The following is a 119,018-nucleotide window of genomic DNA, read 5'->3' on the forward strand; positions in this document are numbered from 1 at the left end:
ATTATCGTTACAACTTAATTCTTTGTTTAACTGGAGATAATACTTCTGACTAGTATTGTTTCACATTGGGATATTCTTATTCATTTATTTTTTTTGTTGGCTGGAATTAGATCTTGAGCTAGACTTTTCTGGAAGGATATGTGAGAGTTAGAACTCCTGCGTGTTTGAGAAGTTCTCTCTCTCGTCTTCACACGTGAATGACGTGCTGTGTAGATAACGCATTTTGGGGAAGGTATCTCTCCATCCCTCCTCCAACTCTGTAGACACTGGCTCACTGTGTATTGACAGGGAGAAGTTCAAGACTAGCCTGTATCACCTAGGGTCCTGGCAGGAACCAGGTGACACATTCAAACTGAGCAATTGAGCAGAGTTTAATAAAGGAATTATTTACACTCAGTTATAAGATGAATAAGGAATGAGGATCTATGTATAACATGGTGACTATAGTCGATGACACTGTTATATAACTGAAATATGCTAAGAGGGTATAACTTAAACATTCTCACCAAAAAAAAAAAAAAAGAGGTAAATATGTGAAGTGATGGGTATGTTAATTAACTCGATGGGGAGAATCCTTTCACAATGAATACATATATCAAATAATCACATTGTACATTTTAAATATCTTACAATTTTGTCAATTATACCTCAATAAGGCTGAAAAAATAAAAAACAAAAAACTATTTTCAAAGGTGTGGGTGGGGGTAGCTGTCAGCGCCACGCCCATGTGCCCTCAGCATCATCTCTACATGGCAACATCTACTTACTGCTAATAGCTGAGTCAGTCTCTCTCGCTCTTTCTGCTGCAGGTGGTTGCTAGCCAGGGGAGCAAGCTTAGCCAGTGTGTTGTGTAAACTAAGAATGCCAGGAAGTGAACGTCCTGGCAGCAGCCCTCAATGTCAGAGGGCAGGTGGAGGATAAACGCCCAGCGTCCCAGCTCCTCAGTTGGGTTAGCTCTTAGACAGAGTCTACATCACCGCTCACAGCTCCCCTCAGGGACTGGGCTCCAGGTGCCTGGTCTGGTAACCCGCCCATATTTGCTCCGCTCACTTCCTGTCTAACTTCCGCACTCCCCTCCCAGTGTTTCCTGGGATCTCTTCCCACAAAAACTACTTGCATTCAAATCTTTATCTCAGGCTCTGCTTCTGGGGGAACTCTAACCCAGAGCAGAGTTTAGGGAAAGCATTAAAAGGTGGTGCAGTGGCCCGAGGCTAGTCACAAAAGGAATCACTGCCTTTCAAGAAACGGGCAGGAGGGAAGGGTACGGTATGGAGAGGACCTGCCAAGAGCTGTGGCCCGAGAGGCACCGTTGACCCAGTGATTGTGCAAGGAGAGAGGGAATAAACTTCCTGACTTCTCCCTCCTCCCACCTTCTGATCTCCTGCTGGTGCCCACTATCGGCCAAACCCAACCAGAAGCCAGAGGGCAAGAGAGCCCATTGGTGTTTCTGCAGTGGTCAGCCTGCTTGACACAGAGCAGCGTGGAGAAGGGCAGAGAGTGTCTGGAGGGGCAAACAGGAGATTTGCAGCACACAGCCTGATTATTTTCCTTTGGGTTTGACCTGCTTGGAAAGCAGAAGTCCAGGATCTGGGAAGAGGCTTTTCCAGGTGTCAGGATGGAGTAAACTAAGGTGCAGGGACTGGAGGGGCTGGGGTGGGTAGGAGCTAGCATTCCTGTTATTCGCTGCTGCATAACAATCTACCCCAAGACTCAGTGGCTTCAAATAACCACCATTGTCTTATCTGTCACAATGTTGTAGGTCAGGAATTCGGGCTGGGCTCAGCGGGGTAATTCTTCTGTTCCATAAGGCATGACTGAAGTCACACGTTCAGCTGTCAGCTGTTCTGGTCTGGAGGGTCCACCATGGCATCACTAATGTGTTTGGTTTCTTGGTAGGGATGGCAGAAAGGCTGCTCCCAGCTGGACTGTCAACTGGAGTGACTACATGGATTCTCTAGTGTGATGGTCTCCAGGTAGTTGGACTTCCCACATGGCGACTCAGGGTTCCCAGAGAGAATGTTTGAGAGGCCTCGATGGAAGCTGCAAGGCTTCTTATGACCTAAGCTCCAAGTCCAGGAATGTCACTTCCACCACGTTCTATCAATCAAATAAGTCACTCAGTCCAGCCCAGGTACAAAAGGAGGAAAATTAAACTTCATCTCACAATGGGAGGAATAGCAAAGAACTTGTGTCACCTTTAATCAACCAGCAAGTCTCCAGGTTGACTAGTGTTTGGGGAATGTGCTGGGAATTGGTGAGACTGACGCTGGAGAGGGACTTGAATGTCACAATGCGGGGTGGGGAGACAGTCATGAGGTGGGGAGTGAAGGTTCTGGAGTCAGATTCAAATTGGAATCCCAGCTCTGCTACTTACAGCACATGCACCAAACAGGCTATTTCTGTCTCTGAGCCTCAGTGTTCTCATCTGTAAAATAGGAGATCAGTTCCTATTTCACGGTATTGCTGTAAAGATTAAATGAGATGGTGCTTATAAAGCCCTTCTTAGAGTACCTGGCTCCAAGTATATCTCAATAAATGGAGCCATTCTTATTTATCCTGAGTAACACAGAGAGCCAGGCAAGGGTCTTACAAAAAACCTCTCTGGCTTCCACATGTATTGGAAGAATTGTTTTTGACCTGCTCTCTCCCTCACACACAAATACAACCCAAACAAAGTCCAGCTGATTTTATCTCTTAAATGTACCTTGAATCCAGTGTTCCCCATCTCCCCCACTGTCACCACCATCTCCACCCCGACCACTGTGGTTGCCTCCTTCCTGCTTCCTCTGACCCTCTGTAATGCCTTCCCCTCACAGCAGCGAGCCCAGGCTTAACCTGCAACGTGCACACAAGCCACTGGGGATCTTGTTAACACACAGATTCTAGTTCAGTAGGTCTAGGGTGGGGTCTGAGAGTCCGCGGTTCTAATCGGCTCCTAGATGATACAATGCTGATGATTCCCGGGCCACACTTTCAGTAGCTCGAGAATATTTTTCCAAACAAAAGTTTGATCCTGTCATGCCTCTCTTTTCCCCTTATTGATTTGTTAATTTATTTGTAATATAATGACATGAAATAAAACCACCGTCCCACTCAAGTACTGGAACATGACCAATAACCTGAATGTACCTGTATGCTCCTCCTCCCTCCCTCCTCCCCATCCCTCTCCGTTCACCTGAGATAACCATTCTTACCAAATTTGTGTTTATCTTTCCCTTGCTTTAAAATTTTTTCTACTGATGCGTGTGTCTAAACATGCATATTTTTGGTTTTGCTTTTATTATACATTCTCAAAGTTGCATCATAATGTATAGTTTTCTGCAACTTATTTTTTCACTCAACGTTGTTTCTGAGATAGAGCTATGTTGTCGTCTGCAGCTGAAGTTCATTCAATTTCACTGCTGTATAATATTCCATGGTGTGAATATGCCACAGTTTATTTGCCCACTCGCCTGTAGATGGCATCTGGGGTGTTTCCAGTGTTTTTATTATTACAACAGCGCTGATGTGAACATTTTTGTACACGTTCTCTGGCTGCGTGGGCAGTTTCTCAAGGAGGGGATTTGTTGTCCCCCCTCCCCTGCTTTCATTCCCCAGCTCCCTGGGGTCTCTCACACTGAATGGCCTCTGCACCTGGGCTGCCCTCTTCCACTCCACCCCCAGCCGCCCGAACGCCCTTCACCCGGTAACCTCCTTCAGGTCCTCAGAGAAGCCTTCCCCGACTTGCAGGCCAGCGCTAGTCCCCATTAAAACTCCCTAATTACACATCTGTGTTGTGTGATTATGTGATGAGCATGTGTCTCGCCCAGTAGAGTGCAAGCCCCAGGAGGTTTGTGATGCTCACCGGTTCCCAGCTCCCCGCTCGGGCCTGGCACAGAGCAGGCGCCCGGGCAGCAGCATGCATGGGCTCCAGGGGCCGGGCAGGAGGCAGAGCCCGGCCAGGCGGCTGGAGCCTGAGCCCACAGGTGGCTCCAACCCCGCGTCGCGGGCGGGAGTTTTCGGGCGGGCCACGGCCCCGAGGGGCCTCGGGTTTGTCCCCGCTGCTGGCCAAGAATTCCAGGAAATGCGCAGCAGGGGACGGTGGGGCGGGGGCTTAGGAGAGGGGGCGGGGCCCGGGGCGGGGCCAGGCCGGGTTAAGAGGAGCGTGGCGGGCCACCAGGGAAGTGGACCCGCCACCGACCCGGCAGGGACTCTGACCTTCGGCGGAGGGAGCAGCGGCGGCGCGCACACTTGGCACCATGACCCAGACGCCAGCCTTCGACAAGCCCAAAGTGAGCGCGGGCGGGGCCTCGGGGTCCGGGGATCTGGTTCCTTGTCTGGCTGGAGGGCTTGGGGCGTCTACACCCCGGGAGCGAATGTGGTGGGGGGCCCTGCAGGCGCTTTCTTCCCTCGCTTCAGCCCCTTGACCGCCTCCAGGCTGCTGAACGAGACACAATGAGGCAGGGAGGGTCCTGAATCCAGGGGCGCCCCTGGCTGGCCTCCGAGTTCTGCTTTTGCCCCTGACTTGGCCCCCTCGGTTTCAGTTTCACCATCCATCAAATGGGCTTCCCAGCACCGCCTGCGCTCAGCAGCTGTGTGAGCCTAGGCATGGGGCTTGACTTCTCTGAACCTCAGCTGTACAATGTGGGCCCAGTGTCCACACCTATAGGCACTTAGTGTTGTGGACAAAGCATCCTGAGCGCTGGGTGAAGGGAAGCAGCTTTATTCTCCAACACGATGATTGTCTTGTAAGCACCGAAGAGCCCAGGTTTGCAGATGTGCCCAGGAACCCTGAGCCAGGCCAGAGAGGGGAGGGTGGGGAGCAGGGCCCCTCTCTCCATGCTGGGGGCAGAGGGGCTGGGTGGGCCTTGGGCCCTGGGAGGGTTCACTTGGGGCTAAGCCACAGCTGCTGGCCTGAGGGATAACTTGTCCCTCCTCCCATCAGCTGTGGTGTCTTGGGAATGGTGGGGTTAGGGAGGGTCCGGGCCCACTTGGCAGGCTTGGGAACACTGGGATTCAGTCCAGGGAGGGGAGGGGCCCAGGAATCCACCCAGCAGAGTGAATCAGCTAGTAGGGTTTGAGACAGCTGGGGGGTGAGGGGAAGGAGTGAGCTTGAGTCAGCCTCAGCTTACCTCTCTGAGAAATAGTGTGAGTGATGATGGCAGATTCTACAGGTGTGTTGGTGAGAATCCCGTATGCGTGTGTGAGTTGGGGGGGATGAGGGGGGAGGAGGTAAGGCCTGGCTCTCACTGCTGATGCCCCCACCACAGGGTACATGCCCAGCTACTCCCTGCCAGATGTTTCAAGTGCTGGGGAGCACTCCTGCCCCCACCCCCCATGCCTCCTTCACACCTCGTCTGGATGCCCCATGCCCCCTCATTAGTGCCTCTTACCTTTGAAGGCTTTTTTTTTTAATGCTTTTGGATGCCCTCTGCCCTTGGGCTGGGGAACTGTATGCACTAATTTGATCCTTGCAATACTTTTATAACAGCCCCATGAGGGAGGGACTATTATCCCCATTTTTTTGGCCTCACCCAATCTTCTCATCAGACTCAAGCTGGCAGGTCATTTCCGCTCTCTGGGCCTCAGTTCCCACCCCTAGGAAATGGGCCCCATCTGCTTGTGGGAGTGTCCAGAGGTTAATAGCTGATGCTTGAGAGTGAAGGTAGAGGGTCCCCACTATGGATGTGAGGTGTGATAAATTTCATATTATTGTGAGGAGGAAACGTGCCTGAGCTGGCAGGAAGCCAGAAGGAGCGTGAGTCTCAGCCACATTGACCAGAGCCAGCTCCCTGCCCTCCCACGGGTGGAGCGGATAATAATGAGATCACTAGTTTTGATAGCTGGGGCTTACTGACATTGCTCTGTGCCAAGCACCATTCTGAACACATTACCTGCATTCATTCATTTAATCCTAGCTATGACTCTGCGAGGTAGCTGGTGTCATCCCATTGTATGGATGAAGAAACAGAGGCACAGAGAGCTTAACTAGACCCAAGATCACACAGCTAGGAAGTGGCCAATTTGGGGTTTGAGCCCAGGGAGGCTCGCTTAAGAAATGCCGTCCCTCTAACCAGCTTTCCTGAACTGCCTCTGCAGAAGCCTTTGGGGCTGCAGAGATGCCAGAGCTCCAGCTGCGGGCCTCTCTGGGACAGGAGCCTTTGCTGGGCTCTTTGGCTTCTCATGCCTATCACCAGGTGAGGCCCAGGACCTGGCCAGCTTTAAGAAGGCAGAGCAGGGCCGTGCTTTCCAAACCTTCATATGTACTCAAATCACCTGACTTCTGTTAATGTTCAGATGCTGGGTTGGGAGGTCTGGGTGGGGCCTGAGATGCTGCACTAGTGACAAGCTCCCAGAGGATGCTGATGCTCCTGGTCCACGGGCCACACTTATAGCAAGGCCCTAGGCAGCTACAGTGTCATTGATTGTGTCATTCCAACACATGCTTCCTGAGCACTTGTTGGGCCCTGGAGGAGGTACAAAGGGCGATGGAGGGGTGGCCCTTATCAGTGTGTTTCCGCAGGAGGCAAGGCTAGAAAATCCCGCAGCACTCAGGAGTTCTTTGTCATGGAGGGCAGTGCTTACTGCATGCCTGTTACTCTAATAACAGCAGTGGCTGTCATCTGAGTGTGCGTGGGTACCAGGCACCTTCCATGATTTATCTCAAAATCCTCTGGACAACTTGACAAGGCCGATATCTCCATCCCCATCTACAGATGAGGAAACTGAGGCCTGGAGAGGTGAAGTGACTTGCCCAAGGCTACACAAACGCTGAGAGCCTCAAAGCTGTAGACTGGCGAGTGAGCTGGCCCAGGTTGGAACAGCACCGTCTCTAAACTGTCCCTTCCTGATGCAGAGGAGAGTTGGAGCTGAGTCTCCAATGTAGTTTCTTCTGTGTCATATTTGAATATTTCCTCCGGATCAGGCGCTGTTCTGACTGCTTTGCGTCTGTTAACTTATTTAATGCTCACAACTGTCCTTTGAGCTAGGTCCTATGATCTTCATTTACATATGAGGAAACTGAGGTTCAGAGAGGGGAAGGAACTTGCCGAAGTCACACAGCCAGAAAGCAGCAGAGCTAAACTTGAATCCAGATCTACCTAAAACTGAAGCAGATGCTCTTAACTTTGCTGATTTGCCATTCCACTTTGGGGGTGGGCGTGGGGGGAGGAGATAGAATCAGGGTGGCCTCAGGCTTCAGAGGGCCTGCGATTGGATCCCTGCCTAGCTCTTAGCAGCCCCAAGAGTTCAGGTGGACACTTTCCTGAACCCCAGCTTCCTCCTCTGTAAAATAGGCTGATAAAACCAAGGTCGCGGGGTTCTGTCCGATTGATGTGCTGATTGGCTGGCAAGCAGCAGGTGCTCAGGTGCATGCATTTCCTCCCCAGGGCTGCAGTGGGCCTCCTGGGGACTCGGGGAATCCTCTCCACCTGCAGTATCTTGCTCGCCTCTTCCTGCCACAAAACCCGCTGTTAGCACTGCTTTTGGCTTTCAGTGCTTCTCCGTTACCAGAGCCACCTGTCAAAATAAAATGCCCGCCTTAACCCTGTACAACTCACCCAGTGGTTGGGAGGGAGGGGAACAGAGTGAGATTGGGTTTCATGGGTGGGGGGAGGGTGGAGAAGAGCAGGGTTTGTGGTCACACAGCGAGGTGGGGGAGGCTGGCCAGCCTCCTGATTCCTCATCCGTTCTCAGGGTGGGCTTGGCCCTCGTGGCAAGCGGCCCTGTGAGCTGGGGGAAACTTGTCTACCTGCCCTGTTGTCCTAGCAGGTGCCCCTGGGGCAGAGGAGGGTAGGCCTGTGGCCTGGCTTTGGACAGGAGCAAAGAGTAGGCCGGGGGGACCAAAGTGAGGTTTGAATCTGCACTGACCCAGAGTGTTGAGGGCAGGCTCACTCTCACCCCTTAGGGTTCTGAGGCCCCAGAGCAGCAGGGTGGAGAAAGAGACGGCCTCTGGGGTCCTTGTGACCATCGAGGGAGAACAGCGAGAAATTGAAACTAGCTGGGGCCAGGCTGCCTTGGTCTGAGTGCTGATTCTCCACTTATCAGCTGGGGGAGCTGGAGTGAGTTATTTAACTGCTCTGTGCCTCAATTTCCCCAGGTGTAAAATGGGAATTATACTCGTATTCACCCCCCATAAAACACCAAGTGCAGGCCTGGTTGGGGGTGGGGCACGCCAATGCCAGCTGCTATCTATCACGTGTCCTCGTCGTGGTTACTCATCATTCCTTTCGATTTGACCAGCACTGACTCAGCACTGATATGCAGGACGAAGGGAGTGGATCGTGGGGATTGTGACCTCTGGCTTTGGAGTCAAACAGCTCACTGACTGTGGCACTCATTAGTCTGAGCCCTAAGGCAAGTTCTTTCATCTCTCTGAGACTCTGTCTTCTCACCTATAAAATGGGATAACTGTGCTGAGTTCCTAGGCTATTGCTCCACAGGATGTCCCCCTGGCTGAAAACACATGTGCCTTCATGAAACCTCTGGGGAAGCTCACAGCAGTCGAGAGCTCAGTCAGGCCCTGAGGCAGCAGGAGGCACTGAGGGACTGCTGGCCCCTTAACTGCTCTGCACCTCAGAGCTGCAGGAGCCCAGGCGGGGATGAGCACAGAGGACTTCCTGGAGGAGGTGTGGCTGAAACAATTTGTCAGCCCTGGGGCTGCTCTGTCTCCCGACCTCACCCCAAAAGTCAGCGGTAAAGCCATGGTGGCATGAGAGGATTGACCCTGGCACTGCCCAGCTCATTGCCTAGAGCAGGGCTAGGAAGGGAGGGGACATCTGGCTAAAAGTGGGCCCCTGTGGCTCATCCAGGTTCTGACTGCAGGCCCAGGTTCTGGGGGCTGACCAAGCAGCCCTGGCTCCTCTCCCCTGTCAGGTTCTCTGCCAGGCCTAGGGGATAGGTCAGCCTCTTCCTCAGAGCAGGGAGAGACGCAGCTCTGCTGACATAGAACAGGGAGAGGAGAAAACCATCACTTGGTCACTCTTCACATACTGAGCACTTTTTGCTGTGCCAGGCACTGTCCTAGATGCTGAGGGCACAGCATGATGAGTCCCCCTTTTCAGGGAACTAATAGTAGGGGAGACAGACATGGTAAGTAAGTGAATTTAAAAAGTCAGTGGGATGAAAACAAAATGGAGTGATGTTTGAGGGGTCTAGGGACCCTGGGAGAAGCAGTCTGACTTGGATATGCCTTGGAGGAGGCCAGCCCCGCCCTCAGGCAGTTGTGAGCAGGAGTCAGATCTGGGAGTGTCTGGCCTAGGAGTCTGAGACCTTGGTCCTATCCTGGCTCTGCCACCAACCCCTTGGGTGACCTTGGACCAGTGGATGCACCTCCCTGGGCCTCACCTCTCTGGCTGACATCTCCTGAGAGCAAGACTTATGTTTCCCATGCCCCCATGTGCCCAGCACTTAGTGGGGGCTTAATCAATATCTGCTGGTAGCTGGGGATGCTTCCTGTTCGGATCTGAGAGGATTTCCTGCAGTTTTATCAGGTGCTCACAGTGAGTGAGTGCAGGGAAGGGGGCATGAGGTTTCCCTCCAGAGAGGTCAGGAGATCAGGTGTGGGCCTGGCGCAAGTACTAGGGAGGCAGTGTGACCTGTGGGCAGGACTTGGGCTCAAGAGTTGGAGAGACGTGGGTTCTAACCCAGCTCTGCCACTATCAGTCCCTGTAACCCTGGGCAGGTCACTGAATTTCTCTGTGCTTAGCTTGGCCAGTTCATCTCCCCATCAGCAACATGGGGCTAGTGTGTACCTTGCCCAGGGGTTAAGATTAATGAGATAAAGGGTCTGATAATAGGAGGCAGCTGCTATTATTATTGCTGTATTATTTACATCTGAGCCTAGGCCTGCAGAGAAAGTCTAGTAGGAGCTCAAGAGCTGGGTTCAAATCCTGACTCCATCACTGACTGATTCTGTGTCCTTAGATACCTCTTTGAGCCTCAGTTTCCTCCTATGTAAAATGGGAGTGAAGTCCCTACTTGACTGATTGTAAGAATGAAATAAGATAATATGTGTAGATGGTCTAGCACATAGTAGATGCTCAATAAGTTGAGCGATAGAGGCCACTGCTATTCTTTTCCCTGAGTGGGGCCAGCAGAGCAGGGTCCCCACCCCGGTCTCTGAGCTTATACCCCACTGTCATCTGCGGTAGGCTGACAGACTCCTCCATGGGTAGTTTCAGTTTTCTAGAAAGTTCAGTAGGAAGCCTGCCTGAGCTTGGGCTGCCTGTGGAGGTGGCTCCTGCCTCTGCTCCTCCCCTGAAATGCATCTAGGCAGCTTCTGAGGAAGCCCCAAGGAAGGTGGGACCTACTTTCCTTCTGCCCAGGGGCACTCTTGCTCCTGCATCCTGCCTGGCTCTCTGAGCCCGTCCTCCCATGCACGGCTGCGCTGCTGAGCTGGTGCTTACTGAGCACCTGTGTGTCTGATGCTGCCGCGTCCTGGGCGCTGCTCATCTCCGTCTGCCTCCCACCTCAGCTGTCTGTCCTCTGTTCTGGCTTCCCTCCAGCCTACTCTCCATGCAGCAGCCAGAAAAAGCTTTTAAAACGTGACTCCCCTGTTTAAAACTCTTCAGTAGATCCCTTAACTGTGACCTATGAGATCTCCCTGACTCTCTTTGGCCCCATCTCGCACCACCAACCTCATTCTCTGCCCTCAAGCCAGTTCCCTCACTGCTCTCTGATCCAGACACTTAGCACATGCTGTTCCCTCTGCCTGGGACCATTCTCCCTCCCTCGCTAACCCCTCTGTTTGTCTCCTTCTCAATGTGATATTTTCTGGCCACACTTTCTAAATCGCGCCGCCTTCTGTGGGTGTTTTCTTTTTCTCATGACATTTTCCCATCACGATTTGTAACAATGATCAGAGAGGTGTGTTTGCTCGCTGGCAGGCGGCATAGGCCACGGCCTGCTGCAGTAACAAACGTCCCCAGATCTGTGGGGCCTAAAGCAGCAGAGGTACCCGTCGTTCCTGCTCATACTCCACGTCCATCACAGGTCTTCAGGGGGTTTCCCTTCCTCAGTCATTCAGGGACCCAGGCAGATGGGTGCCCGCCCGCCATCCTGAACATTGCCAGTTGCTGTGCCAGAGTGAAGAGAGGGCTCTGGGGGGTCTTGCATTGGCATCTAATGCTTTGGCCAGAAGTAGCCTCACAGGCCCACCCACCCGTAGGGGGCAAAGCAGCAAGGACAACCGTCCTGGTTCACTGCCTGACTTTCCTACTCTGGGGCTCCGCGGCCAGGGCTGGTTCTCACCTTCTAACCCCTCCTAGCTGCTTAGTGACGTCACACAGCTCTGCTCCCAACTGCAATCTTCCCTGTCGATGTTTAAACATGCTCAAGTCATTCCCACCTTAAAAAGACACAATTCTCTTGACCCACAGACACCTCCAACTCCCACCCAGGCCATTTCTTCCCCTCCAGGGGCAAAATTCTTGAAAGAATAATCGAAACTCTCTCCATTTCTTACCCTACTCCAGTATGGGTTCTCACCCCTCTGGTGAGAACCCCCCTCTGGCCCCTGGAACGGTTCCTCTAGGGCAGTGGTTCTCAACCTTGGCTTCATGTTTTTGTTTTTGAAGTGGATTAAAAAAAATGAAAGGAAAACCAGCCTATGCCTGGGCCCACCTCGGAGGAGTGGGATTTAATTGGCCTGGGGTGGGCCCGGGCATCGGCAACTTTCCGAAGCTTCCCGGGAGCTCCTATCAGGCAGCCAGGTTGAAAACCACTCCTCCGGTGTCCCACTGTCCGGTGGTCTTAGCCCCAGGGACGTGTTTCTGGTCTCCTACTTCTTCACCTCTGGCAGGAAATGACTGTATTAGTTTCCTGTAGCTGCTGTAACAGATTACCACACACTGGGTGGCTTAAAACAGCAAACTTATTTTCTCACAGTTCTGGCAGCCAGAAGTCCAGAATCAGTGTGTCAGCAGGGTCACACTCCTGAGGGCATTAGGGGAGAATCCACTCGTTGCCTTTTCCAGCTTCTGATGACCCCAGGTGTTCCTTGGCTTGTGGCCACATCACTCCACTCTGCCTCCATGGTCACATTGCTGCTTCCTCTTGTGTGTGTGTGTTTGTGTGTGTGTGTGTAATCACATCTTTTGTCACTTAAGGTAATACAGGTTCTGGGGATTAGGACATAGACATCTTTTGGGGGGCTCCCATTCAGCCCTCTACACCGACTGGTGGGCTGCTGCTCCTCATTGAAACCCGATGGCCCCTTGCCTTCTGCAAACCCTACACTCCCGGTGTCCCTCCCACCTCTCTGGCGGCTCTTCTCAGGGCTCCCCTCCTCTGTAACGCCACTGGGTGCTGGCTCTTGTCAAGGCTTCGTCCCAGACCCTTTCCTCGACGCTCTCTCCTGGGTGAGCTCACTCAAGACCACACCCTCCATTATCCATGTTCCTATTACGTCTGCAGCCTCAGTCTCCCTGAGAGCTCCAGACCCTCTCATCTGTTGGCCCCTTGACGTTTGGAGGTCTCAAAGGCATCCCAGGTTAACGTAACTAAGATCAAACTGATCATGCCTCTCCCCACGCCCTCACCTCTCATGACCCCCTTTGCACTTGGTCTTCTTCCTGGGTTCTCTGTCTCAGAGTGTGGGAGTCACTACCCGCTCAGGTCCAGCCTGAAGCATCATCTTGGACACCTCTGTCCACCTGCGTTTCCATATCTGCCTCGCACCCTGGTCCAAGGCACCATCATCACTCATAAGCTTGCCTGCGGGAGGCTCACTGGTCTTGCTGCAAGTCATCCTTTTCAGCTTCAAACCTTGTTGTGGTTTCTCTGCGTGCTCAGGATAAAACCTAACTCTTCCTCGAGGCCCTGCCCGGATGGCCCTGCAGCCTCTCCAGCCCCATGACCCTTCCATTCTTTGAACCCATATTTCAGTTCCTCTCGCCCAGCACATTCTCTCCCACCACACAACCTTTGCACACGCTGCTCCCTCTGCCTGGAATGTTCTTCCCGCCTCCTCCTCGCCTCTGCCTCTGCCTCCTTGGCTCCTCATCCTTCAGCTCTTAGCTCAAGCTCTACTTTCTCCAGGAAGTAACTGTTGGCCTGCGAGCTGGGTTAAGTTCTTTGGTTTGTTATCTCTTCCACAGGACTGTGTGCGCTTCCTGAGGGGTTGTCTTGGCTCGTGATTGTACGTTTATCAATGTGACACTGAACATCCCTCTCCCTTGCTGGGCTGTAGATGTCACGGGAGCAGGATCCTTTAGCTTACCTCTACATTCCTAGCACCCAGCAGGGCCTCAACAGTTTGGTGAATGAAGGATTCTTGGTTGATGCTTCTGTAGCACTTGCCACATGCTAAGGCTGGTCTAGGCACATGACAGTCATGCACCACATAATGACATTTCTGTCAAGGATGGACCATATACACGACAGTGGTCCCATAAGATTAGTACCATAGAGCCTAGGTGTGCAATAGGCTACCCCATCTAGGTTTGTGTAAGTACACTCTACGATGTTGGCACAATGACAAAATCACCTAGCGACATATTTCTCAGAACGTAGCCTTGCTGACACCTTGATTTTGGACTTCTGGCTGCCAGAACTGTGAGATGTTTCTGTTTTAAGCTACCCAGTGTGGTAATTTGTTACAGCAGCTACAGGAAACTAATACATTTGGTTCCTGCCAGAGGTGAAGAAGTAGGAGAGACAGTCCTGGCCCTATGGCCTAGTGGTTAAGTTTGGCACACTCCGCTTCAGTGGCCTGGGTTTGGATCCCAGGTGCAGACCTACACTACTCGGTGGCCATGCTGTGGCAGCGACCCATATACAAAATAGAGGAGGATTGGCACAGATGTTAGCTCAGGGCAAATCTTCCTCAGCAAAAAAAAAAAAGGAGAGCAGAAACACGTCCCTGGGGCTAAGACCACTGGGCACTGGGACCCCAAAGGAGTGGTTATCAACCCAGCTGCCCTAGGACGCTTTGGAAAGTTACCCATGCTTGGGCCTACCCCACGTCAGTAAAGCACAATCGTTGGAGGTGGGCCTGGGCGCACGTGTTTTGTTTTAAATAATCCACTTCTTAACAAAAAGAAAAGACACACACATAGACACAGAACATGAAGCCAAGGTTGAGATCCACTGCCCTAGAGGAACGATTCCAGAGCCCAAGGGGGCAGAATCCACAGTGGGTAGGGCAAGAAATAGGTGGACCTAAGTAAATAGAGAAAGTTTAGACTATTCTTCCAAGAATTTTACTCCTGAAGAGGAAGAAGGGGCCTGGGTGGGGGCTGGAGGTTTCTGTGGGTCAAGAGAATTGTCTTTTTAAGGTGGGAATGACTTGACGTATCCCGTCATTAAGCCACCGTGACTGCACATGCGTTAACACGGTTCAGCCCCAAGGAGCCCTAGGAGGAAGGCACGGTGTCCTCCCCTTGGACAGATGAGGACACCAAAGCACTGAAAGTGAAGTAACGTTCTCCACGTCACCCAGGGAGCGAGTGGAGGAGCCGGATTCCAGCTCTAACCACAATGCTACCCTGCCTCTCTGGCCAGATCCTCCCCACAGCCATGCAAAGGTTAAGGATACAAAAATGAAGGCTCAGATATGTGAGGTCACCCCTCCAAGGTCGCGCAGCTGGTTGGCGGTTCCCTGCACTGGAAGCTTCACTGTTCCCAATGCTGAGCAGTTTTTGAGAACGCAGTCAACACTTGGCTGGGTGGGCACTGAACTCATTTTGTCAGAGAATCCAATGACTAACTTGATTCCAAGTCTGGGTGTGCGTGCCACTCCGTCCTTTGCCAGCTGGATGACTTCCAGAGGGATCTGATGACTCGGATGTCCTGCTGAGTGGAGGGCTTGGTGGCTCTGTCCCTGTGGCGTCCCGTGGACCCGGGCTGGGTTTCCTCTGCAGGAGGCAGGTCATGTAGGTGCTCCCAGGGTGCCCTTGGGCCACCAGCTCCGTGGCCACTCCTTTCCTCCCCAGCCACGGCAGCCACTTTCTTGTCCAGATCCCCAAGTTCCAGAGAAGGCCCCACCCTGATGGAGATGTCAGTTGCGAGTTTTCTGGATCTCCCCCTGGCCGGGGAACATTTCCTCCGTGACCTGGAACAGGCAGATGGCAGTCATTTTCCCACTGTCTCCCATTGTCTGCTTGCTTCTCTTAACAGCTCATGGAAAACACCTGGCTGTTTCCTGTGGGCCACACATGTCCACCTATATTGTGTTTTTAAAGCCTTGCAATTGTTCTTGGATGGGGAGGCGATCTTTGCTGTTGTTTTTCCATTGAGGAAATAGGCTCAGAGAGATCAAGTGTCATGTCTAAGATCACACAGCCAGAGAAGGGGCAGAGCTGGGAGCTAAGCCTGACAGGTTGTCTCTAAAGCCCCTGTCCTAAGACTCTTGGCTTTGTGTGCCGAGTAGTGGTCGTGGGGCTGAGCACGTGGGAAATGATCACCAAGATGGCCAAGGATCTAGTGCCCTTTCTAGAGCACTGGAAAGATCTGGGTAGCCTAATACTGATTCCTGATAAGCATGCTTAAGTAACACCTGCTTTTGAAAATGGAGCCTGACTTTTAAAATGCATTGTGGGTAATGACTAGTCCAGGAAGTCTGGTCAACCCTTTTTATTCAAGTTAGATTTTGTTTAGCGAGTTGGCTGAGAGCAGGATTGGCCTGCGTGGTGGCTGGGGCTCAGTAGGCCCTACGGGACCAGGCCCGGCCTCCTGTTTAAGACTACCAGCTTCGGAATTGGGCTGGGGTTAGAATTCCCGTTCTGTCACTTACCAGCTGTGGTGGAGAACAGAGGCACTGGGTTGGGTTCCTGCTTCCATTACTTGCTTGCTGTGTCTAAACCTCACTGGTCTCAGCTGTGAAAGATAGAGATTACAATTAAAGCCACCCCACAGACAAGGATTACACACGATGGTGTATGAAGAGTTTAGTGGTGTATGTGAGGTGACCTGTAAGTGGTGACTGGTGGTTGTGACGGTTCGTGTTAACACTAACCCTCTGCAAGTTCCTTCAGGCATTCATGGCAGTGAGGGCTCTTCCCTCTCACTTTTCCCTCTGTCTCCTTGCAGGTGGAGCTGCATGTCCACCTAGATGGAGCCATCAAGCCCGAAACCATCTTATACTATGGCAGGTGAGTCCGTGGATAAGAGGCCTTCCTCCCCAGGACTTGGGCGGGGTCCACAGTCTGACCAAGAAGCCTCTGGAGAATTCCAGGGTCGCTGTTCCTTCTGTGTCCCTGTGGAATCAAGCCAGCCCCTGGCCAGAAGGGGAGTCAGTGGGGACAAGGAGGCCTCTGAGCTGGAGACCCACAGCCCCAGTCTTCTGCCTTCTGTGCCTTGGACTCTTGGCCTCCTGCTGCCAAGTGAGTCAGGAGGAGCTTGCCCCACCTTGTGCGTACACATACACACACGTGGAGGCGGTTCCCAGGGCTGAATTTGTCACTGTTTTTTGACTTGGCCCAGAGCCTGCGGCAGGTGACGCACCCACACGGATGCGGGTACCATTTGCTGACCGTCTAGTGCTGGGCTGGGCCTTCTCCTTGAGTCAGCAACTTTAATCCCTCCACACCTGGTGGAGGCGGGTGTTGCGTCTCCATTGCACTGAGGAGAGAGCAGGCTCAGGAGTGAAGGCAGTTGCCCAAGGCCACAGGACAAGGAAATATTTGGTCGAGTGACTGACATCGTCTGACCCCCAAAGCTTTCCCTGCATCGTCACGGTGATAACCTGCTGGGAGGCGTGGAGAAGAGGCTCCCCTCTCTGGGCCCAAACCCCTCATCTTCCAAATGAGAATGCATCTCTTGCCTTGGCTCTCGTGGATGCTGGTGGGCCCAAGGGTCCCCAGCGCCCTCCGGTGAAGGAGGTCCGCCCCTCCCTCCCCCGCCCCAAGGGCTCATGATGGCCCCTGTCTTGCGTCCAGCCCTTAAGAGCAGAGACTTGGGGACCAGGTGAGTCTGGATTCAAATCTGGACATTCTGTTTCCTCGCTGGGACCTTCACCTCTGTAGGTTGAGAGTAAGAATAGGGCCTTCCTCAGAGCTGCCCTGGGAGAGGGGGGCCCTCCTGTCACCCCACCCTTCCCTCGGTAGACTGGCCTTCACATAGTTGCCCAACATTCGTCTTGTTTGGAGCTGGGGGGACTCCACGTCTTCCTCATTGCCTTGAGCAGTTCAGCTCTGGACCCAGATTTGAACGCCCTGCTCCGTAAACCAGAATCGCCTCCGTGATCCAGACACCTGCTCCTCAGAAGGGAACTGGTGACCCTTGGGAGTTTGCCCCCAACTCCCAGGAGCATCTCTTCCGACTCCCTGACAGAGTTCTGCCAAGAATACTTTTCTCCATCTCGTCGTACTTCCAGTGACCTTTTCTTGCTCTAGGAAGCTTCAATTGATTTAATGTTTGTTTAACTGTATAAGAATATTAGCATTTACTGCGTGCCAAGCATTGCTTTAAGTGCTGTACCCGGGTTAACTTAACTGAATCCTCATGCCAACTTGTGAGGTAGGTACTGTAATTGTCCCCATTTTATAGACAAGGAAACTGAGTCATGATAGGCGAAGTTACTTGTCCTCTAAGCACAGGTGTGACCCCGAGTCCATACCCCTGACCCTTACCCTTGCCAGCTAGAGGTTTAGGTGAAGTAATGTAGGAAAAACAGCCCAGGGCCGAGCCCGCTATGATCTACAAATGTCACTTAACGATGATGATATTAGATGATGATATTATTAATTATGACCTATGGCTCTGGCTAACTGGGATGAAGCCGCTTGGTTTATCTCTGCCTGTCCTTTGTCCATGTGAAGCCGCCAGCCATTGCTGCAGGCCCCTAACGAGGCCATTAGGGCAGGTTACTGGGCGCCAAGATGGGATCTAATCGCTGTGCTTGTTAGGGGTCAGAGAGCACTCATGAGCGGGGCAAGAAGGCGAGAATGTCGGGGCGGAGCGGAGGGAAGAGGGAAAGGAGATGCCAGTGTGGGGCGGCCGGTCAGATTTCCTATTTTCCATGTCGCCTTGGTGTCTCCAGAGCAGTCCAGGCCCTGGAGAAGGGAGGTGGGCGCCAGCTGGAGTTGGATCTCGAGGTCAGCAGGCAGGGGACCTGGGAGGTGGTCAGACTCAGATATGGACACCCGCAAACATGCTGGAGGACGCCCAGGTGGGGGCGGGGGCTGGGAGGGGAAGGAGGGGTGTAGCTGGCCTCTGACCCCTCCACCCCCAGCCAAATCCAGTGGCCCCTTTTCTGCCTCTGACATGGGCCTCAGGTGACTGTTCTCACTCCTTTCTTCCTTCAGCTCCTGTGATTCCACCCTCCCCGGGGCCTTCTCCTGCCTCTTTCTCAGTCTCCTTCACGACCCTGTCAGCTCCTTCTCCAAAGCACGTTCTGAATCTGGTCACTCTGTCTTCTCTGTCACCACCCTGGGCTGAGCCACCAGCGTCCCTCATCTGAACTATTACAGTGGCCTCCTGACTGGTCTCCAGGTGTCCACTCTGGTCTCCCCCCTCTGTCATCCCCACAATACTGTAGTCAGAACAGTTGTCTTAAAACACTGTCTGATCAGCTCACTCCACTGTTCAAAACCCCCTCACACTCCCGTCTTGCTCAGGGTCAAAGCCCAAGTCTGCACATGGCCCTTAAGGTCCTACAAAACCCACGTTACCTCTGACCTCTTCTACTACTCCGTGCTCAGTCCACACCAGCTGTTTCTCATACATGCCAGACCTAGTAAACAGGTTGGGTAACTTTCCCAAGGTCTCACAGCCTTTATAACAGAGCTGGGATTCAAACCCAGGCTTTACGAGTCTGCTGTCTTTCCCAGGACACATAAGTAGCGTCATTTCTTCCTCTCTCTACCCTGCAAAGGAAATACTGAGTTTTACTGACAGGGACGTGGAGGTCCTCAGAGGGGAGAGCTCCTGCCTGGGGTGATATGGCACAGACAGGAGGGAGATGGACTTGGAACTCCAAAGCCTGGGCTTATCCTGCCCACTGGGCTCCTTGTAGGAGCATCGCCCATGTGATACTGTGGTACCAGAACCCACTTCCCCATCAAGGCGGGGAGGGGGCAGGGCAGTGCCCCGGGGCGTGGCTATGCTGAGCGGGGGAGTAGGGACCATCCAAGAGCTGAGCGTGGCCCCAGAGGAGCCTCAGCTGTGAGAGGCTGTGGTGGCAGCAGGGCTCAGAGCCCTGGAACAAGTCCTTCCTGCCTCAACTTTGGGCCCCGGGTAGGAGCCTTACAACGCAGCCTGAGCCGCTTCCGGAGGCCAAGTCCTGTGTCACGCTGGAGAGAGTCTGTGCTATTTGTCCTTAGTGGGACCACTGCGGTAACTCTCTGTCTTCTGCTCTGGTTTCCCTCCGATCTGTCTCTCACACGGCAGCCAGGAGGAGCTCTTAAAGTAAACTTTTCCATGCTGCTCCCGTGCTTAAAATCCTTGAGCGGCTTCCAGGTGCTCTCAGGAGAAAGTCCCAGCTCCTGTGAGGCCCAGTGTCTAGCCCTGCCTGCCCTTTGGCCCATCATCCACCACTGACCCTGCCCTGCCCTGCCCTCCGATTCCCTCAGGAATCCCTGCCTGGAGCCCTTAGCACAGGCTCTTCCCCTGCCAGGAACCTTCCTCCCGGTCCCTTCTTCTCCTTTCCCTTCTAGCTCTTCTGCTTAAACGTTGCCTCCTCCAAGAGGCCTTCCCAGGCCACTCTGTGTGGTGAAAAGATCTTTCTTGGTGGTTTGTTGAGAGAGGTTGGAGAGGAAGAGACTAATGGGAGAAATATTTAGAAAGGAAAATAATTAGGATTTGGGGTCTGGCTGTTGGTGGGCGAGGGAAATGGAGTCTGAGGGAGGCCCCGTCTCTGGTCTGGGCAGCTGGGTGGATGGAGGAAATGTGGAGCCTGGGAGTGGGAGGGGAAAGGTGGCACGAGCCGCCTGCCCTTCTGAGGTGGTCAGACGCCCGGGTCTGTCTGAGTCGCTGCCATCCATCCACTGCCCAGCATATCATAGGCCCTCTCACACTGGTGTGTAGAGGCAGACAGTTGGAAGCTGTGGACCTCTGGATCCTCGGTTGAAATCCATGACGGGAGATGAGCTCATCTGGGCAGGAAGAGTAAAAGGAAGAGTCTGGGAGACAATGGTCGGAGGAGGAGCCCCACCAGGAGCAGTGGGGTCACGAGAACTGGAGGAAGACCATCGGGAGAATCACGTATAGCTGGTCCAGTGGGCCCAAGGCAGATGTGGCCACGTGGTTGACAATATGGGAGCCAGAGCCTTCATGTCACCTCCTCTGCCTTCCACCCACGGGCTGCCAGAAAGATGTTCAAACTATGGTGTTTAACAACTGGGACAGGCTCTGCAGCGGCCACGGTTACTGGGGACAGCCGCATGAGGGCATCTTTGGGGCAGGGTGGGCACTGAGCATCTGACCTCTGGGTGCCAGGACCATACCAGGGCCACCATCTCTCCCATGATGGGGATGGCAGGGATGGGGGACCAGAGAGGAACCATGGTGGGCTGACTGGTAGGCACCAGGGTGACCCCTCGGTGGTGCCTACTGGGCATCATAGGGCCTGGAGCCACCAGAGGGGAAGGGGGCAGACTTTGGGGGCTTAGGGAACAGGTATTCATGCAGGGAAACATCCTCGCGTTTTAATAACAGAAGCTATGAAAGGACTCGAACACTATTCAGTCAAACTTCCATTTCTTTGGCGATTTCCTCCTTTCCGTCTTTGGATCTTCTGGATAACTGGATGCTTGAACCTCCTGATTTAATCCTCTGACTTTAACCATCTTCTCCTATTTTTTTATCTTGTCTTTTTTCTACTTGCTGGAGGATCTTCTCACCTTTATTGTCCATTCCTTTTATTAGATCCTGATGGTTGCTGCCGTGTTCTTTTAAATTTCCAAGAGTTCTTTCTTACCTTCGGAATGTCCCCTTTTTAAAAAGGGGTGGTGGTGTTTTAAGGATGTACCATCTTCTCGTCCTCTTGAGGGTGTTTGTTTTAGGGTCTTCTGTTCTCTCATCATTCATTTCCCCAGAGTCCCTTTCGTCTCTTGTCCCTCATGGTAGAAGCACTTCTTCAGCGTCGGGCGTTCTTTACCTGTGCCTTTATCTTAAAAGTGGGGAAACTGAGGCCCAGGGTGACCCGTGAATCAGGGAAAAGCCGGGAGGAGCAGCAGAGGCTGGAGCATGCAGGAGGGGGAGCCAGCCCAGCCCCGCGCCTGCTGCCCCAGCTGGCGGGGAGGCAGAGATGCTGATGGCAGGAAGGAGGCTCGAGGCCAGAGGGCTGTTCTGGGAAAGCCCTTCCCGAGTGATGGCCGAGGTCCAGCTCCATGTGGGAGGCTGTGGGCAGGAAGGGGAGAGAGCCCTGAGGTGACGGCCAAGCCACCCGGCTCTCTCCCGGCACGCTGGGCTAGGCGGGGCTCTCTGATGTGCGGGCCAGAGGGAGGGCAGAGGAGGGCGGTCTGGCGCCAGCGCGTGTCCCGGGCACGGCGTGCTGCAGTTATACCCCTGATAACCCCTGACCTGGCATAGGACCAGCCGGCTCTCCCCACTCCTGGGGCTGAAGAGGAAGTGGTGCACTTTTCCTGGCACCTTCCCTGTCCCCAGGCACCAGGGGTGTGTGTGTGTGTGTGTTCACATGCACAAATGAACTTTAATCCCTGTGTGTCCCCCCTGAGATTTGCTGGCTGGTGGTAGTCTTGGGGACAGGAGGTGCTGGAAGGATTCTGGTCCTGGTTCTATATGCCCTGGGCCTCAGTTTTCCCATCTGCCCACTGGGAGGGGTTGGGTGGAGAGATCCCTGTCTCCTGCCTTGCTCTTCCGAGGAGGCTGGGCTCGTGGGTCTGTTGGGTCCTTCCCAGGGGCAGCCCACCACCCTCATTGTTTTGTCTCCAGGAAGAGGGGCGTCCCCCTCCCTGCTGACACAGCTGAGGAGCTGCGGAACATCATCGGCATGGACGAGCCGCTCAGCCTCCCAGAATTCCTGGCCAAGTTCAACTACTACATGCCAGCTATCGCGTGAGTCGCCCACCCCCAGGCCCTGGGCAGCGCTAGTCCCTCTGCCTGTGGGAGGCTGCCAGCCCCAGGCCTGCACCTCAGCCCGTGGGTGGGAGCAGGTGCTCTGAAACCCCAGCTCTGCTTCTCACCAATATACTATTGTGTATATTTGAGCGAATCTCTCTATGCCTTTGGACATCGGTTTTCCTTTCTGGAAAGTAGGTGTGATGGACTGAAATTCCTTCAACTTCTACAGAGAAGTGACAGAATGTGGAGCTGAGAACACAGATCCTAGTATCAGACTCAGCTATCAGAAATAGCTGTGTGGTTGGGCACATTTCCCTTCTCTGGGCCTCAGTTCTCTCATCTCGACAATGGGCTTGTGGTCCTACCTTCCTCCGAGGGCTGGGGTTTGGAACAGACACTGTTCTCAGCAAGCCCCTCTTACTGTGACGACAGTTGCGTCCTTTGGTGACAGCCTGGCACTACTGCTTTCATATTACCCCTCATTCCTTCCATTTTTTAATCACAGAATATCTCTTATGTATAGGAGAATATAATAGACTTAGAGCTCACAGAATTATACTTCTTGTAGTTGTCAGCAGGCTTGCCAAGTGGACATACTCCTCATTTGCGGAGGAGGAAATCAAGGCTCACAGAAGTGAAGGAGCTTGCCTGGGACCACACAGCTGGCAAGGAGTGGAGCCCAGATTCTTGCCCCAGTGCCACCTTGAGCTTCCTGGCATGAGGCAGTTTCCCAAGGCAGGCGAGCATCGGGCCTTGGCAGTCAGTGCTGCAGGAGCTCAGGAGGGGAAAGAGGTCGAGGGGCTGGGAGCAGTCAGGGAAGGCTGCCTGGAGGAGGAAGTGTGGCCTGGGCCTTGGGATGGAGAGGGTGTGATATTGTCCGGAGGGTTAGGCCTGAGGAAAGGTTTGGAGGATGGCCCAAGCATGGGTGGTTGGAGGACCAGTGAGGGTGTGTGAGCAGATGGAGGCTGTTGGCTAGATAAGTGGCAGGACAGGTATGAGGAGTCCTGGGGAAGGATGATGTGCGCCAAGGCTGCTGGCTTCTTGCTGGAAGCTTTGGGGCTCAGCCAGGAGGGCACTGCCTGCCCCCATCCTTGGCCCTGGTAAGCAGACACACTGGCACAGGCGTGCTGCCTCCCTGCCGCCTCTCCCCCGACACCCCCACCAGAACGTACATCCAGGCCGGTCCTGTACAGCAGAGGCTCCTCTCCCACGCCACCCCCGAGGTAGCTCCTGTCTCTCTGGACACAAGACAGGAGAGGCCCAGCTTCCCGAAGGCCCGCACTGGCCAGGCCCTTAGACATCATTTCCTTCAGAGCTGCCTGGCCTTGGGGCCACAGCCTGCGAGACTCTGGCCTCCCCACCCCCTTGCCACCATCCACAGGTGTCAGATGAGAGCCCTCATCTCCTGCCACTCACCCCTTTGCTCTCCCCTCTCTCCTCTCATCAGCCTCCTGTGGCCCCTTGGACACTGAGCGTACCCCTGACCTCAGGTCCTCTGTGCTTGCTGTGCCCCCTGCCTGGAATGCTGTTCCGGTAGATGTCCCATGGCTTGCTTCCTCTCCTCGTTCACATCTCTGCTCAAATGCCTTCCCTGACTGTACTACTGAAAATCACACTCCCTTCCCACTCACTCTTCTGGACCCCCTCCCCTGCTTTATTGGTATCCACAGAACATTTCACCATCTGACCTACTGTATATTTTATATTTTACTTATTTACTTGCCTGTCTCTCTTGCTAGACTGTAGGCTCCTGAGGGCAGGGATTTTTGTCACCTTGGTTGGGACAGTGCCAGCCACAGTGTGGAATGACTGAGCCTCACAGCTGAGGGGAAGGTCAGGCCACAGGTGTCTGGGAAGGAGAGTGGGCACCAGCTGCCCTGCAGCAGGGCTGAGGCCCAGGGTCCAGGCCCTGACCCCGCCCCCAGGACTTTCCCCGCTGGAGAGGCTGCAGCTGCCTCATCCTCATCCGCAGGGGTGCTTCCAATGACCCTCCTCCTGGGAGGCCGGTTCCCCAGCACGGGGCACTTTCTTCCCACTCTGGGCTCTCGGAGCACTTGCACGCCCTCCCTCACACCGCTGTGTCCTAGTAACCATTCCGTTCTCCTCTTCGGTTTGGAAACTTCCAGCGAGGCAGGCCCCACTGTCATTTGATCAACACTCATGGTAGCCCTTGCAGGTTAATCTGTGTCTTGCTTCTGGAGCCAACACGCAGGAGTAGCAACTAAAATACTTTGAGCATTTGTCTGCTCTGCTCCAAGCACTGGCCTGGGTGAGTTTTAAGTGATTTAACTCATTTGTCCTCACAATAATCCTTTGATGTAGGTGTCAGAGAGGGTGACTAACAGACCAGGAGTCACACAGCAAATAAATGTGGGAACCACATTTAGGGAAACCACTTAGTGGGAAACCACTCAGGCTTTATTAAAAGTCTGAGTCCCAGGTCTCCCTCAACTCAGAGTTCCCTCTGGGTTGTCCATCTGTGTGCTTTTCTCTCTCTTTTTCAGTTTTATTGGGGTATAATTGACAAATAGAAACTGTATATACCTAAGGTGTACAACTTGATGCTTTGATATACATATACACTGAAATGATCACAATCAAGCTGGTTAATATCCGTCACGTCACGTGGTTACCTTGTGTGTGTGGTGAGAAGGCTTAAGATCTACCCTCTTAGCAAGTTCAAGTATACACTACAGTATTGTTAACTAGAGTCAGCATGCAGTAGATCTCATGAACTTACTCATCTTGTGTAACTGAAAGTTCATACACTTTGACCAGCCTCTCCCAGTTTCCCTCTCCCCGCAGCCCCTGGCAACCACCACTCTATTCTCCGCTTTTATGAGTTTGACTATTTTAGATTCCATTTATAAGTGAGATCAGACAGTATTTGTCTTTCTGTGTCTGGTTTATTTCACTTAGCATAATGTCCTCCAGGTCCAGCTATGTTGGTGCAAACGGCAGGAAGGGCTGAACAGTGTTCCCATGTGTGTGTGTGTATCATATTTTCTTTATCCATTCATTTGTTAACGGATACTTAGGTTGTTTCTACATCTCAGCCATTGTGAATAATACTGCAGTGAACATGAGAGTGCAGATAACTTCAAGATCCTGATGTCATTTCTTTTGGATATATACCCAAAAGTGGGATTGCTAGAGTGTATGGTAGTTCTTTTTTAAATTTTTTGAGGAACCTCCAGACTGTTTTCCATAGTGGCTACACCAGTTCACTTTCCTACCAACAGTACACAAGGGGTCCCCTTTCTCCACATCCTCACCAATACTTGTTATCTCTTGTCTTTTTGATAATAGCCATTCTGACAGGTGTGAGGTGATATCTCATTGTGGTTGATTTGCATTTCCCTGATGATTGAGCACGGTCTCATATTCCTGTTGGTCACTGGGTGTCTTCTCTTAAGAAATGTCTATTCTCAGGGCCTTTGCCCATTTCTTAATCAGATTATTTAGTTTTTTGCCATTGAGTTCCTTATATATTTTGGATATTAACCCGTTATCAGATAGATGGTTTACAAATATTTTCCCCTAAAGGTTGCCTTTTCACTCTGTCGATTGTTTCCTTTGCTGTGCAGAAGCTTTTTAGTTTCATGCAATCCCACTTGCCTATTTTTGTTTTTGTTGCTACTGTGTGTCCTTTTCTCTTATTTCTATTTCCTGCTGGCCTACATCCATCACTCAACAAATATTTGGCGACCACATCCTGGGTTCTGTCCTGGGCTCAGGGGTCATAGCCACCACAAGACGGATGGGGGGTCCTTGCCTCACATAGGCTACATTCTAGTAGGGGAGATGCAAAATCAGCCAATAAAGAAACCCATGTGATATGTAATGTCACTGGTGATGAGGGCCACTGAGAAAACGAAAGCCCTGGGGGAAGGGGTAGAGAATGGTGGAGGGGCCGCTTTAAGATAAGGTTGTCCGGGAAGGCCTCTCTGAGGAGGTGATGCTAGAGCTGGGATCTAAATGGAGGGAGGCGAAGAGGACAGGACGATCTGGGGGAAAAACATGCAGGCCAGGGGAGCTGCAAACACAGAGGCCCTGACGTGGGGACAAGCCTGACTTTCCTGGGACAGAAAGAGGGCTCTGGTGGCCTCAAGGAATGAGTGAGCTGGAAGGTGCTAGGGAGGTGGGCAGGGCTGGATTGTCTAGGCCTGTGGGCTGGGCCACGGAGTTGGGGTTTCACTCTAGGTGGTGGGGAGCCATTAGGGTTCAGAGTGGAGGTGCAATATGCTTAGATTTTTAAGAGTTTGCTCCGGCTGCTGGGCGGAGAGCAGGGTTAGAGGCAATTGTGGAGATGGGGGGCCAGTTAGAGAGGAGGTGGTTGGAACCAGTGTGGAAGGGTGAGAACTGGCATATGGTTTGGAAGCAGAGCTGCCAGGACTTGCTGTGCTTCTAGGATCTTCTCCAGAGGCTGCCCAGAGCTTGGGGCTGGGGATGAAGGATTGGGGGCCAGAAGTGGCTTTAATCTGCCAAGGGTTGGGGACAGCCTTGTTGCTCCTACAGCTCCCAAGGAGAGACTACAGACTCTTGGGGAAGGTTGTCCCCAACTCTTCTCTTCCCTTCCCAGGGGCTCCCGGGAGGCCATCAAGAGGATTGCCTACGAGTTTGTTGAGATGAAGGCCAAGGAGGGCGTGGTGTATGTGGAGGTGCGCTACAGTCCGCACCTGCTGGCCAACTCGAAAGTGGAGCCGATCTTCTGGAACCAGGCTGAGTGAGTGACCCCCTGGAGGAGTTGTGCTGAGGCTGTAGAGAGTGGTCCATCCTGAGACCTGAGGGACAGACTGTCAGGAGGCCCTGACACAAGACTTTGATTTTGCCCCCCATGTGGTCCATGCCCTCAGAAAGATGGGCTTAACTCAGTCATGAGAGATGTGGTTCCCGCCCCCCACCTGGGCTTATGTTCTACCTTGGGCAAGAGCATTTGGCTGCGTCTTGCCAGCCCTAGTTCTAGACACAGGCCTGCAGTCTGGCAACATTAATCTGCTTATCCACTGACTTCCAGGGGTCCTGCTCTGACCCTGCAGCTGAAGGGGGTCTGGCCCATTCCTGCCCCCTGCCTGGACCCCAGGGATCTCTAACTGGTATTCCCCAACAACCCTGCCCCACTTCTAGCCATGGCTCTCATACATGTGGACAAGCGAGAATCAGACCAGGCCCCAGCTTAGCAGTGCTCTCCATCTGGGGGGACGGCTGGGTCTAACACCCCCACCCACCCACACACACACACACACTGGGACATCCTTTCCAGGTCTCCAAGTGCCCAGGCAGTTCCAAGGAAGCTGGAAGGGGGTGTGCTAGGGCTTGGGGCCATCTTCCTCAGTCTTTCCTCCGAGGCAATGGGTTACTAGGGGAGGGGGCTTCTCCTGGAAGACTCCTCTTCCTCCTCTCCCCACCCTCTCCCCAGGCAAGTAAGTCAGAAATAGAGTTCTCGGTCAGGTAACAATTCTGGGTGGATGGCAACTCTCCACTCCTTCTTGGACTTAGGCTAAATCTACAATATGTGGGTCTCAAGGTCGCCCTGGGGGTCATTTTTATTCCAGCCATTCAGAAGAGGAAGAGAGGATTAAGGAGTGTTTGGGGTTTTGAGGCGCCAGGCTCAGAAGGGGTACACATCACTTGAGCCCACATTCAGTCACCACAGCTGGGTCTTGTGGCCACACGAATTTGTGGGGGAGACCGGGAAATGTAGTCCAGCAGCTGCCTGGGAAGGAGAGGAGAGGAGGGATGTGGGTGAGCTTCTGGCAGTCTCTGCTGGAGTGGGAGTGCATCCCCCTCGAGGAAGCCCCTTTGCTCCCCTTCCCACAAGACTTGTCATCAGCTTCCGTGTATCAGAAGGTCATGTGACCTGGTCTCACCTTACCAGCCCTCCCCCCTTCCCTCCCCCCCTCCCCTTCTTCTCTTCCCTCCCCCCTTCCCTCCCCCCTTCTCTTCCCTCCCTCCCCCTCCCCTTCCCTTCCTTCCCTCTCCCTCCCCTTCCCTTCCTCCCTTCTCTCCTTCCCTTCCCTCCCCTTCCCATCTTCCCTTCTCATCTTCCCTTCCTTCCCCCTTCCCTCCTTCCCTTCCCTCCCCTTCCCATCTTCCTTCCGATCTTCCCTTCCCTCCCCTTCCCTCCTTCCCCTTCCCTCCCCCCTTTCCCTCCTTCCCTCCCCTTCCCGCCCCTTCCCTCCTCTCCTTCTCTTCCCTCCCTCTCCCTCCCCTTCCCTTCCCCTTACCTTCCCTCCCCTTCCCTCTTTCCCTCCCCTCCCCCTCCTCTCCTCCCCTCCCCTCCTTCCCTTCCCTCCTTCCCTCCCCTTCCCTCCCCCTTCCCTCCCCTCCTTGTTCCCTCCCCCCTTCCCCCCTTCCCTTCACTCCTTCCCTTTCTTCCCCTCCCTCCTTCCCTTCCTCCCCCTCCCCCATCCTCTGTGCTAGTCCCAGGGCTGTCCTTTAGACCTTCCTTTGTCTCAGGCCCATCCCTACTCCTCTCCCCACACAGAGGGGACCTCACCCCGGATGAGGTGGTGGCCCTAGTGAGCCAGGGCCTACAGGAGGGAGAGAGAGACTTTGGGGTGAAGGTGCGGTCCATCCTGTGCTGCATGCGCGACCAGCCCAGTGAGTATGACCTTGGCCCTGCCCTGCCCATCTGACAATGACCCCAACCTCCTGGCCTGGCACTGGGGCTGGACCTGGTTCTCCCCCGTGCCCCCACCACCCCATGGTATCCCTGGAGCCCATCAGCAGGCCTTGGGGCTTCCTGAAGCCATCACAGCCTCCCTGGGCAGGCTCAGAACTTCCTGGCAACAGAGACTTCTCTTCCTAGGGAGACAGGGGCCTGACAGTCACGTGACCTGCAGGAGGCTCAAAACCAGAGGAGCCTGAACAGTAGGAAAAAATCTAAGCCCATGGTCCTCCCTTGAGTCCCTGTGGGCCAGGCCTCATCCCAGGTCTGATTTCTGGGATTTCTGAGGGGTCTCCCTTGTGACAGACACTGATCAGATCTCCAGGGCTTGAGCTTCCAAGGGGCAGAGCCTCACTGTGTGACCTTGGGCAAGTCACAGCACCTCTCTGGACCTCAGACACGCATTGTCACGGAGGTGACTGTGCTTACCTCATTCTCCGCTCTGAGGAGTAGTGAGACCCAAAGGAAAGGGCGAATGCCCCCTTTAGGGCCTGCTTGTGCCAGGTGACTTGCCTGTATTTTCTCAGTCCTGGCAGCAGCCCGTGCGGTAGGACCACCATTGTTTATCCCCAGTTGACAGATGAGGAAACTGAGGCAGAAAGGCGTGAAGCCTCTTGTTCCTCAATCAGGAAGGCACGAAGTCCAGATTTGAACCCAGGGCCATCTGGTTCCAAAGCCTGTGACTATTCGTTCTTTTTAAACATTTCATGATAACTTTATTGGTTAAGGGTCCATAGTCCATTAGCAATACATTTAGCAACACCAGTGTGAGTTATGTTTTAGATTTAAATGTTAAACGGTATGGGCCTCCACCTCCTCATCTGCTAGGTGGGAGTAAGCCCACCTTGAGGGTTATCGTGGGGATCAAGTGCAAGAACGCCCATGTGTCCCTTACTGAGCCCACGCCCTGACCCTGGTCCTTTTCACACTGGCATTGGCAGAGACTTGCCGTGACCCTGTGTGGTAGTGGGTGGTGTTCCTGAGACGGGGAGAAACAAGGCCCTGGTCAGAGCAGTTTGCTGAGAGCCGTGTAGTTAGGCCATGGCAGTCAGGTTGGAAGACATTGGGCCCTCTGTCTTGAGCTGGCCTCGGGTGGTGGGTAGGGGTGAGTGGGTGGGCCAGCCAGCAGGAGAGCTGGAGGGATGTCTCTCCTCGATGCTGCTGACAGGTGGGCATCTCTCCTGCAGACTGGTCCCCCGAGGTGTTGGAGCTCTGTAAGAAGTACCAGCAGCAGACCGTGGTGGCCATAGACCTGGCTGGAGACGAGACCATTGAAGGAAGCAGCCTCTTCCCAGGACACGTGAAAGCCTACGAGGTGGGTCCTGAGGGGAGGAGAGGCTGGCACTGGGTGAGCTTGTCTCCACCCACAGGAGGGAGAAGTCACACAGACTGGGGAGTGTGAGGCATTCTGGGTTCCCAAGTGTGTCTTAGTTGGGTCTGGCAACTTTAGAAACTGGAAATTTGGTATAAAGACCCCATTGGTATTGCGAGTCCTGCATTTGAGCTGTTTCTGCCTATGGTGAGCTGTGTGACCTTGCGCAAAATGGTCTCTTCTCTGGGCCTCCGTTTCATCTGCTGGGATAACTGAGTTGGAGCAGACATCTCGAAGCCTGATGATGCCCTTCCCGTGAAAGGGTGCAGCATGGGGTTAAGACGGGGGCTCTGGAGTCTCACTGCCCAGGTTCAGAGCTTGGCTCCCCACTTCCCAGCTGTTTGCCCTTGGTCATGTTACTTAATTTTCCTGAGCCTCAGTGTCCCCCGCTGTAAAATAAGGATTATAATAGCTATGAATATAAGATAATGTACACAAACCATTTCGTAGAGTGCCTAACACATACCTATCTAATAAATGACAGCTACCATTTACATAACAATAAGAAAATAAAAGACCAGACTTCCCCATCTTGAAGCAGGCCGGCCAGACTGTGGCCATGGTTCAAGCCTGCCCAAACTCCACACCCAAAGTGCAGTGAAGGCAGGGCCCGTGGGGGCCTCCCCGGGCTGCCCGCGACCTGGCGCTTGCCCTTGCAGGAAGCTGTGAAGAGTGGCATTCACCGCACAGTCCACGCCGGGGAGGTGGGCTCCGCGGAGGCGGTGAGAGAGGTGAGGACGCTGGGCTGGCCGTGGGGCCCTTCTCCCCGCTTCCTCCCCACCCCGTACTGGGCTCCACTCTGCTTCTCTGCAGGCTGTGGATATACTTAAGGCGGAGAGGGTGGGACATGGCTACGACACCCTGGAGGACGAGGCCCTTTACGAGAGGCTGCGGCAGGAAAACATGCACTTTGAGGTGAGGGGGCCAGGGAGGGGGCGTTCAGAGAGGTGGAACGCCAGGAGAGGGTCCCAGGAGCTGAAGGAGCAGGGCAAGCCATGGCGGGAGTGGGCATTAGGGCAGCGAGGTGGTGGAGGAAGAGCAGGACTGCCGTTCGTGGGATTCAGCAGCAAGGCAGCCAGGGTGACCGTGGCAAGAACGGTGCCAGAGCAGGGGGCGCCAGCGCCAGGGCATAGGGGAGGGGTCGGCATGGCCTGGGAGTGTCCGTGCCAGCCACACGCCTGCTCTCCCAGGTCTGCCCCTGGTCCAGCTACCTCACACGCGCCTGGAAGCCGGACACGGAGCACGCGGTCGTTCGGTGAGGCCTGCTTCCCGGGGCCCCTTTCAGTTTTGTACCAGGAAAGCCAAGGGTGGGAAGGAAATGTCGAGGCTAGGCCTCGGGATGCGAAATCTCTTCAAATCCTTGGGAAGCAGGCAAGGTTAAGGTGACCGACATCACCCAGCTACTAGATAATAGAGCTGGGGGCCTATAGCTCATTCAGCTATAGCAGAATGTCCTGCTACCCCAAGGGAAGCTTCCACACTCTAGATTCTGCCTCCTTGGCATGGGGAAGATGAGTCCCTCCTGCTCACATGGTCTCTGCTCCTGGGACCTATGGGCATTGCCCCGAGCACCATCTTGAAGCTTTCCCCTAGAGGGTCTGTCCCACCCTACCCTGGTCCCACCCTACCCTGGTCCCACCCTGCAGTCTGTCTAGGCCTTGGCCCTTCTTCAGGCTGTCCTATGACTGAACCCTGGGCGTGGCATCAGGCCTCAGGAGGGCTAAGCAGCCTTTCTCTGACACAGGATAAGGACAGCAAGAACCTGGGGTGACCATGGTCAGACCAGCACTGGTCCATCTGCCAAGCTTATGAGAAGGGAAAGAGCTCAGGCTCTGACACTCTGATTACAGGAGGTCTAAGTCCTGCTCTAGGAACGTGGAATGTGCAGTACCTCTGAGCTGTCCAAGTGGAAGTTCTTGGAGGCACATGGGGACACAGCCCATGGGCTGGAGAAAAATTCGAGTCATCTGCACAGATATGGTGGTTGAAGGAGAAGGGATGGCCTCAGGAGACAAGGGGCAAGAAGGCCTAGGATAGAACCCAGAAGGATAGTGACACTTAAGGGACAGGCGGAATAGACAGGTGGAAGAGAGCCAAGTGTGATGTCCAAGAAATTGATGAAAAAGGTTCTAGGAATAGTCAACAGTGGAAAATTTTGCTACCCGAGTTGAGTGAGGTATGAGCTAGGAAAGGTCCATTGGATTTAACAAGACGGTAGTTGGGGATGGAGCCAAGAACAGTTTCCATGGTGTGTCTCAAGAGCTGGGTCCCAGTGGGATTGACGATGACAGGAGTAGGGTGCGGATAACTCTCCCAGAATGTTGGCCGTGAAGGGGAAGGCTGGCTGGAGGAGGGCGTTGCTTTTGTGGCCTCCCCAAGCCCCCATTCCACCTGGCTCTTCGTCTGCCTTTGCCTGGCTCTGGCCTGGCTGGATGGGTTTGAGTCTGGAGTTGCTACTTATGTGGCCTTGGACCAGTCACCCGCATTCTCTGGATTTGTTTCTTCCTCTGTACAATGAAGAGATCTTCCAGGTCTATCTAAGGATGCCACGAGGCTCAGAGGAGTGTGGAAGTCGGTGTACAGTGACTGTATACAGAAGAGTAAAGGGAGGCTCTTCTCCCTCTCTCCCCCCGCCCTATATCCAGGTTCAAAAATGACCAGGCTAACTACTCGCTCAACACCGATGACCCACTCGTCTTCAAGTCCACCCTGGATACTGATTACCAGATGACCAAACGGGACATGGGCTTTACCGAAGAGGAGTTCAAGAGACTGGTGAGTGAGTGTGAGCCCTGTCAGCCCTGACTCTGGGCCCTGGGAGTGTGCGAGGCCTGCAAGCCCTGTCCAGGGCCTGGAACCTCTGGAGACGAGTGAGTTGGCCTCAACAGGCCAAGCCAGATGGAGAGTTAGATGCCTTCCACAGAGAAGACATCTTTGGCTGACGTCCTGACCTAGGACTAGGTTTTTTATCCTTTGCTTGGGTTGAGTACCCTCAAAGTGTCAACACTCTCCCCAGAAAGGTGTGCCCAGCTATTAAAATTTTGCACACACTTTTCAGGCCATTCACAGATCAGGCTGAGCCCTTGGTTTTAAGGGTTACCATACCCTGAGTCTGTCTGTGCAGGAGTGTCTGGCCCCACACATGCCACCCTCTCAAAGGTTTCTCCAGTTTCCTTCTATCATGAAGGGCCACTATGAGAACACAGAACCTCATGGTGTCTGCTCTGTCACTTGCTGCCGTGTGACCTTGGACAAGTCCTTCTCCCTCTGAGCTTAATTGCCCATATTTAACAAAGAGGATGGGCCATCACTAGATTGCCACGGGTTCCCTTCTGTGTCCTCTGGTTCCATGTTGTCTGCCATGCTGGCTCTTCCAGAATATCAATGCGGCAAAGTCCAGTTTCCTCCCAGAAGATGAGAAGAGGGAGCTTCTTGAGCTGCTCTATAAAGCCTATGGGATGCCATCTTCGGCCACTGCAGGTACATTCTGTCTGAGCTTCAGGGCCGTTCACTTGCCCTGGATCCAGCCTGGCTTTCTGCAGGACTCCTAGCAATATGCCCTCCCTTCCTTTCTTGGGCAGCACCCATGGATATGTGATGACTCCCTGGTTACAGGGCCCTGGCTGGTGACAGCTTCTTGTTAGATGGCTTATTTTCTGTATAATGCTGTCTAGAGGCTAAAGGGGAGACTTTCTGAAGCCTAGTACAAAAGGTCTTGGCCACTTGGGGCATCTTCATGGCCGCCCAAAGCCAAGGGCAGGGAGTTGGGCCCAGGTCCCAGCTCTGTTCTGCTCCTTCCTTCCTGTGTGGCCTTGGCAAGGCATTCCTTTGCTCTAAGCCTCAGTCTCCTCATCTGTAGAAGGGGATTCTTCTCTGGCTCTGATGTTCTGTGATTTTTTTTTTCACATCCTGGGTGCTACCAGTTGCCTAATCTTTCTGCTTCTCTGATCTGGCAAGCCGGGAAGAACTGAAGACGTCATGGCTGCCTCTCCGTGCCCTTACCCCGTGGATGGAGTCTTCACAACTCTGTGGGGTCAAGCGACACTCTTACCTGTACTCCTTCCGGGAAGACTATGATTTCCATACTCAGCTACCGATGCTCTTGAAGGCTGTGTGCTCGTCTCTCTACACACGCATACCTCGGCACGGCCACACCTCTCCTCTGATTCTGTGCCCAGCTCAGGGCCAGGGCCTAGATAACTCTGAAACCCTCCTCCTGTGGTGACTCATGGCTGAAAGTCTGGTGCTCAATAAAGAAGCTACTGTCTGGTGTCGTGTAGCACATGGTGTGAGGTGCTGTGGTCCTGGGTGAAGTGAGACTAGAGGGAGCCTTGGGGACTCCCAGACTTGGGCAGCCCGCCTGATGGCAGGGCCCCGAGAGCCCCGTGAGGGTTGTGACTGGGAGGCCAGAGCTTTCACTGCTGGGGGCTAAGAGGGGCCTACAGCCTCCCCTCCCTCCAGAAGAAATAAGCCTTCTCTTGAAAGTTGTCAGCTTAAATGTTCCCTGAACTCTTAGCCCCTCCTACTCTAAGTTTTAAGGGGAAAACCTTCCTTTTGGGTTCCTGAAGCTGTGGACTGGGGTGAGGGGGGGAGATGGAAGATTCATCAGACACCGGGCCCTAAGGAGTGGCGCCAACCTCTGCGGAACACCAGCATCTTCTCAGGTACTTCATTCCATGGACGCCTGGGGCAGCAATGCGTCCCAGCTAACTGTGGACTTGGGGAAAACAAGGCCCAGCCCCTGGTGTGCTGTTTAAAGGAGAAATAATCATCTTAAACCAGTCACACAAATCATCAGCATTTATTTCCTGGGTCCTAGGTGTCACTTATCTTGGTAGAAAGGGCAAAGAGTTGATAGTTTTGAGCACAAAATCCCTTCCCTAAAAATGATCTGTGAAGCTCCATGAGGGAACCTCAGAGCTGCATAGATGGTCAAAGAGTTTAGCTTACCATGGTTTCCAAAAAAAAAGTGAATTGTCAGCTCCCTCTCTGCTGAAAAAAGTTTAAAGTTTTTAAAAAGTTTAAAAGTGTTTTTTAAAAAAAGGATAAGAAGGTCTCGACCCAGAAAGTTAGGGTTGAAGAGGGGGCAGAGCTGGGACGTGGTCCCTGCCCAGGACGCCTGTGAGAGGAGCGTTCTCGGGTGGGCTGCTTACCCAGGTGGGCAGGGCCCAGCCCCTGAGTCCCCGTGCCCGCTGAATAAAGAACAGCCTGTGGTTACCGTCTTGAAAGTGTATCAGGCCATGGTGAGGAGATGGTGGAGCGTGGAGCCTGTGGGTGCGGGCAGAGGGCCTTCCCAGGGTAGGGGCCACAACGGCCCCAGGAGTGCCTTTCAGTCTGGGCTGGTTTGCCGGGGACACAGAGCTCAGAGAAGAGGCTGCCGGGCCAGTGCCAGGGCTCCCCATCCGCAGCAGGTGTCTCGTCCAGCCTCCCTGGGCAAGGTCAGACTCAAGACGAGGTGGTCCCGTCGCTGCTCGCAGGCTGGTTGCTAGCTTCCTTGTCTGGGGCGCCCGCCTCTGCCTGTCCTTCTGGAGAGGAGAGGAAGAGGAGCATGTACACAAACATAAAGCATAGAAGGAGGTCTGGAAGGGCCCAGCCAAAGTGGTAACGGTGGATAAGCCTGGGGGAACTGGACTGTGTTGGTGGTAGCCAAAGGGAACCTTAGTCTTGTCTGTAACATTTTAATTCTTACAAAGAAAATGCATGCGGTATTACTAGTATGATTGAAGTCAACTAAAGGCCAGGATGGAGCTAAAGGCATCAGGCGAAGGGTCAGGACATTTGTGCAGGTTCTCCAGAGGTGGAGGGAAATGAAGGCCCAGCATGTAACAGGTGCTCAGCGAACGGAAGTTGTCCTTATAAGACAGAAAAGGGCATCCAACTAGGCCAGCTCAGGAGAGTACCAGGGTGTGGCCTGCATCAGGAGCTGGGAAGGAGGCCGTGGCTGTTTCACTGTGCTGTGTCCTGGCCAGTCCAGCCACTCCCTAGAGGGCTTCTGCCTCTGCAGCCCTAGGCTAAGCCCTTCACATGCACCCCCCTGCACCGAGCTCCATGCGGTCCACACAGCAACCTGGAGGGGTGACCAGGTGCATGACACAGCATGGAGGAGAAAACTGAGGCTCAGAGAGGTGAACTGATTTGCCTGAGATCAAGTGGTGGAGGGAGCCAGTGTCCCTGCCACTAAACATAAGTTCTGCCCATGAAGGAGCACTCCTTAGAGGGCTGCCATCGACAGGGCCTCACCTGGCCTCACAGCCGTCCTGGGCAGTGGGTGTTGGTGGTAGTGAGTGATGCAGGCAGAACGCGGACGCCCGCCCCAAGGCTCCTTCCTCTCCTGGCTTGGTGCCTGTAGCAAAGGCTCAGTCCTAGAGGGTCCTTCTGGCCCTCCAGAAGCCTGACAAACCAGACTGCACTTCAGGCACATTTCCCAGCTTCTGATGCCCTATGTGGCCCTGAGCCTCCGGCCCTGACCAGCAGGAACCTTCTCGTCAGATTCCCCAGTAATCTGCTCTGCCATTTCCTTCCTGTGGGACCTTGGGCAAGCATTTAATCTCTCTCAGCCTCTGCTTCCTGATCTATGAAGGAAGGATGGTTACACCTCTGCCCGTACTTGGTCCTCTGGTACGTGGGAATGGCTCAGCCAGAGGAATTGCTTCCTCTGTGCCAGTCCCAGCTCCCTCCTGGCCTGGAGCACTTTCCCCTCCAACCAGCACCCTGGGGACTCCCATGGGGCAAGTTTCTGAGCATGATCCCAGAAGGTTTCATGGTCACACACTGCTGGGCAGTGCACTCATATTTCTTCCCGCCGTGCCTGTTGTTTATCTCTATCAGACAAAGGAAGGAAACATTTGTTCTCCCCACAGAAGGAACTATCCGGAAAGACACAGGTTTGCACACGACATGCTCGGGGAGTGCTAACGAGCATGACCAGGCCACAGCCCTGGAGGCTGGGTGGCCAAGCCTTTGGGACAGGCCAAGGCTGGGGCCCCCCTTCCCTTGCCCTGGCCGTGCATCTGTTTCCTGAGAGCTTTCAGCATACAGAGCCTCCAGGGCCCCATCCCGGGCCTGCAGGATCAGAATCTCTCTATTTCTGCTCCCTCGGTGAGTCTGTGGGACTGAGCACGGCCCACACCTGCCTGTGCAAACTGCTCACTGCGGGGCCTGCTGGGAGGCTCCTCAGCCTGTCACTCCACCACGAGTACTTCACTTCCTCGCAGCGAGCACTGTTCCTTCCTCAGGTCCCCTTTTTAAATGTCACCCTGGCAGGCAAATGTCACTCACCCAGAGGACCCAAACACTTTAGGGATTTCAAATCGGATGGGGGAAAAGGGTATGAGAGGGGCCTGGGTACACAGACGGGCGGCCACCACTGCTGAGGTGGAGGGAGATAGAAAGCAGTCTACCAGAGCTGCAGGTGCAGACAGAGAAGCTCTGAGAGCGAGCCCCCTGGCAGCACGCCCAGGTGGCAGCTGGGCACCCTGGTCATTCAGTCAGTCCCTGAACAGCCATTGATAAGGCACCTCTATCACGTGCCCAATGCCACCAGGCACTGAGGGCACAAGACAGACCCTCGCGGGAGAAGCTCACAGCCCGGAGGAGGGGCGTTGTGTTAACTGGGATTCTCGAGGCGGCCAGGAGAAGAGGCACCACCCCGCGCCTGAGAAGGGGGATACAGTCAGGGAAGGCCTCTCAGCAGAGCAGTCTGGGTCTCCAAGAATGAGGAGAAGTGAGCCAGGCGGGGCAGGGAGGGGGGTGTGGACAGGAAGAACTGGACAGAGACAGCAGTGTGTGACGGCCCATCGGGGGCTTTCGAGAAATCAAAGTACTTTACTCTGGGTGGATCAGAGGCACCAGGGGAGAAAAACAAGAGGGGAAGTGAGCAGGGTGAGACTCTGTGGAGGCTCATGTGCCTGGGTGAGGAGTTTGGGGGCCACACGACAAGGGAGCGCTGATAGACCACTCGAGCGTGAGCAAGGAAGGCGTTGGGGTGGGGTTCCTCGGGCAGAGTGTCAGGGGCAGCCATGTTCTTGTTCTATGTTAACTTGCTGCGTGACCCTGAGCAAGCCACCCAACTTCTCTGGGCCTGTCTGTCCATCTATAACAGAGGGTTGGGGCCATGCCACTACCAAGTCTTCTCTGTTCTGTACTCATAGGTCATTTCTGGCCAGCAAGGGCCAGGGGCTCTGGACTGCGGGGCTACACAGGGAAAAACAGGGTTGTGGCCCTCTTAAGGACAGCCTCAGTGGTGCTGTAAGACAGGGAGGAGACGGCGGTAACCAGTGTGGGGGAACCTGGGCAGGCTCCCAGGGGAAGGTCCCAGGGCTGACCAGTGGAGTGAGCTGAGCACAGTCCGCTGGAAGGACAGAGGGAGGGGAGAAGGGAGGAGGGCCATCCCGGGCAACACGTGAGGCGGCAGATGCTATTTCTGCCATTCATTCATTCATTCACTCATTCAGTCTGTGGTTTCCAAGCACGTGCTATACACCAGCAGAACAGAAGGCCCCTGCTCTCCTGGAGCTCATATTTAAACACACGAGACCTTGTCAGAGAGTGAGGAGGGCCATGGGACTGGGGAGGGACGGTTTAGCCATCAGGGAAGCCCCTCTGAGCACCTGTAGGAGCTTGGCTGGAGAGTGAGGCGGCAGCAGCCACAGGACTTGGGAGGAATGTTTTAGCAGAGGAAAGATGTGTTTAACAGAGCAAAGGCAGGTGTGGTTGGAGGGCAGAAGGTGAGGGGAGAGTGGCATCCGGTGAGACCCCAGAGGCAGGCAGGGCCCAGTCACTCAGTAGGGCACTGCAACAAGTTTAGCTTCACTCTGCATGTGATGGGGGATTTTGGGGGCAGAAGCCTGATGGGATAGGACAGTTTAGAGGAATCCAGCTAGCTGTTGTATAGAGCAAGATAGGAGGGGTGGGACTGGTGTGGGGGGCCGGGGAAGTGGCTTCTCCAGTCGGCCAGGGATGGGCTGTGAGTGGCCTGAGCCCGGTGGTGGCTGTGGGGATGCGGAGACGTGGAGGGTGCTGGGAGGTACCTTGGAGGAGAACTGACGGGACTTGTGGATGGATGGAGGTGAGGAGAAAGGGAAGAGCCCAGGATGCCCGGCCAGAGGGTCCTTCCAGCCTGAGACACTGGCACCCTCCAGCGTAGAGACTGGCTGGACTCTTCGCCACTGCCCATGGGACTAGGGCCTGATTTAAATGCCGTTTCTTCTCTGAGAGTGAGCAGGCAGTCTAGGAGCCCAGAAGAGGGTCTCCCCCAGGCAGGAGTGCTCGAGACCCGTGGGTTCTGACCTGCCCCCTCGATTGCCAGCTCGCCCATGTCTCCAGCCAGCTTCCTCACGCTCACAGCCTCAGAGTCTCCCTGGATGTCAGGGACCGCGTTCCGACGGCCCGTCCGGTCACAGGAGATGAAGTCCGAGTAGGAGGACTCGACCTCCATCATGCCTGGTGCATCGCTCTTCAGGCCTGTGGGGACAGGACGGGAGGGCAGAGGTGAGTCAGGTGCATTCTGCAGAGAAGACTCAGCTCTGGTCCCCAGCACTGATGTCTTTTGAAAAAATGACAGGTACTGCCTTGATCACTGAAGACAAAACAGAAAGCACAGAAAAGTACAAAAAACAAAATAAGTCACCAGTAATTTCACACCCAGGAAACCAGCATCAACATTGTAAAGAAGATCCTTTGTCTTTTCTCTAAGTAAATTTGTTGATAAATATCTACTTATCAATATCATGTGCCACGCACTGGCTTAGATGCTGCAAATGCAGCAAAGAACAAGTCAGCCGTGGTCCCTGCCCTCAGGGGACTTACAGTCTACTGGGGGCAGCATTCGAGTACCTAATACCTCAGTAATTACCATGGTGCTCAGGGCCTCCAGGGAGAAGGCAGGGCGCAGAGTGACTACCCAGGCCTGACCAAGGCGGGGGAGTCAGGAAGTGACGTTTTAGCTGAGCTCTAAGGAGGAATAGGCATTATCTGGACAAGTAGAGGAAGAGCATTACAGAGAGGGGAATAGCATGTGTGAAGGCTCTGAGGAGGGAAGGGCTTGGTGGGATGAAGAAATGAAAGAGCCGGCAGGCTGGGGTATGGTGGGAGAGGGGCAGTGACACTCAGGATGCTGCTGAGCTGGGCAGGGGCCAGATCACATCTGTAACTTGGTCCTGAGGGCTAGGTTAGGCCAGGTCATGAACGATCAGATCTGCATTTTCAAAGATGACTCTGGCATCTGGGTCAAGCAGGGCCCAGAAGGGAGCAAGTTAGGGAGCTCCTGCAGAAATTCAAGATGGTGCAAGAAGATGGTGGGTGGAGGAAGGAGGTGGTGATGGGGGTCAGACAGATTCTAGATTAATTTGGAGGACAAATGCACAGGACTTGGTATTTGATGCAAAAGTGACCTTTCTGACATGAATAAGTAGGTGGACAGAAGTGTGGTTTATAAGATGGGGAGTAACAGAGGAGGAATATTTTGAGGAGTGACAGTGGGGTGAAGATTAAGAGTTCTGTCTCACCATGTTAACTCTGAGATGCCTGTGAGCCCTCCAAGGGGAGAGGTGGAGTAGGTACATGGAGATATGGGGCGGGAGCTCAGACGAGAGATGGGGGACGGCACGGGAAGGAAAGGTAGGAAATTAGGAGTTATTGCTACAGAGATGGTGGTTAACAGCCCTGGCAGTTTATAATACAGGCTAGAGAGAAAAGAGAACTATACATATAAAGACAAGCCATATACATAAAAAAATTATTTGGGGATCATACTACACATTGTATTTTATAGCCTGCTCTTTGGAACATTCTAGAACATGTCATTAAAGTTCCCTCTAGATGATTTTGTATATGTGTACTTGGATGTACCATAATTTATTTGGCCAGTCCCCTAGAAATGAACATGGAGACATTTTCCAGTTTCCCCCATTATAGAAGCACTGGGTCTTGATGTAAATCTTTGTGCCTATCTCTTGTTACTTCCTTAGAGTACGTTCCTAGGAGCAGAACTGCTGGGCTAAAGGGAAGGGTGAAATAATTTTTATACACGTTGTTTTGACACGTTTCCAAGTTGCCTTCCTGAATGCCACAGTGGTATTTATAATGACAAAAAATTAAGGGGAAAAAACGTAGAAATTTAGTATTGTTCCTCTTTATATTCCCACCAGCAGCACATGAGATTTTGTCTCTTTATCTGCAGCCTTGCCAACAATACGTATTGCTATAAAAAAGGCTCATCTGCCAGGGGGACACTAGTATGTCTCATTGAGCACCTATGATTTCTTGAAGGCAATCAAATCACGCAGTCACCGCAGAGACTCTGGCTACGTGGCAGACCCTGAGTTAGGAAGTGGGGGGTGGTCTAAGCCACTGGCCTGACTGTAGGTGCTCACAGTCCTCCAAGTGGGGTGGGCCCAGCAAACCCCTGCTCTAGACACACTCAGGCCAATGCCTATGCTCTCGACAGGGTGAGGATATTTACTGCATGTGGTCGGTAACAGCAAGCTGTAGGGAGCCACCCAAAGGTCCCTCGGGAGGCTGGGCATTACAAGAATTATTAAGTATTCCTAAAGAAATGCACTAGATGGACCTGTACAGACACAGCAAAATGTAGGTTGCAAAACCACACCTAAAATAAAACCCAGTTTCTGTGGGGAAAGATGGCAGATACAAGAAAAAACCTTGTCAAGGTTCTTCGTGATTAAGGGGAACTTACTTTCAATTAGACTATCTTTTTGTAATAAGCCCAAGTTATTGTGTAATGCTTTCAGAAAGTGACTGACATTGGCAGGGAGTGCTGGAAAGCATCCAGGGTGGGGCTAAGTCAGTGAGAGTTGGAGAGAGAGAGAGAGTGTTTGTGTAAGGGGGGCTGGGCTCAGTCAGTGAGTGGTGTGTGTGTGCGTGTGCCTGTGTGTAAGGGGGGACTGGGTGTGTGTGTGTGCATGTGTGTAAGGGGAGGCTGGCCAGTATAGAAGGCTGCGCCCACATCTCCCCACAATACCCAGCACAGAAGAGACACCAAGAGAATAATTTGGGGGCACTCAAAGATGAGAGAGAGAAGACAAGGTGGTGTCCTGTAGCAGAAAGAGAAAAGGAGGAAAGACATGACCTTGTGTTTTGAACCTGGCTCTGCCACGAGGCCACAAGCAAGACTGCCCCTCTCAGGTTCTTCAGGAGTTACCTGACCTGTAAAATAAAGGCAGGGCCAGAATTCTGTCTGAGGCAATCCCCCAGGCTCCAGCAGAGGGCGCGCCCAGCCTATCTTCTCTTGGCTGCCTGCAGAGAAAGATGTTGCCCTAGTTGTGCTCTGGCTCCTTCTCAGCAAAAACCCGAATTCCCAGAAGTTCCAGAGGTGGCTCCTTCTGCTGGTCACAGAAGTTGCACTCCCGCAATCTCCCTCTGGGGCAATTGCTCAAAGCTTCAGAACAGAGGAATGGCCTATTGCAATAATCACATATTGCAATAATCACACAGAATAAAAATTATCACGACAATCCCAACAATAAAAGTAAAGGTAGGGGTGCAATAGTAAAGCCCAGTGGCGCAAGCGGCTAAGTGCGCGTGTCCGCTGCAGCGGCCCAGAGTTCGCCGGTTCAGATCCAGGGCGCGCACCGACACACTGCTTGGCAAGCTATGCTGTGGTGGCGTCCCATATAAAGTGGAGGAAGATGGGCACGGATGTCAGCCCAGGGCCAGTCTTCCTCAGCAAAAAAAGAGGAGGATTGGCAGATGTTAGCTCAGGGCTGATCTTCCTCACACACACACACAAAAAAAAATAGTAAAGGTAACATTTACCAAGTGCTTACCTGTTTTCCGTACCTCATTTACTTAATTGCCACAACAGCCCTTTGAGCTCAGTGAGGTGAGTTTATGGCTGTGACTCAGAAAGGTCTCAGGCGGACTCCTGGGCTTCTCGGCCCAGAGTCATCCTCCCCACTACACCCACTGTGGCCAACGGGAAGGAACAGACCTGGGCAGGCCACACGGTCTCCCTAAGCCCTGTCTCTTCGGCTCCTGTCCTCCAACGAGAATGTCGGCTCCATGATATCAGGGATTTGTGACTGGACTTGCACCAGGCCAGACCGAAAGGCCTCATCCTGACAGCTGAGCCCACAGGCTCCAGCCTCATTGAATTAATTTGAATCTGTCTGTCTGTCTATCTTCCTCCCTCGCCTGCTATCTGTGGGGATGATAAAGCACCTCCTTCTCAGACTGCTGAGATGGACCTCTGTACACCATCAACTACCAGGCTGATGCTCGTCTGCCAACTCTAGGATCTGACACCGTGGGATGGATTACAGGCTCCATCTAAAAGGCCAGCTTCCCGCTGGAACAGACACCCTAGGCTCCCACCCTTCCCGTCTGACCTTACGAGCTGCCCAGTGCAGGAAGCTGACCCTACTGGCTCAGAGAGGAAAGTGTGCCAAGCTCAGAGCCCAATCCTGGGCCAACGCGCTCTGGCTGCCCCGGCCCCACCCCCGAGAGAAAAGCGATTCCAAAGACGGGTCTTGTCTGGGGAGCTCTTGGACCTACACTGCAATCGCAAAATTTCATTTTTCTTCAACATCTGTATTCTTCCCTCACTCTCTGCTCTTTAAAGTCAACAGCAAATGGGGAAATGAAAGAATCCTCACAGTTAGAAACTGCGTCAGAAAATGGTCGTTAATGAGAGTATAAACTGCCAGGACCTCTCTAGAGAGGACTTGACAAGACGCATCAAGAAACCTCAACGTTTTTCACATCCCTGAGCCACTAAGTCAGTTTATAATAATTTATTCTAAAACAATAATCCAAGTTGTGCACGAAAATAAATGTACAAAGATGTTCAACATAGTATTATTTATAATATTATTATAATGTTAATATTTATAATATATATTCTATTATATTATTTATAAGAGTAAAAAAGACACCAAAATGAGCTCCTAAATGGACAAAGAGAAATATATACATATTTAACTAATTTATATTAAAATGAAATACCATTCAGGCATCAAAATGTTTATGAATATTTTTAAAAGACATGGGAAAATGTTCACGTATTGTTAAATGAAGAAGAATCTCAGTGATGTAATCACATATATTAATATTATTTAAGAGTGACTTTTAAATTTGTTTTTTTTACAGTGAAACATCCACTTTCTTTTAAAATTATTTCATTTTTCCACATGTGTGCCTGTGGTATAAAACTCAAAAGGTACAAAAGGAAAAAGAGTAAGCTCGGTGGCCTCCCTCTCACCGATACCCTCCCCTCCCCAAGGCAGGGACGTCTTGTGTTTCCTCCAGAGAGAGTCTGCAATACAGTCACGCGTCACTTCATGACAGGGATACGTTCTGAGAAATGCGTCGTCAGGTGATTCTGTCCCTGTATGAACATCATAGAGTGTACTTACACAAACCTAGATGGTATAGCCTACTACACATAGGCTACGTGGTGCTGACCTTACAGGACCACCATCATATACGCGGTCCATCATTGGCTGAAACATCGTTATGCGGTACATGACTGTATATATATCCCCTCCCTTGCTCCCTCCCTTTCCTTTTTCTCTTTTTTTAAATAAAAATTTTCGTTTAAAGCAGATGTTTTCCATCTTGCTTTTTTTTCATTTAAAAGTATATCCTGGAAACAATTCCAGATCACCCTGAGGCCACTGCTGCACTGATTATATCAAAACACTAGAAATAAACCCAAAGTCTTTATAGAACTAAATCTTTAAAAAAAATTTATTGGCTGCATGCTACTCTGTTGTCTCACTGCTGTAAACTGATTTAATTATTTCCCTATTGATGGACTTTGGGGTTGTTTCCATAAAAGTAGAATTGCCACATTAAAAGACTTGTGAATTTTTTTATTGTAACAGATATTGCCACATTCTCCTCCACAGAGGTTATTTAATTCCCATTGGACATATATGAGGAGCACTTTGTTCTACTATATTCTTATCAACACTGTCTTTTTTTTTTTTCCTATCCAAAAGGTGAAAACAGTATCTGATTATTTTAGTTTGTATTGCTCTTGCAAGTGAAGTTGAGTATCTTTCCATGTGTATTTCCTTTTCTGTGCAATTTGTTCAAATCCCTTCACCCATTTTTCTATCAGATTGTAGCTCTTTTTCTTATTGATTTGTTGGAGTTCTTTATATATTAAGGAAATTAGTCTTTTGCCTTAAGAAAAGTTACAAGTATTTTTTACTTGTCATTTGTTCTTTGACTTTATTTCTGGCATTTCTCCCCAGGCACACATTTTTTTCTGTTCATGTAGTCAAACTGATCCAATAAAAATTGGCATATTTTATTTTATGGTTTCTGGGTTCTGGATCATACTTAGAAATGTCTTCCCCACTCTGAAATTAGTAAAGAATTCTCCCTGTTTATTTCTCGTACTTTTATGGCTTTATTTTTCACATTTAAATCTTTGATTAAACTGGAATTTATTTGCTACAAGGTAGGAGTTAGAGATCCACCTTAATTTATTTTTTCCACTTAACTCAAAACCATTTGTAGAATAATCAGACTGAAAGGGATCCCAGAGCTCATCTAGACAAGCCTCTCATTCATAGCTGGGGAAGCCGAGGTTCAGAAAGGGAAAGTGACTTGCCCAAAGTTCTTGAATCCTGGTCTAGAGCTCTTTCTTTCGTCTTGGGAGTCCCCAGTGACGTTACATCTCTACAGAGTGTGTGTGGTGTGGCAGAAGGTCCCCAGTGCAGGCATCCAGCCCAGCATCTGAGTTCACTAGCTTGGAGACCCCAGACGTAAGAGGCATGCAATTAATAAATCACGAGCATGGTCCATTTTTGTTGGGTGACTTGTCAATAAAACTGTCCTTTTGACATTTTCATTAAACGCCTTTGTTTTTACTCCATGTTGAATGGGGCACAGAAGGCCCAAACTTATACTTCCTTCTTTAGTGCTTTACAATGCTGAGCAGAATTCAAGTTCCACAACAGTGGCTGCCCTGATTGGCGTGTGCACTGCCATATCCAAGAGGCCTAGCACACAGCTGAAGCTCAATGAATATCTGATGAATGAGTGACTAAAAGCAGTTTCTCCCCTGGAATAGAAGATTCCAAGGTAGAAAAAGCAAAGGGGTGTGCAGCCCTGCATCGTAACAGTGGCCAAAGGCCTGGCTCAATCAGACCCCCGATGAGTCCCTTTTTCCTCATCTGAATAATGAAGGTTGAAATATGATCTCTGAGTCTCTTCCAGTCCTGACACTGCACTCATTCATTCAGTGTTTATGGAGCACCTTCTACATGCCAGGCATCGTGCCAGGAATGGGGTACACACTGGAGACTAAAAGTCATTTACAATCTGATAAGAGAAAAAGACATTGAACAGTAAATGAATCTAGCATCACAGACTGTGAAAAGGGCTATGGAAGAAGAGAACAGGGTTCTCTGCGTGTGAATGGTTCAGTCAAAGGTTGCACGGTCAGGGAAGGCCTCCTTGAAGAGGTGATCTTGGGCTGAGCTCTACAGAGAAGTTGGATAGAGGGGAGACCAGGCAGAGCCACCAGCCAATCAGGGTCTACAGCAATGCAGTAGCTTCCGTCTCAGCTCGAGCCCCCTGGGGTGCTAGAGTGATGCTCTTTCACTCCTTCTCATCCTCAGAAGGTCTCAGTGCCTTCCCGGGGTCTAGATGCTTGTGAGGGGTTTAACCCTGAATGCCTTGGACAGAAGGGAGGAGCCCTTGTACTCAGCTTTCCAGACCCCTGGTGCCCAGGGTCAGAGGCGGCGGTTCCTGCAGGTGCTTGCTCTGGGCACTGTCAGGTGTCCCCACAGGAAGCCACCTTCTCCCTTGGTCTTTACTTCTCCCCTCACTTTGTAAACTGAAGAGGCCCCGGGCTCTGCCAAGAGCTACACGGTCTGTTCCAAGTCTGCAGCTATTAGCCCTCATTGCTCAGGCAGATTCCATTACAGCTCCAAATCGTTTTCCAAATATACCAGAAAGGTCATTTCCTGTTTTCTTTTCTTTTTTTTTAAATTAAATATTTGCAGAAACCACACAAAAAGAAAGCAGACCGTTTTTCAGAGGACACAGAGCACAGAATAGGACTTGGTCCCATGGGAGAGGCCTCCTGAGGGTGGGGAAAATGCTCTCTAAGGCTTCTCTGAGGGAAGAAAGGGCTGTGGAAACCTGATGGAAATACCAGGCCTATTGAGCTGGCATTCTTCAAATTCAAAGGCAAGCGGCTTTTCTCTGTGATGGGCAGCCAGAGCCAGAGAAGCACTGCGGCCAGCAGAAAAGTCAGGGCCCCAGACTGAGCACATTCTCAGAACCTGGGAAAGGGCAGGGTGGCTGGTTCTAGCCACGTGCAGCCTGCTGGGGACCAGCACCCAGCTCACCTAGGGCCTCAGGGACACACCCAGATTGGAATCACCAGAGAGGAGCCCGTCCCCTGCTAGGGCAGTGCCCGATGCCCTTCAAGGAGCAGCCTCCAGGGAGGCTTCGTTTGGAGGCAGTCAGGCAGGGCCCCGGCCTCTGCACCCTGAGGGCCAGCGCCACACAGCCCTGGGTGCAGGCAGTGGAGAGACTCACTTTGGGAGGCCGCTGGGTGTGGAGGAAAGGGCAGGGTGTTGGAGTCACGCAAGGTCCTCAGTGACTTCCGGGTTGCCAGTCCCCATGAACACCTTCTCAGATCACTCTCCTCCAGGACCTCCAAACACCACACCCTCTCGGCCTCCCTCCAACCTCTCGGGCCACTTCTCAACTCCTCCAAACAGGTGCCTCCTCTGTTACAGACTGCTGTGTTAGAGGGTCCCCTTCTTTCTGTTTGCTCCCTGGGGGTCCTTACCCTTTCCCCCAATAGTACGTGTTGATGATGCCCAAAGAGCCCCAGGCCTCTCTTAAGAGCTCTAGACTTGCCAGTCCACCTGCCCACTTAACTCCCTTGGACTTCTCACCAGCATTTCAAACTTCAGATGTCAAGTCACAGGCCTGCGCCCTCCAGCCTCCCCAGCTCAGTGAAGGCACACTCCACTCCGTCGCGACTGCTCAAGCTGGAAACCTGGAGCCGTCCTGGCTTCCGCCCCCTCTTCCACCACTCATGTACAACCTGTCAACAGGGCCTGTCACTTCTGCTTGCAAAACAGAGCTTGAGTTTTCCCACCTCCCCCGTCCACGTGCACCACGCGGTCTCCATCGTTTCTCACCTGCACCCCTGGTGGAGCCTCCTCGCCGCATCCCTGCCTCCCCCTTGCCCTTGGCCCAAGGCCTGTTTTCTGCACAAGCAGCCAGGGCGATGTTCACAGATCAGACATTGGACCTTGTGATTCCCCTGCTTCATTCGACTTTCCATGTTTTTCTATTCCACATCTGGCAAAATCCAAACTCTGTGCACCAGCCCCCAAAGTCCTGCAGTCATCCGGCCCTGCCTTCCTCTGGGTCCTTTTGTCTCATTTCTACTCTCTCCTTGGTCCATTTTGTTCTTTAACTTCTCTAGCTAAGCTCTTCCTGACCTCAGGGCCGTCACGAGACTGTTCCCTTTGCCTAGAACATTCTCTGTCATTCTGCTCTTTAAGTGGATTCCTGGCCCTGCCTTTTCCAATTTTCCTGCGCTAGGACCCTGACATGGGGGCCCTGTAGGGCATGAAGCCCCCCAAGTCCCTCTGTCCACCACTACTCCATGTCGAGAAGGCCTGGCAGAGCCGCCTGGAGTCTTGCATGGTGCGGTGGACACAGCACAGGACTTTGGGGTCGCTGAGCTTCTGCCCCTACAGCTGGGCAACTCACCTGACCACAGATTCCTCTCCTGTAAAATGCGGGTATAGCAACTGCCTTGAAAGGTAGTGTGGGGGAATAATCAGAGCCAGCATTTACGGAGGCCTTACTACATGCCAGACTGTGCTAAGCATCTCACAGGTATTATCTCATTTAATTTTACAGCAACTCTGTGAAGTAGAAAGCATTCTTATTGCTGTTCTGCAGAAGAGGAAGCTGAGGCACAGAGAGGTTAAGGAGCTCGCCCAAGGTCACACAGCCACCAGGCGCGGAGCAGGGTCGAGCCTGTACTGTTAGGCTGGAAAGTGTGGAAATGCACTAGCATCATGCCTGGCACATAGTAACGGTTTGTTAAAAACTGTCCATTCCCTTTTCTCCCCTTCTTCTCCTCTATCCCCAACCTCACAGTAAGGCATTTCTGAAGAAAGGACAAGAAAGCAATGAAGTCTCAAGAAAACATTCTACGATGCTGGCTAAAACATACACCCAGATGTGTTTTACCCATGCTTAACAAAACTCTAGTCAGAATTTTCAGCTGGATGCAAAAATATTCAGAATCTTTTCAGTGATATTGGGTCGATACTCTGAATTCTGCCACCAAATTCTATTTTTTGTGATCTAACTTCACAGCAACAGTAAAAATAATTGTTTTGGGGTACAAATTGTAAAACTCCCACCCCCTCAGCAGCTGTATCTCACCCTGAGGCAGGGCCATGTTGGTTCCTCATGTCGGGCTGGGGCTGGGGACTGGAGCTGTGATACTAACTCTTCAATCCATGAAAGTCTGTGCTTCTACGGAGGTCTTGGAAAGAGGCAGAATAATCCAGCTGGATGACTGCTTGGGACCAGGCATGCTGGGTCTCCCCAGGCCTCCTGCTGTTTACACATTATCTGAACTTGGTGAGGACTCAGCAAGGTTCCCAGAAACTGGCAGTCCCCGTCATACTACGGAGGGAGGGCAGGAAGGGAAAGTGAGATCACTTCCAAGCAGGCCAGCCAAAGGTCCAGGGGCTGAACTGAGCTCCAGCTCTGCTGATGCCAGGCTGGGAGCCTCCGGGCAAGTTGTTCCCCCTCAAACCTCAGGGATCTCAAGTGTGGAATGAAGGGGTAAACTGTGCATCTCGGTGGTGGTTCTGCAATATGTCTGCAAATTCTTTGGCATCCCTCCTATCAAGAGTGGAATCTAATTTGCAAGCTCTTGAATGTGTTGGCCCTAGTGACTTGCTTCTAACCAACAAAATGCAACAGAGTGATGCTATGGGACTTCCAAGATGAGGTTAGAAAAGGTGACATGGCTTCCACCTGGTTCTCTCTTGGGACACTTGTCTTTGGAACTTTGAGGTGCATGTAGGAAATGTGAAGCTGCCATGCTGCGAGGTAGCCCAAACCAGCCCCGTGAAGTGACCACACAGAGAGTCCTGAGACAGCGGAGAGAGAGAGGCAGCTGGCAGTCCCTAGCTTTGCTGGCCCCTGGCCACTCCAGCATCAGCCACTATGTAACACCGCATGAGAGATCCAGGCCAGAACTGACCAGCCAAGTTGTTCCCAAATCCCTGCCTACAGAAACCATGAAAGATAATAAATTACTGCTGTTGTTTTAAACCACTAGGTATTGGGGGTGTGATGTGTTATGCAGCAACGGATAATCACAGTGATCTCTAATGTTACTTCCAGCCCTGCAATCCCTCTAGAATTCTATAAAAAGCATGCCCAAAATCCACTGTGGAGGATGAAAAGAAGGTATTATCTCTTAATATTAATTAATTCATCCAATAAAATTTTACTGATCAATGTGTACCAGGCTTGGGACTAGATGCCATGGATACAAAAATAGTAAGACACCACTGTGCCCTTGAGAGAAGTTCATGGTCTAGTTAGGGAGAGCGACTCATAAACTTTTTTGTTTTTTTTGTTTTTTTTCCCCCAAAGCCCCAGTAGATAGTTGTATGTCATGGCTGCACATCCTTCTAGTTGCTGTATGTGGGACGCGGCCTCAGCATGGCCAGAGAAGCAGTGCGTCGGTGCGCACCCGGGATCTGAACCCGGGCCACCAGCAGAGGAGCGCGCGCACTTAACCGCTAAGCCACGGGGCCGGCCCAAAAAAATGGTCCAGCAACTTGAATGTTATTTCATTTCTTTTTTTTAATTTTTTTTTTATTTATTTATTTTTCCCCCAAAGCCCCAGTAGACAGTTGTATGTCATGGTTGCACATCCTTCTAGTTGCTGTATGTGGGACACGGCCTCAGCATGGCCAGAGAAGTGGTTCCTCGGTGCGCACCGGGGATCCGAACCCGGGCCCCCAGCAGCGGAGTGCACACACTTAACCGCTAAGCCACGAGGCTGGCCCATAAACTTTTAACTCTTAACCAAGTAGTGGTGGGACACATATCAGAATTACCAGAATCACTGGGTGACAGTTTCAAACTATATCCCCTCACCTTCCTCGGGGATTCTAATAATGCCAGGTCAGGGGATGGGGGGCGTGCTTTCTAGCTGATGATCACTGCCCTCATCAGCCTCTGTTACTAATGGGGGGGGGACACACATGTCAGAGCCGACACACGTGGTGAGAGAGAAAATAACTTAGGGACCACTTCTGAATATGAATCTTTAAAATAAGAATCTCTAAAAAGCTTGGTAGTTAAGAGTTACAACAAAAATATGTATAAGGCAGCGTGGGGCTCAGGAGTCCAGTCATTTACACACAGTTACTAACTTTAAGGAAGTTACTCTCTCCCCTCCTTTATATTTATCCTTATATTTACACTCACCGGGCACTGGAGATTCTGCAATGAACAAAACAGACTCTGCCCTCACGAAGCTCACATTCTAGTGGAGCAACTCGTACTAACAAATAAATAGAATAAATATCAGGTGGCAAAAAGCACTACAGGGATAGAAAGTGAGAGGCGAGTGCGGTTTTCTAGAGAGGACAAGGAGCCTCTCTGATAGAGGTGATGCTGGTGCAGAGACTTGAAGGAAGGGAGGAGGGAGGGAGGCCAATTTTCAGAGCCTTCTCCCGAGCGTGGGGTGAGTGAGCCTCCGGGGCGGTGAGGGCGTCTCGTCACAAGTCACTCACAGGCACAGACACTGGAGGCCCAGAGGCAGTGCCAAAAGGGCTTGCGGCTCTCCTGTCTTAAGCTGGAGGAGGAACAAAGTTCTCTTCCATTCTTTCTGCCTTCTGATAGAAGCAGAGTTCAGAACCCACAAAACACAACATAGGAAAATGCTAATTCAACAACAGCCTCCCTGGGAACCTGGAAGAGCCGCATGTTGGTGAGCCAGGAGCCACCTCACTGGAGCAGAGAGCGCAGATGCACCTGTGCCTTTGGCCCACATTAACACAGTTTGCACAAGATTCCCAGTCCCCCTCCACCCCTCGCTTCCAGGCACTGAGTCTGCACGGGACAGCCAGCCCCCAGCCCAAGTGTTCTGTGGAATCCTAGTGGCCCAGGACAGAGACCCCTCAGCCGGCACATCCTCTTCCCTCAGCCAGCAGAAAAGATAAGAGCTCCCTGTCTTGCCACAACGCAGCTGCTGATGCATTTGTTCAGTATCTGCCTTCCCAACCGGCTTCAAAAGGACAGGTGCCCTGACTTTCCTGTTTGTCACTGTATCCCCAGCACACAGCACAGTTCCTCACACATGGAAGATGCTCAATAAATATACTGATATGAAGGAATTAATGAACAAACAAACAAAATAAGAACTTAAGAACATCCGCACTGTCACATCAGTGACTAAAATAACCGTCTAAGGCCTGGCCCCTGACCAGATAAACAACAATGGTAATAATGAAATAAAAATAGCTACCATTTATGGGGTATATATACTACGTTATCACACGTGGTAACAAATGCTTTCCATGTAGCCTCTTATTTACGCTTCACAGTGGCCCTGTGTAATTAGATCCTTTCACACACAGCCAGGATTCACACCCAGGCCTGGCTGGCTCCTGGGCCCAAGGCCTCAAAGGCGGCGCCTCTCTTTGGCTCAGGGAAGCAGACGACATGGGAGCCCCAGGAAGAGGTGGGCTTAAACGGGCTAAAGTGGCAGGAGGAGACCGACTAGAAGAAGGAAGGGAGGCTCTCCTTGGTCTTCATTTACACCTGTCTCCCAGTCACCTGGCCTGTCAGAGCTCTGCTCGAGCAGCATTCTCTAGAATTACAGAATGTTCCTTCATTCCTTCAGTCACCCATTCAACACTCACTAAGTACATATTCTTTCCAGCAATGGCACTGAAGGTATTTTGAGAAGGACTGCATTCTCTAACCCTCACAATGGAGAGGCCATGGCTCAGAGAAGTGACGTGAGTCACCCAAGTCCTCCAACCAGTTAGTGGCTGAATCAGGACCTGAATCTGCATTTCCTCCTTCCCGATTCAGTGCATGTTCTTTAGGACGGTGCATCCTGGTGATGGCTTTGTCTTGATGTGGATGATACATCAAGATCTGATCCCCATCAGAGAACTGTTCTGTTACCAAATCCCCTGCCCTCTGGCTTCTTTCAGTGCAAATGACTATCATCAAATTAGGTCACGCACTGTAATGAAGGGGAGGAGGAGCTTTCAGAGTGATTTACTGAGCACCGCCCACAGCGCCTGCTGCATACACAGTGCCTCCTAAACCTTTTCTAGAAGAACGAATGAATGAGCCAGGGGAGATATACAGCAGATCTGCTAACATGAACAGTTGAAGAGCATGCAATTCTAAGTCCTCCTAGTGCCTAACAGGATCCTATGCTGCTGTCTCTTGAATTTCAGAGAGTGATGGGCATCTACATGAGCGCCCTTCACATCGACAACTACAGCAGGGCAGAGAGAAACCAAGCCAGGGATTCCGATGACAGAAAAATGATCCTGTGCTGAACTACCATTGGTTCTGATGTCAGTGGAGAAATGCAGCCCCGTGAAACCATCATCGTTTTACAGCTGCTCGCTGAGAAGAGCCTATCTGACAGGCGATGCTGACAAGCGGAAATTACTCACCAAAAACTCAGCTTTCCCTATGTCAACCCCAAATTCAGGCATATCAAAGACATGCTTGTAGCTTCTTAGCTAATAAACCCATTTATAAAATACATTAGAGTTAAATTTCATTTGTCTGATTATTCCTCAGGGAATGACTCACTCCAGATCACCAAGATTCCCACACTGTTACTCTTTTAATATCAAAACCTTATCTGGAGACAGAAAGTAGATCAGTGGTTGCCTAGGACTGGGGAGGGTTGGGGGCCTGGGAGGGTGACGAGTAAAGGGTGCAGGGTTTCTTTCTGGGGTAAAGAAAATGTCCTAAAATTGATTACCGTGATAGATGCACAACTCTGTGACTATACTGAAGGCCACTGAATTGTACAATTTAAATGGGTGAATTGCATGGTATGTGAATTATATCCCAATAAAGCTGTTAAAAAAAAAACCTTATCTGAATGATAATGGATAGAAATTCTTCCCATGTATTGCAATAATGCATTAATGTCTTACCCACTAACTTTTTCTTAATAATTTAAGATCACTGCTGTGAGCACAGTTTTTTGTGTCTGCTATAACAGAGCAATGTTCTTATTACAATATACAACAGGGCAGTTTGCCCTACACTAAACAAACCCATATTTTTTCTGCTTACTTTTTTTTTTCTAAAAGTGCCCTTTACTTGCATCCTTGATAGTTAAGCTCATGTGCTTGGGTCATGTATAACTTACTGACTTACTGGCTGTGTCATCTCTGGTGAGTTACTAGATCGCTCTGTGCCTCAGTTTCTCCATATGTACAATAAGAGGGATGTGAGGATGAGAGAAGATAACGCACATAAAGCATTTAATGCTGTTCTTGGCAGTGGTAAGCCAGACTAAAGTTTAGCCACCAATGCTCTTCTCACTGCCATCAGTGTAGCTGCCTGGAGCAGCCCTTCTGAGCTATGGACTCAGAAACCAGAAAGCTTGCATAGTGTGTTCAGTACCCCGGTGTGTTCAGTGAGATGAAATGGGCTGGGGATGCAATTTCATGATTGGACTTTGGGACATCCCATGTGATGGCTCTGAGCTTCAGTGATATTAGGTAATTTGTCCTAGTTCACCTCTAAACAGAAAAACCTAGAGGTTTCTTGGGTGAGGTATCCCAAGATCCTGGCATCTGGGAGGCTGATACCCAATGAGACACAGTGCCCCACAACACTTTAGGCTCTCTCTAAACCATTAGTTTTTAAAATTGAGAGGTTACAGGCACATTTTAGAATCTGAGGAAAGCTATGGACACTGTGCCCAGAAAAGTATATATATATATACGTATACACAAAAAACTGCACCCATGATTACAGGGGAATCTTGCATTCCAGAAGCCAACCATAAACCCCTGGTTAAAAACCCCAGCTCTAGACTTCATATAACCCCAGCATCTTCAAGGTTCGGTGGCTCTGGGCCCCAGTGCTCTCACAGCAGTAGGAATGGAAGGCCCTCTGGAGGCTTGCCCTCCTAAACTGGCCTTGGCCAGATAAACAGTCCTGGGAGCTGACTGCTGCATCCTAGTCACTGCAAACATCTGCATCCAAGGGGATTCCCAGGGGCACTGAGTCAGAACAGGACACAAGCCTGGTGGCTTGGGAAGCCACTGTAGGGCAAGGCCCAGAAGACGTGCTGATAAGCACCTGGGGAGTTCCAACCCCCAGGGAAGGGCAGCTGCCCAGCAGACAACACTCTGCCAACAGAGAATGGGAATCTCAGGAGAGATGCTAGAGGCAGGCTAGGCTAGAGGGAATTCAAAGCAGCTGAAAATCCCCCAAATTCCCAGGACTACCAGGACTTAGACAGAGAAATAAAGGCTGGCGATTCTGCCCTAACTGCAAGGAGACAGAGCTGAAATGGGGTGGGCAGGTTGTGGGTAGAGGAAGCGGGGGGATCATGGATCAGAGGCTGTTAAAAATCAACTTATGCCAGAAATGTTTAGATACTATAAAAATACGACCACTGACCCAAGGTGGCCGTACGTCCCGGCAGGCCACTCGTGTTCTATGAATTGCAACTTTCTTCCAACTGGAAGGGACCTACACCATCTCTCCTCATCAGACAACTGGGCTCTGCTTGTTTCCGTGGGCTGGGTTTTGCTTGCTTCTGCTCCTCTATCACAATATTAAAATTCCTGTAATGTACCCTAGTCTTTAAGAAAATAGCTTTACAACAAACAAACGGTAGACAGGAAAGTTGGCATCATGCCCAAATTCGCTAATAACTCCTGTGTATGATCCCATCTGCTTCAGAGTATGGCTGAAGAAAGCCACTCTCTGTTAAGGCATCAGAGGTAAACTATCTTTCTGATGCTAAAGAAAGTGTCTGTAAATGGAATCATCACTGAGAAATTGCAGCGTGATGGTATATAACTTCTGAAAAGGGCCATCCTGCCTCTTCTTCATGAGGCAGGAACCTATTCCTATTGGAACCTATTTCTTTAATTTCTTGAAACGGAAATAAAGGCATTTAGGCAAACACTCCTGGTGCTGTGGTAGAGTGGTATGAACAATGCAACTACCCACCTGGCTTAGTTTCTTTTTCCTGCTCGCATCTTTTCAGATTTTCCACTGTTGACTAATCAATGTGGAAATTCTAAGGAACCAGAAGAAAAACAAAAATTAGAGCCAGATATACTCCAGGGCTGTAAACTGAAACAATCTTTTGGGAAGACAAGAATATCTACTAACATATTAAAAGTGCACATCCTTTGGGTGAGTCAAATATCTAGGATTTATACCATAGATATGTTCACATAAGTAAAAGGATGTTCAGTAAAACATATTGTGCAATAGCAAAAAAAAAGAGGAAACAACTTAATTGTCCGCTAACAGGAAAAGAGTTTTAAATTATGGTGTATCAATACAATGAGAAACTATACAGCCACTACAAAGAATGAGGGAGATTTTGTTATACTGACATGGAGAAATGGACATACTCTGTTCTTTAAAAATAATGTAAAATTGTATATAACTTTTTAATAAAAAATTTGAACATGATTGTTTATGCTTAGGAAAAAAGTACAGCATTTGTGTACATACACATTTTTTTTGTATCCACATGGGGAAGGCAGAGAGCAAACTACAAACAGTGGTTCTCTCTGGGACTCAGAAACTGAGGGAAAAAGGAATGAAAAACTTTCAGTTTTTACATTAACTATTTCTGTTTTGGTTGGAAACTTTTAAAGAGGCATACATAACTTTCATAATCATTATACATGCTATCCAAAGTTCTAAAATACCAAGAGTAAGGGCAAAAGACATTTTCAGACAAAGACTGAGCAAGTTTACCATTACTTCAAGAACATTCTCCAACAGAAAGGAAACTGAACACAGAAAATAAGTGAGACTTTAGAATCAACAGTGAGCAAAGAAATTAGTAAGTATATTGGTAAATTTAAAGAAGTATTGACTGAGTGAAACAAAGCTAAATGGGGAAATAAAAACAAATTTGACAATATTTGACTATATTACATATTTGACCATAACAACACTGAAGATGGAAGAGAGATCAGAGTTAAAACTTTCTAAGGTCCTTGATTATTCAGGACAAACAGAGAAATATTGTTTTACTTTAGACAATCCATCCGTGACACATATTAAAATTTTAAGGGTAAAAACAACAAAATATAGAAATAGAATGCATAAGTTCCAAACCAGTTAGCATGCTCCTGTGTAGACAAGCCTAATTATCTAAAAATGTCAATCCCGGGCCAGCCTGGCAGCGTAGCGGTTAAGTTCGTGCGCTCGGCTTTGGTGGCCCAAGGTTCATGGGTTCAGATCCTGGGCGCGGACCTACACACCTCCTAACAAGCCATGCTACGGCAGGTGTCCCACATATAAAATAGAGGAAGATGGGCACGTATGTTAGCTCAGGGCTAGTCTTTCTCACCAAAATAAATAAATGAATAAATACATAAATAAATAGGTCAATCCTTCCCAAATTACTACAAAATTTCAATTAAATTTCAGTAAGAATACCAATAGTTTTTTTGGAGGGGGGAAACATAAAAAATTATTTTAAAATTCATATGCAATAATAAATATCCAAGAAAATTAGCCAAGAAATAGTAAAGAAAGTTATAAAAAATAAACACTTAGGGAATTTGTCTTAAAGATAACAAAAATTTATTATAAAGACATTATAATAAAAAGATATGATATTAACATAAGAATAGACAAACAGGTCTGTGGATGAGAAGAGCAAGTTCAGAAACAGATACAATAAAGGAACTTATTTATGAAATAATATTTATGAATATTTTGAATATTTATGAATATGAAATAATTATGAAATCCCAAAGATGGGATTTCAATGTAAAATAGAAAAGATGGCTTATGAAATAAACGGTGCTGGCATATCTAGAACAAAGCTTCACCACTACTTCTCACTATGTATAAACATAAATTCCAAAGGGATTAAAGGTTCAGGTTTAAATTAATTAAAACCAGAAGAATATTAGAAGAACATTTAGGAAAATATTCATATAACTTTGAGGTGGGGGAATTATTCCTTAACAAGGCAAGAAATCCAGACACTATGAAGAGAAAAGTAGGAAAAATTTAATAAACAAATAATAGATTAGGAAAAATATTTGAAACACATATGGAATCCTTAATATAGAAATGTATAAAGAGCCCCTATAACTTGTTGAGAAAAAGGCAAACAATTCATAAGAAAAATGGGTGAAGGAAATTCACAGAAGAGCCAGCCCCGACGGTTCAGTGGTTCAAGTTCCATGCTCTCCCCCTTGACGGCCCAGGTTCGCTTCCTGGTCTCGGAACCACACCACCCGTCTGTCAGTTGCCACGCTGTGGTGGAGGCTCACACAGAATTACTAGAACTTACATCTAGGATATACATCTATGCATTGGGACTCTGGGGAGAAGGAAAAAAATAAATTCACAGAAGAGGAAAATGAAAAGTCCAATTAACGTGAAACAGTGTTCAATCTCACTAGTAGTAAAGAACATACAAAGTAAGCAACTATGAGATACCATTTTCCCCCATCGGCTTGGTCACAAGATAAAATAATAGAGATAGATAGAGGCACGGACGGAGGGAGAGATGGAGGGTGGGAGGGAAGAAGGGAAAGAATATCTCATATTGGTAAAGATTTAGGGAAATGGAAGTACTCATATACTGCTGGGGAGAATGTAAACTACTAGAACTCTTTGTAAAGTAGGATGGTCTTATTTATTAAAATGTCAAATATATATAATCTTTTGACCCAGCAATACTATTTTTTTAAATGTAATCTATAAAAATAAAAGCACCAATAAAGAGGGATATGTATATAAAGACATCTAAATACAAGATTTTTAGTGGAAAAAAAACAGGTAACAACTTGAATATCTGTCAAAGGAGAAATGGCTGAATATATTGTGGTACCTTTATATCTTTTGAGTGAATTAGATTTATACCTACCCATGATGTATTATCTAGTGGGAAAAATAAATTGCAAAATAATAGACAAAGTATGATCCTACTTCTGACAAAACAAATAACCACATACATACACAAACCCTATATCCATTTAATCAGGAGCTTAGAGAAAGGTAAGGAAGGATATACACCACACATTACACTGGTTATCTCAGAAGGATGGAAATGGGGAGTGGGGGGAGGGGAGAGATTATAATTTTTTCTTTATACATCTTCAAATTGTTTAATTAGTTACAAGGAGCACATGTATTACTTTAGGGAAAATTAATGAAGAAAATAAAAAGAATAACAAAGAAACAAGCATATGAGAGCACAGAAAGAACTCTGGTAAACTATGTTATATACTAGCCATTTATTTTTACATGGGATAGTTAACTGCACCTATTGGCACTTTCTTTTTTGGTCAAAATAGAATAGGTCTTCCAATCTATCATTTTAACAGCTGGAAGACAAATTAAAAAAAAAAAATGCTTCAAGGAGGGAAAAAAACTGCACTTTATTTCCTAAGCATTTATGCCTTTTATTTAAAAAGGGGAAAAAGTCTTACTTAAAAAAAAAAGAGAATTTCTCCCTTTAAAATCTAAAAGAAAGCCTAAAGCTTTGGCTTGAAACTGCCCTGTTTAGGTGGCGTGTGGGCTGGTTCTGCGCTGTTGACTGTTTTTCATGGCTCGGTGCCCTCGACTGCCTTCCTTCCCCAAACTCAATTACACATACTCCTGGGAGCACACCGTCTGCTGGGAACCAAGGCCCTGCAAACCACAGCATCTCTGCTCACAAGGCTCTTGGTCTCCAAGCAGATGCTTTGGCTTCTACATCAAATGGGTCCTGGAATCTAAAGTGAAATGGATTGTTTTGAAAACCATTCTGATGGAAGGAGACAGGAGAGGAAACAGTTTATCCCAGTGGATGAAATAAAAGAGAAGAGGAATAGCATTCACAACAAGCTCTTGAAGGAGAGCTATCTATGCTTAATCTGCCATTTCAGAGTAACCTGGAGATCACTCTGCCCTTCCCTGGTGGAATGCTTTGCTTTTAACTTTTGTTGTTTTATTTCACTGATAATAAATATTTCATTGAAATAATAATGATACCTCACATTTCTACAGCACTTCGTATTGCACTTCATATTTTACAAAGCACTTTAAGATACCTTATTTGATCTTCACAATGACCCTGGGATCAGATCAGTATCATTCCCATTTACAGATGAAAATGAGGCCCAGAGAAGTTATGGATCTTTTTAGGTCACACAGCAAGTTACTAACAGAGCTGCAATACAAACTCAGGTCTCCAAACCCCAAGGCCAGCAGGGAGCTCAGGTTTGAAATCACAGAGAGAAAGAGAAACTACAGGCAAGCCAAGGAACAAAGACAGGCTCTTGGGAGTAACAGATTCTTCCTGCCTCTTATGAAAAAATTACAGACTAGGAGTAATATTCTATGCCACCTCAGAGAGATACTTTGCTCATATACTGGAATATAGCTGCTGAATAAGGGAAGGAAATCCCCTTTACAGAAATCCCATGCTCTGCTGTCTGCCCGCCACAACCTTCAATGCTGCCAGACCTCTAAGGCCCCGGGGGACAGAGCACCTCTTTCATTTCTATGCCCTCAGGCCCAGCCCTGGGTCTGGCACAGACTAGAAGCCACTAAGTTTCGACCTCCAATACAATTTCAAACCCGTCTACTTCTTCCATCACCACACCATCCTCTAGTCCCCCCAACATCAATCATCTGTCCCCTAACGACTGCGACTGCATCCTTCACTCTGCCCCCCTCCTGCCTCCTGATCCATTCTCCACACAGCAAGCATTGCCCACAAAGGCCTACATCATCAGGCCCCTGCCTAATTCTCCTAACCCTAACCTTCACCCATTTCTCTTCCTCGCCCCTGTATGCCAGAGCCACACTGGTCTCCTTTCAGTTTCTCCAACATTCCACACGCTTTCCTGCCTTGGGCCCTTTCACACGTGTACCTCTCTCTACCTGGATTCTTCTTTCCCAATCCACAGCACCCCTCTTCCTCCACTCCTGCCTTAGCTCTTGGCATAACTGACTGCTCATCTCGGTTTAAACAGCACCTCTTCAAGCAAGCCTGCCCTGACCACACTCTCCTCCTCATCCATCACTCACCCTATTTCATAATACTACTATGTGTTCTTGTAAGCTTCATGTGAGGGAGGACCATACTTGTTTTATGTAACACTGTCCACTTATCAACTTGCCCAGTGCCTGGCAGATATAAGGTGCTCAATAAACACTGGCTGAATACATGAAAAATTTATTGACATGAATTGAAGGCTCGCATCAAATGCTACTGTCCCTCCACTTTCCAAGGATTTCCATAGCACTGTTCCTCTCTTGGGGCACATAATCACATGTGTTAGAGTTATCTAAGTCTTTCTCCTATCAGATTGTGAGCTACTTATACATCTTATTTACCTTGGTATTCCCCATAGCACCTCGCATAATACCTAACACATACAGGGTTCTTAATAGTGGATGAATTCATGCATATATACAGGAAAGTGCAAATGAAGGCTGCAGACAGTGGTTTCTCCTACCCAGGAGACTGTAGCCCAGAAAATGAGCACCTTTGAGATATGAAAACAAAAAAGAGACTCTGCCCAGGGAGAAATTAAAATTAGAGCTAAACTTGAAATGCAGTGGTAGTGTGTGGGTGAGGGGATGGGGGACAAGCTTGTATTGCCAATGAAAGCTTACACAGGCAGAAACTTTCTGGTGCCAAACTGGAAAAGTGTATCAGAGACCTAAAAAAATTCATGCTCTTTGACCTAGCCATGCCCTATTAAAAAATCAGAGCAGTGAAACCACCGAGTGATGATTTATTTTAAGTATGTTTTTCTGTACTGTCTAGCTTTCCTTCCATGAACATGTTGTAATTTTGTAATCAGAAAAAAAAAACCACACAATAAATGTTATAAAAACAAACCAACAGAGGGCTGGCCCAGTGGCGCAACTGGTTAAGCGCGCGCGCTCCACTTCGGCAGCCCGGGGTTCGCCGGTTTGGATCCTGGGCGCACATCGACGCACTGCTTGGCAAGCCATGCTGTGGCAGCGTCCCATATAAAGTGGAGGAAGATGGGCACGGATGTTAGCCCAGGGCCAGTCTTCCTCAGCAAAAAAAGAGGAGGATTGGTAGATGTTAGCACAGGGCTGATCTTCCTCACAAAAAAAAAAAAAACAGAAAATCCAGTGGTGATTTTAGACAACAAAATCATCCATCCCTGTTTTCTTACTACACTTAGGATTGCAGAGTCAGGGTCCTCTAAGGTGGGGCACTGCATTTTGTGAAGAGTTCCTTTCTTCTGTCTGAAGCCATGGGGGACAGGAAGGTGCCAGAAGTGAAAGCTTCAGCAGGGGGCAGCTCTCACTTCTCCCTCATACAAACGCTGGCAAGACCGTGAGTCAGCAAACGGAGGGAAATGTGGAGGGAATCGGCCTCTGGATGCTGACCCACTGTAACTATTCATTCACCTGCCTGTCTGCCCTGGTGCCCTGAGAACCCCGCAAGACCAGAGGCTGTCTCGTAATCGGCCTGCGCCTCCAGCCTCGTGCTTAGTCCTAGTCGGCCCTCAGGACAGTTGACTGAACGTCAGAGACCACATCTATAAACTGCTAAACATAATGACTGACCCGGGCCCCAGGGACACAGTAAGAACGCATTAGCTACCAAATACTTCATCTCTTTAGTGCCCTGAAGGTCCATTATTCAGTTTGGAAAAGCCAAGTTGAAGACCAGTAATTTCTCGGAAGATTCAAGAGAGTTCTTTTAAATAAAATTAGGAAATGCCGGCTTCCTCCAGGAAGAGCTGACGCATTTTCATCTGCGATTTGGAATCACTCGGCATCATGCAGCTGACTGCAACTTCCAAAGTCATCACCCTTTGAAGGAGCGGGACTCAAAGTTTTCATAAGGCATTTCTGAAAGATTGCCAGGAGGTAGTGAGCTCAGCCGAGGGTCATGATTAATGACATGTTTCCAAGAATTTTAGATTTTCCACATCTGTCTCCACTTAGGAATTACTTCTGGCCCCTCGTGAAAACACTCAGCAGAGTTAATTGGGCGAGCTCAGCTTCTTGTCACACTCAGAAAGTAACACCTGCCACCAGCTTCTTCCTTAAGTGGCTGGGCCAGGGTCCTCTGGTCCCAGAAGAATAGCACCCACTTCTGCTTTCGGCCTCAGCACCTGACTGCATTACAGGAAACAGCGCTGATCCGTGGTTTAGAGAGCCAGCAGGGTAGCTCCAGGGCCCATCACGGGTTTTCAACATTGATGAGTTGAGATGACTTCAGGTTCCTCATACAAACGCCAACCTAGGACTGGGAGGCTGGTGCCTGCGCACGTTGGCCAACGTTCTCCTTCTGGAAACCATAAAGTGGCTAATCCCAAGCACGTATTTTTGTGCCAACTAAAGTGCGTTATGAGCGCTATCCTATTTCATCCTCGTGGTACCCCTGTGAGGTAGGTATAACCATGACTCCCACTCTACAGCAGACAAGCAGGTTCTCTGAGGGGACGTAATCCATCCAAGATGTCTCAGCTAAGAGGTGGTGAGGGCAGAGCTCTTATCTGCTACCCTCCCCAACTTCTCATTGAACCCTAGTCTAAAGTGACAGGGACAGGGGACACAACCACCCCAGGAGTCACAAATGCAAATGCCCACAGGGGCCAAGGGGCAGGCAGGAGACTAGAGAGCAGACTGGGCAAGTGAATGGCGCTGATGGTAATAAACTGGAGGACACACCAGCATAAAGGTATTCGAACTCAAACAGAAATAAAACCAAAACCAGGTACCTTCCTTCCTTCCAGAATATCAGCTCCTCACCATCACCTAGGAAGAGGGGTGACTTTTTTAATTAGTTGAAGTCTCGAGATCCTGGGGTACTGGGGTGAGGCAGAGGTGAGCCCTTGGCCTTCCCACTGCCTGTGACCATGGGTGGTTTCATGGCAGCAACGGTCCACCACCTAGGGGGCTCTGAGAACCCTCCTTATTAATTAACCATGATCTTAATTCAAACAAACAGTTCTAAATACTGCATCTTCCTGAGGGTTAGGGTCTCTGACAGCCTTAAAGATAAAAATCCCTTAAACTGCCAAGACCTGGAACCTTGGAAACTCAAAATCCAAGATCTGACAACTTCATTCGCTTTTCTTGGTACTTCGGCTCTGGCCATCCTTTCCCTGCAGCAGCGGAGGCCGCGTCTAAGTGAGATGAGGATGGAAGGGGGGCAAATAAAGAGATTTTCCCTTCCTTTTCTCCCTCTCTTTTGCCAAGTTAAGAACTAGGATGGTGGGCTTTAAGTTAAAGTTGAGTATGATGTGTCTCCTCTGTCTCTAAGTGCCAGGCTTTCTACCAGGCAATGAGGTGACAGTGACAGACGAGACAGACTCACAAGGGAGGGTGCATACAGTCTAGCGGAGACACAGTGAACCAAAGTTGTGCCAGTAATTATGGAAGCACAGTTCAGGTAAATACGAGGAAGGAGTTCAGCATAATATGGGAACACAGAGTGCAGACTTAGACTCAGTGAGTGGGGTTAGGGAATAATGATACCGACCACCTCGTGTTACGTAAAAGACTGAGCATAATGTGGGGCCTGGCACTTAGGAGGTGCTCAATAATGTTAATTCTTTTTTCTCCTCCCTCCCTGTTGTGTGTATGCATGCACGCACACACACACACACATCACACAGACTCTCTTTCTTCAGAGACACCAAACCTACAAAGCTATAAAAACTCAGAAGTAATTTAATACTGCCTGTTTTATGATGATAACAGGCCTCCCCAAGATGCGTCTCTTTGGCATGTGGAATATTTTGAGCTAAAGGCAATCGAGACCCTGCGGCTGGAGAAACTTTTACCTCTCCCTTAAAGAATTTAAATTGGGTGCCTTGCCCATAACAAGAGTAATTACCAGAAATAACTTTTTATGACCTATCTGTACAGCAGGGCAAACCTCTAATTACTGAACATCTGCACTTATCATCCTGTGAGTTACCCTCCTCCCCTCTGAAGCCTCAGGCCCCCATTCCATTCCTTAGCTCAGGATGGCATATATACCTCACTTTACCTTTCTGTCTCTGAACATGTATGTGGGGTTCCCGTATGTACACAATTAAATTTGATTTTCTCCTATTAATCCGTCTCATGTCAATTTAATTCTTAGACCAGCCAGAAGACCCTAGAGGGTAGAGAAAATTTTTTCCTCCTCCACAATGTCCTCTTTAATTGTCCTACAGGCACCAGTTTTTAGCTACTATGGGATACTGAAAACCAAGGGCTCTTGCTCCTCAAGCGCTGAGGATTCTCCTCAAAGGGGAAAGAGATACAGATGGTTCAAACTTTCAAGATGAATTTGGAAATATAGTGATCATTTAGTTTTGCCCCCTCATTTAGGTACAAAAAGGAAACTGAGGCCCAGAGAGTGTGAAACACTTGCTCAGAGTCACACAGTATCCTTGGGTGGCCCTTCTACTATAGGGTGGCTCTTTATTTTTTAAAGCTGAAGTCTTTCCCCTTTAACTATGATTTTTCAACTGTTTTTACGCTAGTAGGGGAGGTGGATCACACACAACAGCTGGAAGCCATGTATCTCAACCCACCTGAGAACCCTCAGCCTAGGTGCCCACTGCTACCAGTTCAAAATCCTGAAAACAGACCGCAACAAATAAAATGCCCAAGAGCTTACATGTTCTATTTTCTAGGCATAAACAGCAAATTTTAAAAAGAAAGCAATAAGATCACAAAGCCAAAGTTAAAGATTTCCAACACTTCTTTCCAAATTGGAGTTTGCCACACAGCTACTGTTGCATTGGGGTGTACATGATAACTTCATGAAATCTAATCATATCTGTACCTTAAATTTAAAATATTAATCTTGTATTTGTGACGGGAAGGTTATAGGGAATTTTCACTTTCAAGAGAAATTTCTCTCAAGAATATTTAAAATTTTTTGCTCCACCTTTGTAAGCAGAAAAAAAATAAAAGTTTTACAAACACCAATTTCTAAGGGAGGATTTCTTTCTTTGTCTATTTTTGGGGCAAGGAGCTGCTTTTAAAGCTCTAGATAATCTCTCAAAGTTCTCCTGGTAAAAAAGTAAAACATCATGTGAACAGAGCCCATCTGTGAGACTTGAGGCTCAGTCCCAGCCCCAGGCAGTTTCAGACAAAGTCATAATTTCCAGAACAATAATATATCATAATATAAAAATAGACACTTTGTGACCAACAAACTGGAAAGCAAGCTCTCCGGAGAGCTCTGCCTCTCCCTGGGGGTGGGGCGGCGGTGGAGAATCAAGTTCTACTTACAAGAGCAAAGAGTTTCTTCAAAGTCCAGTGGTCCTCAGTCAGAAGTGAAGGTAGAATTTAAGAAACCAGGATTCAAAACGCCTCCCTTTTGAGGCTAAACTAGATTAGCAGACAGGCCCGCGGGTGCAGTCCACAAGACTCTCTCTCGCCCTTTATCTCTCCCGCTCCCTCGGTCTCCTAAATGAAATGCACTTCGAGGTTTCAGTGGGTGTTTCCCACGTCTCGGGCCAAGTAAGTCCCCATTTGTTGTAACCCAATGCTCAGCTTGATGATGTCAACCACTCAGCTCCCTTGCTCAGTTTCCACCTCTCCGTCCACAGGAGAGATCCATTTCCTCTGCACAACGAGCCAGGGGGGCTGTAACTGCATCCCAAGCCGTCACATTTGCCTAACATCCTTCCTTCAATTTTCAACACTGCAGCCTCAGTGACAAAAGGCTTCCTATCCACGCACTGGGCCGGGGCTCCCGACGTAAATCCCTCTGCCTCTTAGTCATGCTGACTGTGTGCTATCTAGTTTGCTTTGCTGTGTTTTACTTTACTTCTTTGGTGTATAATATACTAGTTAGGGTGGAGATCTGCACCGTGACCCCCCTGCCCCCCCACCCCCATTTCTTTCTTCTTGCCCAATTTTCCAAGTTGTTTAATTTCTCCACAAAGTTTCCTAGGTGCACGCTGGGCACAGTGTGCGAGTCTGCCCTTCACTTAGGGGAGATGACACAGGCCCATGCGAAAGGCTGGGAAAGAGCACTGGTCTGTTGCCTGGGGAACTGGGCTCTGGTCTTGTTCACACTCCTAACTGAATGAATGGCCTTAGGCAAGTCACCTCTTTCTCTGGACCTCGGTTTCCCCATCAATAAAGTGATGGCTTGGTATCTTCCACTTCTGAAATTCAGTCACTGAGGAGCTTATCCACAAACTCAACATAAGGAATTTTACTACAAGCTGGCTGACTACATGCTTCAGGGAGGAAAGCACCCTGGAGGTGTCAGAGGCCACTGCTCAAGATGCCAGGCTCAGCTGAGCTCCTTCAACCCCCTTTCTGGTGCAGCTAAACTGTTTCTCTAGCAGAAAACCCCCAAAAATTCACTGAACGAGTCCTGGGGGACATGTAAAGAGGCAGCATATACTACTAGATAAGATAAAGAAGCAAGAGAATTTAACTGTCCTTAGGGACTAACGTGGAACAGCAGTGGTTACAAGAGATAATAATACAGTTACTCGTTGCTTAACAATGGGGATACATTCTGAGAAATTCATCGTTAGCTGATTTTGTCGTCGTGTGAACATCACAGAGTGTACTTACACAAACCTAGATGGTATAGCCTCCTACACATCTAGGCTACATGGTACTCATCTCATGGGACCACGGTTGTATACGCGGTCCGTTGTTGACTGAAACCTCCTTGGGCCGCACATGACTGTAATCTCTTGCATTTGCAGACCGCTTGTCGGGGAAGACATAAAAGCTCTCTACTTTTGTGTACAGTGAGTAGCAATGTGACACATACAGTGATCATGAGCATCAATCTGAAAGCCAGAGATGTGGATCTGAGGCCTGTGTGACTTGACTGCTCTGAACTTTTTTTTTTTTTAACTGTAAAATGAAATAAATACTAGGGCTTCCATTGTAGGACTGTGAGAATTAAATAACACATCTAAGGGAACTGAAAGTATTTGGCAGATACTAAGAGTTGACAGATGGTTGCTCTCATTGTCTCCTTTGATTCTCATTTTAGGAGAATTAGGTACCTAGGAGTTGCACTATTAATTGCCTTTTCCTGGATGGGAAAATGAAACACAGAGAAGTTAAGTGACATGCCCAAGGTCACACAGCTCAAGATGAAAGGGCCAGATTTGGAAACTGAGTCTTTTAACTCCTACATAGGCCAGCACACATGCCACACACATGCCAGTGCTGCTACCAAAATACTGTGGCCTGAAGCAAGGCTGGGTTTCAATCGCCCCTCCCCCAAAGAGGCAAATCAGATTTGTCTTAAAACTACTTGGATGGGAAGTTGGGATTGGAGCTCTATTGGGGCAGAAGAAGCTATTTATAGGTAGGGGTAGGGCTGTGGTGGTTTGTGACTTAACAAGAATTTTAATTAGTTCTCAGAGAACTTTGATGCTAATCAGGAAAGGCCCAAGCAAACAGATTACATTTTAGGAGGGACTCTGCCAGTCTGAAGGCTTTCCCACAAGTTGCTGTGGGACTGTAGTGGAATAAAAAGAACCCCAGCCAGGTGAACCACAGAGAGCAGCAGTCAACAGCTTGGAGAGACCTGGGTCTCCTTCTATCCCTGGACCATCTAGCTGTGTGTGACCTTGGGCAAGTTAATGTCTTTGGGCTTTGGTTTCCCAAAGTAAAACGAGAATAATCACCGCATTTACCCTACAGGGTTCTTGTGTGGATTAAGAGCTTGGCACTTACACAGAGTTCAAAAATACATGTAAAAATAAGCTACAACATCCTAAAGTAAAGACATTATTTTCCAATTCTGACTCAGTGTCACCATCCTCTGCCCTGAGGATGATGTGACAATGAATGAATAAGGTCTAGAATGCCGGGAAGCCAGAAGGGCCTGGTATTTCTCCGGAACGTCAGGATAAGGGAGCAACGGAAGGCGACTGAGAGCTGTCAAGCGCGCTCTACCTGAAGCTGGGGCCATTGTTTGGCTGTACCTTTATTCCAGAAGCCTGGGTGGGCATCAGGAAATGAAGCTGGGCTCCTGACAGGTCAATTTACCGACATCACCCTGAGTGCTTTGAATCATGCTTTGTTACTTGAATAAAAATAACAATAAGTAGCCCATTCATAAAAACAAAGATACGTGTTTTCTTCCACAACACGTATTTTGTAACACTTGCCTTGCAGACTGAATAACTGTACATCTGTGACATAATCCATGAGGAGAGAACAGGGACAACACCAGAACACTCATTTTGTCTTCTGACAATGGTAGACACATTTTGTGGACTGGGGCCACGCTCAGTGATGAGCACTCTAGAAACACACTTTGTGTTTTTGTGTGTGCGTGTGTGAGGAAAATTAGCCCTGAGCTAACATTTGTTGCCAATCTTCCTCTTTTTGCTGAGGAAGATTGGTCCTGGGCTAACATCCGTGCCCATCTTCCTCGACTTTATATGGGACGCTGCCACAGCACAGCTTGATAAGAGGTGCATAGGTCTGCACCCAGGATCCGAACCCACGAACCCCGGGCCACTGCAGTGGAGCATGCAAACTTAACCACTACGCCACTGGGCCGGCCCCAGAAACACAATTTATGTTATCCCTACAATAATCAGGTGCAGAGAGATTATTAATATTCTCATCTTTTGGTTGTGGAAACTGTTGCAGCAGAGGAACCTGCTCGAAGGTAAGTGACGGGGTCTGTGCTCCAAGCTGGGACTGTCTGGGCCAGGCCTGTATTCCAAAGTCCCTTCCTCTATCGCCTTTTAAAGGGTTTCCTGCAGGAAACTTGGCAGTTCTTCACAGCCAGCGGTATCAGCTCCATTGGAGGAAAAAGGAAACTGGCTGCTTCAGAGCGCGGAGCTAGTCTGAAGGGCTCAGAAAGCCCCTTTGCCACAAAGCTGCCCTAATTCCCACCCCCTCATCCCCAGTCTGGAAGGGGTGTCTCTTTCTGAATTTCCTTAGTACTTTATCTGTTCCTCTCTAAAGAAATTTATCCTTTACGCCTTTGAGGCACATTTATTTCTGGGCAGATCTTATTCTGCTGCTAGAAAGTGAGCTTCTTAAGAAAAAGATCTGTGTCTAATTTACAAGCATTTTGTACATATTATTAGACACTTATTAAAATAAGGAAATCTATAAACAACAAAACTTTTATTGAATGTTTACCATATGCCACATAATATTCTAACTGCTTTATATAAATTACCTCATTTCATCCCAACAAGCATCTGTATGAGGTAGATATAATTATTATCTCCACTTGACACACAAGGAAATTCCAGACACAACCGAGTAACTTGTTCAGCTAGTAACTGACAGGTGTCTGTCGAAAGGAGTACATGAATGAATAAATTCTAGCCACCACTACCCACCTGCCAGTCCAAACAGCTGCTGCAAAATGCAACTAGCTTTTCACCCTATCAAAGGTGGACTCCAGGTGTCACGCCTCTTCACACTCACTTATTCACTATGCCGAACAGCTAGAAGGTCCCCATTTTTTCTAGACGTAATTAATTTAGAAGCATATTGACGGAGACATAAATAAAAGTAGGTTTTGTTTACTTTCCAATTATAATCATAACTGCTTATTGTAAAAAAAATAGGAAAATACAGAAAAGCAGAAAAAAAGGGAGGAAAATCATCTATCATCCTACCACCCAGAAATAACCAGTTAACCTCCTGGGGTATGGACCCAGAAAGAACCACACCTACACTCAAAACAATGTTTTGAAATCTCAGACACAAGTTATATTTGGGGGGAGGAATTAACCCCACAAAAGGCGATAAAGAAATGTTCGATACGTTATTTTTGGTTTTGGAGCACACCTGGCTGGTTTTTCTACGGAGTTTGATGCTCTGAGGCTCCACTTCCCGGTCCCCCTTGGACTGTTGCTGATGCGCCTGATGGAGATCTGGCAGGAGAAGAGAAGCCTGATCACACTGAGTAAGCATCTAGAAAATGGGTGGGTGTGCAGGATACCACACTGCCCCTCTCTGCTTTCTTTGGCCTTCTTGAGACCTGCTCCCCACCAGCAGGAGATAAGTTTCAGATTGGGGCAATTATGGGAGAGATGGATCTCCACTCTTGTGTTAATTTTAAACAATCTTACACTTGTTGATTTTTACAGCTGAAGAGAGCATGTGGTCTCCTCATTTTCAAGGTGAGGAATGCCAGGCCCAGAAAAGGCACGGGATTTCCTGACACGGCACAGCCTGGTGCTCTGCCAGGAGGAATACCTTCTATTGGTTCCAGGCTTTCCCTTGCCACTGCACCCTGAAATACAAATCTGATCGGCCCTTCCTTTTTGTTTTGGTTAACTCCTATTCAGCCATCAGATCTCAGATCAAATGTCACTTTCTTAGGGAGGCCTTCCCTCTGAGACAAGTTAGCTCCCCCTGCTGTATGAGTCCCATGACACCCTCTCCTTCTCCTCTCTCTCCTTAACATACGTTATTGTAGTACATCTTATACGTGTTTCTCTGGCAGACTGTAAGCGCCACGAGGTCAACAACGCGTCTCCCTTGTTCACTGGTACAGAATAGGAAACCTAATAAATATCTTCTATACACACACACACACAGACACCCTGGGTAGTTTGGGCTGGGGTATGTTTAAAAAAAGTGCCATGTCTTCTAAACTACAAACCATGCTTTCCCTCTTGGGGGTAGGATCATTAGAGAACAAGGGATTTCATGTCAAATAATTTCTAAAACATAGAAAAAGTTCACAGAAGCACGATGACAGACAGAGGCTGAAGTCCAGCACACAGGGACAAGAAGGCAGCAGAGGAAACGGGAGACAAACGGCTGTGTGGAAGCCCAGGGAGGCGCTGGGCGTGGAGACGGCAGGAATGAAGAGGACTACGGTAGACGGCTGAAAATCAGGGGATGCAGTGAAGGCCCTGTGCCAGCAGCTCCCCACCCACCCCTGCAGCACACAGACGGTCAGGAAGCTCTGCAGAACCCCAGGCAAAGACACGAGGCTCTTTAAATAAATGGAAAGACGTGCCTGGGTTGATCCAGGGCTTCTAGTAAGTGACCAAGCATCCTTATTCTGATTTCTGAAGGGCCCTCAGTCTAACTGCCACTCAGGTGGCCTAAAGCAAAGTGCACCCTTCAGCATGGTATGGAGAGCTTCCAGCAGCTTCCCAGGCAGCGGTGAGGCCTATGGGGCAGACAACTAATTCCAGAGGAAACCAAGGCCTATCTCCTAGAAGAAGTAGTTTGTTATTGATTACGAATGGCAAAAAAAGCATCAGAGGGCATCTGAGGAAAACCAACAGCACGACAAAGACTGAAATAAAGAGAAAATTGACCCTACAATGGAAAAGAAAACTCAGACAAATGAGAAGCTCTTGAAAAACATTCTTATGTCTTCAGAGAGATTCTGAAGATAGTGTGTTCATAAAACATAAGCTGACAAAATTGGGCTCTCAGAAATTAACAAGATGAATACTGAAATTAATAATTCAGTAGAAGGGCTGGAAAATAAGAAAAGGAAATCTTCCAAAACATAGGGAAAAATATTCAAAGGATGAAAAAGGATCTTGATATAGAACAATCCAGGAAGTTCAATGTCAGACTAAATAGGAATTCCTGAAAAAGAATAGAAAGAAAAAAAAGTACAAGAGGAAATTGTCTAAGAAATAATGAGGAAGACTGCCCAGCGCTGAAGGAAGACTGCATCTTCAAACTGAAAAGTTAAAAAGTGCTGAGAAGGATGAAAAGAGACCATACCTAGATATCATCTCCTAACCTTTCAGAATTCAAAAGGAAAAGATCCTCCAGGTTCCTAGAGAGACAAACAGACTCCTTCAAAAGAAAAGAACAAGACTGGTATCAGACTTCTTACTAGCAATCTGAGTGGCTGAAGACAACGGAGCAATGCTTTCTAAGGGAAAAGTTCTAAAGGAAAATGATTTGGAACCCAGAATTTATACCCAATAAAGACATTTTCAGACATGCAAGGACTACGAACCATTTCTCTCTCATGCAGTGTTTTCTCAGTAAACTCCTGTGAGAATATACTTCACCTGAATGAGGGTTTAAACTAAGAAGTAGGATTTGAAAAACAGGGATCTAACAAGAAACGTGAGAGGAACGCCCAGGATCATGATGAAGGCGGCCTGGGACCTCGATGGACTCACAGGCCTAGAGAGCGCCAGTCTGACTAGAGCAAGAGGGCGGAAGGCTCCAGGAAAACAGAACTGATGGATGCCTTAATGGGTTTACCGAAAACTGTACTGAAAGTCTACGGGAATGCGTGGAAAGACAGCCATAAGGAACAAGGAACACTGAGCATATTAAAGAAGTTATCATTAAGTCCAGGAAACACAGTTACACAGAAAGGAAAAATAATTAGAACATTACTGGCTCAGTGGTAAACAATATTTACAACGCCATAACACTGTAAAACACTGAAGACTGACAACTAAAAACTGGGATACTGGGAGGAAAGGGTAAAGAGAAGGAGAGTGAGTGGAGCTGTGGTGTTTCTAAAAAGGCTACAGCCTCACATGTCATCCTAGGAGGTGAGTAGGTGACACCTAACACTGACGAATAAAGAAAGAGCAGTATGGTAGTGGGTGGTCTTTGTCTGGATCTGATTTGAACACAAAAATACTTACGAGTTAACTGGAGATCTTTGCTAACAATAAGGGATTATTAATTACTCTATGTGTGATAATGGTAGTGTAGTTATACATATAAAAAAGGAGTCCTAGGGGCCGGCCCAGTGGTGCAAGTGGTTAAGTGCACGCCCTCCGCTGCAGCGGCCGGGGGTTCGCCAGTTCGGGATCCCGGGTGTGCACCAACGCACTGCTTGTTAAGTCATGCTGTGGCGGCGTCCCATATAAAGTAGAGGAAGATGGGTATGGATGTTAGCCCAGGGCCAGTCTTCCTCAGCAAAGAAGAGGAGGATTGGCATCGGATGTTAGCTCAGAGCTGGTCTTTCTCACAACAACAACAACAAAAAAGGAGTCCTTATTCTCTTAGAGATACATGCTAAAGTAGTTATTGACGAAATGATATGTCCAGAATTTATTCCGGAATTATCTAGTAGCAGGGGGAAAACGGCTGCAGGCACAGACGACACAAGATTGGGTCATGATTTTTGAAGCAGGGTAAGGGTGGTACACAAGGATTCATTATACTCTTCTCTTTAGTTTTGTATATGTTTGAAAATTTCCACAATAAAAAAGCTTTTAAAGAGATCGCTGTATAAGCATATTATTTAAGCTATATGGAGAAAAGTGCTAAAATAAACAGCTAACAGGATCAAAAGTGTATGCTTGTGGGAGCAGGACAGGAAGGAGGGGAAAAGAGGTGGGGGCAGGGGACAGCTGTTTTTCAGTGTAAGTTTTTAATGATATGTGACTTTAAAAAGAACAAAGCAAAACAATGTGCATGTGCCATTTTAACAAAAACAAAATTAATTTTAAAAAAGAAATGGAGGTAATACTATTAGAAAAATGGAGGTAACAACAGAAGAGCTAAAAGCAGAAAAACTAAATGGTTGCCCCAGGGTGAGGGGGTAAGTAGGAGACTGATGCCTTTCTGGGCTTGAAGATATTTTTTTAATGATGTTCATGTATTACTTTTATTTTAAAAATGTTATCTATATTATCAGTTATTGCCATCAGCTTTTAGCAGGGCCTTTTGCTAATGCTGACATCTACAAACTGAATCTGTTTCTCCGAATCCTAAATCCCGCCCGAGTATCTCCACGTTACATGTAGTAATAACTACTACTGCCATTTAACTATTGTCTGCCATTTGTCAGTGATTTATAGCTGTTATTTCTAATCTTTACAACGCTCCTGCAAGGCAAGTATTGATAGGCCCATTTTACAGATGAAAAAATGGAGGCTGAGAGACGTGAGCCGTTTGCTTGAGTCACAGAGCACAAGGCCAGGCTTGTGGGACTCTTTCCACTACCCCCTCTCTCTCCTACAGTCCACTAGTTTGGTACAGGCCAGAAAGTACTTTCACATAAATTTCCACATCGACTCCATGAAACAGGAGAGGCAAGGTTACCCTCACTTGACAGACGAAGAAACTAAAGCTAAGAAAACTTAGGCAACTTCCTCAAGAATCCAGGTTTCCTGATCCTTAATCTAGTACTTTCAATCACTCCTTATCATCTGTCCCCTCAAAAACAAAATGTCAAGTTATTCATAACCTCCTCATGGGCATCTGACATAAGAGTCACTGTAAATGAATGCAGCCGAAGCAGTAATTTTAAAAAGAGACTTATTTTTTCCCAAAGGAAATATAGTAATAAACCGTGGAATGTCCTCAGCTGTTCTAATGTCAGCATTTGCTTGAGTCCTCAAAGGCGCTCTGCAACTGTCAGCAGCCTGCCGCCTGGCACACAGCACGTCAGCGGCTGGCACAGGCGGCTTGCGGCAGTTCCGACAACCAGTGCCACTCTTTTTAGCTCCAAAAGAAAGGAATGAGCCGTGCGTGCTTCTGGCCTGAAAACATAATGTCTGTCTCTTCTAAAATCTACTTTAGTCAGTGGCCACGTGCTCCAGGGCTTTTCACAGCGCCAGGAATCCTGGATCCGTGCTACTCTAGAGCAGCTGCAAGTCTGTAAGGCTGCACAACAGGCTGGGTAGGGTGGGGGCCAAAAGAGGGAAACTGAAGGGCCTGAACATCTGGCCCCCCGGTCATCTCAAGCCCCGGGCAGCTGACGGCTCTGCCTGGAAGAGGAGCAGCCCAAGAGCTGGCACAAGTGCCATGAGCCTGGTGTGAGATGCTGCTTGCCGGGCTGTTCTGGAATCTGAACAATGGCAAAGCAGCAGCTAGAGGGAAGAAGCTGTTTACTTGAGTTCTAACTATTTATAGCACCAGCAATCTGCACATATTTGGATAACAAATCTCTGGGCTTCAAGTGAGCGGTGCTTTGCTCCTGGACAATTTCACCAAACACATTCCCTCCTCACGGCCACCCCCAGACCCCCTCGCTAACACATGTTGCCCTCAGGATGTTTTATTTAAGTTGCTGAGTTTAAAAAGATTATAAAAACAAATCATATTTTAAGAACAAGTGACTTTTAATCCATTTGTCTAAGAGTTTAAACTACATAGTATCATTTTCTTTAGGGCTTGAATCAGAGATTCAATTCTAATACATGTGTATTCTATAAAAAATACAACTGAAATAAAAACAGCACCTGAATGAGGTCTGTAATTTAACATGTACTATATCGTTGTAATGGTGCTGAACTCCGCAGAAGACCTACAAAGAGAACGTTTCTTATGACACAGTTTACGTAGGATGATAAAAGGCTTTAAGGAACAGATCCTCAAACAATATCTAATTATATACACATTCCAAACAAACAAGAGAGGTCTTATTACCTACCGGTTCTGGGGCAGAAGCAGTTGTAGTGTCCAGTGCCCAGCAATGCTCCCTTCTTCTCCCTGCCCCCGACAACAGGAGAGGGGTTTGTAACAAAAAGATGTGCAGAGCCTTCTGCACAGTTTTAACTCACAGACGGTATGATACCCTTGCCAACAACTCCGTGTGGAAAAACCAGCCTACCTCTAAAAGCTGCCTTGTTTTTACAGCAAAAGGGATGCTGATCAGCCAACTCCTCTTAGCCCAGCATTGCCTAATTCCAAAGAGGAAAAGTGGTTGTTAACCACCATGTATATTGGCTAAAATGTTGGCAGCTTCTAGCCCTATCACACAAAGCAGACAGGAGCTGGCAGAGAGAAAAAGGGTAGTAAGTGAGAAGAAAGGTTTATAGTGCAAGGGGTGATGCTGGACAATTAATTTCGGGAGAGGAAACAGACGGGATTCCTCAAAGGAACAAACTTCTTTTCTTATCTTTTCCCCCTGCTAATGAAGCTCATCAGAAGACAAACACAAAATTTCAATAACCCCACTTTTTAAAACCAGGAGAAAAGTGCTGGTGAGGGTGAAGGAAAGAAACACATCTATACACAGAGGGAATGTCATTTATTTTAGAAAATTTTTGCAAGTCAGTTTGTCAATCCTATATTGACCAAAATGTTTAATGCATGTAATCTTTCATCCCACCATTCCACTTCTAGGAATTTAAAGAATATCCTCATCATTCAGACCTTAGCTAAAATGTCACCTCTTGAGAAGACTTCCCCAACCCACCCACCCTAAGGTACCCACCCATCTACCTATCACATCACTTTCTTTTAATCGTCTGCACAGCACTACTATTTTCTTATTCAATTATTTGATTACTATCTGTCTTTCACTGCTGCTTCCCCCTTCCCACATTAAAACGTCAGCTTTAGGGGCCCGCCCAGTGGCACAGCGGTTAAGTGTGTGAGCTCCGCTAGGGCGGCCCGGGGTTTGCAGGTTCGGATCCTGGGTGCGCACCGACATACCACTTGTCCAGCCATGCTGTGGCAGCGTCCCATATAAAGCAGAGGAAGATGGGCACAAATGTTAGCCCAGGGCCAATCTGCCTCAGCAAAAAAGAGGAGGATTGGCACAGGATGTTAGCTCAGTCTTCCTCACCAAAAAAAAAAAAAAAGTCAGCTTTATAAGAGCAGGGACTTTGTCTGAAACACCGTTCTTCCTATGTGTTGGATGCTAGCCAGGGCTATTACATGCACCATCTCTTTTAATCCTCACAGCCATATGAGGTTTCTGTTATCATCCCATTTTACAGGTGAGCACACTGAGGCACAGTTTAAGTCCAGTGAGTGGCCAGCAAGTGGCAGTGGGAATATGAACACTGGTGTGTATGACTACAAAGCCCACGCTCTTAACTACTTCTCTCAAAACAAATCACAAGTTTCAGTGCGCACACTTTTTGATCAAGCAATTCTAGTTTTGGAAATTCATCACATGGCGATAGTCGGACAAAAACACATAGTTAGATACATCCTTATTTACTGCAGATTGCTTACAGCAGTAAATATCGGAAATATATTCAGGTAAGCCACCAGTTAGCTCTAAGCCTCAAGTTTATTTTTTGGCCAACGGGGGCCCCCATCTCAGACCCTCTGCGAGGATTTAACCAGACAACGCACACAGGACCTGGCTTGTAGTCAGTGTGTTGTTGTTGTTGCTATATGTATTTAAATCTCAAAAAGGATACAATATACCAAATGGTTAACAGAGGCTATTTCTGGACAGCGGGATTACAGGGGGGGTTCATTAACCAAATTGTGTACTTCCATGTTCTTCTAATTTTTATAAAATGCATATTAATGTTATACTCATCAAAAATAAATATATTACTATTTTTTTCAAAAAAAAGAAGATAAAGAAAATAAAACTGGAGGAACTTAGAGGAGAAAACTCAGTTTATGGGACAGTGAGAGAAACTAGTTTAGTAGACTTCAAAATAAAAATGTTCCTCCTCTTTTGTTCTATGTAAGAACAAGATCTTCAATGTGTTTACAGGTCCTATCCCACTGCCAGGGCCCACATTCACAGTGAAATGAAGGAGATTCTTAATAAGAATAAAGACATACAGAATTTATTAAGATGGCTTCATGAAATTTGAGAAGACGTTAGAACACGTACACAAAAAGAAAAAATATTCTTTATAACTACATCTGCACTCTGAAGAGAAAGGCTCCTATCAAATAAAACGCTGCTGATCACCTTTTTGGGTTCAGCCCTGCAAAAAGTAACAGAAATAAAAGCTGAGGGTTGCTAAGTAGCTCTGCAAATAAAGAACGAATTCCAGGGGAAATCTGTGAGGAATCAAAGGAGAGGAGCAAGGAGCCAGGACGATGGATTTTCTGCTATGTGACCCCTTTCTGAGACTTCCAAATCATCAGCAAAGTTGAAAATAACAGTTACGGGCCGGCCCCGTGGCTTAGCGGTTAAGTGCGTGCGCTCTGCTGCTGGCGGCCCGGGTTCGGATCCTGGGCGTGCACTGACGCACCGCTCCTCCGGCCATGCTGAGGCCACGTCCCACATACAGCAACTAGAAGGATGTGCAGCTATGACATACAACTATCTACTGGGGCTTTGGGGGAAAAAGAAATTGGAAAAAAAAAAAAAAAAAGAAAATAACAGTTACAAATGCTTTGGGGGAGTGTCTTCTTTGTTCTTGATGGAAACCAAGGAAGGGACTGAGTTTCAGTTCTGAGCTGACAGGCTGAGAAACACAGGAAGAGGAGGCAGAGATGACCAGGTGAACATAAGCCACACCTTCACTCCCAAGGCATCTACAGCATCTTGGGGAAACTCGACTTCTACAGGGCATGAAATAAGGGGCCAAGCTGATCTGATCTATTTCTTAAAGTGCTAAGACATCTGAGTTGTATATAGTTTATTTATCATGTGGGATCAAGGAACAAATCGGTATGTGTGCGTGAAAATAAGTTGTCTAGACTACTCCACACCATTGAAAAGCTTTTCCCAACTTGTGCCATGATTCCTACTCATTTTAGGTCACCTATTCCTTTGAGAATGTGATGAAAGCTAAGATCTTGCTCTTCAGAAAATGCATATCTTCAAATGAATGTAATTCCAAGGGGTCTGTGGAACCCCTGAAGGCCATCTCTGGGTCCGTTAGAGGTCCACAGACCAAGTTCACGATCTCTTGCTCTCAGGAAACTGCAACAGTGATGACGGACACTGCTTGTTGATGATGGGTATCACAAGCCACCTTGCAGTTTATGCAGAAGGCATAAAAACACTGCCAACGTTCATTCATTTATAAACATTTGTTGGATCACACCAGATCCTGACGGGATAAAGATAAAGGCAATATGATCCCTGTACTCACAGAGTTACAGTCAACTGACGGAAGGAAACAAGAAAACAGACCTCTACAACAGGATGAGACAAGTCAGACTGTACATTTCAGACTAACCTCACCCCTTCACTTCCTTTTTGGCTCCAGGACTTACTGGCCACCAATGAAACAACAGGCGGAAATGATTGACATGAATACTGAGCACAAGCAGAGGAAAGCGACAAGGGGCCAGGACAGTCGTGCCATTTTAAATAGCCAGCCTGCTTCTCTGTGGATTTTTGATTTTGTTTTGTATCTGCATAAAAATATCTCAAAAACAAAACAAAAAAACACCAAACCCAGAGCTCTTTTCTCTAATAAACAGTGACCACAGATTTTCTTTTAAAATGCCACTTTAAGAAAAAGGAATTAACAAACTAAAAGATTGTTCTGAAAAACTCATCCATGCAAGAGAAGCCTGCAATCCACATCACTAGTTTGCATTGTTAGATCAGCAAATGCTTATTGAGCTCTGAAATAATAACACTGTCTCATATTTGCATTGCATGGGGGACTTGCACATAGATGGTCTCATTTCTTCTGCGACACATATCTCCTTGTAAGTGCTTATATTCTCATTTAATAGAAGTAGAAATGGAGGCAAAGAAGGGGAAAGCGACTTGCCTAGGGTCATTTATAGCTTGTAAGTCCTGCAGCCAAAATCAGAATACAAACTGACCTACCTTCTCCTAAGCTCACAGGGAAAAAGGATAGTAATGAACAAGACAGGAAGGTCAGGCGAGGTAGCAGCAGGGATAGAGAGTGGAGGGAATGTGTTCATGCAGCACTGCTAAAGCATGGGTGTTGAAAGAGATGGACTTGAGCAAAAATCTTGACTCCATCCTCCACTTACTAGCTGTGCGACCTCAGGCAAATCACTTAACCTCTATGAATTCTGGCATCTCATTTGTAAAATGAAGAACATAATAGTGTCTATCTCACTGGAATGTAGGGAGGTGGAGGGAAGGACGTCGTGTGAAGCGGAGGGGTGCTAATTCAACTTTCACAAGGGGAGTCAAGAGATACAAAGTGAGTAGATTAGGACTGCCATTCCAGCAAATATGATGGACTAAATATCACAAAACCCTCCTCCCAAAACGCCTCAAATGATGGGTGCCATCACCGTAGCAAATATGTCAAATGCGTGGCTGAGCTTAAAAAAGCCACCATGGGAAATTTTCTGAGGCCAAATAGGAAGCACAAATCCAGTGAGATAAGCAAGCACCAGGGCCTTTAAAGACATCTGCAGTTCCAATAACACAGAGCCATTTACCAAAGTTAACTGTCTACAAAGACAAATGAAGGAAAAAACTACATATATGTGTGTATATATCTTATTTAGAATTTTGGAGGTAACCACCACAATTACCAAAAGCCATTACAGTAAAAAGCAAGTGGCTTTCAGGAGAAAGACTGGGTAAGTGGAAGGGAGATTTTACTTTTTTCTTTATATCTACCTGGATGTTTATTTTTGTGTACATGTATTACTTTTATAATTTCTGTTAAACTGGCAAGGAAAGAAGGTTGGTGGAACTCTGCCATTACCAACTATAATAAATAGTAATGGAATGAATAACATAAAAATAAATTTCAGAAGGAAAAAAAAAATCAGTCTTACGATGACTAGAATAGGTATTCTGCTTTAAATGTGTCTTATCTAAGATTTCTTTTTAATGATGATACCCAGCCTTATGGAGATATGGGAAAATGTGAGAATGGAAAATGGTACAACATCCTAACAGGGAATTTGACAACACATACTGAAAGCCTTAAAAATTTATATGCATGGGGGTATATGGGACTCTCTGTACTTTCTGCTCAATTTTGCTTGAACCTAAAAGTGGTCTAAAAAATAAAGTTTACTAATTTAAAGAAGTCTACATGCCCTTTGACCCAGTCATTTCACTTTTAAGAATTTATCCTAGAGAAATCCTTATGGATGTGTGTAAGGACTTGACTCAAGGTTGTTCACGTCAGCACTGCTTAGAATAACCCTAAAAGTCCACAGTGAAGGAGTGCCTAACTAAACTTTGGTACATCTCTAGAATGGAGTATTATGTAGTCATAATAAGTGATGCTACAGAAGAATAGCTAATGACATGAAAAAAACAGTCTCATTTTAATGTTAAGGTTATACAGTAGGGGCTCATGTTTGTAAAAGGGAAAATAGTATTTGCATAAAAAAATGGATGAAACTATTTAGCCAGTAACACTGCACGTCATTTTTATTTTCTTCTTTTAGTTTATTGGTATTTTAAATTTTTCATGCAAGGCATTATTTTTGTAATAAAAATATAGTTTTAATTCTATAAAAAGAAATATAAAGTTATTTTTATGTTACTTTGGATAACATATACCAAGCACTACAAATATGTACACAACTGACTTATAAGTAAGAAAGACATTTATAGCAGTTATAATAGGGGAAAAATGCAAACAATCAAATATCAAACACACTGGCCACTATAAATGGTGGAGAGAGACAGGAGCCACATTCTGCCAGCTGAGCGTGGTCTCCAGGGCCCTGCTCCTGCCCTCTACTCCCCTGGCCTGGCCCAGAAGGTGCATTGCCAGCCTGTGCCTGGCACAGGGGGAAGGCCTGGGGCCATGACATGTGGAAGACGCAGAAGAAACACAAGCCCAAAAAGACCTGTACGAGGAGTGGGGAGAGGAGCCCTTGAAGCCGCACCTGAAAGTGGGAAGAAATGAAGGCACGCTCTGTTCAGGCACCTCAGCCACGATTCAGTCCACCTGATGACAGGAATGATCACGACAAGCAGAGTGACAGAGAAAGGAAAAGGAGGAAGAAAGGAAAAAAGTAGGTCCCAGGGGGGAAAAAAGGAAAATAAAATAGAAGAAAAAGGAGGATTTTTAGGAAAGCAAGATGGAGACAACAGAGTATGAGGCAGGATCCCCTAAGAGGGAAATGTCCTGAGCAGCCTCTGAGCTCCTTAGCCAGAGCCCTCCTTCAAAAGCTTGGATGAGACAATCACAGAGAAAGGACTCCAGAGCTTTCCTCTCATCTCCCGTGACAGCTCCTGGTAGCTCAATGATAATTATACATCCAGTGGATTCTAGTACAATGAAAGATTAGATCAAGAACAAGGCTATCAGTCCACAAAAGTAAAGGTAACTTCAAACTAATGTGCATCAATGCCATGATTTATAAGAAACAGAGACTATTTATTAAAGAGCAGCAGAGGCTCAGATGAAAATTCTTAGCCAGGAAAAAATTCCAGGCCTGAAGCAGAGCAGTCTTCAAAAGAGAGCAGACTTGCAAAAGATAAAAGGGATCCTCCCCTCGCCCTTGGGCAGGGCAAACACTGTTGGCCAGAGATAAGAAGACTCTGTAGATACTTATGTGGAAGTTCTTAAAAGTCCCAATAAGGAAAACAAAAAGAAAGATGATATACTTGAAGATAAATTTAAACAACAAATTAGAAAGAGAACAAAAGCAGGCTGGCTGCTTCTTTCAGAGGAACTAGAAGAAGCTGACCGAAAGCTTCTTAATAGTCAGTGTGATTTTGAAAGAAAAAAATCAAATGGGACAATAACACGGGGACTTCTCCATCCAGTGGACCCCATGATAGCAGAACCAAGGCTACTGCCTTGTAAAACCAGGAATAAAACCAGAAGACTTCAGTGTGGACTGAATATATTACATGGGTTCAAGGAAGAGAAGAACAAAGTTATACCTGAATCATGATCTCTACAATTCTTATGCACCCAATTACTAACTCACATTCCTGTGCCAGTAAGCCAATCACTGAGACATCATGCTTGGAGATGTAGAAAGGTTTATTCGAATTGGCCAAAACGGGAAGATGGAAGGATGGGTTCTCTCAAATTTGCCTTAACAAGAGAAGAAAGCAGGGGATTTTATAGAGCTAAGAGGCTTGGCAGGAGAAGTTGCAGAGAAACAAAGGGGTAATCCGTGTTTCTTTCACCCCAGATAAGCCCCTGGGCAACCTGACTTCTGGGCGTTAACGGCAGCTGGGGGCTGGTTATCTGGTGATCGTAATTTCCTTGAAGGCATTCTTTTTCTTCTGCAAAACAAGCTCATAATTCTTGTGACCATTGAGTCACTCCCCAGGTTAAACAAGAAAACAGCAAATTGACGAGATTAACTTCTTTTCATCTATGTCTGTGCTGGAAACAAGGTTGAAAGGTAATCATGTTCTTACTGAATTTTTACAGTAACTCTCAAGTACGTGGCTTCAACTCCGTATTTGCAGATATCAGCAAGGATGATTCTGACTTAATTGACTTAACTTACAGGAAAGACTGATCTTCCAAGTATCTTCAGCATCCATTACATTCTGGCCATATTCCAAGATCATCCATATGTTATAGCAGAGTTTACTGGACTTCTAACAATTGAATCCTCTATGAGCTGGAGACACCATCATCTGAAGCAGAGGACTAGAAAGGAAATTTAACAGAGCAAAAGGCAAAAAAATAAAATAAATTTTAATTACAGAAATAGAGCCAATAGGCTCTTTGGACTCTAGTAATCAAGACAGGCTCGCAGCACTGAAGGCACTAATAAACACTGGCACTCCAGTTGAAGTTCTTGACTGAAGGGGCTGGACTGTCCCAAAGGAACCTTGATGAAGACATCATATTACTCAGGGAGCTGCAAGAGGCCCATGGACGTCTGAGCACCAACTGCCTGTCCCAGTCTCTTAGGATCCTCTTATACAGAGAGTATCTCCCTGAACAAGTAACTGATCATCTTAAAGCACTAGCACAGCAAGTAACTCCTGTTGCAACTACTCAACTCTGCCGCTGTAGTGCAAAAGCAACCAGAGACAATGTGTAAACAAACAAAACTTGGCTGTATTACAATAAAACTTTATATACAAAAACAAGTGGCAGGCCATATTTGGCCTGCAGGCCATAGTTAGCAGATCCCTGCGTTAGAGGATGGGATGCTGATAGTCAATGACATGCAATGTTGAAAGAGTTTTTAAAATAATCACCTATGGTCATCTGAAGTGAAGTCCATATTGAAGGCAAAGCTATTTCAAACTCAGTAGTTGCTGCTATAGACCAATGAGGGGCATGAGGAATATAAAGATCATGAATTGGGCTAACTGCATCTAACGGCACTGGAGACCCTAAAGAAAATTGTAAGCTCATGTTATACGGCTGTTCTAGGGCACAGTTTCTGATGTCCAATATCTGATGCCATCTTCTAATATCTTTGTGCTGAAGAAATGAGTAGAGGCAGCAGTGGTGTTTTCTCTAAAACAATCCCCCTCAGTGTGGTTGGGCATTTCTCATGGAAACACTCCCTCATTGCTTTGTTTCCATCTGAGTGACATTCAAGCCCAGATCTATCAACTTCCTGGGGACTTTGTACCTGTCTGCTTAAATCAGCTAGAAAGGATTTTGTTATTTGCTACTAAGAATCCTGACTATTATAGTACCCAACACAGTACATTATGATTACTTGTTATAGTTCTGTCTCCCTTGGTAAATGGTGAATATTTTATTCAACTCTGAAGCCCCAGCACCTAGCACAATGTCTGGCAAAACAGAAGGCATTTAATAAATGAGTATAGATGAATAGACAGATTAGAAAAAAAACGCAAACACATGAAAACTACTGCATTAGAGTGGTGAGATGAGTAATTTTTAAACGATGTTTTAAGGTATTTTCTTAAGTGCCTAGGTCAAAGTTAGTATCATTCATCCACGACCAAGTAGCATAGGGGTATTCATATCAGGGACCACAAGTCCTAATGAAGAAAAATGATTGCTAATTCTCTTTATTTCCATTGATAAGTTTGCCCACAGTCGAAATTAATCTCTCTGTCTGCCTGAGAAAGGTGAGGTTCTTACACCTTACACCAAAAATAACTCCTGGTGGATCTACAGATTTAAAATGCAAAAATATCAAACCATATAAGTATGAAAGTAGAAAAGTAGAAAGTAGAAAAATACACGGTACAACATTTTATAGCCTTACAGTAATGGGGAAGGCCTTTCCAAGTACGACATAAAACCCAGAAGTAAGTCATTAAAGAAAATACTGATAAATTTGACTGTGTATAAATAAAAATATTCTGCATGGCAAAAATCATGATCAGCAAAGTAAAAATCAAATGTCAGACTGGAAAAAATTAGATTTCATATCACAGCCTAATTCCTTAATCTATAAAGAGCTTCTAGAAATTGATAAGACAAAGGCCAACAACACAAGGGGAAAATAAGCTCAGAATATGAAGGGAATTTACAGAAAAGGAAATACATATGGTTCTGAATCTATGAAAAGTACTCAACCTTAGTTGATACTCTATTTTTCCTCAACACGTATACCCTGTTTATTGCGCTTCACTTTACTGAGCGTTGAGGATGCCACCTCCACACGACAAAGGCCACATGTGACAAGCCCACAGCTAACACCACACTGAACAGTGAAAACCTGAAAGCTCTTCCTCTAAGATCAGGAACAAGACAAGGACACCCCACTCCTGCCACTGCTATTCAACATAATACTGAAAGCCTCAGCCAGAGCAAAAAGATAAGAAAAAGAAGTGAAAGGTATCCAAACTGGAAAAGAAGTAAAATCGTCTCTGTCTGCAGACGACATGATCCTATACAGAAAAAACCCTACAGACTCCACCAAAAAATTTAGAACTAATAAATCAATTCAGTAAAGTGGTAGGATACAAAAATCAGTTGCATTTTTATACATTAACAATAAACTATCTGAAAGAGAAATTAAGGAAACAACCCCATTTACAATAGCATCGAAAGCAATAAAATATTTAGGAATAAATTTAACTAAGGAGGTGTAAGACCTCTACACTGAAAACTGTAAGAAACTGATGAAAGAAACTGGGGAAGACACAAATAAATGGAAAGATATTCCGTGTTCATGGATTGGAAGAATTAATATTGTTAAAATTTGGATATGACACCAAAAGCAAAGGCAATAAAAGCAAAAATAAACAAGTGAAACTACATCAAACTAAAAAGCTTCTGCACAGCAAAGGAAACCATCGACAGAGTGAAAAGGTAACCTATCAAATAGGAGAAAACATTTACAAACCATATATCTGACAAGGGGCTGATATATATCCAAAACATATAATGAACTTATATAACTCAATAGCAAAAAAAACAAATAATCCATTTAAAAATGGGCAATGGACCTGAATAGACATTTTTCCAAAGAAGACATACAAATGGCCAACAGGTACATGAAAAAGTGCTCAACATCACTGATCATCAGGAAAATGCATATCAAAACCACACTGAGGTATCACCTCACACCTGTTAGAATAGCTTTTATCAAAAAGACAACAGATAACAAGTGTTGGTGAGGATATGGAAAAAAGAACCGTTGTACACTGTTGGTGGGAATGCAAATTGGTACAATCACTATGGATAACAGTATGGAAGTTCCTCAAAAAAATTAAAAATAGAACTACCATATGATCTAACAACCCTACTTCTGGATACAGTCATGCACCTCATACGACAGTTTGGTCAACAACGGATGACATATAGGATGGTGGTCCCATAAGATTAGTACCGTATAGCTTAGGTGTGTAGGAGGCTATACCATCTAGGTTTGTGTAAGTACACTCTATGATGTTCGCAGTGACAAAATCGCCTAATGACACATTTCTCAGAGTGTACCGCCGTCGCTAAGAGATGCATGACTGTACACATCCAAAGGAAAAGAAATCAGTGTCTCAAAAAGATATCTGCACCCTCATGTTCATTACAGCATTATTCACAATAGCTAAGATATAGAAACAACCTAAATGTCTGTCAATGGGTGAATAGATAAAGAATATGTGATATATATATATAGACACACATACACACACACACACACACACATACACACATATATATACATACATACATACACACAAACACACAATGGAATTCGGCCAAGAAAAAGAAGTAAATCCTGCCATTTGAAACAACATGGATGAATCTAGAGGACATTATGCTAAGTGAAATTAGCCAGACACAGAAAGATAAATACTCTATGATCTCACTTATATGTGGAACCTAAAAAAAAAAAAAATTGAACTCACAGAAACAGTAGAGTGGTGGTTATGAAGCCGGGTACCTGAGGGTTACTGTAGATATTCAATAAGAACATGATTGCTTTTCGACCTTGTTCCCAACATAGACATAGATGAATCTTGTCAATTTGCTGTCTTCTTGTTTAACTTGAGGGGTGACTCAGGGGTCTCGAGGACTTGTGAGAAGAGAGAGAATGCCTTCAGGGAGGTTGCGATCACTGGATGGCCGACCCCCAGCTGCTGCTGAAGCCCAGAAGTCAGACCGCCCAGGAGCTTATGGGGAGTGACCCCTTCCTTTCTCTGAAGCTCCACCTGCCAAGCCTCTCAGCTCTATAAAACCCCCTGCTTTCTGCTCTTGTTAAGGCGGATTTGAGCAATCCCATGCTCCCACCTTCTCGTTTTGGCAAATTCAAGTAAATTTTTCTCCATCTCCAAGCACCGATGTCTCAGTGTTTGGCTTACTATGCATCGGGCACACGAACTTGAGATTAAGAGGTTTGGAATCAGTTACCAGGGGCTTGAGAGTAGGAGAGACGGGGAGATGCTGGTCAAAGGGTACGAGACTTCAGTTATAACACGATTAAGCTCTAGAGATCTAACGTACAGCATGGCGACTATTTTATGTTGTATACTTGAAATTTGTTTTTTTTTAAGATTTTATTTATTTATTTTTCCCCCCTAAAGCCCCAGTAGATAGTTGTCTGTCATAGCTGCACGTCCTTCTAGTTGCTGTATGTGGGACGCGGCCTCAGCATGGCCGGAGAAGCAGTGCGTTGGTGCGCGCCCGGGATCCGAACCCAGACCGCCAGTAGAGGAGCGTGAGCACTTAACCGCTAAGCCACGGGGCCGGCCCATGTATACTTGATATTTGCTGAGAGTAAACCTCAAGCATTCTTACCACACACACAGACACACACACGTGACTATTTGAGGTGATAGATGTGTTAATTAACCTGACTGTGGTAATTATTTCACAAAGTATATGTATATCAAATCATCACGTTGTACACTTTAAATATATACCATTTTAATTGTCAATTATACCTCAATAAAGCAGAAATTAAAAATTAAAATAAAAAAGTTTTTTAGACATATGAGAGACAATAAACAAAATAATCTGTACACACACACATACACACACAAAACAGGTGGGCATTTGAAACCGGCAGTTAGCCATTGATGATGAGGCAGCTGGTAACTACGGGGAATCAGAATTGGCCACCTCAAAATATGTCTCTGCCTGAAAGACACTAACTAACCAAAGGGGTTTGGGATGGGAGGCCTGCCCCTAGAACAGGCCATTACCAGAGACATCTCCAGGTATTTGGAGGGACCTTGCTAAGCCCATTCTTAGGTCTGGTTACCCTTTATAAGTGACATTTACATTTGTAAAGGAAATCTCCATTTGTAAAGGTATCTTCTTGCCAGTACCAGGAAGAAGGGGGCGGGGGGATGGCCTTACCTAGAAACTTATCAGAACGGAAGAAGAGGACTTAAATCTGCATGATAAACTTACTCACTGTTAACTGTGCTGTTTGGGCAATATGCTCTCTGACTCCCACTAGGTTCCTACTGATGACATCTCCCTGGAGCCTGGGTCACCACGGTAATGGGTGTTTGAGCTATTTTTTTCACGAATTGGAACCCCTTGTCCACTTCAGGCCGGACTGAGACCACCAACCCAACAACTGGGCCCACAGAGACATGTGTCCCATAAGCGACTTTTGATGTCAAGATGTTGGAACTCCACCCTCAGGGCATGCTAATGCCCCCAGTCTGTGAACATGCGTCCTACAAAGAGGCATGAAGCTTGACTACGCTTGCGCAGATCAATTACCTCTTCTCTCCTCACCTCCAATCATTCCAGACCACCATGCCCCCTACCCCATAAATACCCCTGAGTCCCTATTTTCGAGGAAGCGAATTTGAGATTCATTCTCCCGTTTCCATACTTGGCTGCCTTGTGATTAATAAACCCTCTCTTGGTGCAATCTCATCTTGGTGATAGGCTTTCTGGGCGGCCGGCAAAAACGGACCTGGTGCAATAACACATACTAAGATGAAAGAAACACTTTCAGAGTTTGAGCAGGATTCTTTTCAGATGAAATCCTCAAGTATTACTAAAAAACCGTGGGTGAGTTTAAACTATGTGGGCCTAAACCACTCTGTAATTTACCCAAAACCAATAGGGTGGTATCTCTGAATTTAAGACACAGAAAGATACAAGGCAGTTTGGATATTGAGAAGTACTTAGGTTAAGGCCAATGTGTACAAAAACATTTATAAACCTATATAAAGCCTATCGAGCTTGGAAGCTTTGGAAAAACAAATAAAGAATTTGGTGAGAAACAAACTTCCTGTAAACATATTTCAAAATGTTTTGGCAGTAAACTGTTTTTAAGCACTATTCCTTACAGTTTTTTAAAAGGAAAAAAAGGGAGGTAGAGAACAGACCTGGATCTCTCACTACATTTTTGTTTGCTTATTTGTTTTTAATAGAAACAAAAACATTTCCTAATTAGAAACACTGAGGATAATTCTATCCATATCTTTTCTTTCTTTAGGAATAACAACAAAAACAGCACAGTAACACGTTAAATGATTTCTTCACCATGCCAAAAATCCAGATATTAAATTGTCAGAACACTTAAATGATATAAGCTTCAGTAGATCCCTAAAACCCAAAACTGTAACAATACTTTTAATACCCTGCTCAGAAAAGGAAAATGTCACATGTACTGTAGGTAACAAAAATAAACCAGTAAGGTGATTCTTTTCCTGTGTTTCGTCAATGAAGTTGGCTGAAGCACTGCCTCCGTACCAGGCATGCTTTCGGGAGGCTTTCTTCAAAATGCAGGCGGCCTGGGAGTGTTTCCAGAAAGACCTTAAAAAACCACAGTCTTCTGTGCTCTGTGTAGACACTTCGGTTCCTACAAAGCACTCAGGAGTTTGTCCTCTGCTAAAAACATCTTAGGAAAACCCAGATCCCGGTCCCTTCCCAAGCTGGGTTCCCTCCACCCACCTGCAAACAACCACCTATTCCAGTTCTTTCCACGGTGCCCCTCCCCACTCTAAGCTACAATTAGCATCAAGTCTGGGCCCTGCTCAAAACCCATCCCTCCCATTGCTCTTAGCATCAAGTTAAAAGTCCTTACTCATAATGGGGTGCTAGTTACATGGGTATATGCACTTGTCATGAGCATTTCACTGTATGCAAAATTTACCTCAGTTTAAAATAATGTTTTCAGTTAATAAACTGATCCACAATGCTCTACATGATCCGGCTCTGCCAGCGTCTCCAGATTTATCTTGTACCAACCTTCCCCCCACTTGACTGTCCTTCGGTCACACTGGAACTTATTGCAGTTCCTCCACAAGCAAACTCTTTCCCAGCCCAAGGCCAGAATCTCCAGCCATCCCTGCCCCACCCTACCCCCTTTCTTCCAGTTAACTCCTATTCATCCAGCTAGTCTCAGCTTGGGTGCCTTTTCCTCCAAGAAGCCTTCCTTCCTCCCTTCGTCCTTATGCAGAAGCGTGTGCTCCCACGTGTAGACCAAGGCCCTTCTCTGCTCCCTTAGCACCCTCTGCTTCCGCCACCACAGCACTTATTACACACACACATTAGACTATAAGGTTCATGACAGCAGGCACCATGTCTTTATTATTCACTGTTGGAGCCCGAGCACCTGGCAGAGCACAGATGATCAGTAAATATGCATTTAATGAATGTCGAATGAAGGCATAAAGATATTAATCATTCTGATCCACAACCTTCCTTCCCCATTTTGCTGACTCTAATGTGCTGCCTGAATTCTGCGTCTGTCATCTCAAATCCAACTGTTAAGGCATCATAGCTCTGGCTCTAACTCCGCTCAGGTTTCCCATCTCAGAAGAAGAAATTTTCAAGGTTCAACAGAATTTAAGTCAAGGTGACAACACATGTTTAGTCAATTAACATGTACATTTCAGGCACTTGTCTACTCTCTCAGCCAAAAGAATTGGTATGTCTAGACAGTTTTTGTTTTGTTTTGTTTTGTTTTTTAATGTTTTGTTTATTGCAGTAACATTGGTTAGACGTGAGATGTTCGGCTACATGGCCCTGGTCATTCTGGCCACTCTGGGGCAGCACAGATTTTGGCCTTTCCTATGATAGAATCAATGACGTGACACCTTCAAGCTTTCAATTTTAGAAAGTAACAAAAAAAAGTAACCCAACTGAATTCCTTAAAAATCTCTCCTTTGCAAGGCTGTTATGAGGGATGGGTAGGAAAATGAGAAGGATGAGTCAGTGTGAGTCAGTGTTAAGAAGAAAACTCGGCTTCTGGTAAACAGTTTGCTCTTTTACAGACAGGATTAGGATTACCCGACTCCCATCACTAAAAATACACAAATAACAGGTGGTATACGTTATATAAGTAGTTCCAAAACAGAGATTCAGATCTTCGATTCCGAAAAGGAAACAGCTAATCAGAGATGGGCCAGACCCTCCCCAGGGCCTGTTTCTTTGTGGAGAAGCCCCAAGACTAAGTACGCATTTCCTTTAAGACAATTAAGATCCTAAATACTTCTACTGCTCACTCAAGTGACCTAAAGGAATGACTGGGCTTCCCCTACAATAACTACCACTGAATGAGCACCTACTGTGTGCCAATAACTGGGCCTGGCACTTCATATCATTCATCTTTAAACTCAGAACAATCCTGTAAGATGAGTATTACTATCCGTGTTTTATAGATAAGGAACCGGAGCTCACAGAAGTTAAGTGATTTACCCAAAGTTGCACAGTGGCAGTTGCAGGATATGAACTCAGATCCGACTTGGAAGTGCTTGTCTCCCTGTACCCCAAACTCAATTCAGAAATACGTATGAATCACCACGTGAAAGGCAATGTACCCGGTGCCACAGGGGATACAAGGGAATAAGAGGCCACTCCAATTATCAAGAAAGGAAAGTGAGAAGAAAATGAGATTATCTGGGAGAGTCATCTCTCTATTTCCAGAATCTTGAACAAGGCCTGGCACATAAGAAATGCCCGGGAAATTATTACTGAAATATATGTGGAAGATAAGGAAAGCAAGCAATCAAATGTAACACAAGGCAGTCTGTGATTAGTGTCACCGGAGAGAACATGCTATGAGGGTTTAGATTATCTCCTGACGCAGGGCTCCAAGGAAGATGCATGAACAGTATGGCATTTGAGATAAGAGTGACAAGGGACTTTGACAGGCGACAGTGAAAAGTAATGAGATTGGTGGATTATAGGGAGCAATACAGTTGGGATAAACCCTTCAGCACCTCCAGCAAAACAGGGAGAGATGAAGCTGGAAAGGCAAATTGTGTGGACCCTGAGTCTGCTTCAAGTCCCTTTATATGGAAAAGCACAAGAATTACAAATATTTCCAAGTTGATTCAGATCAATACAAAAGGAGACACATTTAATGGTTAAATCAAGAACTGACACATAGCCTTTCTAGAACAAACTGGTGGTGGTGGTAGTAGGGGGTATAATTGAATAAATGAATGTATGTATACAAATCTAGAACATACGTGGTTATATAACAAAAGGAACATTACAGATAAATTCTACCACATTCATTACCTCAACACTAAATCATTATAGCATGGGTTCTGTAAGTGTATATATATTTTTTAATTTAACCTATAGCTCCTTCATTGGGGGACTAGTTAGGTCAATGACCCTCAACAGGCAGTCGATAGACGGCTTTCTGGAAATGGGGGAGGAGGGGAGGGCATTTTGGGTTGTCACAATATTTGATTGCCTCCTCGCTCAAATGGGTATTTAGCAGGTAGGGACCAGGATGTTAAATGTCCAGCAAATTGTGAGGCAGTCTTATAGAAACAAAAATTGTCCTTACCCTGCCTGACTTTCAAATACCAAGATATTCATGTAAGTGGAAAATTTGTTTATAATGATCTGAGCCTGGAACTTATTTTTATTTTTATTTATTTATTTATTTTTTTTGTGAGGAGATCAGCCCTGTGCTAACATCCGCCAATCCTCCTCTTTTTTTGCTGAGGAATACGGCCCTGGGCTAACATCTGTGCCCATCTTCCTCCACTTTATATGGGACGCCGCCACAGCACGGCTTGCCAAGCTGTATGTCGGTGCGAGCCCGGGATCCGAACCAGCGAACCCCGGGCCGCCGCAGCGGAGCGCGCGCACTTAACCGCTTGCGCCACCGGGCCGGCCCCTGAGCCTGGAACTTAACTCCTTTTTACATGTAAAGAAGTAATTCTGCATGGTTTTAGAGGCAATGTATTTTCCAAGAATGCATAGAAAAGGAAAGATGTAAATACCATGGAAAAAGAAGATGATGCTTTGTTTTGTATTTAGGGGTGAATTATCATGTCTGTAACATACTTTCAAATAGTTCCTGAAAAACCGAAACACACACATATGTGGATAAAGCAGATGCAGCAAAATGTTAACACTGTTTGGGCTAGGTATTTGATACAGATGCTCACTGTACTCTAATTTTTTTCCGTATGTTTGAAATTTTTCATAATAAAAGCTGGGGGAAAAAATCCATCTGGCCCTCATTAAGTAAGAGGTCATAACTGAGCCTAAGAGTGCAGACTTGAGAGCTCTGTGACCTTAGGAAGGTTACTTTCCCTCCCTGTGCCTCAGTTTCCCCATCTGTAACAAGAGGATAACAGTACCTACCTCACAGAGCTGTTATAAGGATTAAAAATGCTAATAAATGGAAGCTGCTTAGAACAGAGCCTGGCACAGAGTAGGCACTACTGAAGTCATAGCTATTATCATCACACCTCAGTAAACAGTCGCCCACCCATGCACCTGCCCATCTCTCCATCCTGAGTTATCTGAAGAAGCAGAAAGGTTGGAAATTCTTCACCAAGAGTCATTTTTTCATTATTTCCTTTGAATCAGATCCTTTCCCTCAGTCCCCCTTCTTGAATGCAGACTGAGTACATTTTTTTCTTAGACCTCTCCTGACCTTCTTCTCTCCCCATCCCACCTGAACACCTTCCTGCCTCCTAATTCTTACTAATCCTTCAGGACTCACTCAGGCCAAGCATCAGCTCCTCTGTGAGCCTTGCCAGGCTCAGCCATCACTTGGCTGTCCTCCTCTGCAGTCCTCCCAGACACTTGGTATAAGACTGCCTTGGAGTGTCTATTACCTTTCAATTTGCAGATCTCTCTCTAAACAGACTTTAAAACTCTTTGAGAACAAGGGCTATACCTTTCTTTGCTATAAACTTTCTTAGGCTTCTCACAGCCTCTCACAGAGGAGATACGATGAAATCTTTCTTTGATCTAGGGTGGCTGCATTTGCTCTCTGAACAACTTGCCCTTGTTTTTAATGCTGCCTCAGAAAACTCAATCCAAAGGCTTTGCCCCAAACAGAACACTTCACTTGACACTTTCTTCCGTGCTAACATGAAGTCGAGAGTGGTCCCAAAGAGTTCCCAGCTGCAAGTGCTACGTTCAGGAGCCAGGGCACACTCAAGTACTCATCTGGGCGTCACCTGGTGCTTCCTCCTGGACACACCCAAAGCCCAGCACCAGCTGCGTCTTCCTTTCTCTCCCAGCAAACCCATCATTCTGCCTGAATTCCCTACTGGGAGGACCAGTGTGATTAGTGGATGATATTCTGAAGGTGACGGGACCAGAGTCCTTTTCCTGAAGTGGTCTCCAAGAGAAATGTATACACGTGGGGGCAAAGCAAGGAAAAGAGAAGCATCACTCCAGACTGAGACTTTGGTTCCAGCACCAGAGCAGAACTCCAGTGAGCTAAGCTGGACCATGTTGTTGAGGGTGTTTCCTCGCTTAGAACCTTCCAATACCTCCCACTGTGCCTAAACTGAGATCGAAACTCCTCATCACAGTCTACAAAGCGGGGGGAGACCCAGGCCCTTTCCCTAGTCTGAAACTGTACCACTCTCTCACTGCCTATCCTCCAGCATCACAGCCCTATCTGCTCTCTGAACAGTACAAACTCAACTCTACCTCAGGGCCTTTGTGCCTGTGGCTTCCAGTTGTGGTTCTACTACTTACTAGCTGTGTGACCACAGAAAAGTTACTCAATCACTTTTTTTTTTTTTTTGTGAGGAAGACCAGCTCTGAGCTAACATCTATTGCCAATCCTCCTCCTTTTGTTTTCCCCAAAGCCCCAGTAGATAGTTGTATGTCATAGCTGCACATCCTTCTAGTTGCTGTATGTGGGACGCGGCCTCAGCATGGCCAGAGAAGCGGTGCGTTGGTGCACGCCCGGGATCCGAACCTGGGCCGCCAGTAGCGGAGCGCGTGCACTTAACTGCTAAGCCACGGGGCCAGCCCTACTCAATCACTTTGAAACTCAGTTTCCTCATCCATAAAATTCAGTCACTCAGAAAATATTTATCAAGTGCCTACTATGTGCATGTCCTGTTCTAGGCACTGGAGACAAAGCAGTGACAAGAACAGACAAGGTTCCCACTCTCCTCAGCTCACCTTCACCGGACAAACGGCAATTAAACAAATTAATAAATAATTTCAGACAGTAGCAAATACTATGAGGAAAATTTAACAGAGTAATGGGACAGACGAATGCAAGTGGGGAGAGCAGGCTACATTAGAGCGGCCAGGGATGGCAGCCTTGAGGAGGTGACATTTGAGCTGAGATCTATTATTAAGTGAAACCAGGTAAAGAGTACATGGAATCTCTATTATTTCTTACAACTGCATATGAACCTACAATGATCTCAAAAAGTTAAAAAAAATATCACTCAGGCTGCTACGTGGAGATTTATATACTCACATACATACATAATATGTACACATACATAAAATATTTTTTTAACTTTAATAATGTGTTTTATTTAACCTAGTATTTCCAAAACATTATCATTTCAACATGTAATCAATATAAAAATTATTGGGACCGACCCAGTGGCATAGTGGTTAAGTTCGCGCACTCTGCTTTGGTGGCCCGGGGTGTGCGGTTCAGGGCATGGACCTACACACCGCTCATCAAGCCATGTGGTGGCGGCGTCCTACCAAAAAATAGAGGAAGATTGGCACACGTGTTAGCTCAGGAACAATCTTCCTCAAGCAAAAAGAGGAAGACTGGCAAAGGTGTTAGCTCAGGGCCAATCTTATCAAAAAAAAATAAAATATTAATGACATACTCTTTCTTTGTCCTAAGTCTCTGAAATCCACCGTGCACAACACATCTCAATTCAGACTAGTCACACTTCAAGTGTTCAACAGCCACATGTGGCTAATGGCTACCATATCAAACAGCACAACTATAGAGGTCTACCTAAGGCCTTTGATCATGGGCATTTAAATTTGACCCTCATTTCTCTGTTTTTCTTTCTTTTGTTTTCCCCCCAGTTTTATTGAGATATAATTGACATATGACACTGCATTAGTTTTAGGTGTACAACCACAAATCTTGTAGTGGGCTAAGAAGGGAATCGGGAGACCCGGGAGGAGGCTGCTGCTGTCTCAGGGCTCAGAGGCTGCAGCAGGGAGCAGGGTGTATTTTGCTGCTATGGCAATGTAACCAATGGACTGGGCGTGGACAGGAGAGTGAGCGAGATCAAGGAAGGTTTTTAGTTGAAGCAACTGAGTATTTATTTAAATCATATCTACCTAACAGTGCTTCTGTGAGACTTAAATGAACCAATATATGTAAAACACCCAACACGATGCTAAGTACATAGTAAATGCTCAATACGTGTTGAAATGAAAGAAAAAAGCTGATCCTCAAGGACCAGCACGTAAAAAACTAAGGTACATTCTACTGGATCAAGTCCCCCAATTCCTTCACAATCCAAAACTGCTCCAAATTTCATTTTTCAATGATTACCAAGGAAGATCAAGAAGTACATTTAGACTCCTTTCTAACTTCCTTTTCACTCAAAAGAGACATAAACGTGTCACAGAGAAGTAAAGAATTCCCATCATTATAAAAATTGTAAGTTTTTCCCATCAACTCTCTCAATTTAGAAGTTTAAATTAGATTTAAATTAGAAGTACATATCTTCTACTACAACATTGGCTAGATGGCTACTTGAGATGATTTGTGCTGGATCCTTTGAAAAGAAGCATCAACAAAATATACTGGAATCCCAGGGAAAAGAATCAAGAAGAGAGACTGTGTAATAAAACACTTAAATAGAACAGTCCATGGGAAATAAAGCTAAGAGATCATACATCATTGGAGCCAAACAGTGACATTAGGATATTGCCCTTTTTGAGATAAAGCTGCATTTTGTATTTATTTGTTTTGTTATTTGAGAGTATAGAATGCGAGTTGAGTTTGTTTGAATGAAGAAGTTTATAAAAGTACAAGATGCTATAAATCACAAATGGGAAGAAGGCCAAATTTTTACTAGCTAAAACAACAAAAATCAAATTTTTAAAAAGTCAAACCTAATGACAAGTGGTAGTTTGAAAAGAGAAAATTTTCCTGAGAATTTAAGTTTAGGACACTGACTCTCTGACCCGGATTTACATAACTCTCATACCCAGGAGACGTGACGGCTGATTGTCCTGTCCAAACAAACACAGCAGACATTTATTATAACCATCAGCGACAGTCTACTTCTCTTCCCACAGTATCTACTAGTTCTTATCTCAGACAGATATGTGTGTGTGTGGTTTGGATGAATGTTCTACATAACTAGAATTATTTGCAGTACTGAGCAGAAAGCAAAGTCTTTAAAACTTAGTCTTCATTTAAAAGAAAAGAAAACTGATTTTTTAAAGAATTCTGGCTTTGAGAAAGCTATTTTTAATTAAGAGTAGAGCAAAGTGTTACAAGAAAAATACAGACAAATGAAGATACTGTTTATATTTCAAAGATGCTGAAACAGATTCTGCTACAAGATTTTTCCAATACTAATCTCCAGCAAACAGTTCCTTAGGAAAACTATTTTTATCCCTTTATCAACTTGGTTGATAAGTATTTCATTTCCAGTGCATATATGGACAAGCCAAATAAAGCAAAACTGTTTTCATCCTTTAGAAACAAACATTTTGCAAATGGAAACAAAGCGTATTCTACAATGTTTATTTGCTAGGCTGACAAATGACTCTGGGGCCCACTAATATCACGAAGTCTGAGAACAAGAGTCCATACGAGGAATAGGCTTGACTCCCAAAAAACTCCAGAAGCACAGTCCTCCAGACCAGAACACCACTTCGGAAAACTGTGATTAATGTTAATTAATCCAGAACACATTTACATGTATTATTTTACTGTCTTGTGTGGTATATAAGATGCTATATCATTCCCATTGTTCAGATGAAGAAACTGCAGCTCAGAAAGGTTGATGTTCAAGGTCACCAAGTTAGTAAGTGCCATGGCCACCAAACTTAGCTCCCTCAAGCTATGCAGTAGTGACAGTAACGGCAGTGATGGTAATGCGGCGGCAGTGGCAGGCTTTAAGTTGTACTCACCATGTGCTGGACATTGTTCTTTGCACTGTTCATATGTCAACTCTTGCAACCCTCACAACAACCCTGTGAGGGAGGCAGGCACGTCTGTCTCTGGGCCAGCAGCCTCCTCCTTCTCCATCCTGCCCACCCATACACGCTCTGCTTCTTTCCCCACAAAACCAAAACGGGCATCCCAAAGTCCTCATGTTCTCTCTACCAAAATCAAAATTGGCTCTACAATGTTGATAATTGTTGAAGCTGGATGACGGGTAATGAGGGTTTCTTTATACCATTCTCTGTACCTTTGTTTATGTTTGAAAATTACCTTATAAACACTTAACATTTTTTGCTTTAACATGGAATCTGACCTATTGAAGAGGTTAGAAGACTAGCCTCCACTAGCAATGAATTCAAAGGAAGTGTGATGGAAGACGGCTATATAATAATAGAAGAAAGTGAAACCTTGAGTCATTCATTCATTCCATGAAAATAAATTGAGCATCCATTATGTTAGGATATGTAGAGGTCCAATGAAGGACTCCGGTCCTCAACAAGCTACGAATGTAGCAGCAGATACAAAATGAATGCAAAAATAATTATAGAAGAGGACTATTTATGAGAAGTGCTTTAAAAAGAAAAGTTCAAACAAAGTGTTACATGAAAAAGAAGTCACATGAGGACAAATTCCATTATACTGAACTTTGTGGGACAGTCCAAACTTTCTGGTCTATTAATCACTAAACGTTATCTAAAATCAGCGAGTGGCCCACAAGAAGAAATGGAGCTAAATCCAAAAGCAAAATTAGGGCTGGAATGCCCATATGTTCCTTTTAAGTATTATAATAATGGTTTCCAGACTGAAATTCAGGCCTCTCAGTGAAGAGGGGCAGAATTCCTCTGAAGTCCTTGGATCAAAACATACTGATTGGAGAAGATTTAGCTGTAAGGAGCTCACCAGAGCACCACTTACAACACTAAAAACTGAGAAACAATGTAAATGTCCAACAACAGAGTTTGGTAATATTTTTCATCTCAATTGATGCACAGTAATCCATACATAACAATTTAAAAAAAAATAAAATAGAAGCTCTCTTCCTGATAGGATTAGGACTCATAATGGTAGAATTCATTAAAAAAAAAAACAGAGAGGAATCATTACCTAATGTACGTTCATTTACCAAATACTTGATAAAGGACCAAAGCTTTTTTTTGAGAATACATTCTAGCAATTAAAGTTCCTGCATGAACCATACTCATGATGCACGTCTTTGAGTTCCAGTTTTTACCAGGAAGACATTTGTGAAGTAGTCTAAAGGCAAAATTCTACATTTTGATGAGTTTTTTTCCTCAATCTTTTCAGAGGTCTTTTATCTTTATCAGGTCTTTCAAACACATTCAACTTATTTATTTATTTATTTTGCTGGGGAAGATTCGCCCTGAGCTAACAACTGTTGCCAATCTTCCTGTTTTTGTATGTGGGTCACTGTCACAGCGTGGCCACCGACAGACGAGTGGTGTAGGTCCACGCCAGGGAACCAAACCGGGGCTGCCGAAGCGGAGTGCACCAAACTTAACCACTAGGCCACCAAGGCTGGCCTCACGTTATTTTTTGTTATTGAGGTAACATTGGTTTATAAACATTGTATAAATTTCAGGTGTACATCATTATATTTCAATTTCTGTGTAGACAACCAAGTTTTTCACAAAGGCAACGTCTTTTTTTCCTTTTTGTCCTCATATTTCTTTAGTTAACATAACATTTAGTTATTCTGTAATTACAATAACAAGTAAAACTGGTATAAACAGGCTTGGGAACAAGCCCAGCTGACTCTTGCTGATCACCATCAACACGGCAAATACTGACAATGTGTTTAACATGGGCCAGGCACTGCTCTAAGCACTCTCTGTATATTGTCCTTTAATACTCACAGTCTAGGCACCACTGTGACCATCACTTTACTAATAAGGAAACTGAGGCAAAGTAAAGCAACATGCCTGAGGTCACACGACCAGTAAAGGGCAGAGTGAGAATTCTAACGCAGGCAGTCTGGTTCCAAGTCAGTGACTTTAATCACTATAAAACCCAACGGGGCCGGCCCCGTGGCTTAGCGGTTATGTGCTCACGCTCCGCTGCTGGCAGCCCGGGTTCGGATCCCGGGTGCGCACCGACGCACCGCTTCTCCGGCCGTGCTGGGGCCGCGTCCCACGTACAGCAACTAGAAGGATGTGCAGCTATGACATACAACTATCTACTGGGGCTTTGGGGGGAAAAAAATAAATAAAATTAAAAAAATTAAAACCCAACGGGTTGGGCCAGCCCCGTGGCTTAGCGGTTAAGTGCACGCGCTCCACTACTGGCGGCTCGGGTTCGGATCCCGGGCGCGCACTGACGCACCGCTTCTCCAGCCATGCTGAGGCTGCGTCCCACATACAGCAACTAGCAGGGTGTGCAACTATGACATACAACTATCTACTGGGGCTTTGGGGAAAAAAAGGAGGAGGATTGGCAACAGATGTTAGCTCAGGGCTGATCTTCCTCACAAAAAAAAAAAAAAAAACCCAACGGGTGAGAGCTGCAGTGTGCTGGCACTCTAGAGCAGCACCATCCAATAGAAGTTTCTGCGATAACGGAAATGTTTTATATCTGCGCTGTCCAATACAGTAATCACTAGTCACACGTGGCTATGAAGATTGAGAACTGAATTTTTAATTTAATTTTAATTAAAATTTAAAAAGCCACATGTGGCTAGTAACCAGCATACTAGACAGCATAGTAGGGAGCTGTCTACTAGCTAAGAACATTCAGAGGGCCATGGGAATTAAACACTAAGTTCTATAGTGAAAATGGACAGGATCTGTTAATCTAGCATCCATTAAGTGGAAATTGGTTAAGAAGCTTCTATATACTAACTGACATGAAAGGATACTCATGTGGTTAAATGGAAAATATCAATTATAAAACATTATATAAACTATGATCTCATTATTTGATTAAAAAATCATGAATAGAAAGAGAGTAAACATACACAAAACTGTGGTTCCCTCCAAATGGAGGTTATAGGGGACACTGTTGGCTGCCTTCTGGGGTGGGCACTGCATGCTGTCAGACCTATAGCCATGTTCCCTTTCTTCCATAGCAACAGAATCCCTCTATTGTTGGGAACAGCAATGTGTCCAGCTAAGAAACCCCATTCACCAGCCTCCCTCACAGATAAGAATGGACAATGCAATGTAAACTGAACATGTTGGCTGGGACTTTCAATACTTTAAAGGGTGTCCTTTGCCCTCCCTTTCTTACTTCTTCCTGCCTCAAGGAAGGACTGTTTGTCTAGAGAGCCAGAAGCCCACGTGTGACCACATGATGACCACGAGAGTGCCCGCAGTGTGATAAGGATGGTGAAGCAGAAAGAGAGAAAGATCTAGACTGCCTGTTGGCACTGTGGAACTGCCATGCCAGCAACAGACTGCCTACTTTGGATTTAATGTTTTTTGAAAGAAAAATAATTTGTCTTATTTAAAGCACTGTTATCAGCAGCCAACACAATTCCTAGCCAACCAATCTACTCAGCGTCCATTCCTCCTACTCACAGAAAAACATCCTTCCTCACAGAAACACAATTCTGTTCCTGATTGGCGTAAAGATAATCTCATCTCCCTTGTAAATGCATGTAGTGAGGTGTTCAAGAACCAGACCTAAGCCAATAAGGCATGGCATTGCCCTGGTGACAGGAATTGGTTCAGGAATGGGCACATGACTCAACCCAGACCAATGAGATTCTAGGATTAGTATTCTGGAGGCTTCTGAGCAAAATGCTCACTCTTAGGAGAACAGAGTAACAGAGAACCGTTCTACACCTTTGGTGGGTGCCATACAGGCATCTGGGGCCCACAACTGCTGCAGCTATTTTGCTGCTGGCCTGAGGATGAAGCCAACACCCTGGGGAGGGCACAACCAAGAGAATCTTAGGGTAAGAAGTGGATTAAGAAAAGTGGATTAAGTTAATCTTGAAGTCTGTCCACCTCTGGGACAAGTACAAGTTATGCGAGCCAAAAAATATCCACACTACAGAGATGTCATCTTAGAGGCAATGGAATGGATGCTAAGAGTTATTTAAATATTATGAGGAAGGCAAGTAAGTCAGGTCTTCACAGCAGACATGCAAAGTTGGGCACTGGGTCTTCAAAATATTTCTATGCCTGATAAAGAAGTTATTATACACTATGTCCCCAAATATTGAGTTATTTTAGAAGAGGTTTCTGTATAGGCTTTTGCAAAAAAACGTTACTAAATAAGTGTCCATGTTTCAAAGGCATCATAAGAATCACAACAGTTAACATTGATCTGTCAAGTGTACTAACTACTTGCCAGGCCTTGTGTTGAGCCCTTTATGTCATGCAATCCTCCCAAGAGACAAGGAACTCTCCTTACAGCCATCTCACAAATGAGGAAACGCTGAAGCTTAGAAAGAAAGGTTAAGTAACTTGTGCCATGAAAGTAGAAAGTGCCTGGGCCAAGATTTGAACTCATGTCCAAAGGACTCCAGAGCCTCCTAACCATGACTTTGTTCTCTCTGCACTATTTTAACAATGTTTTGGTCAACGACAGACTGCATATATGACAGTGGTCCCATAAGATCAGTATCATAGGGGCCGGCCTGCTGGCGTAGCGGGTAAGTTCATGTGCTGCATTGCAGTGGCCCAGGGTTCGCAGGTTCAGATCCCAGGCGCAGACAGATGCACTGCTTCTCAAGCCATGCTGTGGCGGCATCCCATATAAAGTAGAGGCAGATGAGCACAGATGTTAGCCCAGGGCCAATCTTCCTCAGCAAAAAGAGGAGGATTGGCAACAGATGTTAGCTCAGGGCTGATCTTCCTCACAAAACAAAAAAAGATCAGTATCATACAGCCCGGGTGTGTAGTAGGCTATACCATCTAGGTTTATGTAAGTATACTCTATGATGTTCACATAATGATGAAATCAGCTAACACATTTCTCAGAACATATTCCCCTCCTTAAGCAACACATGACTGTATTTCAAAATGTTCTGTTCTCTTGACCTTCCAAGTATACTATACTCATCAGACCACAAGTCTCCATTTTTTCGTTTGGAAAATATGGTCACCACATTTACTATGTATCACATACAATATGCAGAGATCATCAAGAACCACTGAAGGTTAGACCTTATGCACACAAGAAAGCAATATAATTACATATGTTTAACTGATGCTGAAAATTAGGATCAGACCACCAACTTTTCCAAGTTTCCTTTGGTGGTAAGTAGAAGCACACAGTAGGTAGGCTTGTAGAATTGGGAATGAGAGAAAAGAAGATAACTCTCATTTATTAAGCCCCTTCTAGTGGTCAAGTTCTACAATGGTTAACTCTCAAAAGACTTCATAACGCATTTTACAGATAAGGAAACCAAGAATAAAGACCTTGCCTAAGGTTACCCTGATCTGCCTGAAACCCAAGTTCTTGTTCTTTCCACTATACAACTCTGCATTCCTATGAGTTCTAGTACTTTCCAAATATTGGCTAAGAGAGAACAATGACTCTGAGGCTATAGGAAAACTATGCCATTTTCTTAGCCTCCGTGGAAACACCATTTTAATTGTTTAAATTACTTTCAATCATGGTGCCTTCAGCTTTAATAAATTATCCATTAAAAAATAACCTAAATTGAAAAGATCTAATGCCTCAAATTGTAACTTAAAAACCACAAGGAAACAGTTATTATGTTTCTGATAAACTAATTTAAAATAATACATATAGGCTGGCCCCGTGGCTTAGCGGTTAAGTGCATGCGCTCCGCTGCTGGCGGCCCGGGTTCGGATCCCGGGCGCGCACCGACACACTGCTTCTCCGGCCATGCTGAGGCCACGTCCCACATGCAGGAACTAGAAGGATGTGCAGCTATGACATACAACTATCTACTGGGGCTTTGGGGGGAAAAATAAATAAATAAATAAATCTTTAAAATAATACATATAGTATTGATTTTCTTAGGTATTAAATACAATCAGTAAGGAGTAGAATGCTAAGCTTTGGTACAAATAATCAAATAGAAACACAGTCTAGTCTTAAAAGTACACTGGCCATGGAGACTCACTTATAAAAAACAATCACCCAGATCTGCCTCATGTACAACTAAATGTTATCATATTAAAATGTTTATGAAAACTCAGAGTTACATTTTTAAATGACATATGTATATGATACTGTCATTCTCTAGCAGCTGAGATCCCCAAATAGAGAATGTCATAGCATAGAATTAAGAAGGCTTTATTATTAGTTTGTTAAAAATAAAAACTAAATTAAAAACAAAAAAAGGCTTTATGTGAACAACATTTTGTACAGTTTCTTTGTTCACGAGGTATTGATCACCTGCTTATGCATCTCCTCCAAATCTTTCTATTTTCAGAACCACCCCAACTAGGTGCTAATCTCTTACCTTGTAGCTATTAGCTGTCTCAAACCAAAGGAGACTGTTAATCATTCTTTCAATAAGGAGGGTGTGCCACCAGTCCATACAGGAGCAAAGGCAGCAGCTGAAAAAGGAAACTGAGCACGGCTTGAGGTAGGAGGAGGCTTAACTATTCAACACTGGAAAACATATTTCGGAAATAATAATAGCAGCTAATATTTACTGAGTGGTTCTCCCAGCCAGACACTGTGTTAAGTGCTTTAACTACATAGTCAATCCTTACAGCAACTCCATGCAGTAGGTATTATTATTAAGGAACTTAGCATACATTTATTCAGAATATTTCCAGGATATAGTAAAGCCTTGAAATCTGGCTCCCCTACCTACTGGTTGGTTCTGAGCAACTTATACTCTCTGAACCCCAGTTTCCACAACTTTAGTACACTGTAGTCCAACATGTGCATTTCCTAGTCCCTCATCTCTGGTGTCAGTAAACATCCCACCTGCTCATTATACTTAATGGGTGATGGGTCCTAAACCAATCCTTGTAAAGGCAGGAACAATATTAGGGCTACTTTTGTTACCATCGTGTGCATGGGAGGTCTGGCTGCCCCCACCCCACTCCCACACCCAGAAGCCAGCCAAAGGGTTGAGTCAGTTTCTCTACCTGCCCAATCCTGACTTCTTTCCCCTTCCCAACCACCTCATACTGATGAGGCTCCACTATGCCTTTTATTTTTTTTTTTAATTTTATTTATTTATTTTCCCCCATAGCCCCAGTAGATAGTTGTATGTCATAGCTGCACATCCTTCTAGTTGCTGTATGTGGGACACGGCCTCAGCATGGCCGAAGAAGCGGTGCGGCGGTGCGCGCCCAGGATCCGAACCCGGGCCGCCAGCAGTGGAGCGCGCGCACCCAACCGCTAAAGTCACCGGGCCAGCCCCAGTATGCCTTTTAATGATGCTGGTGCTGGGTGGAATCATATACACTGCCTCAAGGGTAACAGAGAATCAAAAACATCAGTATATGTGAAAATCCCTAGAGAGTTCACATTTCCTCATGTATTGAAGTCAACTTGAATACTAGACGATTAGGTCATTGCGGATAATGTAATTCTGGTTAACTGGCAGTCACCCAAAAAGCTTCCAAAGGAAATTCTAAAAGGGATCGATATACTGTAGTATTTTATACTGTACTATTTTATAAGTAGCAGATTTGAACATAATTGAATCCTTAGCTGAGAAACCTGCTATATCTCAGGGTGGTCATCTGAATACTGGAACAATATGGTTTTGACCATGACTCCCATAAGAAATACATTTTATATCATGGCTCAGACATACATAAAAAGAGCTGAAACAAAAGTTTTACAAAACAAAGCTTATTCTTACTATATGAGATGTGCTCTTATTTTTTTTCTGTTCTTTCTATTGTTTCTTCACTTAAAAAAATATGCTAGAACCTCTCTCCTAAATAATTGCTCAACCTACTAATGTGTAATAACCTACAGTTAGAAAAACACTGATATAGGCATCCCCCCCACTGTGGTCACAAACCACTGTGTGGTTTTGCCAATACATAAGACCAACCCAGAAAGGCAATGTTGTGAGCAACCAGTGTTGGACAGAGCATACAGATTCTGTCTTCTTTTTTTTAAAATATATTAAGCTGAGCTGTTAATTGAGGGATTTTTCTCCAACTATCAGAGGAGAGAATGCATGACAACGTGCAAAGACTTCCTTTTATCAAGACAGTGGGATTTAACAGAGCACATGACTTGGCATCAGAAAACCTGCACTAATTTTGCAACCCCTAAGGAAATAACAGATCTAGGCAATGATCATTAATAGCTGCTAAAACCATTCTGTGAAAGACTGATGAGAAACTTATAATGGATGGATCATGCAAACAATACCTGTATGCAATGATCAATCTTAATATCACGCAGAGAGAAAACTAGACTTGACTGCCTCCTGATGTGGTACACACCACCACCTATTAAGTATAATGGCCAAAAAAAAAAAGGAATATAGGGCCGGCTCCGTGGCTTAGCGGTTAAGTGCGCGCGCTCTGATGCTGGCGGCCCGGGTTCGGATCCCGGGCGCACCCCGAGGCACCACTTCTCCGTCCAACGCGAGGCCGAGTCCCACGTACAGCAACTAGAAGGATGTGAACCTATGACATACAACTATCTACTGGGGCTTTGGGGGAAAAAAATGAATAAATAAAATCTTTAAAAAAAAGAATAGAGGAACACATAAAGGAATGCAATCAGTCAAATCCAGAATGTGAGAAGTTGTACAGAACAAATAACCTAATTTTTCAACAAATAAAGGGAGGAAGAAAAAAAAAGAGGAGAAATTGACATAGATTAAGAGACTTAAGAGACAATCAATCAGATGTAATAGGTGGACCTTGTTTGGATCCTAAATCAAATGAACTAATGGGAAAAAACATCTATGAGATAGTTGAAGAAACTGAATACCAAATGGACATTAGGTAATATTTAGGAATTACTACAGTTCATTTTCTTAGGTGTGATAATGGTATTGTGATTATAGAGAAAAAAGAGACAGTCCCTATTTCCTGGGTATGCATATTGAAGTATGTATGAATGAAATGATATGCTGTCTAGGATTTACCTCAAAATAATCCAAGATGGGGAGGGAGTGGGGGAGTCCAGATGAAATAAAACTGACCATATGTTGATCACTATTGAAGCTGGGGCATGGGTATAAGGTATTTATTATACTCTCCTTTGTACTTTTGTATATGTTTAGAATTTTCCATAATAAGAAGCTATAATACAAAAAGAAAATAAGAAAACCTGGCTTCAAACTCCAGGGTTTATTAGATGTAGGAGCTGAGAGGTCTCTTCAATCCTCTGATATCAATTTTCTCATCTGAAAATGGGAATGGTAATCTCTACCTCATTTTTGTTGGGAGGAATGAAATGAGATCATGGATTCACATCTTTTGGAAATCCAGCTCTTATGAACTGCAAAACTCTTACCAGTGTTAGCACAACAGTTAGTTCCCTCTCTCTGCAATACTCCAGAAGCAGAGAGAGATTACAGGTTTGTGGGGATAGAAATAGGTAATGGGCTGAATCTATTCAGACTGTTAAGAATTTCTGTTTTGTAGTAACTCCTTATTAAGACACCGTTTATTTTATATTGGCCCTTTTCTCCCAAAAGGACAGTGTCAAAGATATTTACAATAAACTGAAATTTTCTAACTGGAGTTGTTTACATTTCTTGTTTACTTTCCAATTATTCATATTTCCCCTACTAAAGGTAGAAAGTAAATTTACAGGAGATTGTATTGTTGAGATAAAACCTCACACAATTAGGAATCAATGTAATCTAAATAGGACTTTGTTTAAAATATTCCAGGTCCTCCTAGAAGAATAGATATGGATCTTTCAGCACTAATGCTTCATCTCAAATAAAAGAAAATTAACAGAGGTCAAGTCTAAGTAACACAAAGGGAAACTTGGCACACTCTGGCTTCAGCTTACAGAGTGAGTTAAAGGGAGCCAGAGTGATCTTTCTATAATGCAAATCTGATTAGGTCATTTCCCTTCCATTCAATGGCTTCCCTCTGCTTTCAGGAAAAAGTCCAAACTCCTGAACAAAGGCTCAGGTGGCTCTCCAGCCTTATTTCCACTGTCCTTCCCTAGCCTAAGCCCCTCCAGGACTGATGCCCCTTCTCATTATACTCAGGGAAGGCTTCATCTTCCGCCCGTCTCTCCCTTACCTGTTAGTTGTCAAGTCCTGTGAATTCTGCATTGTCTCTGAAATCTGCCCTCTTGGGGCCAGCCCCGTGGCTTAGCGGTTAAGTGTGCGCGCTCTGCTACTGGCAGCCCGGGTTCGGATCCCAGGCGCGCACAGACGCACTGCTTCTCCGGCCATGCTGAGGCGGCGTCGCACATACAGCAACTAGAAGGATGTGCAACTATGACATACAACTATCTACTGGGGCTTTGCGGAAGAAAGAAAAAAAAAAGGAGGATTGGCAATAGATGTTAGCTCAGGGCCGGTCTTCCTCAGCAAAAAGAGGAGGATTGGCATGTATGTTAGCTCAGGGCTGATCTTCCTTACAAAAAAAAAAAAAAAAAATCTGCCCTCTCCATTCCATTCCTGCTGCCACTGCCCTAGATCAGGCCTTTTTTACCTTTACTCCTCCATCTCCCAAAACAGAACATATCCTTATTTCTTTTTCTGACCATGAAAGCAATTCATGCTCATAAAAAAAGAAAAATAGGGCAATAAGGAAAGGAATAAAAGTCTCCCCACGATCTCATGACACAGACATAAAGAACTTATCTTTCTAGCACACTCATGTTCATGGCAGCATTATTCACAATAACCAAAGTGGAGACGCAACCCAAATGTCCATCTGTGGAACAGATAAAGGAAATGCTTTTATACATATAAAGTACATACAAACTGTGTATACGTCTACATGCAGTGGAATATTATTCAGCCTTAAAAAGGAAGGAAATTCTGACACATGCTACAACACAGATGAACCTTGAGGACATGAAGCTAAGTGAAATAAGCCAATCACAAAAAGACAAATATTGTAAGATTCCACTTACATGAAGTATCTAGAGTAGTCAAATTCATAGAAACAGAAACTAGAACGGTGGTTGCCAGGAGCTAGAGGGAGGGGGAAATGGGGAGTTGTTGTTTAATGGGCATAAAGTTTCAGGTTTGCAAGATGAAAAAGTTCTGGAGATTGATTGCACAACAATGTTAATATCCTTAACACTACTGAACTGTACACTTAAAAATGATTATGATGATAAATTTTATGTTATGGATATTTTACCACAAATAAAAATAAAAAAATTTGGGGGCCCAGCCCAGTGGTGGTGTAGTGGTTAAGTTTTCGCGCTCTGCTTCGGCAGCCCAGGGTTCACAGGTTCCATCCTGGGCATGCACCAACGCACTGCTTATCAAGCCATGCTGTGGTAGGCGTCCCACATATAAAGTGGAGGAAGATGGGCACGGATGTTAGCCCAGGGCCAGTCTTCCTCAGCAAAAAGAGGAGGATTGGGAACAGATGTTAGCTCAGGGCTAATCTTCCTGACAGACACAAAAATAAATAAAAATAAAATAAAATAATTTTTTAAAGAATTAATCTTTCTATGGGGCCGGCCCCGTGGCGTAGCAGTTAAGTGCACACACTCCGCTGCTGGCGGCCCAGGTTCAGATACCCGGCGTGCACCAATGCACCGCTTGTCAGGACATGCTGTGGTGGCGTCTCACATAAAGTGGAGGAAGATCAGCACGGATGTTAGCCCAGGGCCAGTCTTCCTCAGCCAAAAGAGGAAGATTGGCATGGATGTTAGCTCAGGGCTGATCTTCTTCACACACACACACAAAAAAAATAGAATTAATCTTTCTAGACATTTTTCCCATAAATAGATAGGTATACACTTAAAAAAACAAAATAGAAACATACTGTACTGTAATCTGTTTTTCACATCTAACCATATGATGTAAACATCTTTCATCTTTCTCATATATAGCTCCCACCTCATTCTTTTAATGGCTGATAGTACCCATCATATGATTGCACCATAATTTAACTGTTTTCAGTTTTTCAATATTATAAAAACATCACAGTCAATATCTTCGCATATTTTCTCGTTATGTCTTATGATAGACGTCTCTTTTTTTACGTATTCTTTTTCTAGTATGGAGTACCCTGATTTTCCCAAGGGAAAAATACCTCCTCTTCACCCAAACACCCACCCTGCCCCCTGCCACCCCTGCTCCAGCCAATTCTTATTCTATGTTGCTACCTGGGCACATTTATTTTAAAGTTTATTCCTAGGTATTTATTTCTCATGTTGCTATTGTCATTTCTCCCACAATTACATTTTCTGACTATTACTGCTTACATAAAGCTATTGCTTTTTGTCTATCTTATAGCTGCTTGTTCACTTAACCTTATTATATCTAATTATTTTTAATTTAATTCTCTTGAATTTTCTCAGCAGATAATCAGATCATAGGTAGATAATCATATCATCTAGGTAGGAGGAGCAAAAGCTCTGGGCTCAGGCAGACCTGGATTCAAATCCTGTGTGACACTGGGTAAGCATCTTACCTCAATTTCTTCATCCATAAGCTAGAAACTATAACAGAGGCAATCTCTCATGGTAGTTGTAAAGATCACATTATTAACTGAGACTAGTGCATGAAAAGTGCTTAACACAGTATTAGTTCAATAAATGTCTGCCATCTGATGATACTGAAAATATAACTCTCTCTCCACACTTACACCTTTCCTTTATTTTTTCTTGTTGCACTACACTGGTGCATTCCTTTTCAGCATTTACCTTCCCACTTCTCCAAAAAAGTAGAAGCCACCAGACTCCTTTTTTTTTTTTTTTTAATTTTATTTATTTATTTTTTCCCCCAAAGCCCCAGTAGATAGTTGTATGTCATAGCTGCACATCCTTCTAGTTGCTGTATGTGGGACGCGGCCTCAGCACGGCCGAAGAAGCGGTGCGTCGGTGCACACCCGGGATCCGAACCCAGGCCGCCAGCAGCGTAGCATGCGCACTTAACCGCTAAGCCACAGGGCCGGCCCAACCGGACTCCTTTTAAAGGACCTGTGCTGTGGATCTTACCACTCTCAGATTCTCAAGCAAGTTGTGCCATTGATTTTCCCCTTCATCTCCTGTATTTTCTCGGCCTCTCCTGGCTCTTTGCCATCAGCATTGAAATCTGCTCACGTCTCTCTCTTACTTAAGACTTCACCTTATTCCCCAATCGCTCTCCAGCCTTCTCTCTTCCCTTTCACAGCCAAACTTCTTCAAGCTGCCTACACTTTGTCTTTAGTTTCTCACATCCCACTCTCTCCTCATCCCACTGATATATTACATTGAACCTTTAGAAGCTGCCAATATTATAGATGCCACCTCCACCATTTCACCAAATCTGCTCAATTAGGTCCCCAGTGACCTCCATATTTATTTATCCAAAGGGCACATTTTAACGTTTAACTTATTTTACTTGAAATCTCTGCAGCATCCAGCACAGCTGACCCTTCCTTGGGCTTTCACTACTATGCTCTCCTAATTTTCCTCTTGCTTCTCGGGCCATTTCTTCTTGGCGTAGTCTAAGTGAATGGTTCGTCCAAGAGTATGCAACACAGTGGCCCTGATGATCTGGGCCTTTTTTATCTCTCTGGATGGTCTCTTCCAATATTGATTAAGTTCAACGTGCACTGAACTGCTTTTGTCTTTCAAATATTGATTTAAATTTCGGTAGTAACTGGACTGCTTTAGTCTCCATGAATGTACCTTTGAATGTGTTTGGAATACATGCCATGAAGGCAGCAACCTGATTCCTTACTACCTACACAGTGCCTGGCACGTAGTAGATGCTCAATAAATATTTTCTGAATCACCATAAATGAATGACTGCAATGGGAAAAACAGATTGGAGGAGTGACGAGACCAAGAGAGAACAAAAACAACTCTGATCTTTCTGAAGCCATCTCTCTGACCAAACACACACAACAAACACTCACTGCCTGTTTAAAATCCTTTGATGGTTCCCACTGCCCCCAAGATAAAGTCCAAACTCCTCAAAACTTACAAGGAGATAGGAGTAAAGTCTTTCAGAAGTGGCACCTGCTTATCTCTCAAACACATCTAGCCAGACTACTTCCACTTCTCAGAATGTGTCTCCAGCCAGCCTATGAAATCCTTGCAGATGCCCAAAAAGCTTGCACTCTCTCCCCAGGGCCGTGCACATGCCGGGCTCTCTGCCTAGAACATTGTGCACTTCACCAGCCTCATCTTCATTACAAAGGCAGCCTTCACGTCTCATTTTGGAAATCATCTTCTTTTAGAATCTCTCTTTGACCATCCTCCCCCACTTCGTCTCCAGAAATCTGGGTTAACTGCCTTGTCTTTGCATTCACGGTCCCCTGTATGTCCAAAATCATAGCTCGAATCACAATGAATTCCTATTTATGCCATAAAACTGTGGAGTTCCCTGAGGACAAGAAGTCTCATTCACTTTTTTACCCCTGGCGATCAGCCCAGGCCCTGGCACACAATACATGCTCAGTGATGGACCTCCTTGTAGCAATAGTAATAATAAATGCTCTCAAGTATTACCTACCTTCAAGAGCTTTCAATATAAATTTACTCTGTAATAACCTTATAAGACACGTGCTATCGTTATCCCGATTTTGAAGATGGCAAAACTAACGCACAAATAAGTCAATCCTCCCTGGCCCCCGAAGAGTCATAGAGACATACATTTTCTGCAGTTTTGAGTTATTCCCCGACCCCCAAATAAAAAGGGCTCTTTTTTTCTCTTTTAAAGAAACTTTCGGATCAGGCCAATGGCCCCCACATATAATAATCAGTACAACGCTCACTCCACGCCAGCGCCGGGCAGGGTTAAAGGGCACGAGGGGCCCCGCCCGGGCGCGGCAGAGGGGATAAAGGTCCGACCCCAGCCTCCTTCCTGGGGGTCCCCCGCGGCCCGGCCCCTGGCCCCCTGCGGCGAGTGGACGCCGGCACCGGCGCGGTTGGGCCGCGACTGCCCGCCAGGCCCCTGCTCACCTGCCGTCCCGCCACCTCGCCGAGCCGGGCCGCCGGCCCGCAGCGCCTCCCCCGGGCTGCTTGGCGCCGGCAGCGCGCAGCGGGGCCCGTTGCCTTGGCGACCGGAGCTGCTGCGCTCCCGCGGCTCGCGCTACGGCGGCTCGGAGGGGACGTGGAGGGTTCGCGTGCTCTCCCGCAGCCCCCGAGCGGGCGGAGAAGGGAAAGGGAGTGGGAGTCAGGGTCCTGAGCGATGAGGGACGCGGGTGGGGTTTAGCAGCCTGGAACTTGGCCGTGGGGGAAGGGAGAAGGATGGGAATTCTGGGAGTAAGGAGGACAGGAAGGCCGGGGGTGGGGTGGGGGGAAGGACTGGTGCCTCGGATGCTGCTTGTGCCTCAGTCTATCCTTCTGTAACCTGAGATGCGACCGTTCCGGGAGAAGACGCGGCGTAGGCAGAAGCTTGCTAGACTGGGATTATTTAAAGAAAACTGATGTGGGAGGGGTGGCAGATGCCCCTCTCTTTAATCTCCGAAGGGGTGGTGTGGCAAAGAATGAGTAAACTTGTTTCTTTGGGCTCAAGGTGAGAATTAATCACCAGATTTAATTTCACTATGGGAAATAATTTATTTTAACTTGTGAGGAGCAATTATACTTCTTGGAATAATCCTGCAGATATACTGGAACATGAGCACAAGGGATATTCATTGCTCCATTGTAAAGCAAAGGGTTGAGACCAATCTAAATGTCCATCAGTAGGGGACTGAGTAAATAAATCATGGTACATCCATAAAATGGATTACTGTAATAAGAATTAAGAGGGACCAAGGTAGATATAGATGTAGATACAGTTTAAATATACACCCATCTTCAAGCTAGGCATACAGCAATAGTCTCCTAACTGGTCCTGTCTTTGCTTCTAGTCTTACCTGCAAGGCTACCCCAACCCTGCCCCGGTCTATTCTCCACCCAGCAGCCAAAATGATCCTTTTAAAATATAAGCATGATCATGTCCTTCCCTGGCTCAAAACCTTTCAGCGTGCCCAACAAAACACAGAGTTAACACCGTCACCAACAAGCCCCTAAGAGAACTACCCCCCTGGGTACCAGTCCAACCTCATCTCTCACCATTTTCCCACTTATCTATGCCCTAGCCGCCCTGGCCTTGTGGTTTTTAAGTTAAGCATGCTTCTGTCTGAGGGCCTTTCCTTTTGCTGTTCCATCTTGGGACCACTCTTCCTCCGGATATCCCTATGGTTTGTGTTGGGGAAGAGGGGGAATTCACCTCCGCCCTTTCCCTTAAGGTTCTTATGGCTGGCCAGATAATTAAAAGACAGGTTAGCAGGAGAAAATATTACCAAGTTTAATAACATGTACACATGGGAGAAATCCAGGAAACTGAGTCTCTCAGCAAATGGCAGAGGTTCTCGTCTTTTTTTTTAATTTTTTTTTTGTGAGGAAGATCAGCCTTGAGCTGACATCTGATGCCGATCCTCCTCTTTTTCTGCCAGGGAAGATTGGCCCTGAGCTAACATCTGTGCCCATCTTCCTCTACTTTATATGGGACACCGCCACAGCATGGCATGACAAGCGGTGCATTGCTGCATGCCCAGGCTCCAAACTCGAGAACCCCGGGCTGCCGAAGCGAAGCGTGTGCACTTAACTGCTTGAGCCGCTGGGCCAGCCGTTGAGGTTCTCATCTTAAATACTATCTTCAGCTAGAGACAAAGGAGGATGTTGGGGGGGGCGGGCGGAGACAGAAATCGCAGTAATCAAGGGTATGCAGATTTAAGTCCTCTCCTTCCGTCCTGATAAGAGTTTCTAGAGATAAGGTCATCCCCCCCCCCCCACAACAAGATGGGCTTGTTGGTGCCTTTCCTATTGTAACATCCATTTTAGATTATAGTACAGCCATCATATGGTAGTAACTCCTTCCTGAAACAGGCCATATTAAATTCTTTAAGCAGTTTGGGGGAGGTCACACGTCCACCAGGGAAAATAATCAAGGTAAAGAGACATGTTTCAGGGTGCTCAATTTTGATCTCCCATTTGCTTCCTCGCTTTCTTCCTATCTCTGCTCAAATGTCAGGTCATCAAAAAGAAGACCTGCCCTGACTCCTTTAAAATAACAGACCCCATTGACCCTGTATTCTCCTCTCCTGCTTTATTTTTCTTCACAGCTCTTGTCAGTATCTGACATTATATTATATATTTGTTTGTTTATTGCTTCTCTCTTTTCATTACAGCATAAACTCTTTTGAGGGCAGGCATTTTCTTTTGTTCCTTGCTGTTTTCTCATCACTGGGAACTGTGTCTGGCGCATAGTAAAAGCTTGATAAACATTTATTGAATGAATAAGTAAGTGAAAACAATGTGCAACACCATGTGGTTGGAATGCTACCACATGTAAAAAGGGAGTGATAGATAATACATATAATTCCGGCATGTGCATATATGAACTTTGGAAAGAGAGCTGGGAGATGAGGGGGATAAGATAATATATTTTCCTTTTATGTTATGTTCTTTTACACAGTATTTTTTAAAACCAAGTACACATATTATCTTTTCGAACAATATATAGGAGTGTAAAGGATCAGAATTTGCCACCCTAAAATATCCCACTTTGGCACAAGGATTATTTCTAGCTGAAAGCATTTGAGAAGTAGTCATAGAAAAGCTCTCTGCCCTCCCCCATAAGTTTCCATTTGTGAAGGTGTCCTGCCTCTCCTCTGTACCAGGAAGGGCAGAAGTTAATCACAGGAGATAATTCTAGACTCTTATCAGTGAGAGGAATCTACGTAACAAACCTTACTAAAACAATCTTTAACTTGGGTTAGTTTCTCCGGTATATTTACCTTCCCACAGTCTGCCACCTCTAAAAGCCTAAGCCCCTTTCCATTATCTTACCACTTCTCTACAAATTTAAAATTTATCGTCCTTTGTGAAATGGTATAAAAGCCTCCACGCCTAGCTGGTGTAGGGGAAGAAGACAATTCCTCTACCCTTAGGTCTTTCTGGCTGGTCTAAGAATTTAATTGACATGAGACAGAATAATAGGAGAAAATCAAACAAAGCTTTATACTGTATACATGCAAGAAACCCAGGAAAACCGAGTATCTCACCAGAATGGCCAAAGCCACCACCTTAAATACCATTTTCAGCTAAAGACAAAGGAGGATGTTGGGTGTAGTGGTTTGGGGCTTCAGAGGAGAGGAAGGCAATTCACATGCAGATGGAAAAGCAAATGTTTGGTAGACAGAACTTTGATAAGAATGAATTTAGTAAGGCCCTTCACAGTCTACCAATGCCCAGAGTTATCTATGGTGATGGCCTCTCCTGGAGACAGGCCTTCTATCTTAAATTCTTTTAGGCAGGGGAGGGTCAAAGTTTCTTTCAAAGTCTCTTGTCCTTAAAAATAATCAAGCCAAAGAGACACATTTGGGGTGGCCAATTCTGATCCCCACACTGGCCTAGTCACTGAATGTAAGAGGGTAGAGGAAAATTGTTCCTCCACTACAGGCGAAAAAGCAACGTAGTTTTGATAATCGAAATGTAAATATGGGAGAGGCTGTTTTGGGTGGCAGTGACCCCCCACCCTAGGGGAGATGTTGCTGAAGGTTCTTGCATGAGGTGGGAAATTGGAGTAGATGATCTCAAAGATCTGCTCTCCCCCACGTCTGCCACCTAGACGAGGCACACTTAATCACTTAAGGTCAAAATCAGTGCAAGATGGGCAGGATCCCACATTTGGGAGGACTAATGCTTGCAGGTCAAAAAATGAACAACTTTTCAGCTGCCAGCTAGACCCAAAGTTCCTCACTGGACATAAACAGTACTTCCAGAATATAAACACGTACCAGACAAGGCCACACTGTAGTTGGAGCAAGGCCAAGACAAGGCCATTCCAGAACCACAAATATGACCCAACATCCTCCTCTTCTGACTAACATGAGTGGTCCTGCTGCTTTTCCAGTGACAATTGTGTCCCTGCTTTAATCCTGCTACCTCCTGGATAAAAATGATTAAGATAACTAATCATTGAATTACCCCTGCTTTTTGACTGTATCCGATTCAAAACTGTTCCCCACCTCCTTAAACCCTCCTAAGAGATACCCAGCACAAACCCACATTCTAAAATAAGCTCTTCCCAATTTCTTCTTACTGAGATACCTCATGGCTTCTCCGGTGTGCATTCTCCCTTGCTGAACAAGCTAAATAAATCTAACTCTTTTTTTTTTTTAAAGATTTTATTTATTTATTTTTTCCCCCCAAAGCCCCAGTAGATAGTTGTGTGTCATAGCTGCACATCCTTCTAGTTGCTGTATGTGGGACGTGGCCTCAGCATGGCCGGAGAAGCAGCACGTCGGTGCGAGCCCGGGATCCGAACCCGGGTCGCCAGCAGTGGAGCGCGCTCACTTAACCACTAAGCCACGGGGCCGGCCCCAGATCTAACTCTTTTTGACTACAGGTATGTTCCTGGTGGAATTTGATCATGGGCTTTATCACTCTTAGCTTTCTTTTGCCCAGTCCAGCAATACCCAGACAGGAAGAAGCAAGGATTTTAAGGGCCACCTGGAAAGTTCAGTGATCTTGAAGCAAACTGACTTGGGCAGGTATTTTGAGGGAGGAGGGTGGGATGAA

The 119,018-nt window shown here is 46.7% G+C and overlaps 2 protein-coding genes across 12 annotated transcripts; one reads left to right on the forward strand and one right to left on the reverse strand.

Annotated features, from left to right (window-relative positions):
* Positions 1–4,124: 4,124 nt before the first annotated feature.
* ADA (adenosine deaminase) lies at positions 4,125–34,263 on the forward strand. Of its 2 annotated transcripts, XM_087445223.1 has the most exons (13): positions 4,132–4,271; positions 8,221–8,334; positions 16,009–16,070; positions 21,814–21,936; positions 26,525–26,668; positions 28,430–28,545; positions 29,800–29,927; positions 30,644–30,715; positions 30,798–30,899; positions 31,175–31,239; positions 32,630–32,759; positions 33,362–33,464; positions 33,942–34,263. In XM_087445223.1, exons 4-13 carry the CDS (start codon positions 21,872–21,874, stop codon positions 33,953–33,955), a joined length of 939 nt encoding a protein of 312 aa, XP_087301349.1. In that variant the 5' UTR covers positions 4,132–4,271; positions 8,221–8,334; positions 16,009–16,070; positions 21,814–21,871; the 3' UTR covers positions 33,956–34,263. The 2 variants fall into 2 exon arrangements, with proteins under 2 accessions (XP_014642921.2, XP_087301349.1); XM_014787435.2 differs by lacking the exon at positions 8,221–8,334 and having other exon boundaries at positions 4,125–4,271.
* A 503-nt stretch (positions 34,264–34,766) lies between these two features.
* On the reverse strand, positions 34,767–114,654 carry PKIG (cAMP-dependent protein kinase inhibitor gamma). Of its 10 annotated transcripts, XM_087445228.1 has the most exons (7): positions 87,970–87,985; positions 84,183–84,328; positions 76,525–76,583; positions 70,983–71,068; positions 56,211–56,280; positions 39,273–39,446; positions 34,767–35,509 (listed from the first exon to the last, which is right to left on the reverse strand). In XM_087445228.1, the coding sequence occupies exons 6-7, from the start codon at positions 39,421–39,423 to the stop codon at positions 35,430–35,432; spliced, it is 231 nt and encodes a 76-aa protein (XP_087301354.1). In that variant the 5' UTR covers positions 39,424–39,446; positions 56,211–56,280; positions 70,983–71,068; positions 76,525–76,583; positions 84,183–84,328; positions 87,970–87,985; the 3' UTR covers positions 34,767–35,429. The 10 variants fall into 10 exon arrangements, with proteins under 10 accessions (XP_087301354.1, XP_087301353.1, XP_087301352.1 ...); XM_087445227.1 differs by lacking the exon at positions 70,983–71,068; XM_087445226.1 differs by lacking the exons at positions 56,211–56,280; positions 70,983–71,068; positions 76,525–76,583 and adding an exon at positions 114,405–114,476 and having other exon boundaries at positions 34,767–35,506; positions 87,970–88,136.
* Positions 114,655–119,018: the final 4,364 nt, after the last annotated feature.

Source organism: Ceratotherium simum, chromosome 21 (genome assembly GCF_057802395.1).
Source record: "Ceratotherium simum simum isolate JZ-2026a chromosome 21, ASM5780239v1, whole genome shotgun sequence".
NCBI lineage: Eukaryota > Metazoa > Chordata > Mammalia > Perissodactyla > Rhinocerotidae > Ceratotherium > Ceratotherium simum.

What these genes read in the sequence shown, in the direction of transcription:
- ADA (XM_014787435.2), top strand. Translation starts at nt 4,239, where the DNA reads ATGACCCAGACGCCAGCCTTCGACAAGCCCAAA. An exon ending in ACCATCTTATACTATGGCAG is followed by an intron (nt 16,071 to 21,813) that starts GTGAGTCCGTGG and finishes TTTTGTCTCCAG; the next exon opens with GAAGAGGGGCGTCCCCCTCC. An exon ending in AGGAAAACATGCACTTTGAG is followed by an intron (nt 30,900 to 31,174) that starts GTGAGGGGGCCA and finishes CTGCTCTCCCAG; the next exon opens with GTCTGCCCCTGGTCCAGCTA.
- PKIG (XM_087445225.1), bottom strand. Translation starts at nt 84,246, where the DNA reads ATGATCTTGGAATATGGCCAGAATGTAATGGATGCTGAAGATACTTGG. An exon ending in TTGGAAGATCAGTCTTTCCT is followed by an intron (nt 39,447 to 84,182) that starts GTAAGTTAAGTC and finishes CTGTCCCCACAG; the next exon opens with GCCTGAAGAGCGATGCACCA. An exon ending in GCTGGCAATCGAGGGGGCAG is followed by an intron (nt 35,510 to 39,272) that starts GTCAGAACCCAC and finishes TCTCCTCTCCAG; the next exon opens with AAGGACAGGCAGAGGCGGGC.